The 102,048-nt window shown below is 45.9% G+C and overlaps 2 protein-coding genes across 6 annotated transcripts; both read left to right on the top strand.

Annotated features, from left to right (window-relative positions):
* The first annotated feature begins 33,799 nt into the window (after nucleotides 1-33,799).
* Nucleotides 33,800-43,946, top strand: LOC129036451 (acetoacetyl-CoA synthetase-like). Its single transcript, XM_054487605.2, has 6 exons — nucleotides 33,800-33,911; nucleotides 34,964-35,089; nucleotides 39,848-39,981; nucleotides 40,784-40,853; nucleotides 41,581-41,639; nucleotides 43,504-43,946. Exons 1-6 carry the CDS (start codon nucleotides 33,824-33,826, stop codon nucleotides 43,702-43,704), a joined length of 678 nt encoding a protein of 225 aa, XP_054343580.1. The 5' UTR covers nucleotides 33,800-33,823; the 3' UTR covers nucleotides 43,705-43,946.
* A 3,651-nt stretch (nucleotides 43,947-47,597) lies between these two features.
* On the top strand, nucleotides 47,598-101,355 carry ZNF354A (zinc finger protein 354A). 5 transcript variants are annotated; one of them, XM_054487579.2, is made up of 6 exons: nucleotides 47,598-47,661; nucleotides 48,850-49,015; nucleotides 84,555-84,638; nucleotides 86,494-86,620; nucleotides 88,165-88,260; nucleotides 99,317-101,355. In XM_054487579.2, the coding sequence occupies exons 2-6, from the start codon at nucleotides 48,860-48,862 to the stop codon at nucleotides 100,876-100,878; spliced, it is 2,025 nt and encodes a 674-aa protein (XP_054343554.1). In that variant the 5' UTR covers nucleotides 47,598-47,661; nucleotides 48,850-48,859; the 3' UTR covers nucleotides 100,879-101,355. The 5 variants fall into 5 exon arrangements, with proteins under 5 accessions (XP_054343554.1, XP_054343555.1, XP_063521709.1 ...); XM_054487580.2 differs by lacking the exons at nucleotides 47,598-47,661; nucleotides 48,850-49,015 and adding an exon at nucleotides 82,891-83,045; XM_054487581.2 differs by lacking the exons at nucleotides 47,598-47,661; nucleotides 48,850-49,015 and adding an exon at nucleotides 83,057-83,515.
* The last annotated feature ends 693 nt before the right edge of the window (nucleotides 101,356-102,048 follow it).

Raw genomic sequence — 102,048 nt, 5'->3', positions numbered from 1 at the left:
GCACAAGCTGTGGCCTCAGACTGGAACTCTCTTCTCCCTTCCTTTCCCACATAATTCCAATTCTCCTTCACATCCCTCCTCACGTGTCGCTTCCTCAAGGAAGCTTATCCCAGATCTCTTTCTTCACTAGATCAAATTCCCATTTCTCAATTGCATCTGACTGACTGTGCTTCCTGACACTTGTCACTGTGACAGTTTTATAGATGTGTGTGGTTATATAGCTAACCCCTGACTGTAAGATGACAGAAGTTGTGTCTGTGTTGCCTCACCATTGTGAGACACAATGCCTGGCATATGATTGAAGCTTAGTGAATCTTTCTAAGTATGTAACTCTCTTCAGATACCTCTACTTAAAATCGCAATTCACCATGAAGCCACGGGAAAGAAGGACTGATTGCATGGAAGGTGAATCTGCTTTACACATTTACACAGATATCTCTCTACAAATTCATGGTTCTCTTTCCTATAATACTGTGACCCCAACTAGTAGGGAGACAATGAAGCCAGGGAGCTGGAGTACAGTGGTACGATCATAGCTCACCAAAGCCTCAAACTTCTGGGCTCAAGTGATCATCCTATCTCAGCATCCTGAGTAGCTGGGACTACAGGTCCCTGCCACAACACCCAGCCTTATTTTTTTGTAGATATGAGGTCTCACTCTGTTGCCCAGGCTGGTCTTGAATTCTTGGCCTCAAGCTATCCTACCACCTTAGCCTCCCAAAGTGCTGGGATTACAGGAGTGAGCTACCATGCTGGCCAGGAGTTCTGTGTATATTCTACATATAAGTCTCTTTTCAAATATTTGACTTGCAAAAATATTCTCTCCTCCTATGGTTTGTCATTTGCCTTTCTTGATGGTGTCCTCTGAAGCGGGAAAGTTTTGAGTTTTATTGTAGTACAATTTATATATTTTTCTTTGTAGCTTATGCTTTTCTTGTCACATCTAAGAAAATATTGCCTAATCTAAGGTCACAAAGATTTGCACCCATTTTCTTCTTAGAGTTTTATTTATTTATTTATTTATTTATTGAGACGGAGTCTTGCTCTGTCGCCCAGGCTGGAGTGCAGTGGCCCGATCTCAGCTCACTGCAGCCTCTGCATCACGGCTTCCGGTGATTCTCCTGCCTCAGCCTCCTGGTTAGCTGGGATTATAGGCACATGCCACCACGCCCAGCTAATTTTTGTATTTTTAGTAGAGACAGGATTTTGCCATGTTGGCTAGGCTGGCCTCGAACTCCTGACCTCAGGTGATCCACCTGCTTCGGCCTCCCAAAGTTCTGGGATTTCAGGTGTGAGCCACTGCGCCCGGCCTCTTCTTAGAGTTTTGGCTCATAATTTAGTCTGTAATCCATTTTAAGTCAACTTTTGCATATGATGAGTTAGAGATCCAGCCTCATCCTCTTGTACGCGAATATCTAGTTTTCCAAGCATGATATATGGAAAAGACTATTGTTTTCCCATTTGATTGTCTCAATTGACCACATAAGTGAGGCTTTATTACGGGACTCTGAATTCTACTCCATTGATCCATGTCTGTCCTCATGCCAACACCACATTGTCTTAGTTACTGTAGCTTTGTAGAAAGTTTTGCAATCCCGAAGTGTGAGTCCTCCACCACTGTTATTCCTTTCAAGATTGTTTTGGCTATTTTGGGTCCTTGCATCTGTATGAATTTCTTTTTTTTTTTTTTGAGACAGTCTAGATGTGTCATCCAGGCTGGAGTGCAGTGGTACAATCTCAGCTCACTGCAACCTCTGCCTCCAGGGTTCAAGCAATTCTCCTGCCTCAGCCTTCTAAGTAGCTGGGATTACACCTGACCCCCCGCTATGCCCAGCCAATTTTTTGTATTTTTAGTGAAGACGGGGTTTCACCATGTTGGCTGGTCTCAAACTTCTGACCCCAGGTAATCCATCTGCCTTGACCTCCTGAAGTGCTGGGATTACAGGTGTGAGCCACCATGCCTGGCCTCAGGTTTGTTGAGTATTTTTATCATGAAGGGGCGTTGAATTTTGTCAAATGCTTTTTCTGCATCTGTTGAAATTACCTTGTGGCTTTTGTTCTTTATTCTGTTGATATGGTATATTGCATAAATTGTTTTTCAGATGTTAAAGCAACCTTGCATTTCTGCAATAAATCCCATTTGGTCGTGGTATATAATCCTTTTTTATACATTGCTGCATTCAGTTTGCCAGTGTTATGTTGAGGATTTTTGCATATGTATTTATAAGAGATAGTGGTCTGTGGTTTTGTTGTAGTGTCTTGGGTTTTGGTGTCAGGGAATAATACTGGCTTCGCAGAATGAGTCAGGAAGTGTTCTTCGTTTTTCTGGAAGAGTATGTGAAGAATTGCTATTTTTGAGCTTGGGCTTTTTTTGTGTTTAAAATTTTAAAATTACAAATTCAATATTTTTACTTGTTATATTTTTAGTCAAGTTTTCTATTTATTCTTGAATCAGTTTTGGTAGTTTGTGTCTTTCCAGGAATTTGCCCATTTCATGTAAATTATCTAATTTGTTGGCGTATGGTTCATAGTATTTCCTTACAATTATTATTTCTGTAAGGTGAGTATTAATGTCCTCTCTTTTATTCCTGATTTTATTCGTTTAAATCTTTCTCCTTCCCACTTTTCTGATCATCTAGCTCAAGACTTGATTATTTTGTTGGTCTTGTGAAAGAACAAAGCTTTGGTTTTATTAATTTTCTCCATTTATCTTCTTTAGATCACTCGCTTTTGTTGTAATCCTTATTATTTTCTTCCTTCTCCTTGCTTTGGGTTTCATTTGCTCTTCTTTTTTTCCGAAATCTTCACATGTGAAGTTAGGTTATTGACTTTATCTTTCTTTGTAAGGTTGGCGTTTACAGCTGTAGTTTTCCTCTAAGCACTGCTTTGACTCTATCCTATAAATTTTGATATGTTGTGTTTTCTCTATTGCTCATAGCAAAGTATTTTCTAATTTCTTTTGTGTTTTCGTCTCTGACCAGTTGGTTTTTGTTTGTTTTTTCTTGAGATGGAGTCTCGCTTTGTTGCCTGGGCTGGAGTGCTCTGGTGTGATCTCAGCTCACTGCAAGCTCCGCCTCCCGGGTTCACGCCATTCACCTGCCTCAGCTTCCTGAGTAGCTGGGACAACAGGCGCCCACCACCACGCCCGGCTAATTTTTTGTATTTTTAGTAGAGACGGGGTTTCACTATGTTAGCCAGGATGGTCTCAACTTCCTGACTTCGTGAACTGCCTGCCTTGGCCTCCCAAAGTGCTGGGATTACAGGCATGAGCCACTGTGCCCGGCCATGAAGTCCTTGTTTAATCTTCAAATATCCAACATTCTCATGAGGCCCTAAGCTCCTGAGACCAAGGCAGGTATCTCTACTACCTGGGACTGTGCCAGCCACAGAGTGGGAATTTGGAAGATGTTTTCTGAATAAACAAATTCATCAGAAGAATACTTCCAAAAGAGGAAGAATACAGTGGCAAACTAATTTTAAGAAAAATGGGGCAGGCGTGGTGGCTCACGCCTATAATCTTAGCACTTTTGGAGGCCCAGGTGGGAGGACCACTTTTGTCCAGGAGTTGGAGACCAGCTTGGGCAACATAGCAAGACCCTGTCTCTGAGATAAAATGTTAAGGAAAAATAGCCAGGCATGGCGGTGCACACCTGTAGTCTCAGCTGCTCTGGAGGCTGCGTTGGGAGGATCCCTTGAGCCCAGGAAATTGAGGCTGCAGTGAGCTGAGATCATACTATGGCATTCCAGCCTGGGCAACAGAATGACATGCTGTCTTAAAAAAAAAAAGTGGGGGTCAAGTGGGGTGGCTCATGCGTGTAATCCCAGCACTTTGGAAGGCTGAACCAGGAGGATCATTTGAACCACCTGCTACAGGATATAAGCCTGGTCATGTTTCTCAATTCCTATGAGCTTTAGTTTCCTGTTTTATAGTAGATAATATCCATCCTACAAGTTAGTTGGGTGGGTTATAAACAAACTGTCTGGCACCCAGTAGGCATTCAATAAATATTACCATAATTCTCACCATTATTGTTTTAGAAGCCTGTTTCCACTCACATTGTAAGATTTTCCTGGTAAAAGCAAACAGTATTGCTTTCCTTTGTGTATAAATACCATAACCAAGAGTGAAATACATTGAACAAAAGACAAATGCTTTGCCCCATATCAATTAATCCATTGAGGGCTGTCCAGCAATTTAAATATAGTGCTCACGTACATAGCAAGCTCTGATGTGACTTAAGTGAGCACAGGTACAGAGGCATTTATTTGGTCTGAGGGATAGGGCAAGATAATCTAGGTAGTGGTGCTTTGGTTTACTTATTCAACAAATATTTTCTTTTTTGTACTAGAGAAAACTTTTTTTTTTCCACCGCCCAGGCTGGAGTGCAGTGGCGCAATCTCTGTTCACTGCAACCTCCACCTCCCAGGCTCAGTGATTCTCGTGTCTCAGCCTCCCAAGTAGCTGAGATTACAGGTGTGTGCCACCACGCCCAGCTAATTTTTTTGTACTTGTAGCAGAGACAGAGTTTCAACACGTTGGCCAGGCTGGTCCGGAAGTCCTGACCTCAGGTGATCCACCAGCCTCAGCCTCCCAAAGTGCTGAGATTACAAGCATGAGCCACTGCACCTGGCCAAGAAACATGTTGCTGCTATTCTTACATAAAATTGGAAGGCTGCAAGACAGCTTTTCAACGAATCTTTTCTGACTCTTACTCTGTGCCAGGCATTTTCTTAGGACATTAGATATAGTGGTAAATAAGACAGTTCCTATTTCCTTTTTTTTTTTTGAGACAGAGTTTCGTTCTTTTTGTCTAGGCTGGAGTACAATGGCGCCAACTCAGTTCACTGCAACTTCTGCCTCCTGGGTTCGAGCAATTCTGTTTCAGCCTCCCAAGTAGCTGAAATTACAGACGCCGGCCACCACGCCTGGCTAATTTTTGTATTTTTGTGCAGACGGGGTTTCATCATGTTGGTCAGGGTGGTCTCAAACTCCTGATCTCAAGTGATCCACCTGCCTCAGCCTCCCAAAGTACTGGGATTACAGGCGTCAGCCACAGTGCCTGGTTGACAGTTCCTACTTTCAAGGAGCTCAGTCTAATGGGGAGGCAGAGAGCATTTTAACCCACTTACTGGTGGATTGTTAAGAGTCAATTCCAGGAGGTTAGTTGGCAACTGTTGCTCAGTTCATGGTTTCATTTGCATCCCTGACCTCACGTTCTTCTTGAACACCTTCCCCTCTCCCCTTTAGCCTGGCTGGCTCCTATTTCAAGACTCAGTGCATGCTCATGGGTAGGAAGAATCAATATCGTGAAAATGGCCATACTGCCCAAGGTAATTTATAGATTCAATGCCATCCCCATCAAGCTACCAATGACTTTCTTCACAGAATTGGAAAAAACTACTTTAAAGTTCATATGGAACCAAAAAAGAGCCCACATTGCCAAGTCAACCCTAAGGCAAAAGAACAAAGCTGGAGGCATCATGCTACCTGACTTCAAACTATACTACAAGGCTATAGTAACCAAAACAGCATGGTACTGGTACCAAAACAGAGATACAGACCAATGGAACAGAACAGAGCCCTCAGAAATAATACCACACATCTACAACTATCTGATCTTTGACAAACCTGACAAAAACAAGCAATGGGGAAAGGATTCCCTATTTAATAAATGGTGCTGGGAAAACTGGCTGGCCATATGTAGAAAGCTGAAACTGGATCCCTTCCTTACACCTTGTACAAAAATTAATTCAAGATGGATTAAAGACTTACATGTTAGACCTAAAACCTAAAAACCCTAGAAGAAAACCTAGGCAATACCATTCAGGACATAGGCATGGGCCAAGGACTTCATGTCTAAAACACCAAAAGCAATGGCCACAAAAGCCAAAATTGACAAATGGGATCTAATTAAACTAAAGAGCTTCTGCACAGCGAAAGAAACCACCATCAGAGTGAACAGGCAACCTACAGAATGGGAGAAAATTTTTGCAACCTACTCATCTGACAAAGGGCTAATATCCAGAATCTACAAAGAACTCAAACAAATTTACAAGAAAAAAACAAACAACCCCATCAAAAAGTGGGCGAAGGATATGAACAGACACTTCTCAAAAGAAGCCATTTATGCAGCCAAAAAACACATGAAAAAATGCTCATCATCATTGGCCATCAGAGAAATGCAAATCAAAACCACAATGAGATACCATCTCACACCACTTAGAGTGGTGATCATTAAAAAAGTCAGGAAACAAGTGCTAGAGAGGTTGTGGAGAAATAGGAACACTTTTACACTGTTGGTGGGACTGTAAACTAGTTCAACCATTGTGGAAGTTGGTGTGGCAATTCCTCAGGGATCTAGAACTAGAAATACCATTTGACCCAACCATCCCATTACTGGGTATATACCCACAGGATTATATATAAATCATGCTGCTATAAAGACACATGCACACGTATGTTTACTGCGGCACTATTCACAATAGCAAAGACTTGGAACCAACCCAAATGTCCAACAATGATAGACTGTATTAAGAAAATGTGGCACATACACACCATGGAATACTATGCAGCCATAAAAAATGATGAGTTCATGTCTTTTGTAGGGACGTGGATGAAGCTGGAAACCATCATTCTCAGCAAACTATCGCAAGGACAAAAAACCTAACACCGCATGTTCTCACTCATAGGTGGGAATTGAAGAATGAGAACACATGGACACAGGAAGGGGAACATCACACACCGGGGACTGTTGTGGGGGGATGGGGGAGGGATAGCATTAGGAAATATACCTAATGTTAAATGACAAGTTGATGGGTACAACATGGCACATGTATACATATGTAACAAACCTGCACGTTGTGCACATGAAGTATAATAATAAAAAAAAAAAAACTCAATGCAGATGTCACCTCCTCTTGAAGCATTCCCCATCTCCCAGCCCACCACGGGAGGCTTGCATTTCCCCTTATGCTTCTAGTATTCTGATGCTTTCCATGGACTTCATGATTGTCTGTTTAGATGTCCATCTGCTTTCTACACTAGTAATTGCTCCAGTGCAAGGAAGATCAGCTTTTTCTTTAAAACCCCAATAGCCACCCCAGCCCCATGAAATTGCTAGTCCCCACCCACTCCCTGAGGCCATTTTGCAATGCTGCCCCTACTCTTTTCATCCCATTTTGCCTGAATATGGGCAAATATAGATCGGAAGAAGACATGATATGAAATTGAACTTTATTGAAGACTTCAAATAATGGAAGCGACTTTCAGTGAGGCAAACAAGAACAAAAATAAGAACATAGGTATCCATTATTTCATTCACATATTTTCAAAACTTCGGTGTCACGCATGATTCCATACCTTGGTAATACTGCTGCAGTAAACAAGACGAAGTCCCTACCTTTAGGTGCTTGCGTTCTTGTGAAGGGACCACAGCAAATGGGTACATCTGACAGTGATTGAAATCAAATGTGATTTCAGTGACTTAAGAGCTGTGGTTACGATAAATCAGGTTGATGAAAATGGAGAGGCTCGGGAATGGGGTCTTCAGTGGAGTGGGAGGGAAGATATTTGGCCAGATTTCCCCTTAAACCAGGGTTTGAAGCCTGCTTTGCCAGACAGTAGTAGCTCCCGCCTCCCCCACCCCCACAGGAATTTAACTATATGCCTTACAAATTTTGTAGGCAAACTCCTGTGAGGGTGGGGGGAAGCAGGAGCAAGTGCTGGAAAAGAGGGGGTGGGCAGTGGAATTCTCACCTCAGCTGCTACCCACATGGGTGTGAAGGAAGGTGTGGGTGCAACTTGCTAATGAGCGTGGAGCATGGGGCCGCTAGACAGCTTGAGCTGGTGGGTCTGAATCACCCATCTTGCCTCACCTTTCCTGCTAAAGTGCACAAAACACCTCACACACAAGCTGCCCGGTCAGCTCCTCCCCACCTCCCTGGAGGGGTCAGTGAGGGTTTTTTTTTTTTTTTTTTTTTTTCCTGAGATGGACTCTTGCTCTATCTCCAGGCTGGAGTGCAGTGACGTGATCTTGGCTCACTGCAACCTCTGCCTCCCAGGTTCAAGCAATTCCCCTGCCTCAGCCTCCCCCGTAGCTGGGACTAGAGGCACGCGCCACCACACCTGGCTAATTTTTTCTATTTTAGTAGAGAAGGGGTTTCACCATGTTGGCCAGGATGGTCTCAATCTCCTGACCTCATGATTTGCCTGCCTCGGCCTCCCAGTGTTCTGGGATTACAAGCGTGAGCCACCGCGCCTGGCCCACTGAGGGTTTCTTTGGGCAGTAACAGGAAATCTTGTTCTAATTAAGTGTTATCTCTATGTTAATTACAATCCTCCTTCCCCAAGAATTCGAGACAGAGGGACAGAGGAAATGAGCTGGTTTTGTTCCGTTCTCTGCTTATGCACAGTTCCACTTACGGCAAATTGCAATGTTTTCGCTTATAAAAAATATTTTTCTGATGCCTCCGAAAATGGTCCAGCCAACGTTTTGCAAGGTAATATGCTTCTCACACTGAAGTCAATGACGCACCTGTTTTTTTCCTAATCAGAGAGAACTTTGCATTTTCTATTATTGAGGAAGGAAGGTGGACTGAGTGGACTGAGTTTGTAATCCCAGCTACTGGGGAGGCTGAGGCAGAAGGACTGTTTGAGCCCAGAGTTTGAGATCAGTCTGGGCAAGAGGGAAATCATGAACGAAAGAGAGAAAGGAAGAAATGAAAGAAAGAAAGAACTAGAGGCCGGGCGCGGTGGCTCACACCTGTAATCCCAGCACTTTGGGAAGTCGAGGCGGGCGGATCACGAGGTCAGGAGACCGAGACCGTCCTGGCTAACATGGTGAAACCCCGTCTCTACTAAAAATACAAAAAAAATTAGCTGAACGTGGTGGCCGGTAACTGTAGTCCCAGCTACTCAGGAGGCTGACGCAGGAGAATGGTGTGAACCCAGGAGGCGGAGCTTGCAGTGAGCGGAGATCACGCTGCTGCACTCCAGCCTGGGGAACAGAGCGAGACTCTGTCTCAAAAAAAAATGAGAAGGAGTGAAAGAAAAAGAAGAAAGAGGAAGGGAAGGAGGGAGGAAAGGAGAAGAGAGGGGAAGAGGAAGGGGAATGGAAAGGGAAGGAAAGGGAAAAAAAAAGAAAGTAATACCAGCCTGGACTGCAAATGAGGATGGGTCTCTGAGATTCAGGAATTGAGGTGTTTAACTGCTGGGTCTCAAGTCCTCCTTTCTGCGTTAGAGAAAACAGCAGCTCTCAGAGTTTTGAGGATTAGATGAGATACCTACCATATGGAAATTGTACCTAATGATGGCAGTGAGCTCAAAGGGTCCTGTTTATTCTACAGAAAGGATTGAGCCCCTATATACAATATAAAGTGAAATGGAGTTAGATTTTCCAGTGACTTCCATTTATTTTATTTTATTTTTTTTTTGAGACGGAGTCTTGCTCTGTTGCCCAGGCTAGAGTGCAGTGGCTCGATCCTGGCTCACTGCAAACTCTGCCTGCCGGGTTCACGCCATTCTCCTGCCTCAGCCTCCCGAGTAGCTGGGATACAGGCACCCGCCATCACGCCCGGCTAATTTTTTGTATTTTTAGTAGAGACGGGGTGGGTTTCACTGTGTTAGCTAGGATGGTCTCGATCTCCTGACCACATGATCTGCCCGTCTCGGCCTCCCAAAGTGCTGGGATTACAGGCGTGAGCCACCATGCCTGGCCCTTTCCAGTGACTTCAAAAGAAAAAAGGAAGTGGTTTCTTAAAAAACTAAACATATAACCGGGTGCAGTGGCTCACACCTGTAATCCCAGCACTTTGGGAGGCCAAGGCAGGTGGATGATGAGGTCAGGAGTTGGGAGACCAGCCTGGCCAACATGGTGAAACCCCATCTCTACAAAAAATAGAAAAATTAGCTTGATATGGTGATGCACACCTGTAATCCCAGCTACTTGGGAGGCTGAAGATGGAGAATCGCTTGAACCCAGGAAGTAGAGGTTGCAGTGAGCCGAGATCGTACCACTGCACTCCAGCCTGACCAACAGAGTGAGACCCTGTCTCAAAAAAAAAAAAGAAAGGATAATATACAATTCAATATTTTAAAATATATTTAGAGTTTTATAACCATCACCAAATCTAATTGTGGAAACCTTTTATCACCCCCGAAAGAAACCTTTTATCCATCAGCAGTCACTCTGATTTTCTCACCCTCATCTTTCTTAATAATCTGTCTTATGTCCATTCATAGAAATGGGATCACACAGTATGCGGTCTTTGCAACTGGCTTCTTTCACTTAGCAGGTTTTGAGGGCTCATTCATGCTGTAGCGCACCTCACTACTCCGTTCCTTCCTACTATCTGAATAACGCAGTCCTCCCTTATTCGTGGTTTTGCTTTCTGCAGTTTCAGTTATGCACAGTCAACAGTGGTCTCAAAATATTACAGAAGTTTCAGAAATAAAAACAATTCCAGAAATAAACAATTCGTAAGTTTATCTTATTTATTTTGAGATGGAGTCTTGCTCTGTTGCCCAGGCTGGAGTGCAGTGGCATGATCTTGGCTCACTGCCACCTCTGCCTCCTGGGTTCAAGCAATTCTCCTGCCTCAGCCTCCAGAGTAGCTGGGATTACAGGCACATGCTACCAGGCCCGGCTAATTTTTGTATTTCCGTAGAGATGGGGTTTCACCATGTTGGCAAGGCTGGTCTTGAACTCTTGGCCTCAAGTGATCCGCCCACTTCGGCCTCCCAAAGTGCTGGGGTTACAGGCATGAGCCACCGCACACGGCCGCAATTCATGTGTTAAATTGTTCAGTGTTCTGAGGAGGCTGATGAAACCTCACACCATCCTGCTTTCTCCTGTCCACGTGAGTCTTCCCTCTGTCCAGCATATCCATGCTATAAGCACTCCCTGCCATTAGTCACTGAGCAGCCATCTGGGGCATCAGATCAACTGCCACGTACTATAGGGCTTGTGTTCACGACATTATTTTACTTAACAGTGGCCCTAAAGCGCAAGAATAGTGATGATATCATATTGTTATAACTGTTATATTTTAGTATTAGCTATTATTGTTAATCTCTTACTGTGCCTGATTTATAAGTTAAACTTTTTCAGAGGTACATTTCTCCTACATGTGTAGGAGAAAACAGTACAGTCACTCACTGCTTAGTGACGGGGACGCATTCTGAGATATGTGGTCCACTGTTGACCAGAATGCCCTTATGTGGCACCTGACTATATATATATAGGGTTGGTACTGTCTGTGGTTTCAGGCATCCACTAGGGGTCTGGGAATGTATCCTCAGATGATAAGGGGGAGCTACTGTATTCTGTTGTATGGATTCAATTCACACCACATTTTATTTATTCCTTCATCCATTGATGAATATTTGGGTTCACAAAGCTTTGTGAATAGTGCTGCTATGAACATGCGTGTACATGTTTGAACACTTGTCATCAACACTCTTGGGTATATACCTAGGAGTGGAATTGGTGAGTCATAATGGGAGTTTTATTTATTTTTTAAATTTTATTTATTTATTTATTTATTTATTTATTTATTTATTTTTGAGGCAGAGTTTCATTTCACTTTTTGGCCCAATCTGGAGGCAGTGGCGCAATTTTGTCTCATTGCAACCTCTGTCCCCACGGGTTCAAGCGATTCTTCTGCCTCAGTCTCCCGAGTGGCTGAGATTACAGGCATGTACCACCATGCCCAGCTAATTTTTGTATTTTTAGTAGAGTTGGGGTTTCGCCATGTTGGCCAGGCTGGTCTGGAACTCCTGACCTCAGACGATCTACCCACCTCGGCCTCCCAAAATGCTAGGATTACAGGCGTGAGTCCAGCCAAGAGTTTTATCTTTTAATTTCTAAGGAACCGCCAAATTGTTTTCCGAGAGGCTGCACCATTTTACATTCTCACCAGCAACATATGAGGATTCCAGTCTCTCCACATCCTTGCCACGGTTCGTTCTTACGTCTTTTTGATTATAGCCATCCTACTGCATGTGAAGTGGTATCTTATTGTGGCTTTGATTTGCATTTCCTTAATGACTTGATGTTGAGCAACTTTTCAGTGCTTATTAGCAGTTTGTGTATCTTCTTTAGAGAAATATCTTTTAAGTCTTTCGCCTATTTTTAAATTAGATTATTTATGTTTTTATTATTAAGTTGTAAGTGTTCTTTATGTATTCTGAATACTAGACCCGTGTCAGATATATAAATTGTAAATATTTTCTTTCATTCGGTGGATAATTTTTTTTTTTTTTTTTGAGACGGAGTCTTGCTTTGTTGCCCAGGCTGGAGTACAGTGGTGTGATCATAGCTCACTGCAGCCTTGAACTCCTGGGCTCAAGTGATCCTCCTGCCTCAGCCTCCTGAGCTCAAGTAGTTTGGATTACAGGTGCACACCACCATGCCTGGCTAAATTTTTAATTTTTTTTGTAGAGATGGGGTCTTGCTGTATTGTCTGGCCTTCTCCTTTTTTAATGTAGGCATTTATAGCTATACTTTTTCCTCTAGGCACTGTTTTTGCTGCATTCCATAAGTTGTGGTATGTTGCATCTTCTATTTTATTTATCTGAAAGTGCTTTCTAGTTTCCTTTTTCTTCTTTGATCTATTGTTTTAGTCCATTTTGTGCCGCTATAACCGAATACATGAGACTGGTTAATTTATAAAGAATGGGAATTTATTCTCTCATAGTTCTAGAGGCTGGGAAATCCAAGATCAAGGTGCTGGCAGGTTAGGGCCTGGTTTCTCTGCTTCCAAGGTGGTGCCTTGAACACTGCGTCTTCCAGAGAGGAGAAACACCGTGTTCTCACATGGCAGGAGGTGGGGGTGGGGAGAGGGAGAGAGAAACCACTTCCATGGGCCATTTTTATAGTGGCATTTCCATTCATGAGGGCAGAGCCCTCATGACCTAAACACCTCCCATTGGTCCCCACCTCCCCATACTGTTCCATTGGGGATTAAGTTTTCAAGACATGAGTTTTGGGAGATACATTCAAACCATAGCATCCATTTGTTATTTAAGAGTGTGACATTTAATTTTTCTATGTTTGTGAATTTCTCAAATGTTCTTGTGTTACTGAATTCTAATTTCTACTGTGGTCACGGAATGTATTTTATATGATTTCAATCCTTCTAAATTTATTGAGGTTTGTTTTACATCCTAGCACGTTGTATCTTGGAGAATGTACTACGTGTGCTTGAGAAGAACATGTGTTCTGCCTCTGTTGGTTGGAGTGTTCTGTAGATATCTGTTAGTCTGGCTGGATTAACAGTGTTCACATCTTCCGTATCCCTGTTGATCTTTTATCTAGCTGTTGTATCTGTTCTGAAAGCTGGGTATGGAAGTCTCCAACTATCCCTGTTCAATTGTCCATTTCTCCTTTCAATTCTGTGGTTCATTTTTGCATCACATTTTGGGTCTTTTTTGTTAGTTTCATATGTTTATAACCGTTGTGTCTTCCTGATGAATTGACACTTTATTCATTATAAAATGTCCCTCTTTATCTCTTGTAACATTTTAATTTATTTTTTATTTTATTTTTTGAGACAGGGTCTCACTCTGTCACCAAGGGTAGCGTGAAGTGGTGCCATCTCTGCTCACTGCAAGCTCCGCCTCCCAGGTTCAAGTGATTCTCCTGCCTCAGCCTCCCTAGCAGCTGAGATTACAGGCGCCCACCTACCGCACCCAGATAATTTTTGTATTTTTGGTAGAGATGGGGTTTCACCATGTAGGCAAGGCTGGTCTTGAACTCCTGACCTTAAGTGATCCACCCACCTCCTCCTCCCAAAGTGTTGGGATTACAGGCATGAGCCACCACGTCCGGCCTCTTGTAACGTTTTTAAGGTCTATTTTGTCTCATATCCATATAGCCATTCCAGCTTGCTATGGTTGCTGTTTTCATGGTATGTCTTTTTCCCATCTTTTTACTTTCAGCCTGTTTGTATCTTTGAATCTAAAGTGTGTTTCCTGTAGACAGCATATAGTTTGTTTTTTAACCAAGCCTTACATCTCTTGCCTTCTAATTGGATTGTTTAATCTGTTCTCATTTAAGGATTGTTTGTATTATATGGTTGGATCTGTGTCTGTCATTCTTGTTTTCTGTGTCTCATGTCTTTCTTTGTTCCCCCGTCTCTTCATTTGCTGTATGCCTTTAGAACAATTTCCAGACACTTTATTTATTTATTTAGAGACAGAGTCTCTGTCACCCAGGCTGGAGTGCACTGGCACAATCTGGGCTCCCTGCAGCCTCAAACTCCTGTGCTCAAGGGATCCTCCCACCTCAGCCACCTGAGTAGCTAGGACTACAGGTGCATGCCGCCACGCCTGGCTGATTTTTAAAAATTTTCTAGGTGAACATTGGTCTCACTTTGTTGCCTAGGTTGGTCTCAAATTCCTGGGTTCAAGGGATCCTCCCATTTTGGCGTCCCAGCATCCTGGAATTACAGGTGTGATCCACTGCACCTGGTCCCAGAGACGTTAAATGGTGTGTTTTTAATAATTTTCATTGGTTAAGTGTTGTTTTGCTGGGAAGAGGGTCTACTGAGTTCCCCACACAACTATTTCTTATGCACATGTAGATTGAGAAGCACTGCTATACTTTGTAATACTTAACAATCTGTAGCTGCTAAAACATAAACAATTATAGCTGTTAAATAGATATTAGATAAACGAGTAAGCGAATAAAAGTTCTGGCTTGGAATTTGATTTGTGATAGGTTGAAAGTCATTTATAATTGCAATTGTGTGTGTGTGTGTGTGTGTGAGAGAGAGCCAGAGATGGCGGGGTTAGAGGGCAGGTCTCTGCATTAGAAGCTAGGAAGGAATTGAGTACCTAATATATATTTCGGAAAAAAAAATTGTAACCAAAAACTGATCAAGTCTTTAGTTGTAACTACCAATTTCCAGGAAATATAAGAAATAGGGGAACATATTAAATGATACCACAGGGATACCATCAGCCAAAACCAGGGCAAAGTACCCAGTTCCTTTTTTCAACAGATATATTGAGAAGGAAAAAAAGCTAGAGGGGAAACCTACAGATGACAAATGCCTTGAGACATTTCACCTGATTGTAATATGTAGATCTTACTTGGATTCTGATTCAAGCAATCTTTTAAAAATGTGATATTTATAAGAACTGGAAAATGTTAAACTTGCTGGATATTTGATATTAAATAATTAATTTTTTTTAAGTGGCCAGGTGCAGTGGCTCATGCCTGTAATCCCAGCATTTTGGGAGGCCGAGGCATCCAGATCGATCACCTGGTCGGGAGTTCGAGACCAGTCTGGCCAACATGGAGAAACCCCGTCTTTACTAAAAATACAAAATTAGCTCGGCATGGTGACACATGCTTGTAATCCCAGCTACTCGCGAGGCTGAGGCAGGAGAATTGCTTGAACCTGGGAGGTGGAGGTTGCAGTGAGCTGAGATCGCACCATTGCACTCCAGCCTAGGTGAAAAGAGCAAAACTCCATCTCAAAAAACTTAGGCATGACAATAGTATAGTGGGTTTTAAAAATTCCTTTTAGAGTTACTGAAATATTTATTTCAGAATGGTATAATGGCTGGGGGTTTTTTGTATGTTTTTGTTTTTGAGACAGTTTTTCACTCTGTTGCCCAGACTGGAGTGCAGTGGTGTGATCTCAGCTTACCACAGCCTCTGCCTCCCAGGCTCAAGCTATTCTCCTGCCTCAGCCTCCCGAGTAGCTGGGATTACAGGCGTGCACCACCACGCCTGGCTAATTTTTGTATTTTTAGTAGAGACAGAGTTTCACCATATGGATCAGGCTGATCTTGAACTCCTGACCTCAAATGATCCACCTGCCTCGGCCTCCCAAAGTGCTGGGATTACAGGGGTGAGCCACTGCACCTCGCCGTGTTTTTTGACGTCAAAATAATACAACAGAGATAGATGCGTGTGGCTACTGTTGAAACAATATTGGCCATAAGTTAATCACTTTTGAAGCTGGGTAATGGGCAATGGGAGTTCATTATACTATTTAGTCTATTTTTGCATACATTTAAATTTTTTCCATGAAAAATAAAGTAGATCTTCATCCATAGTTCCTCCAGGTGCCTTTCAGAGGCTAATGGAAGTCTAGTTCAGACAAATAAATGGTCATCCCAGGCCTCACAGACTCCCAGAGAGAACATTTCAACAAATAAACATTAGAAAATGTATAAGCAAAGAAGCCGCCATGAACAGTACAACAGAGCTAGACCGGTAAAGACCTCAGTCACTGTATGATCCGCTATAGTGTGCTTAATATATTTAAACACATCAGGCCGGGTGTGGTGGCTCACGCCTGTAATCCCGGCACTTTGAGAGGCGAGGTGGGCGGATCCAATGAGGTCAGGAGTTTGAGACAGCCTGGCAGACATGGTGGAACCATGTTCTCTACTGAAAATACAGGAATTAGCCAGGCGTGGTGATGGGCACCTGTAATCCCAGCTACTCAGGAGACTGAGGCAGGAGAATCTCTTTTGTTTTTTTTTTTTTTTGAAATGGAGTCTCGCCCTGTTGCCAGGGCTGGAGTACAGTGGAACGATCTCGGCTCATTGCAGCCTCCGCCTCCCGGGTTCAAGCGATTCTTCTGCCCACCACCATGCCCGGCTAATTTTTGTATTTTTAGTAGAGACGGGGTTTCACCATGTTGGCCAGGCTGGTCTTGAACTCCCGACCTCAGGTGATCCACTCGCCTCAGCCTCCCAGCATGCTGGGATTACAGGCATAGTCACCGCGCCAGGCCTTATTTTTCACCTTTTAAGACATGCGTGTGGTTCCCATTGCTGATGGCATCTTCCTTGGCTTTTCTGACATTTATGAAAGATTAAACCACATGTTTTGTGTACCAAAGAGAATTGTAAGAATCTTTTTTTTTTGAGACGGAGTCTTGCTCTGTCGCCTAGGCTGGAGTGCAATGGTGTGATCTCGGCTCACTGCAACCTCCATCTCCCGGTTTCAAGCGATTCTTCTGCCTCAGCCTCCCGAGTAGCTGGGCTTACAGGCATACACCACCATGCCTGGCTAATTTTTGTATTCTTATTAGAGACGGGGTTTCACCATGTTGACCAGGCTGGTCTTGAACTCTTGACCTCATGATCTGCCCGCCTCGGCCTCCCTATGTGTTAGGATTACAGGCATGAGCCACCGCACCTGGCCCAAAAACATTAATTTTGAATAGAGATTACAGAAATGGATTATGGTTTAGTGAAAGCTGAATTTGTCCCAAAGTTCTTGGAGTTACCTTCCTTTAGTTTTTCTTGAAACAGCTGTGGGGAGAGGGTTCTGAGCTCAGGCGTTTACCCTCGCAGGGTAAGCTTTCCCTTGAGCCTTGGGTCTGGGCTGCTGGGAGGCGCCTCGTGCGTAGTTCCTTGAGGCCTGGTGAGGAGGGCCTGCACAGACATGGCAGGGTGTCCTCATGCCAGCCATGGGGAGCAGACATGGAAGAGAGGAGGAGATGGTGGAGGCCTTTTTGTTCCAGTAAGCGGTAGTTGGTGCATGGCTTATTACCATCTGTCAGGGTGTTCTCAGGGGCACCAAGAGGTACAAAGCATGTGTCTTGTCCTACAGGAGTCGCAGTCTAGTTGGAGAGGAAACCAGACAGGGTTTACCAGACCCGTGGTGGCCTGGCTTTGATTTTTCTGAATGATACTCTTCAGCAGTTGATATTTTAATGAGGGCATCCAGCAAAATCGTGTTAGCCACTTCATTTAGCCTGACACAATGCAAAAGCTCCCTGTCTCAACACCCAAGGGTCTGGATTCCCACTGCAGTTCATCCTTCGATTGTGGATGCCACAGATAAACCAGAAACACCAACGTGCCCATCTGCAGAGAACTGACGGGCTTAAACCAGAAACACCAACGTGCCCATCTGCAGAGAACTGATGGGCGGAGCCACCCTGTGGACTTTTCATTCTTAAAAGAGCGACAAAGATAATCGTTATGTACTGTGATTTATGGGCCATTTGAAAGAAAAGGCTTTTCTCTGTGTGAAGTATCTGATTAGATTGGGCACTTTGTAATGGGGTTCTTACAGGAGGTGGAGGTGGGATGGGGTTTTCATCGGCTGTGAAGTTCCACAGTGAATAGTTTTCCTGACACACTGGAGCAGACGGCTTTGTTCCTTGCTTAGAGTTGAATTATTTCGGATGCCCTTTTAAACCACCGTTGTCTTACCCAGGAGAAACCTGTGGGCGGCAAGCCATCCAGGTGCCGAAGCAAGAGGCCGAGGGCACGGGTTGTTCCAGTGTAATAAAATATATAAAACAACAAGACTTATACAAGATCTAGATCATAGATGTGATTATATATGAATATCATTCATCAGTAGTTTGTAGCAATTGCTCTTCTTTCCAATATTATACTCGTCGCTCTATAATCATAACCTAGGAAAAACCAGGCCGTACAGAGATAGGAGCTGAGGGGACATAGTGAGAAATGACCAGAAAACAAGAGTGCGAGCCTTCTGTTATGCCCAGAGAAGGCCACCAGAGGGCTCCTTGGTCTAGCGGTAACTCCAGCGTCTGGGAAGATGCCCGTTGCCAAGCGGACCGTGGTCTAGTGGTAGCATCAGTGCCAAGGAAAAACACCTGCTACTTAGCAGACTGGGAAAGGGAGTCTCCCTTTCCCCAGGGGAGTTTAGAGAAGACTCTACTCTCCACCTCTTGTGGAGGGCCTGACATCAGTCAGGCCTGCCCGCGGTTATCCGGAGGCCTAACCGTCTCCCTGTGATGCTGTGCTTCAGTGGTCATGCTCCTAGTCCGCCTTCATGTTCCATCCTGTACAGCTGGCTCTGCCTTTTAGCTAACAGTAGCAAAATTAGTGAAAGTACTAAAAGTCTGTGATACGCAGAAATAATGGCATAAGCTGTCCTCTCTCCCTCTCTCTCTGCCTCAACAGCCAGGCAGGGAAGGGCCCCCTGTCCAGTGGACACGTGACTCACGTGACCTTGTCAATCATTGGAGATGACTCATTTTTTACCCTGCCCCTTCTGCTTTGTATCCAATAAATAACAGCGCAGCCTGGCATTCGGGGCCACTACCGGTCTCCGCATCTTGGTGGTAGTGGTCCCCCGTGCCCAGCTGTCTTTTCTTTTATCTCTTTGTCTTGTGTCTTTATTTCTACAATCTCTTGTCTCTGCACACAGGGAGAAAACCCACTGACCCTGTGGGGCTGGACCCTACAGAAACCCTTATCTTTAAGGACGCCTTCTCATGCAAGACAGCAAAATTCTTCATTTTAGCATGTATGGCATTTGTATTTCAGAGTAATTATCCTTAGCAAATGGCTGCAGCCTGTGTTTAACCAATTCCCACCGCCTTCCCTGAAAGAAAGTTCTGCTTGTCAATTGCACATAGGGCTAGAGTTTTGAGATGGATGTTGCTGCTGATCTCAAAATAGAAAACCACCTTTTCCCAAGATGGCTTGTGGCTTCTGCAGCTGTTTCTAGCACAGAAAACAAACCTGTCGCCCCTTCGGTGGTTCCTGGCCACCTGTAGCGATGCTGCCTGCCAGCTTTGGGGGTAAGCCTGGGCACACTTCCTGGGTGACAGTCAATAGCTGGGATTAATTTTATTTGTTCTTGGACAGATACTTGTATTTTGCTATTGTAAACCTCAGGATCTAGTAAGTTAGTGGTAACGCATGATATTTGCCTAACAGTTCTCTGTCATTGAGCTGTGGTTTAGGAAATTGGCCCCATGTCTGTAGGATGGGCTCATTAACCTGGCACCTCCTCCTCTGCCTTCTCCCCATGGGGGAAGCATCTGAATTCAGAAGACCCACTTGGCAAGTGCGTTTTTTTTTTGGGTAATCATTGGAAACAAAGCATTTGCTAATTAGGTGATCAATAGTAAACAAATAAAACGGGCTCAGAAGACTTCAAGGCCATTTCCAAAGCCCCCTTCAGCAGTGTTTGTACACACACGGCTTATTAATCGTAAGTAATCCTTCTCCACGGTGGTTATGAAAACACTTAAAAGATTCTCTAAAAGACAGCCCTTGGCCCTGTCAGCAGTGCTGATTAAGGAACTTGAAACCTTCTTTCATTCAATGAGTTTTCCTTCAATTAGCTTGAACCTCTGAGATCTGACTTCCTCCCCTGGTCCCGGAAACTTTTCCACATCAGGCCACTGTCCCCCTGAAATCCTGGTTTTTCTGGGGTAGAATCAGAGGGAAGTGTACGGGTGGAATCGGTGGGTCCGGTCCAACATTCTGGGATGTCCATGGTGTGTTTCCCTGCGTTGCGGCCCACAGTGTTTCTAGATGACTTTCTTGCCACCTGCACCAGCGAGCAAGTCCCACAATTGGAGTTCGAGCAGCTGCCCTTCAGCCACCCACTGTTCATGTTCTTATCGGGCACCACGGGCACACCCAAGTGCATGGTGCATTCTGCTGGGGTAGGTCTCAGGGAAGGCTCTGCAGGGGCCTCACATTGTCTGTTTGCTCCAGTAGGGCCTCCCAGCTGATGATGGCAGTTCTGGAGTTGTCAAACTGCACCCCATCCTTGGAAAGTCCAGCGTGCAGCTTCTCTCCAAGTGGGGTGCTGCGCAGAGATCCGACACTGGGCCCAGGACAGTGGAGAGCTGCCACTCCGCGGGCTGGGATGGCACCTGCCACCATGGTGACAGGCTTGGATATCACTATACAGTGCACCGTGTCTTGGGGGTGGGGGATGGGCTGGCTGAACCAGCTACATTCACCCTGCAGGTCCGGACCACCTGGGGGATTGTGAACTCAATAGGTGGGCCCTCCCAGTATTTTAAAAAGAATGAATCAGAATGGACAAGAATAGATAATATTAGCACAGAGCCAGGTGCAATGGCTCACGCCTATTACCCCAGTACTTTGGGAGCCTGAGGTGGGCAGATTGCTTTGAGCCCAGGAGTTTGAGACCAGCCTGGCCAACATGGCCAAACCCCATTTCTACTAAAAAATACAAAAAATAGCTGGACGTGGTGCCACACACCTATAGTCCCAGGTACTTGGGAGGTTGAGGTGGGACAATTGCTTGAACCCAGGAGGCAGAGGGTGCAGTGAGCCAAGATCATGCCACTGCACTCCAGCTGGCAACAAATGCCAGACCCTGTCTCAAAAAATTAAAATGTTAGCACAGAATAGGCTGATAAGAGATATGGGTGTTGTTTTATGAAGCTGTCATTACACGGAGTATACATGGATGTGTGCACATGCTGAGGGCATTGTAAAACTTAAGTCTGACCGTGGGTTGTGGTAAAAAATGTGAAAGCCACTGGTTAGGTTATAGAGTCCAATTAACGGAGAAAGAGCCTACCTGTGCTGTGTGTGTGTTAGGGCTGCCATAACAATACCACAGGCTGTGTGGCTTCAACACCAACGTGCCGCACAGTTGTTCTCATCCGAGGCCTCTCTCTTCGGCTTGTGGACAGCCGCCTTCTTGCTGTGTTCTCATCCAACACCCCTGGTGTCTCTGTGTGTGTCCAAGCTTCTTCTCCTAAGGACCCTAGTCATACCGGAACTGGGCCTGCTCTGACAGCCTCATTTAAACTCAGTCACCTTTTAAAGGCCCATTTAGTCACATTCTGAGATACTTGGGATTAGGGCTTCAACATACGAATTTTGGGGTTACACAGTTCAGCCCATGACACATGCTTTTAATTTTTCTTATTTCACCAAAAGTCTAACTCTGTTAAAGCACCTGAAATAATACATCACTACTATGCAATAGAATTTATATATATAGGTTAGTGACTTTTAACCTTTTATTTATTTATTTATTTTGAGATGGAGTCTTGCTGTGTCACCCAGGCTGGAGTGCAGTGGTACAATCTTGGCTCACTGCAACCTTCACCTCCTGGGCTTAAGCAATCCTCCCACCTCATTCTCCCACGTAGCTGGGACTATAGGCATGTGCCACTATGCCCTACTAGTTTTTTTGTTTGTTTTGGCTTTTTTTTTTTGTAGAGATAGGGTTTTGCCATGTTACCCAGGCTGGTCTCAAACCCCTGGGCTCATGTGATCTGCCTGCCTTGGCCTCCCAAAGCGCTGGGATTACAGCGTGAGCCACCATGGCCAACCAAACCTTTTGTTTTTGAAAAAAATAAAACACCTAGGGAACCTATAGAAAAGTTGCCTGAATAGTAAGCTCCATGGATTCTTCAGCTGGATTCTTCCATTGTTAACATTATCTTTTTTTTTTTTTTTTGAGTTTCTTTTTTTTTTTTTTAATTTTATTATTATTATACTTTAAGTTTTAGGGTACATGTGCACAATGTACAGGTTAGTTACATATATGTACATGTGCCATGCTGGTGTGCTGCATCCATTAACTCGTCATTTAGCATTAGGTATATCTCCTAAAGCTATCCCTCCCCCCTCCCCCCACCCCACAACAGTCCCCAGAGTGTGATGTTCCCCTTCCTGTGTCCATGTGTTCTCATTGTTCAATTCCCACCTATGAGTGAGAATACGCGGTGTTTGGTTTTTTGTCCTTGCTGTAGTGTACTGAGAATGATGATTTCCAGTTTTATCCATGTCCCTACAAAGGACATGAACTCATCATTTTTTATGGCTGCATAGTATTCCATGGTGTATATGTGCCACATTTTCTTAATCCAGTCTTATCATTGTTGGACATTTGGGTTGGTTCCAAGTCTTTGCTATTGTGAATAGTGCCGCAATAAACATACATGTGCATGTGTCTTTATAGCAGCATGATTTATATTCCTTTGGGTATATACGCAGTAATAATTCAATGCCATCCCCATCAAGCTACCAATGGCTTTCTTCACAGAATTGGAAAAAACTACTTTAAAGTTCATATGGAACGAAAAAAGAGCCTGTATCGCCAAGTCAATCCTAAGCCAAAGGAACAAAGCTGGAGGCATCACGTTACCTGACTTCAAACTATACTACAAGGCTACAGTAACCAAAACAGCATGGTACTGGTACCAAAACAGAGATATAGATCAATGGAACACAACAGAGCCCTCAGAAATAATGCCACATATCTACAACTATCTGATCTTTGACAAACCTGACAAAAGCAATGGGGAAAGGATTCCCTATTTAATAAATGGTGCTGGGAAAACTGGCTAGCCATATGTAGAAAGCTGAAACTGGATCCCTTCCTTACACCTTACACAAAAATGAATTCAAGATGGATTAAAGACTTAAACGTTAGACCTAAAACCATAAAAACCCTAGAAGAAAACCTAGGCATTACCATTCAGGACATAGGCATGGGCAAGGACTTCATGTCTAAAACACCAAAAGCAATGGCAACAAAAGCCAAAATTGACAAATGGGATCTAATTAAACTAAAGAGCTTCTGCACAGTAAAAGAAACTACCATCAGAGTGAACAGGAAACCTACAAAATGGGAGAAAATTTTCGCAACCTACTCATCTGACAAAGGGCTAATATCCAGAATCTACAATGAACTCAAACAAATTTACAAGAAAAAAACAACCCCATCAAAAAGTGGGCGAAGGATATGAACAGACACTTCTCAAAAGAAGACATTTATGCAGCTAAAAAACACATGAAAAAATGCTCACCATCACTGGCCATCAGAGAAATGCAAATCAAAACCACAATGAGATACCATCTCACACCAGTTAGAATGGCAGTCATTAAAAAGTCAGGAAACCACAGGTGCTGGAGAGGATGTGGAGAAATAGGAACACTTTTACACTGTTGGTGGGACTGTAAACAACTAGTTCAACCATTGTGGATGTCAGTGTGGCGATTCCTCAGGGATCTAGAACTAGAAATACCATTTGACCCAGTTAACATTATCTTTTTAACAGTTTCAATGTCCTTTTTTTTTTTTTTTTTTTTTGAGATAGGTTCTCACTTTGTTGCCCAGGCTGGAGTACAGTGGCGTGATCATGGCTTACTGCAACCTCTACCTCCTGGGCACAAGCGATCCTCCCACCTCAGTCTTGCAAGTAACTTGGACCACAGGCACATGCTACTTTTTTGTTTTTGTAGTGTAGAGACAGGGTCTTGCTGTGTTGCCCAGTCTGGTCATGAACTCTTGGGCTCAAGTGATTCTCTCACCTCGGCCTCCTGAGTGCTGGAATTACAGGCATGAGCCACTGTGCCTGATGTCAACATCCATTTTTAAAATGTTCTAAAAGCCTCTTTTGCCTTTTTTTTTCCTTTCTCTCTGCGTATATACACTTTTTTTTTTTTTTTTTTTTGCTTTACAAAGTTTATTTTTCAGAATACAGTTATCCCTCTTTATCCTGGGGGGATTGGTTCCAGGACCCCCTGTGGATATCAAAATCCAGGAACACTGAAGTCCCTTTATAAAATGGCATAGTATACACATGTTATTTTGCTTTTTGCTGAACCAATTAAGAGTATGTTGGAGCCATCATGATCTTTCACCCTTTAATATTTCAGCACGTGTCTCCCAAGAACAAGAACATTCTCTTACAGAAGAGCATGTGGCACGCTCATCAAATTCAGGAAGGTTGGCCAAGTGCGGTGGCTCACGCCTGTAATCCTAGCACTTTGGGAGGCCGAGGCGGGTGGATCACGAGGTCAGGAGATCGAGACCATCCTGGCTAACACGGTGAAACCTCGTCTCTAGTAAAAATACAAAAAATGAACCAGGCGTGGTGGCGGGCGCCTGTAGTCCCAGCTACTTGGGAGGCTGAGGCAGGAGAATGCCGTGAACCCAGGAGGCGGAGCTTGCAGTGAGCCGAGATCGCACCACTGCTCTCCAGCCTGGGCGACAGAGCGAGACTCCGTCTCAAAATGAAAAATAAAAAATTCAGGAAGGTTGACGTTGGTGCAATGCTGTCACCTAATCTACAGTCCATACTCACAGGTCACCAGTTTCCCAGTAGTGTCCTAGCAGCTCAGGCCTCTTCAGTTGTCAGGTCTCCTTCATGTCCTTGGATCTGTAGCAGTTCTTCGGGCTTTCTTTGTCTTTCATGACACTGATGTTTTTGAAGAGCTCAGGCTCCTGGTTTAGCAGAATGGCTCTCTTTGGGTCTGTCTGATACCTCCTCGTGGTTAGGTCCAGATGATGCAACTTTGGTAGGAACACCTTGGAAATGATGCGTACTTCTCCCTGCATCTGTCGGGGGGACACGATGTCAGTGTCTTTCATTTTCATGATTTCACTGGGCCACCTTCAGAAATAAAATGCCTGGGTCAGTATAGTGCTTTGCTTTGCTTTTTTTTGAGACGGAGTCTTGTTCCGTCACCCAGGCTGGAGTACAGTGGTGCGATATTGGCTCACTGCAATCTCTGCTTCCCAGGTTCAAGCGATCTCCTGCCTCAGCCTCCCAAGTAGCTGGGATTACAGGGGCCCGCCAGCACCCCTGGCTAATTTTTTTTTTTTTTTTTTAATGGAGACGGGGTTTCACTGTGTTGGCCAGGCTGGTCTCGAACTTCTGACCTCGTGATCCACCCGCCTCAGCCTCCTAAAGTGCTGGGATTACAGTCGTGAGCCACTGCACCCGGCCAAAAGTGGTGCTTTTCTAATAACCGGTATCACATCTTACTTTCTCTGATCCTCCTCTACCCGTGGGCTTGATAAGAGCTTCTTTCTGACTCGGGTTGAATTCTTACGTCGCACTAGGACTCCTTCTGGGCTGGTCTCCGGGAGTCAGGACGCTTGGTCCACACCGTGGCTCTTGCCCCCATGCTGCTCCAGGCTCTCCTCTGGGCCAGCTCTTCAGTGAAGGGGTGGCCTGCCCCTCCACACCCGTGGGTGTTTCTCATCATGTGGAACGAGAGACTTGAGAAAAGAAAGACACAGAGACAAAGTGTAGAGAAAGAAAAGTGGGCCCAGGGGGATCAGTGCTCAGCATATGGAGGACCCGTGCCTGCACCAGTCTCTGAGTTCCCTCAGTATTTATTGATCATTATCTCTACCGTCTGGGAGAGGGGGATGTGGCAGGACAATAGGGTAATAGTGGGGAGAGGGTCAGCAGGAAAACATGTGAACAAATGTCTCTGTGTCATAAACAAGGCTAGAAAACGTGCTGTGCTTTGATGTGCACATACTTAAACATATCTGGTGCATTAAAGAGCAGTATTGCCGTCACTATGTCTCACCTCCAGCCTTAAGGCGGTTTTCTCCTATCTCAGTAGCTGGAACATACAATCAGGTTTTACACCGAGACATTCCATTACCCAGGGACGAGCAGGAGACAGATGCCTTCCTCTATCTCAACTGCGTAGAGGTCTTTCTCTTTTACTAATCCTCCTCAGCACAGACCCTTTACGGGTGTTGGGCTGGGGGACGGTCAGGTCTTTCCCTTCCCATGAGGCCATATTTCAGACTATCACATGGGGAGAAACCTTGGACAATACCTGGCTTTCCTAGGCAGAGGTCCCTGCGGCCTTCCGCAGTGTTTTGTGTCCCTGGGTACTTGAGATTAGGGAGTGGTGATGACTTTTAACAAGCATGCTGCCTTCAAGCATTTGTTTAACAAAGCACATCCTGCATAGCCCTAAATCCATTAAACCTTCAGTGGACACAACACATGTTTCTGTGAGCACAGGGTTGGGGGTAGGGTTACAGATTAACAGCATCTCAAGGCATAAGAATTTTTCTTAGTACAGAACAAAATGGAGTCTCTTATGTCTACTTTCTACATAGACACAGTAACAGTTTGATCTCTCTTTCCTTTCCCCACACTTCTGCTCTCCCTATAGCTCATTTCCCCATTTCTCTCAGTTGGCTCAACCCCCTGATCCCTGTCCCTACGAGGGTGGGCTAGCACCCGTCCTGGAACAGTCAGGCCCTGGTCTTTTGTTCTTTGACTCTTCTCAATAAGGGTCACTTCTCTTCTGCCCGAAGCTGGTGGGCCTCCATGGTGCCCTTGATGGCCCGAGTACCGAGAACTCAAAGGCAGGCATGAGTGTCAGGTCTTCTCCAGGCTACAAGCCACGCTCAGCTTTCGGGTGGCAGAGGGACGTGGGGGCATGGCTCATCACAAGGGAGAAGGGGGAGCCTCCAAAGTCTGTTTCTACCAGGAAAGAAATTGGGGATCTGCTGGGGCTGCTTCTGGCAGCATCTGAGTGGCACGTGGGCCAGGTACCCTAGTACTGTACGCCTAATAGATAGCACCCACTGTCCCCTGTCTCCCCCGCAGGGCACCGTCATCCAGCATCGGACGGAGCACCTGCTGCACAGCAACATGACCAGCAGTGACATCCTCCTGTGCTACATCACGGTAAAGGCTTCCCCAGGCGACAGTCTGTGCTAAATCCAGTGAAGGCTTCCCTGGGTTGCTGCCCTGTGCTATAAACGGTGAGGGCTTCCCCGGGCGCCGGCCCATGACACCCGGTAAGGGCTTCCCTGGGTTGCTTGCCTGGGCTACACATGGTAAGGGCTTCCCCGGGGTGCTGGCCTGTGCTATACACGGTGAGGGCTTCCCTGGGATGCTGCCTGTGCTGCACAGTGAGGGCTTCCCCAGGGCACAGTGTCAAGATGGCCCCGCTCCTCTGCCCCCCTGCCTCAGCAGCATGGAGTCCACACCGTGAAACCAGAACTCCAACTTCAGGTGTTGGAGGGCTTCCTGCCCTTGTGCACTGAAAGACAAAAGGTTAGGACAAGTTAAAGGAAGTGTGTTTTACCCCAGAGAAGAAGAACTCAAAACATCAAGAGCTTCCAGAATGATCTAGGTGAGGGTCCTGGGCGGTGCTTCTCTGCTGAGTTTTTATGCCGAGTGGAATGCCACAGGCACGTGCCTGACCTGTAAGGTCAATGCCCGGGGCCCTTCTGTGCCCTTGTGAGAGACTCCCCGGGACCTCACACGGATGCAGGAGGGGGACAGACCCCTGAGACCTCACACGGATGCAGGAGAGGGACAGACCCCTGGGACCTCACACGGATGCAGGAGGGGGACAGACCCCTGGGACCTCACATGGATGCAGGAGAGGGACAGACCCCTGGGACCTCACACGGATGCAGGAGGGGGACAGACCCCTGGGATTTCACACAGACACCGGTGAAGGGGACAGACCCCTGGGATCACACGCAGACTCAGGAAGGGGGGAGTGTTTTTGATGTGTGACTGTGGAGAGGCCACTCCCGGCTCTGTGACCAGCTGTGAATTACCATGGTTCTTGGGACAAATGATTCAGCTTTCTTTCAGCTGCAGGGATTTGCTCTACAACCCACCCCTGTCCCCAATCCCTAACGTAGAATTCTGGTGCCAGCCACACCCCCACCAATGAACCCTCGTGTGCCGGGTCCTTTCTCAGACGTTTCAGAGCAGGAAGCCTGGGCAGCAGCATCAGTGCAGCGTCCTTATGGAGCTGCAGAAAGCTCCCAGCAGCTACGAGGACGCAGGATTCGGCTGCCTCCCTGGGACATGGCAATTTAAAATGTCAGGGTCTTGTATTGAGAGGAAAGATACAATGGAAAGAACTCAAAAATTTGGAGCAATTTTCTCAGAGGCATTTCATTTTTACTGGAAGGATCCTGCCCACTAAGAATCAGACAGTTAGATTTTTCCTTGGAGCAGCTTGACCCCACCTGGGTTCTAACAGCAGCCTTGCTGGCAGTTTCGCATCCTGCAGCACTGGGCCCAGCCTGTGCTGTGACCCACCTGTCCTCCCTCCCCGCTTCCCTCCCTCCCTCCCTCCTTTCCTCTCCCTTCCTTTCCTGTTTTCCCTTTGCTTTTCCCCCCTTTTTTCCCTTTGCCTTTCATCTTTTCTTTTGAAAGAGTCTCACTCTTGCTCAGGTTGGAGTGCAGTGGTGATCATGGCTTACTGCAGCCTCGACCTCCTGGGCTCAAATAATCCTCCTGCCTCAGCCTCCAGGAGTAGCTGAAACTACAGGTGCACTCCACCACGCCTGGCTAATTTTAAAAAAATTTTTTTCTAGAGGCCAGGCATGGTGGCTCACACCTGTAATCCCAACACTTTGGGAGGACAAGGCAGGTGGATCACTTGAGGTTGGGAGTTTGAGACCAGCCTGGCCAACACGGTGAAACCCTTTCTCTACTAAAAATACAAAAAAGCCAGGCATGGTGGTGGGTGCCTGTAATCCCAGTTACTTGGGAGGCTGGGGTGGGTGGATCGCTTGAACCCAGGAGGCAGAGGTTGCAGTGAGCCGAGATTGTGCCACTGCACGCCAGCCTCGGTGACAGAGCAAGACTGCGTTCTAAAAAAATAAAATAAAATTGCTTTTCTGTAGACACAAGGTCTCACTGTGTTACCCAGGCTGGTCTCAACCTCCTGAGCTCAAGTGATCTTCCCACCTTGGCTTCCCAAAATGGTGGGATTACAGGTGTGAGCCACTATGCCTTGACTCAACTCTCAGCAGCTCTGCTGGACAGTGAGGTGGCCACGAATGCTGTGCTGCTCGGGGCTTCCAGGCACTGGTTTCCTGTTTGGTGAATAGTTCCCTAATAAAAGAAACTGAATGGGTACATTGAGACCTGTTCAGAAAGCAGTTCAATGGCCAGGTGTGGTGGCTCATGCCTGTAATCCCAGCAGTTTGTGAGGCTGAGGCAGGAGGATCCCTTGAGGCCGGGACTTCGAGACTAGCCTGGACAACAAAGAGCGACCTCATCTACAAAAAATCAGAACATTAGCTGGGCGTGGTGGCTCACACCTGTGGTCCCAGGTATGTGGGAGTCTGAGGCAGGAGAATCACTTGAGGTTAGGAGGTCGAGGCTGCAGTGAGCTGTGATTGTGCCACTGCACTCCAGCCTGGGTGACAGAGTGAGACCCTGTCTCAGGAAAAAAAAAAAAAAAAAGCAGAGCAGTTTGACTAGAGACCTTTGCCTGTGTCCTCGTGTCCTCGTGTCCTCGTGTCCTCGTGCCCTCGTGCCCTCTGCCTCTGTGAGTGGGAAGTAGGTGTGGGTGGGGCTTCCCGGGGATGTTGGTTTTGGGTCACTGTCGCCTATGTGAATTGGGGACAGCCCTAGGCTGCGGTGGGCGGGAGGCAGGTTCCTGACATAGGCTAAACCATGTCGCTCATGCCGTAGGTGACCTGCTGGCTCGGTGCTCTGTTTCATCCTGAGTCCTGTGAGCTCTTGTCCAGGGGTTCTGACCCAGGGCTGAATCAGAACCACTTGGGGTTGTCACATGGCCACCGCATCCCCGCCCTCTGAGATTCTGACCTCGGGGATGTGGGGCGAGGCCCAGGACACCCAGCCACGTCCGCTCCAGTCCTCCCAGGCTGGGCGCATACCCCGTGACCTCCTTGCCTCCATGGTGGGGTTGGGGTGCTCCCTGTTGCCCTCCAGGGCCGAGATTCCTGCTGGAACTTACCCCTCACTCTGTTGTGGCATTTGTTTCGCTCCAGGACCACCCATGGAGTCTCCCTGTCTAGATGAGGGTGCTGTGAGTGTATCTGCACCTTCTTGCCTTAACGTTTTTGAAATTAATAACAGTTTTCAATTAAAATAAAAAAATTTAAATCTTCCTGGATATGGAAAAAATTTCAAGCAGCCCCAATAGGATGTGTGGGGAAAGGTTGGGTGTCTCCCAGGGCCCAGAGGCAGCCATGCCAGTCATTTTCATTGCCTCATTGTGGATCGTTGCCCCTGTAGGCGTGTGCGTGTGTGTGCACACGTGTGTGTGTGCATATCTATGGACATATGTGTGTGAGCGTGTGTGTTTACATATCTGTCCTTTCCTCTGGACTGACAGGGTTATGCTGAATGCTTGCTTTGTATGAACAATGTCTTGGAGACGGTTCCGTGTTAGCCCAGACCTCACTCTTTGGAGGCGGTTCCGCGTCAGCCCAGACCTCACTCTTTGGAGGCGGTTCCGCGTCAGCCCAGACCTCACTCTTTGGAGGTGGTTCTGCGTCAGCCCAGACCTCACTCTTTGGAGTGGTCCGTGTCAGCCCAAATCTCCTCCTTTGGAGGCGGTTCTGCGTCAGCCCAGACCTCACTCTTTGGCGACGGTTCCATGTCAGTCCAGACCTCACTCTGTTTCATGGCTGCTTAATTTTTTCCTTCATCGGGCTGGGGCCAGGCGCTGTTCTGAACGCCTCTTGTGGGTTCGTTAACTGTGTAGTGGTGTGAGTAGCATGTGTGCACCTCCTGTGGACTTTCTTGTGTCGATAACATCTACATTGCTTTGTCTCTGTCACCAGTGAGCAACAGACATTCTGTGACACGTCTTTATGCACATGAATGAATATGTCTGTGCGATCCATTCTTAGATGTGGAGTTGCTGGGCCAAAATGTCATGAGTTTGAAATGGGCAGTTAGCACCAACCTGTGGCTCCATCTTAGGTGGTTTTCCAGGGACACAGGAAGCTGAGGGGCAGCTGTGGGGGGAGCTGCCTAGTGCCTGCTGAAGCCACACCCCTCCTGTCTTTGCAAGTCAGCTGGATGATGTGGAACTGGAGGGTGTCCATTCTGGCCACAGGAGTGGCCATGGTCTTACCTGGGACACCAGCAGGGTGAGCAGCAGGAAGGAGGTCAGGAAGCAGGGTGAGCAGCAGGAAGGAGGTCAGGAAGCAGGGTGAGCAGCAGGAAGGAGGTCAGGAAGCAGGGTGTGCAGCAGGAAGGAGGTCAGGAAGCAGGGTGTGCAGCAGGAAGGAGGTCAGGAAGCAGGGTGAGCAGCAGGAAGGAGGTCAGGAGCCCTGCTGAGACCTTGATGGTGGCAGAAACGAATGTGACTCACTCATTTTCATGGGACATGTCAGTCAGTGACATGAAATGGCAGAGAAGACATCACCTTTTATTCGTCGCCTGAAGGAAGAAATCAAATCAATCATTTTAGAGTTGAAGCCAAAATCAACCGTTCTGGTTTTTGGAGCCATCGAGTCATTTCATGTGGATCTTGAACACCCCCACACTCCCAGTTCATACACGCGGAGCCTGATGAGGGAAAACATTTGCTTTATGAAAATTTTTTTTTCACGTATATGAGTTGAGTATAAAAGTAGCCTGGGCCGGGCACGGTGGCTCACCACTGCAATCCCAGCACTTTGGGATGCCGAGGCGGGAGGGTTGCTTGAGCCCAGGAGTTCAAGACTAGGCTGAGCAACACAGTGAGACCCTGTTTCTACAAAAAATTAAAAAAAAAAAAAAATCAGCCGTGGCTAGGCAGTGTGGCTCACGCCTTAATCCCAGCACTTTGGGAGGCTGCAGCCAGCTAGGTCAACATGGTGAAACCTCCTTTCTACCAAAAAAACCCCCCAAAATTAGCCAGGCGTGGTGGCATATGCCTGTAATCCCAGCTACTCGGGAGGCCGAGGCAGGAATCACTTGAACGAGGGAGATGGAGGTTGCAGTGAGCCGAGATGATGCCACTGCACTCCAGCCTGGGCGACAGAGTGAGACTCTGTCTCAAAAAAATATATATATTAGCTGGGCATGGTGTGTGCCTGTAGTCTTAACTACTTGGGAGGCTGAGGTGGGAGGATCACTTGAGCCCAGGAGGTCAAGGCTGCAGTGAGCTGAGATCACACCACTGAGCTCCTGCTTGAGCAACAGAGTGAGACCCTGTTTCAAAAAAAAAAAAAAATTTCAGACACCATGCACAGGGGCTAGGGAGGGGGCTCCTTGCCACCCCCTCTCACACTCTTGGCTTTCTTCCCTGTGGAGTGGAGTCACACACTCCTGTGGGAGTGGAGTGACCCTGTCCTCAGTGTGTTCTGCCCTTGCTCTGCTCCTGTGTGTGTGTGTGTGAATGCATGTATGTGTGGTGTGTGCATGCGTGTGTGGTGTCTGTTCCTCAGCATGTCCTGCCCTTGCTGTGCTCGTGTGTGTGGATGTGTGTGTGGTGTATGCATGCGTGTGTACACGTGTGTACGTGTGCATGTGTGTGTGTTGTGTGTGTATGTGTGGTGTATGTGTGGTGTGTGCATGCGTGTGTATGTGTGTGCATATGTGTGTGTAGTGTGAGGGTCTTTGTCCTCCTGCAGATTCACCGTGCTGCTGTTTCCCTTCCCACACAGGCTTTTGAGTCAGGGAATGGCTGTTGGCTGTTGTCAGCGGTGGGCCTAAGTTGGAGGGTTCACACTGCTCCACTGCATGGTGGCCCGTGGAGTCTGACTCCATTTCCAGCTCATTCCAGAAACAGGAGTGTTTTCCATGTAGCATAGTCTCTTGTGTGAGACATCACACTCCACGGTCCTTGCAGCTGGGAACGTTTATGTTTTTTGCTTTTGAGACAAAATCTCTCCCTGTCACCCAGGCTAGAGTGCAGTAGCACGATCTCAGCTCACTGCTACCTCTGCCTCCTGGGTTCAGTTGATTCTCGTGCCTCAGCCTCCTGCGTAGCTGGGATTACAGGCACGCACCACCATGCCTGGCTAATTTTTTGTATATTTAGTAGAGATGGGGTTTTACCATGTTGCCCAGGCTGGTCTCGAACTCCTGAGTTCAGGCAATCCACCCACCTCGGCCTCCCAAAGTGCTAGGATTACAGGCATGAGCCACCGTGCCCCGCCACGTTTCTGTTTTTCCAACCGTTAAGTCCATGTAAACCATGGCGCGCAAGCCTTCCCACGTGATGGGTCCGCGTGGGCAGTGTCTGGTGGGTGGACATCACAGGCAAAGCTTCCATTTTCTGCGATCCTGAATCTTGAATTTCAGTGTGACCACAAGAGGTCATTTACTTAGTGCATCCTCTAACAGGAAGGCTCGGCCAAAACGTCAATCACCAGATGTGGGGGGTTCATTCTAATTTCCATATCACCTCTCCCACTGCTCCCTGAAAAGCCCCACCTGTCTGGGATGTTGCAGTATTTGGGAGAGTAGATGTTTGTCGTCTTGGTACTTTCTCCTTTGTTGCTTACTGATTTAAAAGCAGTTTGTCTTGGGCTTCTGAATTTTGAATCTCCGTTTGCCATTGCTTTCAGGAGGCACCGACATCATCTCCTGCTTCATGGGCCAGAATATTTCTCTTCCTGTGTATAAAGGGGAGATTCAGGCCCGGAACCTGGCCATGGCCGTGGATGCGTGGAACGAGGAAGGTGATGGCTCCGCTAACTCTTTCTTTCTGTGATTAGGCGTGAGGTGGGAGCTTGGGAGCGCTCGGATGTGTAACTTTGCTTGGTGATAGTTCTCCAAAACAGCCCTCGGAGGGGAGGTCCCTGTCACTTGCAGCGTGACGTCCTTTCCCCCTAGCTTGGTTTAACACCCACCGGCTCCTGGTCCCCAGCTCCTGAGAGGGCAGGGTCGAGCTGGAGGACAGACAGACAGCTGTGTGCTCAGGAATGGCGGGCAAGTGGGTGATCGTTGCCCTGACTCTGAACCCGGGTGCTGGATACACAGGCAGCAGCCAGCTCTGAGCATTTGAGAGCCTGGTCATGGAAGGGGCAGTCTCCTGCTGTGCTGGGCCTGGCAGCTAGAAATCCAGCTGTGCTAGGAGGGGTGAGCAGGGCTCAGTGCACCTGTTCTGCAGAGCAATGCGGGAGTAGTCGGTGAAGTTGAAGATGCATACGTGCCCTGTGATCTAGGAATTCCACTCCCGGAAGACTTACTTGTGATCCATGCAAGAATGTTTGTAGCCCCATGATTTGTAACGGAAAAATTGGGAACAATAGAAATGTCCATCCTTGGGCGAAAGAAGTTCTGTGATCACACGTGGCGAATGACCAAGCGGTAAATAGGAATGAACCAGAGCAACATGTAGTGGCCCAAACGAGCCACCCAGATGTCATGCTGAGCAAGCAAAGGAAGACGCCGGACACATAGAAGGACAGCATGTGTGTAGTTCAAAGGTATGCAGAGTGATGACACATGCTATTCAGGGATGCGTATGGATGGAGCAAAAATGTTAACACACATGGGAATAACAAATCACTACGTCCAAGACAGCGATTTTGGGGAGCACACAGGGAGGGGACTTCATGGGAGGAACACATCATTAGGCTGCCATGAGAGGTGTGTGGGCGTGGACCATCTCTATACCTTTGTATATGTCTGGAATATTGCATAATAAGTAATAGCTTAAGAGAGAAGAGAGAGCCACGCTGTGTGGCTGTGGTGTGTCTTGGGCTTATTTTTAATTCTCCCATACCAGGAAAGGCGGTCTGGGGAGACAGCAGCAAGCTGGTGTGTACTAAGCCGATCCCTTGCCAGCCCACACACTTCTGGAACAATGAGAACAGCAACAAGTACAGGAAGGCGTATTTCTCCAAATTCCCAGGTCGGTTGGAGAGATGCAGACAGAGCTGCCCAGCCTCTGCGTTGGCTGGGCCTTCCGTGTCTAGTTGTGTGTCCTCATCCTTCCCCTCCCATCCTGCCTCCCCCCCTTCCTTCCCCCACCAGGGCTTGGAGAAGCTGCATATAGCTCATTCCACCAGTGGGGCGATAATGAATTTTTGATGAATATCTTGTTTTCGGCTTGAAGCTATCGTGTGTAACTGTAATCTGGGTTTAGCTGAATCTCAGCCACCTCTGCCCAGGGCCTCGGCCCCGGCGCCTGCTGCTGGGCGCTGGCACGCGCCTCTGGTTTGCATGTGGGAGGTGGAGGGCACAGGGCCCACTCGCTGAAACAGGGTGATGCCTGCCTGTTCACGAGGAGCGGCCTGTGGAAGTGGTGTCTGGCTCGGGTCTCTTCCTTCGTGTCTCACCATCATCCAGTCCTCATGGAGACGCCAAGGAAGAGCGTGTTTGCGGTGGAAGGATTTACAACCCAACATGTCCCTCTCACATAGACTGACACCCCTGAGTGTCGTTTGAGTGGTGCCTTGCCCCAAAGCAGGGAAGTCTTTTATTTAAAGCTCTGATTCCTGCCTCCCTGTAATCTTACTTCATAAGCAGTCTCGAGTTATTGCTGCCATATAATTCATCGTTTAGGAAGCCTTCTGTTTCAGAGTTATTTATACTCTGTACTTGCTGCAGTCTCTCAAAAGGTAATCTGAGTGAGCAAAGGAAGACGCGGGGCACATAGCATAGACGTATGGAGAATCAGAAAGCGGCAAGTGGTAGGACTTGCCAGGGATCTTTCCTGCCCTGCGTATTTGCATGTCACCATAAAAGCCATTGTGCCTGGAATAGCGCCTTCCTGCAGCAACGTCGGGCATCCCCCCAGGGGTGGCTCAGCCTCCACTGCATCCCTGCTGCACCTATGCCCCACGTCGGCTCCTGCCATGAGCAGCTGTGCAGATGAATGCAGAAAAGCAAGAGTGGATGTGGAGAAACACTCTTCAGATGACCCTGAAGGGGAGGGCAGAGGCTCCTGCCTTGGGAGGAGAGGCCAAAAGGGTTAGAGTCTCAGCTTGAGGATCCATCCAAGAAATGACAGCTCTTTGTAACATTGCTCTTTGAAAACTCTCTTTTCTGTCACTTTTTTTGTCACATGTGCAAGAGCTCATGTGATGTCTCTCAGGATTAATTTCAGAATAACCTCTTTTTGAAACTGATATTCCTTCTTGGAGAAAACAAATGCTTTGTGACATATTTCCATTTTTGCCTTGGCTGTCAGGAAACTCAGAGCTGAAATCATTGCTTTGTTTTTGTAGTCCTCTTACCTTTAGGGTAGGGTTTTTCTTCTCTTTGAGTAATCCTATCACGAAGTCAGTTTTAAAGGCAGCTTCCTTCCATACTTCCTGGGTGTAGATGAGAGATATGAATAAATATGGAAAGACAAAGGCAGATCAGATAATGAGATCTGAAGCTATTTATCATGGACAGGCCGAACACAGGCTGCACTTAGATCATTTCTCAAGCACCAGCGCTGAGAGATTCTTGGGCTGTGTAGGAAATGGCATGATGGCAAAACCAAGCAATAAGAGCGAGTCTTCCTTTCCACAACTGGGAGTGGGTTTATGGACATCGTTACCTTAAAAAATGATGCCAGGTGAAAGTGTAAACAGGCCATGTGCTGATGAGGTATTGCTCCTCACAAGAGGGCATTAGCTGCAGGGGTCTGCCCGCAGACCCTGACACACAGATACTCTGCTTTGCCAGTCCAGCTGAGGGTCTGAGGCCACTCACAGACTCCAAGGAGAGTCATGTAAAGAATGGCAGCCACGGCCCTGAGCAGCTCGCACTCCAGGCATTTATTTAGTATATAATTAACAACAGAAGCTCTGAGTCAACACACTTGTAGATAATGATTAAAAGCGAGGTCGGAGGCTCAAAGCAAACACCATTAGTGGATAATATCCCTGATCGACCTCCCCTGGAGAGAGCCATCCTGCCCTCAAATGTCCGAAGGTCAGTCTTAAGACCACGTGAGTAAACAAGCTAACTAGATAACTTCCCCACATCCCATTGTTTACTAGTCTAATCTGTTTAACTAAAGGAATGGGACCAGGCCGCCTTTAGCCCCGTCTATTACCGAAGTCATGTGAAAACCCTCAGGCCTTCCAGAAGGGTTTTGTGCCTGTGGTGACTAATATTTTTCCCACCAGCCTGATCGAATCCCAACATGCTGGTATGGAAAGATTCAGGAAGTTAGTAAGTGAAAATGAGAGTTCAAGAACAGAGGACCTAGCATTGCTTTTGTGTAAATTTTATTTTTTAATTAATTTTTTTTTAGAGAGAGGGTCTCCGTCTGTCCCCCAGGCTGGAGTGCAGTGATGTGATCTCAGCTCACTGCAGCCTTGATCTCCAGGGCTCAAAGGATCCTCCCGCCTCAGCCTCCCAAGTAGCTGGGACTACAGGTGTGTGCTACCATGCCTGGTTAATTTTCATATTTTTTGTAGAGATGAGGTCTCTATGTTGCCCAGGCTGGTCTCAAACTCGAGCTCAAACAGTCCTCCCGCCTCAGTCTCCTCAAATGCTGGGATTACTAGTGTGAGCCACCGCACTGGGCCTTCTGTACATTTTTAAAAGGAAGTACATGTGTGATTGTGTGAATAAATGAATAACGAGTGTGAATAAGGGCTTATATGGTGAGATGATGAGCCCATTTTGGTTTTCCTTATGGCTTTTTGTTTTTATTTTTTGAGGCGGAGTCTCGCTGTGTCGCCCAGGCTGGGGTGCACTGGCACCCATCTCGGCTTCTCGTGCCTCAGCCTCATGAGTAGCTGGGATTACAGGCACGCACCACCACACCAGTCTAGTTTTTGTATTTTTAGTAGAGACAAGGTTTCACTATGTTAGCGAGGCTGGTCTCGAACTCCTAACCTCGTGATCTTCCCACCTCGGCCTCCCAAAGTGCTGGGATTACAGGCGTGAGCCACCGCGCCTGGCCGCTTTTTATTATTTTTAAAAACCTAATATTTTAAAAGAAAGTAAAGCAAGCTTAAGATTTAAGTCATTGCAGATGACACATTCCAAACAGGCCTGGTCTGTTATCAGCAGTCACCTGTTCCCACCTGTTCCCACTGTGGTTCCACTTTCGCCTCAGCTCTCAGGAGACTCGGGGCTGAAGTCAGTGCCTTGAAGAATGAGAATGACCTAAATCTGTTCAGTCTGCTGTAGAAAGGAAGACATTGCTTCTGCGGCTTTGTTTCGCCATCACGCCGCTTCCTCTGTGGTACCCTGGAGCCAGCTGCTACTTGTGGATTGCTCCTCTCAGCTTGGCTTTGCAAAGGATCAAAGTGTGTCAGGGGGAAGTTTCCACAAAAGAAAATTTCTTCAGAATGGATTTACATCTTCCTTTTTCTCTGCATTTCCGAGGTCTCAGTAATTAGGGCACAGTACTACATATGGCCCAGAAAACCCAGAAATTTCCTATCCAATTCAAGGGAGATCTGACTCCAGGCAAACAAGACTATGTTGTTGCTGGCACGAAAGATCCAGAATGAGGCAGGAATCCCAGGAGAGCGGCATAGGTTTGCAGCTCTCATCTCCTGGGGCTGCCGTTCATAAACTCAGTTTGCTGAGTAGCCATACGCATGTGCTCCTGCGGAAACCGGGCACATCAATTGTAAGCCTAGGAGTGAATTTTTTTTTCCTTATTTGTGTATGTGAATCTTTAAAAGTCCAATGAGAGGTCGGGTACAGTGGCTCACGCCTGTAATCCCAGCACTTTGGGAGGCCGAGACGGGTGGATCACGAGGTCAGGAGATCGAGACCATCCTGGCCAACATGGTGAAACACTGTCTCTACTGAAAAATACAAAAAATTAGCCGAGCGTGGTGTTGGGCACCTGTAGTCTCAGCTACTCAGGAGACTGAGGCAGGAGAATGGCGTGAACCCGGGAGGTGGAGCTTGCAGTGAGCCGAGATTGTGCCCCTGCCCTCCAGCCTGAGCGACAGAGCGAGACTCCGTCTCAAAAAAAAAAAAAAAAAAAAAGTCCAATGAGAGGCCAGGCATGGTCACTCATGCCTGTAATCCCAGCACTTTGGGAGGCCAAGGCAGGTGGATCACCTGAGGTCAGGAGTTCGAGACCAGCCTGACCAACATGGTGAAACCCCATCTCTACTGAAAATACAAAAATAAGCTGGATTTGGTGGAGCGTGCCTGTAATCCCAGATACTCGGGAGGCTGAGGCAGGAGAATTGCTTGAACCCTGGAGGTGGAGGTTGCAGTGAGCCAAGATCGTGCCATTGCACTCCAGCCTGGGCAACAAGAGCAAAACTCCATCTGGAAAAAAAAAAAAAAAAAGTCCAATGAGAAAGAATTGGTTTCACTCACCAGCCTCGGGAGGCAGGAGGAAGACCTGAAGGCCTGCAATTCTCTTTTTTGCATCAGATTAAGTAGCTTAGGGCTCATTTCATTCTCCTCAGCTGCCTCTCAGGGACCATGCGCTCCCTGCACACAGTCCCCTTGGCTTCCATCCCTGTAGAAGGCTTGGTTGTGGCTTGTGGCAGTGTCTCCTTCACGATGTCACATGAATGCGTGGATAGACTACGTAGCTGTTGAGTCGTGAACTGTTCGGGTTAGCGCTTGTCTCAGAGTGGAGAAGTGTCTGGAGATTTGGGAGAAAAGAGATGCTTTCTGAGGCTTTCCCCTATCAGTGAAGACACGGAAGCTGGATTATTTACTGTTTTCTCTTCCTGGATCACAGGAAATCTTTGGGGCCTTATTTCAGGAGGACAGCGTGCTGCTGAGGCAGATGACTTCTCACGTTGCAAAGCGGCAGAGATGCACTTTGATTATGGCCAGCCAGTTCCCCTCAGTGTGGCTGATCAAGGGCTGAGGGTGAGTTAACTGCTCCTTTGGTGACTCTCAGATGCGTGGCTTCTCTTCACTGTCTGGCACCTGGGTGGAGGATGTGGCCGAGGAACCTGTCTCTTTAGATGCTGTGTCCAACGCTGGGGTTTGATCCCCTTGGTCGATCAGCTTCACAGCAGCACCCCAGCGCACAGGCCTTCTCTGAACAGCTGCACACGTGGCCAGTCATGTAGCCTGCTGATACCATGTTGCCGTCACCCCTGGCTCTTCTCCCCCACCCTCCTCGTTTCCTGGGTTTTACCTGCTAATCGGTTCTCCGTCCATGTGGCTAATGCTTTGGTTCAAGCCTGCATGGCTGGGACTGGGGCAGTAGCCTCCTTTCTGGCTATGAGCTTGTGTATTCCCTTCTAATATCTGACCCCAACCTCTGCACACCTTGTGCCCTCAGCTGCCCCTGGCCACTCTTGCTTCCCAAGACGTGGCTCGTTCTTTGATGAACTCCACTCAGAGGTGTCTCCAGATGCTCCTGTTGACCCCCAGTGCCCTGGCCGTGCTTGGTCCCACCCTCTGTGAATTCCCGGGTCTTGCTGGTGCCGCAGGAGCTGCGTTTCTCCTCGCTGGCTATGTCAGAGCTGCCCTGGCAGCAGCCCCCACTCGAGGGCTTGTTCCTCGGGGCAGGAACAGTCTGGCTCCCTCCTGTCCCCAGCCCCATGCCAGACCTGCCTCTGGGCCCCAGTGATGTCTGCGGACCCGCACCTAGTGTCTGTCCAGGCAGCCTGTCACGGCCCCTTCTCCTCGGGGTGACCGGGCGCCTCTGCTGCCCTTGCAGGTATCAGGGCTCATGGCGACTGCTGCAGCATCAACCCGAAGACCGGGGGCATCATCATGCTTGGCTGGAGGTAAGGGCTGCGGAGTCAGCTTCTCTTCCCTGGAGCCCCACCTTCCAGAGGCCTGGGGGTGGGGGAGGAGGCACTTTCTGTGAGAGTCAGTGACCCCCTTCCTGGGCACCCCACTCCACTCTAGCACCAGGGTGTCCACACCACCCACGCCTCTGCTGATGTCTGGGACCCCCCCACCTCCCACCGGCTGGTGCGCCATGCGTCCCTGTCCCTGTGCCCGTGCACATGCCACCCCGAGCCTGAAGATCCCCTCCGAGGAAGCATTGTCTGCTCAGTGTGTGACATGGCTAACTGTCCCCCATCTTGGACCCTTCTTGTGTCGTTGCTGGGGTGGGGCATCCTTGTGCCAGCTTCCTTCCCAAGGGCTGGGTCTGGGCATGATCCAAGTTTCCCTGCCCTGTGATGGGGTTCTCGGGTAGGGGGTGTCAGGGCGGGGGTCCCACAGCAAAGGCACAGCAGTGTCCACACCCGAGACAGGGGACGCGTGTGCAGGTGGGAAGGGAGTGAGGTGACAGATGCTCCTGCACAGAGGGGCCTCCCTCGATGTCGCGCTTTAACCTGAGAGGAAGAAAGCCATGTGGCGGGGCAAGGAGCTGGGGAGGGGAGCCTCTGTGACTGGTCCTGGGGGATGCCATGTGGAAGGGGGGTGACCACCCTCCCCTGGGACCCCTGGCAGTTGCCTCACTTCAGAGCTGCGGTGTAGCCCTGACCTCTTCTCGCTTTCCAGTGACGGCACGCTCAACCCCAATGGGGTGCAGTTCAGCAGCCCAGAAACCTATAACATTGGTATGTTCTTCTCCCTGAGCGTTCTTGAGTATCCAGGAAGGAGGAGGGTCCTGGTGGGAGCCCCAGGGGCCATTTCCACAGGCCCTACCTTTGGCATGACTCTGGCCCCTTGGTCTCTGGTGTAAAGTCTTCCAAGACTCTGGTCTGTGGAAGTTTGAGAGCCTGACCGCCTTTTCAGATCGTACCTCACCCACACTGCCATCCTCATAAAACCTCAGATGGGATCTTTAAGGTCCCTTGGCCTATCCCCATTATATTTCATCCCCCTGGTGAGCTCTTTTGGGTTGGTTACTTCTACTCTTTTTTTGTTTTGTCTTTTTTGAGACAGTCTCCCTCTGTCACCCAGGCTAGACTGCAGTGGCACAATCTTGGCTCACTGCAACCTCTGCCTCCCAGATTCAAGCAATTCTCATGCCTCAGTCTCCTCAGTAACCGGAATTACAGACATACACCACCATGCCCAACTAATTTTTGTATTTTTAGTAGAGATGGGGTTTCACCATATTGACCAGGCTGGTCTTGAACTCCTGACCTCAAGTGATCCACCTGCCTTGGCCTCCCAAATTCCTGGGATTATAGGCATGAGCCACTGTGCCAACTTGTATCTGCTGTTATGGGTTAAGAAACCAGAAGCACAGAGAGGGTACAGGATTGCTGAAGGTCACACAGCGCTATGCAGGACACCAAGCACAGACAGTGTAGGCCTGTGGGTCTCACAGCTGCACGGTGGAGTCCCCTGTGGGCCTTCAAACTTTGTGGCCCAGGGACCCAGGCCCAGGCCCAGGCCGCAAAATCGGTCAGATGGCCTCACACGCTAGTGCTTAGGTCAGAGTCCTAAACTTATGTCAAGGTTATTTGTGTAGCCAGGGTGGAGAAATTCTGATGGTCTGATTCCAGCCTTTGTTCCTCCCCCCATTGGAGTTTTCACCACAGGCACCTGCTGTTTTTGTTATTTTTACTTTTGTTTTTTGAGAAAGGGTCTTACTCTCTTGCCCAGGCTGGAGTGCAGTGGTGCGATCTCGGCTCACTGCAACCTCCGCCTCCTGGGCTCAAGCGATCCTCTCACCTCAGCCTCCCGAGTAGCTGGGTCTACAGGTGTGCACCACTATGCCCAGCTAATTTTTGTATTTTTTTTGGAGATGAGGTTTTGCCATGTTGAGGCTTGTCTCGAACTCCTGAGCTCAAGTCATCAACCCACTTTGGCCTCTTAAAGTGCTGGGTTTATAGGTGTGAGCCACTGTGCCCGGCCACCTGCTTCCTTTTTTTTTTTTCGAGACAGGGTCTCACTCTGTTGCCCAGGCGGGGGGGCAGTGGCACAGTTAGCTCACTGCAGCCTCGACCTCCTCTGCTCAAGCAATCCTCCTGCCTCAGCTTCCTGAGTAGCTGTGTCTACAGGCATGTGCCACCATGCCTGGCTTAGTTTTTACTTTTTTGTAGAGACAAAATCTCCCTATGTTGTTCAGGCTGGTCTCAATCTCCTGAACTTAAGTGATCCTCCCACCTCAGCCTCTTAAGAGTGCTGAGATTATGGTGTGAGCCACCATGCCCGGCCCTCTTTTTTATCATGAATTAATCTCTTATTAAGTAAGACCCACACCTGGCCCCCTGATAAAACATTACCTGTTCTGCCAAAGCTGAAGCTCTCTCTGCCTCCCCAGTGATGGGCTTTCTTCCACTTGTGAAACAGCTCCCTCAGCAAATGTCCCTCCAAGGCCCTCCTCCTGGGTGGGCTGGGAGAACACAGGCACCCCCAGCAGGCCTGGGGAATGCAGCCTGCCCCTCCTACTCTGCCAGGTTGCTGTGAGGCCTGACCCTGCACTGAGAGGCCCCCTGTGTGAATGTGCGCCCTCTCCTGTCTCCACAGGTGGAGGAGAGCCTGGGTGTCCTCCAGTATAACAAGTACGGGGAGGAGACGGTGATCCTCTTCCTGAAGACGGCGCCTGGGCATGCCTTCCAGTCTGACTTGGTGAAGAGGATCTGTGAGATCTGTGACGCCATCTGCGTGGGCCTGTCTGTGCGGCATGTGCCCAGCCTCATCGTGGAAACCAAGGGCATCCTGGTATGACCGCCTTCTGCCAGCGAGGAGACCAGTGCCGTCACCCCATGAGCCCACACATCGAGGGGCGCTAACATCTGAGCAGCTTGCTGGTGCTTCATATATCGTTTGTCCACGTTGCCTGGCAATGCTGTCCTCTCCCTGCCCTTTCTAAGACTGCATTTAAAGCAATTTCTGCTAAATACCCATGTTCAGAGGGTTAGCGAGCCCAGCCCTGCAGGTCCAACTGGTTTATCCCTGCTAACCCCTGGTTTTAGTGTGTTCTCAAAATTTTTAATGATAACATTAATTTTAACATTGTATTTTTTATTTTATTTATTTTTTTGAGACTGAGTCTTGGTCTGTCACCCAGGCTGGAGTGCAATGGCTCAATCTCAGCTCACTGCAACCTCCGCCTCCCAGGTTTAAGCAATTCTCCTGACTCAGCCTCCTGAGTAGCTGGGACCACAGGCACAAGCCACCATGCTCGGCTACTTTTTGTATTCTTAGTAGAGACGGGGTTTTGCCATGTTGGCCAGGTTGGTTTCAAACTCCTGACCTCAAGTGATCTGCCCACCTTGGCCTCCCAAAGTGCTGGGATTACAGGCATGAGCCACTGCACCCAGCCAATTTTTTTTTTTTTTTTTTTTTTTTTGAGATGGAGTTTTGCCTTGTCACCCAGGCTGGAGTGGAGTGGCGTGATCTTGGCTCACTGCAACCTCTGCTTCCCAGGTTCAAGCGATTCTCCTGCCTCAGCCTCCTGAGTAGCTGGGATTACTGGTACCTGTCACTGTGCCCAGCTAATTGTTGTATTTTTAGTAGAGACAGGTTTCACCATCTTGGCCAGGCTGGTCTCAAACTCCTGACCTCGTGATCTGCCTGCCTCGACTTCCCAAAGTGCTGTGATTACAGGCGTGAGCCACCTCACCCAGCCTGCATCCAGCCAACTTTAACTTTTTAAAGAGCTGCTGGGAGCCGTTGCTCTTGCCTTTTAATTTTAAGCTCTGCCGATACAGACAAGACTTGACTCTTTTTAGAGGCAGGTCTTCAAAGGTTGTGTCGTCGGCCCCCAGCTCCTGGCCCCAGTACACTCTGCTTCGATTCTAAGTCGGGGAGGAGGAGGTTCACCTAGATTGGATCACAGCTTTAATTTGCATTGCTTAGAAAATGGATGTCCCTGCAAGCTGACAGAAGCTGTTGTGTGTATGTGTGCACGTGTGTGTGTGAATGTACACACACAACAATTTAGACAGTGGCAGGCTGTATTTAAAGTCTACAGACTGGCTGTTCATTAAGGAAAAGATGGGAGCAGACCCTCACTGGATTCCCAGGGGAAGCTGACTTTGATGTTGCCTGGGAGCAGGGCTGAGTCTGTGAAGAATAACCAGAGACAGAATTTACCAGGAGAGGCTGTTTTCTGGAGAATGTTGAAATATGTGATGCCATTGACTTTGAAACCTGTAGATCATTCTCTTTGTCTTAAGAAAAGTTCTTCCAACATCTTGAAAACAATCTGTCCAGTGGTGGGGGCTGGGGAGAGCGCTCGCAGCACGGCCACTGCGTGCAATCCCCGACCATCCCTGGAGGACCGATTCGCACTGGGGACCCCTGTTCCTCCTCTTCCCGGCCCCTGTCCACATCTGCGGTGTTGGTTCCTTTTCTGTGGTGTCCACACGTTTCCTTTGCGTTCTGGTTCTGCGTGGGAAGAGCCCTGCAGCTTGGGAGCTTTCCATCCATCTCTCTTTTTTTTGGTTGGTGACTCTTGTCGGCTCTCCGTGGGGACATTGGTGCTCTCCAAGAAGGTACTTCTTAAATCAGTGATGCTTTTTGTCTTTTCCTGATGAGGGTCTGTTTTTCTTGGGTGAATAAGTGCTGTCTCATCTGGAACATTTTAGGGAACTGGAATTTGAATTTGTCCCCTTGGCTTTATTTTATTGAAAAAGAACTTGGGTCTTTTGCTTCCAAAATGGTTATTACCAAACCGTATCTGATCACAAGAGTAGTGGAGCAATTTATTAGGAAGGGAGAAAACTAAGCACATTCCTTTCCATGGTCATCCTGGCTTTCATGGGCTTGCTGCCAGGGCACCCAGCTGGGCTCTGGGCTCTGGGCTCTTTTTCTCCCCAGGTAGGGTCTTCTCCTGGGTCCATTCGGGAAGTCATTGGGAGGGTTTCTCCATGTTTTTGAATGCCCTTGAATTTTTGGACCCTCGTGGCAGGCTTAGGAGAAAATTTACCTCTTTTGTTGCTGAGCTGAGGAGGGGCCCAGCCTCCACAGGGAGGTGACACGGCATGGCCCCAGCCTGCCCATTCGGGAACTGGACCCACTTCAGGGTCAGAAGAGGACAATTGAGGTCCCATCTGCAAAGTCTTGGGGCCTTGCTGAGGCAGGAGAGCCCGTTGCAGGTCTGACCTTTCACATGGTGCTTGCGGAGAGTAGGCTACCCTCCCCCCACCACCCCAAGAGTAGCCTGAGACCGAGGCCCTCTGAGCGGTGGGAATGGGAGGCGGCCTGTCTCTCTCTGCGTGCAGAGACACTGCCGCTTCTGCTCCCTGGGAAGCCAGCACCATTTTCAGCATTTGTGGGAGGCCTTGGCAAGTGCTCAGGAGAGATTTGGGCCCAGAGCCAGCCCCACTCCTTGTGTTGAGTAAGACTGATCCATCTCTGGCCTGTGACTCGAGGAGAGGAGCCCCTCACCCTCCCGCCACAGCTCAGGGTAATGATGCGACACCCTGATGATGATGATGTGGCGGGGACTAGGGAGGCTCTTGCCGGCATGGTCCTTGCCGCCAGCCTTCACAGCGGCTCCTCTGAGGGTCTTCATGCACAGGGGCTCTGTCACTTAGCCCTGGCTCCCCCTCTGTCCCTGAGGCATGACTTTGGGCAACTCACTTAGCATTCAAGCCTCAGTTTCCTCATCTCTAAGATGGGTTGACAACAGAGCCTGCCTGGTGGTGCCGTGGGCCACAGGGTGCCCAAACGCAACCCTTCTGCCTCTGTTTCTGTGCTGCCTCCACTCACCATCAGCCTTCATTCAGAGTAGGTGTGCACGCTGTGCAAAGCCCTTCCACACACCTGATCTCAGTTGTTCTCTGCTCAAATGTCAGAGAGGCTTTCCCTGCATTTCCTGTTTGAACAGTGTCCTGGCCTCCATCTTTATTTTTGACAGTGTTTGCCATGGACTGAGGGTGAGTTTTTGTGTATGTTCATGTCTTTCTATCTGGAGTGGAGGCTCCTTGAGGACAGAAACCTTGTGGGTTCACCACCTCCTCAGAGCTCAGCCGACTGCTTGGAAAACAGCAGGTGCTTTTGGTGTCTGGTGAGTGAGTGGTGGGTCGGGAGCTGGTCCTCTGACCCTTATGAGGCGGGACAAGCTTGTGTTCCTCAAGCCCATCTTACAGATGAGGAAACCCAGAGAGATGAGGGGTCCTGCCGAAGGAAGTGGTGTCCATAGCCAGCCCCACCTTCTGCTCACCTGGAATAAAGACCTGGGGACCCCGGGCAGGTCATGGCCAAGTGGAATGGACTTCTGACATTTGAGGGCTTCCTGCCTGCAGCCCCCAGGCAGCCGTGGCTGTCCAAGTCCAGCAGGCCTTTGCTCAGGACGTGGCTGGGATGTCTGGCCCTACCTGCCAGGAGGCTGCTGGGCTCCTATCTATCCGGGGAGGCCCCATGCAGGGGCGGGGGGTGGAGGCTTCTTTTCTCTTTCCCTTTCCTCTCCCTTTCCCCTCTCCCCGGAGGAAACGGTAGCAGGATTTCTTTTAAGGGGATGCCGCTATATTTTGCCAGCAGGTGGAAGGTGGCGATATTAGCGCCCACGAGCTGCACGTGGACCCCTGCGTGAAGCGTAGTGGGGCACGGAGCAGACGAGACGTTTCCATCTCACAGCAGGAGGGCCGGCGACACCACATGAAGTGACAGGCAGGCCCTCCTCAGAAGCCGGCGCTTAGATCCCTAATTAGTTCACACGTCAACTGAATTTTTCAGGTGAATGAATTTTAATTACATCTCAGGTTAAAAAAAAAAAAAAGCGCCAGTGATCCAGAGCTCAGGCAGAGGAGCCCTACCAGTTTCTGTTGCTCTTGAGGTTTTCTAGCCCACAACACACCCACGCCACCAAAGGCTCGTTTGGATTCAAGGTGAAACACATGTGCCACGAATCTTAGAGGAGCTCTGAATGTTTGGAAAGGGTGCAACTACGAGTAAAAGTAACGCACCGTCTGCTGCAGATGGCTGGCTCCGAGGAGGAGTTCATGGGAGCTTGGGGACGCTCTTGCCCGTGGCTCTAGGAAGCTGGGCCACTAATGGCAATAGCTAGTCTTTATCATAGAATAATGTGTTAAAATGTATAGAGAAGTAAAATTAAAAGTATAAATAAAAGTAAAATCATCATAAAACATAGTAGCTAGGCGCTTCGGAAGCTGTGTGTGCACTGACCTATTTACCCCCTGACTCACAACCCTACAGCCTAGGTGCTGGCACCACCACTTTCATTCAAGGAAATGAACTCAGGTTCAGGAATTCACCCAGCATCCCCCAGATGTGGTGGTGGCAGAAGCCACATCTTCCCTGAAAACTTTCTTGCTCAGGGTGCCTGCTCAGATTTAGGAATGATCTTACGTCTGCATTTTCATCCTGGTCAGGCAGAGCCTGAACCCTGAGAGACACTCTTTTCTTATGTTCCCATCTGGAATATGCACTGCCAGGGTCAGTGGGGGGTGTCTTGAGGGCCCTCTTGAGGTCAGCTTGGATGTGACACGTGCAGCGGGTTTCAATGGGGCCCAGTGGGGTGTGCAGCGTTAGAAAAATGAAGGTGCTCGTGGTGACCTCTGGGCATCTTTGAAATAGCCTCACTTTCTTAATAGCTGTGCCAGGGGCAGTGTGGGAGGGTTTTGGGGAGTGCTAGAATTGGGTTTCAGCTCCAGGTCTTGAAATTGCCTTTCAGAAAACAGGTTTTATCCCCCACACACAGAGAGGACAGTTGTCAGTTCAGCATACTTCGGTGCACGTTTGCAGACCTGGCAGGGAGAGGGGCATCTTGGAGCTGAGACTCATTCACTCTTGGCTCTCTGGGTGGAGGCTGGGCCTTTTGGGCCTGGATATACCCAGGGCCGTGTGTTTTCCCCACTTCAGGTTTAAATGCGGTTTCTTGTTTTTTCTACCCTTCCCTCGCAGTATCCGCTCAATGGCAAGAAAGTGGAAGTTGCCGTCAAACAGATCATCGCTCGAAAAGCCGTGGAGCAACGAGTGCTTTCTGGAACCCCGAGGCCCTGCATCTGTACCAGATGGCATGCAGCCATCCCTGAGCTGCATGGCTTCTGAGTCGGACTGGCTGGCACAGGTAGGATGGAAACCTTGAATGGCCTGGCACAGGAGTCCCTGGCTTGCAGGCAAGCAGTGCTTAAGGGCTGCTGGTGGGAACTGGCACCTGAAAGAAGGCATTTGAAGAGGGAGGTGGTGGGTGCTCCTGCCTCACCCAGGCTGGGATGGAGGGAACTGCAGTTTTGGTAATGGCTCCTGGGTCCTCTCTGTGCCTGTTGCTAAGGTTTTCGTCAGCCTGGGCTGTCTAGTGGCTAAAGGGTATGGCTTCTCCTGTGTGGTCTGCCAAGCTGTCCTTTTGCAACAGGGCCTGAGACCACTGGCTTCAGGGGCTGGAGTCACAGTTGTATGGGCTTTGGGCTGGGTTCTGCTGAGCCGTTGGGGCTTAGCCACTTCCTGCCAATAATAGCTAACATTGCTCATATGCTGAGTGCTGTTCCAGGGCCACGATCCTGACTATAACCCTAGAAGGTAGGTGTCATCATTATCCCTATTTGGAAGATGGGGAATAAGGCCCGAGTTCGGGGAACTTGCCCAAGGTCACATGGGCTAGGGCCAGCCCTTTTGGAAAGAGCTCCCAAGAAGGATAGTGAGACTCCCTCTTTTGATATCGTGGGTACTTCCCGAATATCTAGATTGATCAAAAAAATCATACCCCAGTGAGGAAGATCAGTTACATGTACATTTTCCGAGTCGCTTTGACGTCGTCACAAACTCTCACATGCTTGAGCCTCTAATTTGATTTTCAGTGAGAATCATTTCATGTGTCATGAAGTTTCAAAAGACAACGCTCAAGGAATGGTACTTCCCATTATTCCAGCTTGATTGAAATTGTGGGTTTCTACAAAGATACTATTTATACTCTTAAGACAATGGAGCTTTCAAAAGGTTTCTGACTCTTAAGTCTTCTTATGTGATTTCTAGGGAAGTGGGAATTTTCACATTTTCATTATGAATGTGTCTTTATGGCTTTCCTTCTTTTCCTTCATTCTTTCTTTACATATCCTGACTCGACGGTGTTTCTCTCGCCCTTGATGGGAGCTTCAGGTTCTTGCCAAAGTATGTATCACATAATTGCTTTCATGTTCAGACATGACAAGAGTGAGTTGTAAATGACTGCGACACCGATGTCACAATTCTGTTAGGCCTGGTTGACCTTGCAAATTGAATTCAGGGAGGGCAGTGCTTCTATCTGGCTGCTAGATTTATTGTTCCCAGTCTGGGGAGAGGCCTGGGGAGGCGTGGGCTGGGATTTCTGTGCCTAGGCAGCCACTCTAGCTTGTCCTCTGCTGCCTCCCTCCTTTCCATCTTTGTGTCTTCCTCAGCTCTTGAAACAGAAGGCAGCAGCCCATGATTGATGGGCTCCAGCCCGCTGGGGTGTTATTAGCCACTCTGTCAAGGTGACAGTGTCATTTTTAATGTTCCATCTTCAGACTTGAGGCTTATTTTTAGGTTGAGAGTTAGCCAGCCTTGACAGAGATAGAACCCCTGAAAGTTGAAGACATGGTTCTTGACCCTGGCTGCTGGGGAGCTTGCAACAATACCAGTTTCCATGAGGGTACCTTCTGGGGTGCAGGAAATGTTAGATGTCTTTATTCACGTGGTGGTTACTTGAGTTCATATCTGTGTACCAAAAACTTGGGCTTTGGTGAGGATGTGGAGAAACTGGAACCCTGGTGCCTTACTGGTGGGAATGTAAATTGGGGCAGCTGCTGTGGAAACACACTGGTGGGTCCTCAAAAAGTTAAACATATAATTACCCTGTGAGCCAGGAATTGCACTCCTAGGTATATACCCAAAAGAACTGAAAGCAAGGACAGAAGCAGTGCTTGTATGCTAATGTTTGTAGCAGTGTTATTCACAACCACCAAAAGGTGGAAACAACACAAGCATTCGCTGATGAATGAATAAAGAAACTGTGTTCTGTCCCTACAATAGAATATTATTCAGCCACGAAAAGGAATGAAGTTCTGACACACACTGCAATGTGTATGAACCTTGAACACATTATCATGACAGACACTGGTCACAAAATGACAAATACTGTATGATTCCACTTACATGAAGTACCCAGAATAGTCAAATTCACAGGGACAGAAAGTAGACCAGAGCTTATTCAGGGAAGGGGGGAGAGAAGAAATGGGGAGTGAATATTTAATGGGTACATAGTTTTAGTTTGGGATGATGAAAAGTTTCTAGAAATGGATGGTGGTGACTTGCATAACACTGTGATGTACTTAATGCCACTGAACTGTACACTTAAAAATGGGTAGAGTGGCAAGTTTTACGTTATGTATGTTTTACCATAATAAAGATATTTGAGATGTACACTTAAAATTTTTGCTGTAGACTATAAATGTATGTTTTACCTGAATTGTAAAATCTGATTTCTAGGCCCTACTCCTAAGGATTCTGATTTTTTTTTTTTTTTTTTTAAAGACAGAGTCTCACTCTGTCACTCAGGCTGTAGTGCAGTGGCGTGATACGGGCTCACTGCAACCTCTGCCTCCCAGGTTCAAGAGATTCTCGTGCCTCAGCCTCCTGAGTAGCTGGGATTACAGGTGTGCACCACTTGCCCAGCTAATTTTTGTATTTTTAGTAGAGATGGGGTTTCACCATGTTTCCCAGGCTTGTCTCGAACTCTTGACTTCAGGTGATGATTTAATAGTTGGGAGAAAAGTCTGGGCATCAGTATCTTTAAAAACTTTAAAAACTTACCATGAGGAATTTATAGTTGAGGAAAAGGGGCAAAACTTAGGCATGAAAACCCCTCAAGAATAAGAATTGTGGAATCAAGGCTGGGCCATGTGCTCTATGAAGGCCAATGAGTTGTGAGTGGAAGGGACGTACCATTTTTATGTCACAGGTCTTAATTGCTGATGTAAGAGTCTCCAAAGCTCTCTTTTCCCTTTGGTAATGTTTGACATGGGGGCTGCTCTGTCCCCCTGGTCCTGAGTGATACAGGTTCTGACACTGGGCCTGGAATGATGAGTGGGATTGAAGGAGTACAGGAATTGAATGATCCTATGTAACATAAGTGGGGCAACAGTGTCAGGGAAACTCATACATGGGGAAAGCTTTGTGAGTTTCCTGGACCTTTCCTCATGGTCACAAGATGGCTGCTGCAGCTCCGGCACCACATCCTCAAATACTTAAAGCAATGAGGCGGTCAGTGCAGTGAGAAGTCTCTTTGAAGCCCGTTCTTATTTTACCAGGGGGAAATTTCTCCCCAGAAAGATCATCAGCAGCCTTCTCCTCCGACTCATTGGCTAGAACTGTATCTCATGGCCACCCCTAGCTCTAGAGGAAACTGGGAAGCAGGTATCTGTATTCCTTTCCTTTCCTTTCTGTGTTTTGATATAATTTCAAATTAAAGTTTCAAGAATAGCACAAACAATTCTAGATAATCTTCACTCAAACTGCCCAAATGTTGACATTATGTGACATTTGCTTAATCCTTTTCTCTCTCCTTACGTACACACACATACATACATACACACACACTTATGTGTATTTTTTTCTAAATGGTTTGAGTCAACTGCGCACACAATGTGCCTTTGTCCCCAAATACTCTATTGTGAATTCCTGAAAACAAGGATATTCTCGCCAGGCACAGTGGCTCACGCCTGTAATCCCAGCACTTTGGGAGACTGAGGCAGGCAGATCATGAGGTCAGGAGTTCGAGACCAGCTTGACCAACATGGTGAAACGCCGTCTCTACTAAAAATACAAAATTAGCCAGGCATGGTGGCACATGCCTGTAATCCCAGCTTCTCAGGAGGCTGAGGCAGAAGAATTGCTTGAACCCGGGAGGCAGAGGTAGCAGTTAGCTGAGATCGCGCCACTGCACTCCAGCCTAGGCGGCAGAGCAGCAAGACTTCGTCTCAAAAAAAAAAAAAAAAAAAAAAAAAATTCTTTTTTAGCTATACTTTCTAAGAATCTCTTGGCGTCAGGCTCCCAGACAAGGCCCCACGGAGTATAGACAGTAATGGATGGCATGTGTACCCTCAGTGAACTTCCTGCCCAACAGGAGGGAAGGAACAAGTATTTCTTGTTCATCTACTACATGTCAAGCCTCGAGTTAGCCACTCACATTCACTGTCTCCTTCAAATTAGCATATGAGCTCTGGGAGGCCAGTGCTGTTACCTGGATAATGATTTGGGGGACTTTGTCCCTTTCAAACCAGAGGAACCATTCATAGCTTTCTCCAATTCCTGGGTCGGCCTCACCTCACCTCACTTGAGTATGGTTGTTTTAAAAAAGAATCTGAAATATTTTTTATCAAGTGTTTCAAGGACCTAATTATGAACTTCATTATAATTGTTCATTAGTTATATTTTGTTCAATTACTTTAGCAAGTTGCCAGATGGAACACAAAGCTGGCCTTGCTGCTTTCCCTGGGGCTGCTGCTTTCTTGCCTTTGCTGCCGTCTGTGTCTCTGCTTTTTTTTCTTCTCCTTGAGGTTAATTCTATGGGCCTGAACCCATTGCTCCACTCCCTTTGTTGTGAGATGAGTTCCCAGGCAGTGTTCTAGCAGGCTTCTCATCTGTTTCAGTCGCAGGGACCTTGGGACAAACCTCCCACAGGCCAGGGCTTGCTGACCACAGGCGTGTGCTGCGGTCCATGATGGCGGGCATGCTCGCACTGCATCTGGAGGTTGGGCACTGTCTCCTGGCTTCTGCCATTGGGAGCTCATATCAATGGTGGCCACACCCCTGACCCATCATACCTGGCCTACAGAGGAGAAAGCCACGGACCTTCTAAGGATGCAGGTGTTCCCCCTGTGAATGTATTTCTCAACACCTTAGTAAAGAAGGCATTTTCTGGGGTCTCCTGGGGGATGTAGTTGGTGGGTAGGCGTGCAGGTTGCCGTGGTAAAAATCCTTTCAATGTTTCGTCTCTCTTGGCCTTCAGATTCCTTCCTCCAATCATGCCAGGGCAGCTCTGGCATCTCTGCTCACTCACCTTAGGCCACCATGGAGTCCTAGTTCCAGCCACCAACCAAATAAATTTTGAGAGCCACTTCCAGTTAAGCAAACTAACACATGATATCCAAAATCTTAGTGTACCTAGATCAGGGAGTTCAGTCTACTGTAGAGTCATGTTCTTCTGCCTGCCTTGGTCTGACACCCTCACATACTCCCTAGGTTTCTGCCAGTATAGATTGGCAACATCTTGCACTTCTTTTGGTGTAAAAGCAATCTCATTCTAGGCCATAGTGGGTACTAAAAATCTAAGATCCTAGTTGTGAGTCTGGTGCCAACTGTTGGTAGTTGTGGTGGGTCTGAAGGAGAATGGGCATCTCCTCATGTGAGATTGTCATACAGTTTTCAAGAAAAGGGCAGCTAGTCTCCTTAGACACAACAGAGCAAGCTCCTTCCTTTGGCAAAAGAGGCTCAGAGTGACTTGTGGATTCAAGATTCTCAGTTTCATCTGATTCTCAGTCCCACCAGATGTCCCCATTCTAAGCTTCAGCATCCTCTTTTTCAATTTTATTTATTTTATTTTTTTTTGAGATAGAGTCGCCCAGGTTGGAGTGCAGTGGTAACAATCTTGTCTCACTGCAACCTCCGCCTCCCAGGTTCAAGCAGTTCTCAGAGACAGGGTTTCACCATGTTGTCCAGGCTGGTTTTGAACTCCTGACCTCAGGTGATCCACCCAGCTCAGACTCCCAATGTGCTGGGATTACAGGCGTGAGCCACGGTGTCCGGTGAGTCTGGATTCTTTTTAAGTCTGATGAGAAACATTTACAATCTATTTTCTCTGAAGCCTACTACCTGGAGGCTTCACCTGCATGATAAAAACCTTGGTCTCCACAACCCCTGAACCCAGACCTTCTGTTCTATTGATTTCAGGTCTTTAGATAATGATTTAACTCTTTCAACCAACTGCCGATCAGGAAATCTTTGAATTCATCTATGACCCGGAAACCCCCCAGCAACCCGCTTCAAGATGTCCCAACTTTCCGGACTGAACCAATGTATATTTTACATATATTGATTGGTGTCTTATGTCTCCCTAAAACGTGTAAAACCAAACTGTAGCCTCAACACCTTGGGCACAGGTTCTCAGGACTTTCTGGGGCTGTGTCACGGGTCATGGTCCTCACATTTGGCTAAGGGTAAATCTCCAAATATTTTACAGAATTGACTCTTTTCATTGACAATTTCCAGCACCAAACAGGAAACTGGTCTCCCCTGAGCAGCTTTCCTGTGTTGCTCTCACTCTACTCTAAGTGAGCTCACACCTACCTGGTTCACCATAGTTCTTTTTTGTTTTGTTTTGTTTCGAGATGGAGTCCTGCTCTGTCGCCCAGGCTGGAGTGCAGTGGTGCAATCTTGGCTCACTACAACCTCTGACTCCTGGGTTCAAGCAATTTTTGTGCCTAAGCCTCCCAAGTAGGTGTGATTATGGGCACACCTCACCACACCTGGATAATTTTTGTATTTTTAGTAGAGATGAGGTTTCGCTATGTTGGCCAGGCTGGTCTCAAACTCCTGACTTCAGGTGATCCGCCCACCTCAGCCTCCCAGAGTGCTGGGATTACAGGCGTGAGCCGCCGTGCCCAGCCCAATTGTTGATGTTTTTGAGATAGGGTCTCACTCTGTTGCCCAGGCTGGAGTGTGGTGGTGCAGTCTCTCCTCACAGCCTTCATCTCTGGGCTCAGGTGATCCTCCCACCTCAGCCTCCCGAGTAGCTGGAATTACAGGCATGCACCACCACACCTGGCTAATTTTTGTATTTTTAGTAGAGACGGGGTTTTGCCATGTTGCCCAGGCTGGTCTCAAACTTCTGAGCTCAAATGACCCACCTGTCTCAGCGAGTCAATCCTTAGAATCCAAAGTTCTGGGATTACAGGTGTGAATCACCACGCCCAGCCTGTCCACTGTAGTTTTAGTCCATACCAGAAATGCGGATGGGACGTCAGTGGATCACACCTTGAGAAACTGCTGTAAACAGTGTGAAATCATCAATAGAATTTACTTTTAAGGGCAAGGATTACCTATTAACCTTTTCGTATATCCTATTTGAGGGCCTGGAACATGATAGTCACCCAATATATGTGTGACTATCTGAGCTCAAGCAAGATTATTGTTTTCAAGCCTACGATTTTTAAGTAGAGAAGTATCAGAGGCGGCCGGGCACGGTGGCTCATGCCTGTAATCCCAGCACTTTGGGAGGCCAAGGCGGGGGACTCACTTGAGGTCAGGCATTCGAGACCAGCCTAGCCAACAGAGTGAAACCCCATCTCTACTAAAATTACAAAAATTAGCCAGGCATGGTGGCGGACACCTGGAATCCCAGCTACTCGGGAGGCTGAGGCAGAAGAATCCCTTGAACCCGGGAGGCGGAGGTTGCAGTGAGCTGAGATTGCACCACTACACTCCAGCCTGGGCGGCAGAGTGAGACTCCGTCTCAAAAAAAAAAAAAGTATCAGAGACATTCAAACCAGAGCAACTCCATCTTGAACAGGGGTTGGGTGAAATAAGGCTGAGACCTACCGGGCCTCATTCCCAGGAGGTTTGGCATTCTTAGTCACAGGGTGAGATGGAGGTGAGAACAAGATACAGGTCACAAAGACCTTGCTGATGAGATGGGATGTAGTGGAAAAAACAAACAGCCAAAACCCACCAAAACCAAGAAGGCAATGCAAGTGACCTCTGGTTGTTGTCTTCATTGTTCATTATATACTAATTATAATACATTAGCATGCTAAAAGACACTCCCACCAGCACCATGACCATTTATAAATGCCATGGCAACATTCGGAAATCACCATATGCAGTCTAAAAAGGTGCATTTTTAGAAATTTCAGTTCCAGAAACTGCCTATCCCTTTCCCAGATAACTCATGGATAATCCACCCCTTGTTTAGCATATAATCAAGAAGTAACTATAAGTGTATTCAGTTGAACAACCCATGCCACTGCTCTGCCTGTGTAATAGCCAGAGTAGCCATTCTTTTATGCCTTGCCTTGCCTTTTTTTTCTGAGATGGAGTTTTGCTCTGTTGCGCAGGCTGGAGTGCAGTGGCGCAGTCTTGGCTCATTGCAGCCTCTGCCTCCGGGGGTCAAGCGATTCTCATGCCTCAGCCTCCTGAGTACCTGGAATTACAGGCGCGTGCCACCACGCCCTGCCAGTTTTTTTTATTTTTAGTAGAGATGGGGTTTCACCATGTTGTCCAGACTGGTCTCAAACCCCTGACCTCAAGTGATCCGCCCGCCTTGGCCACCCAAAGTGCTGGGATTACAGACATGAGCCACCACACCCAGCCGATTACTTTCTTAACAAACTTGCTTTCACTTTACTCTATGGACTCACCCCAAATTATTTCTTGCACAAGGTCCAAGAACCCTCTCTTGGGGTCTGGGTCAGGACCCCTTTCTGGTAATGGAAGTAACATGATTGTTTTGGGTTTAGAAAGCAAATACTAGCCAGGATGTTTAAAAATAGAAAATACTTCATTACTTCTCTAAAACAGATGAAAATACGATGTTAATTTGTTATGTCTTTCTACAGCTTTAGTTAGAAAATGGAGAAAAAAAGTAGAGACCAGAGTCAAGGGGACCAATTTTGCCTCCTTTAATTAAAGTGAAAGAACACATTAGAATAATAATTCCAGGTAGAGGAATGGGCTTCTGATTGCAATAACTCTAATGATGTACCAAACCCTATAGTAAGAGTATTTTTTTCTTTTTCTTTTTTGTGATGGAGTTTTGCTCTTGTCCCCCGAGCTAGACTGCAATGGCACAATCTTGGCTCACTGCAGCCTCTGCCTCCCAGGCTCAAGGGATTCTCCTGCTTCAACCTCCCAAGTAGCTGGGATTACAGGCATGCGCCACCACGGCCAGCTAATTTTTGCATTTTTAGTAGAGACGGGGTTTCACCATATTGGCCAGGCTGGTCTCGAACTCCTGACCTCAGGTGATCCACCTGCCTTGGCCTCCCAAAAGTACTGGGATTACAGGCGTGAGCCACTGCACCCATCCTCTTTTTTCCCTGCCTTTTTGAGAGCCACCATGTTTTTTTCATAACCTAATTTTGGAGGTGACACATGATCACTTCTGCTATGTTCTGTAGTCACAGAGATCAACCCTGGTTTAGCATGGGAGGGGAATGCACAATGGTGTGACTAGCAGGAGGCGCAGGGGTCAGTGGAGGCCACCTTAAAGGCTGCCTACTACAACCTTCAGACTTCTGTTTCTATCTCCTGGGGCAGATATTACCTGAGTTAGGGTCATCCAGAGAAACAGGCCAATAGGATGTATGAATATCTCTGGAAAGAGGTGGATTATAAGGTATTGGCTCATATGATTATGGAGGCTGAGAAGTCCCACAAGCTGCCATTTGTAAGCCGGAGACCTAGAAAAGTTTGTGGTATAGTTCAGTGGCCTGAGAGCCAGAGACCCTATGGTGCAGGTTCCAGTCTCAGTCTGAAGGTCTCAGAGCCAGGAGTGCTGATGGCAGGTCGATGTCCCAGCTCAGGCAATCCGGCAGAGAGATAATTCACCTTCTTCTACTCAGGCCCTCAACAGAATGGATGATGCCCACCCACACTGGTGAGGGCCATCTGCTTTACTCCATCCACCAGTTCAAATGCTAACCTCTCCCCGAAACACCATAGCAGGCACACTCAGCAATAGTGTTTACAGCCGTCCAACTGGGCATCCTGCGGCGGAGTGAAACTGACACACAAAATTAACCATCACACTCCCCCACTTCTGCTTGCTGGATTCTCGCTCTTCCCCTTCTCTCCATGTGGTTTGATGAGTCTGATCCTGCCCCTGCTCTCGCTGGGCTCCAGAGGAGGGCAGCTGATCCAGGCCTGGACCGTCAGCTTGCTCCATCCATTGGCTACCATGATAGCTTCACAGAAAAGCATGTGGCCAAGCTGATCGGGTAAGAGCCAGTTACAGCATCCTCAAGAGGGTGACGTCAGCCGGGAGTCGTGGCAGCTGTCTTTGCTACTTTGTGAGAAGATCCTCACCCCGTGTGGTGACACTGGAAAGCAGGCTGAAAGAGCGTAACCATCAAAGAGAAAGGTTAGCTCTCTCTGAGGGAGAGAAACAGAAACCAGCTCTACAGTAATCAGGATTTGGAAAAACAGAAGGTTACAGAGGCAATCCCCGCAGCCCAGATCTGTAGTATTTCCCAGGTCTTTCAAACACATTTAATTCTGCACAGGGGAAAAAAATGGCATCATTATTTAATCCAAAATACAATAACCACAATAGATTGCCCATGTGGGCACATAAGTCCCCTGCAGAGAATTTAGTGTGCGTGCTGCCTTTACCCACATGTACAACCAAGGCAGTGTGAATGGGGCCAGTCATTTCTCGTGGCCTGGGAAGAGAGAACGTGGATGCCTATGGTTGTTATAACAGCAAACGGGGGAAACAAAGAAAGCCCAAGGGTATAGCTGCGACTCCACTTAAGACTAATGCATATCTTCATTTTAGTCCTCAGCAATAATCCAAAGAAATATCTGGTGCTACTGAAAGACTCCTGTCATCCCTGGTAGATACTCATCAATTATCATTAAGTATTGCACAGCTCAGCTCAAGATATAATATGTCTGAGAAAAACCGTGGCACCTCCTTTTAATCTTGCATAGAAAACAAAGTATGTAAAGCACATTATTAAAATATGTAAAATTTATAATTTAATTATAAGATTGCATGGCTTTATAATCTAATAGTTCTGCTGTATTTTGCATATTAGTGAACAATTGTTTTCTTAGAGCACACAGTAGAATCATTTACTTGATGCTGGAGAATAAGTTAATTTTGGATTCCCTGTATATGACTAATGGATTTAATCATCACTTTACTGTAGAATTAACTTATACTTCCCTGTGCTTATAGCACTAATGATGATATTCATAAAAGTTATTTTTTTAAAAAATGTAAGATTGTCACAAAAAGAGAAACCAGTGTACAACTTGGTTTTCGAGCCAGCAGTTCTAAATAGTTAGTTCAGAGCCATCAAGGCCGTCCTCTTGCTCTGTAATAAATCACACATGACTCCCACCCCTGCCACCAACCCTGCCTCCATTGGCTTTATTAAGGGAATTTATTTTATTTAAGGGAAGATGAAATGCTTGCCAGATACATTTAGTGAAGCTCCTGATTTTTTTAACTTTGGTTGTAGGTTACAATGAGGATTCTTCAGTTACGTCCACTTCATGAAGCTCTGGGAATCCCCATATGTGCTAAGATCACACTGGGATGCCCTAGTCCCTCTGTTTGTCCTACTTTCAGTCTGTTGAAGCTACCCACTTTTCTCCTTCAGCCAGAACAAACACTAGTGGAAGGGCTAGCAATACTGTTCTTTATTTAAGGAGAAGAGTCCCTAGCACTGCCTTTCCCATCTTTTAGCCTTCCTTACCACCACCACCATCATCACCACCACCACCGTCACCATTACCATCACCATTATCACCACCACCACCATCACCATCACCATCGTCACCACCACCATCACCATTACCATCACCATCACCACCACCATCGTCACCATCACCACCACCATCATCACCATTATCACCACCACCACCACCATTGTCACCGTTACCATCACCATTATCATCACCACCATCACCATTATCACCACCACCACCATTGCCACCATTACCATCGCCGTTATCACCACCACCACCACCACCATCACCACCATTATCACCACCACCACCGCCATCATCATCACCACCGCCACCACTGTCACCATCACCATTTTCACCACCACCACCATCGTCACCTTTACCATCACCACCATCACCATCACCTTCATCATGATCATCATCTGGGTTATTCTTTCCTCATGGAATTAAATGATGGAAGACCTAGATTTTATTTCCAGCTCTGTCAATTTATAGCAAGGAGTGACCTTGGGTTATTAAACCTCTCCCAGCCTGCTCCATGGCTCTAAAATGGGAAAACCGATTACTTCCCTCTGACTCTGAACGTGCTTTGTCCACTATTCAGTCCTAAATACAGGCAGTGAATTATTACAGTACTCTCTCCTATCCCAGCAGACGTCACCCACCTCTTCATAAAACACTGCCAGTTTGGGCACAGAGATGTAAAAATCCTGGAAGAAAAGAATCTTACAAGAAATTAAACTCCTTGCCTTTTTTATTTTTCTTATTCTCTTGAATGAGCTACCTTCAAAGGAATCTTATTTTTCTATATAGCAATTTTCAAAACATCCCGTTTTCAGACCCAGTCCACAACCCTGCCTCCAGGGGCTCATATTGCTTTCAAGTCTTGACATTCTGAAGTTCTGCAGTGCAACGTGGCTGGCCCCTTGTCATCTTCCCCCACGATGGATCTCTAGGTCTGCCCTGTCTCTGCTGTACTAAATCAGTTACCACCTATTCATTTGTTTTCCAGCTTCCAAACATTGTGTTGAGTTTCCCCATTTGCCGTGGAGCCCTCTCCTGTTCTCTCTGCCTTTATTAGTTTGTGTTTTTCAAATTCCTTCAGTGTCATTTTAGTGGAGTTTGAGGAGAAAACCATAATACATGTGAGAACTCTCTGACCATGTGTTTAACAAGAAGTCCTATCCTTTATTATTGCTTAATAGTTATTTTATATTAACAAAAATTTTAAAAGTTTTATATACTTTTTTTCTTTTTGAGACAGTCTCGCTCTGTCGCCCAGGCTGGAGTGCAGTGGCACGATCACGGCTCACTGCAACCTCTGCTTCCCGGGTTCAAGCAACTCCCCTGCCTCTGCCTCCCAAGTAGCTGGGATTACAGGCGCCTGTCACCACGTCCGACTAGTTTTTTTTGTATTTTTAGTACAGACAGGGCAGGCTGGTCTCAAACTCTTGACCTCAGGTGATCCACCGCCTTGGCCTCCCAAAGTGCTGGGATTATAGGTGTGAGCCACGGCGCCCAGCCGCTTAGTAGTTATTTTAGAGTCATGGTGTGTTAAAATGATGCCCAGAACCTCACTTGAGCCCCAGATAAACAGAAGCCAATTAGGTTGGGCCGTAGATAACTTTCTAATATTTCATAAAATAGTAGCCTAAATGTATTGGACATGTTAGTCTTATGATTAAGAAGAAAAAAAGGAAGGAAGGAAGCAGGCAGAAAGAGGGAAGGAGGTAAAAAAAAAAAAAGGAAAATAACTCCCTAACACTTTTTAAATCATACATGATAATAAACTTTATGCTTTACATAATTTTTCCTTATTAATATTTCTTGGACTTCACTATAAAACAGTTTTATTCTCATATAATAACTCTCTCAGGGTTTGGCTTCCAGAACCAATCAAGAGGCAAAAACTACAATTCCACTGTCAAGATTATAGTTTTGTTTTAAACCCTAAAGTTGTCTTTTAAAAAATTGCATCCCAGAAGAGCATTTGTGGATTTTTAAATATCCTATTTATCCTCTCTAAACTTGGAATCTGATGTCAACATTGCCTTGAAATCATCTGTGGCAGATTTATAATTTTTCTGGAGGGGAAAGAGGGAAAAACACGATGAAAAAATGGGGACTTTTTTCCTTTTGGCTTAAAACCAAAGATTCAAAGCTGGTATGAACGAATGGCTTGGAATGAAGCCTCTGGTGAGCATAGTGGTGTTTGCAGTCCTTCTACAACCTTTACATGGCCTGCAGAGTCTCCCCACTTTGCATCATGACTGCTGGCTGAGGTTATTCTGGGGAGATGATAGCTGTGGAAAATGTGATGTAGAACTCTGCTCCCAGCCTGCATGCTCCCTGTCCAGGACTGTGTTGGATCGATGCAGCTCTACTTGGAACGGTGGAATATGGGCAGAAATACAGAAATAGTTTTGTTTCTTTGTTTGTTTGTTTGTTTTGAGACGGAGTCTTGCACTGTCACCCAGGCTGGAGTGCAGTGGTGTGATCTTGGCTCACTGCAACCTCCACCTTCAGTTCAAGTGATTCTCCTGCCTCAGCCTCCCAAAGTGCTGGGATTACAGGTGTGAACGACTGCACCCAGCCGAAACAGCCATTTCTGTGATCAGTGTGTGAACAACCTGACTTATTCCTGGATGCAGAGATGCTCACAGATGGAGAATCGCTGAGCCACAATGCATCTGTGTAAAACAGGAAAAAAACTATGAGGATGTCTGCCAGTTGAAGGAGCTAAACTCTCAGACGAACTCTAGTAGTGGCATGAAACGTAAAGGTCCTTGTGATTCAGGTAATACAGAATCTGCACACCATTCAATTCTTACTAAAGAATAAAAGATACAGATGTCTGCATCTGTTTTTCTATTTCTGACCTTAATTGTGTGTATTGAAATGGTGTAAGAGCCTACTATCTGTTCCATGGTCACCATCTGATTTAATGTCTAGATTATTTGACCTCCAGCAGATCTGAAAAACTGGAGTGTGCAGAGCTAGTTGTCCAGGGGTCCAGGGCTTGATTTGGTGCTCCATATTCAAACAACTCAAGGATCAAAAAAATTAGCAAGCATAGAGTTTAACTGTGACTTCAGGAGTAATAGCAGATGTTTGTGTTTATTTCATAACAACAACAGAATTTTTATTTAGTGATATCTAGATGGAATTAAAAGTAATAAGCAGTGAAGGGTAAATGCCTTAATAAATATGAATTATATCTGCTGAACTCAGCATATTTAAAAATATGATTTGATGAATTAATTGGATGAAATTTTGTTGTGGTATGTCAGAACTTATATCCTTTGAATCACATGAAAATAGATTGTAGATCTACATTACTTAGTAAGTAGAAAAGACTTCCTATGTCAGTGGAAAATTTATTTGCATTCATTTGCATTTATTTTGGTACACTAAAGAACCATAAGAAGACAAAACATAGTTCTCACAAGGCTACGATGTTCTTGATAGGAGAAAGAAGGCAATGTAGACATAAAACTACTGTACTCATTGGGAAAGATGAAGAAAAATAAAGCAATCACAACAGCAGCTTTCACAAAGATAGTTTTACGGCTTCATATTAACATAAAGCATTCTTCAAAAACAAGTTGCTCCAATTTCTTACAGATTTTCCAGTGTCCTAATGCATGCTCTCTGGAGTTCTAAATTGCTTATTAAACGCTTCAAAACATACGTCTGGAAATAGCTATTAGTGAAACAGTGTAAGTGCAACAGTTTCCTCAGTGCCCAGAATCCACTTTATCACATGGGCACACTCTAGACACATGTATTTCATGTATGATTATTGCATTTAGTTTTCAGAAGTCCATTGGTATAATTTTCCCTATTACGTTAGTTTCTGACAAGTAAAAATGTAAGATCTCAAGAGGCAGATTCTCAGAATGAAATAAGGCTTAGCCAGCGATGTCCCCCACTGTGACAGTGTGAACCCATTCTAACGCAGTGCTAGAATTACAAATACAAATGCACAAGGTGTGCAGAGCATTGCAGTACTGGGTGTGCTGAGATCCAAGACTCCTGAGGATTACACACGTTTAGCAAAGAGAATGATTCGCCTAAGATCCAGGTGTTCAAAAGAATTTCTCCAATCCGCTTTAGCCTATTATTATGTATGTATTCTGTTTTAAATGAGAAACGAGAGTCATTTTTTTCCAGAATAATAGAACCATAGTGACACCTGAAGTAAGTCCAGTGATCCTGATATAATAAGAATAATTATTATTATTTGAAGACGAGGTCTCCATCTGTTGTCCAGGCTGGAGTGCAGTGGCACAATCAGTGCTCACTGCAGCCTTGACCTCCTGAGCTCAAGCAATCCTCCTGCCTCAGCCCCGCAAGTAGCTGGGACTACAGGCGTGCACCACCATGCCCAGCTAATTTTTTTGTATTTTTGGTAGAAACGGGGTTTCATCATGTTATCTTGAACTCCTGGGCTCAAGTAGTCCTCCCACTCTGGCTTCCCAAGTGCTGGGAGTACAGGCGTGAGCCGCTGTGCCTGGCCCATCATTATAATTAACGATTATAAGACTGAAGTTTTCCTTCCAGTGTCCACTTTTTTTTAGTTTTTAAAGAAAACTAATTTAATAGGGTACCTTTTCTATTATCATATTTGAAGTCGTCAAGCTAGTTTTCAAATCTACATCACTTCTAATTATTTATTCACAACTCCTCAGTGTAATTTGTGAGTTTCTTGGGCTGAGAATACGGGTGTAAAGGACTGATGGTATCAATTATTCGCGAGTGTGGAATCTTACCATTCTCGATTTGGTTACCCGCTCCACACTCTAATTTCTACATGGATATTAGTAGCACTATTTGAAGTTAACGTAGAGGAAAATGAATTCAGTGAGTAGGATTCCTTCAGAATTTTGTGACAAGCCTTTAAAAAAATCACACTTACAAAAACGTAGTTAACCGTTACTCTGCTAATTTATAATATGTTAATACCTTCCTGTAACAGTCTGAATTCACATACTTTGCAAAATGACCAATTTACCAACACAATTATGATTTTCCTGCATTCATATGAAATAATTTACACTTATTTTAACACACTGTTTTATATGTGTACGTGTGTGTGTATATGTCATCAGCAACAACAAGCCAAAATCCATTAAAATACTTTCAAGGCTGTACTTTACTTAAATCTGATTCAATGTTCTTGAGCTAAATAATACAAACCTAACATGGTTTAACAATCCATTGGTTGTGATTTTCTTTGGGGTTTTGGCCTGTAATATGATGGATTGAATTTGAACTTCGGTCATGCTGGGGATATGGAAAGTCTGTGAGACCTTTTGTAGACAAAACAGGTAGATTTATCACGAGTGATTTCGGCACAGGCTATTGTAAGTATATTACGTTTGTAAGATACAGGGAAATTAAAGGGCCAGCCTTCCTGATTAATATGTGACATCAGCTGGAACAATGGAGTCAGTATCAGAGTTCCCCTTAGTCAAGAATAGGTAATTGATTTGTGGGCAATTCAGGATAAAAACAAATAGATTTGATTCATTTAAGCCCAACAAAAAGCTACTATTGTTAGCAATCAAAAATACCCCCAAAAGAGAAGGGGGAAAAACTATTTCCAAATATTGGGAGCTTTTAGCACCAGCTAGAACAAAAATTTTGGTGGTTAGGAGAGCTAAGCTATCATCTATTCTTTATGAGTTTCTTGATATAAAATGTACTCCCTAATGTTGACAAGCAACAATTTCACACTAGTCCACTTTTTATTTCTTATCCCATTTGTTTTTGATTTGATGTGGGCAAGTAAATATGTCCAAGGGCCATATGCAGTAGTTTTGCCCTTGAAAGGGGGAATTCATGTGATTTCTGTGTTTTTATTGTGTGCCTTTGGCACTGACATTTCTGCTTTCTCAGGACAAAAATAAAAATCAATTTAATGTTAAATTGACTGAACACATTCTTATGTCCTGAGATTACTACTAACGAAAAAAATAATATTAAGAAATAGAAGCCATGGAATATAAAATTTATAAAATTTATTAACCTTTATAGGACCCCATCAGCCATGAAATAATTATACAGTGTTAGTATCAATTGCTATGTTGACTACAACAAGTAAATAATTTAAAAAGTGGGACAAAAAACCAAACACCGCATGTTCTCATTCATAGGTGGGAATTGAACAATGAGAACACTTGGACACAGGAAGGGGAACATCACACACCGGGGCCTGTTGTGGGTGGGGGGAGGGACAGCATTAGGAGATACAGCTCATGTAAATGATGAGTTAATGGGTGCAGCACAACATGGCACACGTATACATATGTAACAAACCTGCATGTTGTGCACATGTACCCTAGAACTTAAAAGTATAGTAAAAAATATATATTTTTTTAAAAAGTGGGCAAGATAATTCACATAGCTACATTAAAGATGTCTTGATTATTTTACCCTGGGTCATAACAAAGTCAATTTTCCAAGGTGCTGTATCACTTGAGATAAAACTGAGCTATGTAACAATGACATTACATTATTTTTCAGAAAGAAATTTTAGTATATATGTGCATATTCATTACTTTTTTATTATTTTTTTTTTTCTGAGATAGAATCTCCCTCTTGTCCCCCAGGCTGGAGTGCAGTGGTGCGATCTCGGCTTACTGCAACCTCTGCCTTCTGGGTTCAAGCGATTCTCCTGCCTCGGCCTCCCAAGTACCTGGGATTACAGGCGTGAGTCACACCACCCGGCTAATTTTTGTATTTTCAGTAGAGATGGGTGTTCACCATGTTGGCCCAGCTGGTCTCAAACTCCTGATCTGAAGTGATCCACCTGCCTTGGCCTCCCAAAGTGGTGGGATTACAGGTGTGAGCCACTGCACCTGGCCAGGAGAGACTATAGTTTTATACCCGATAGTCGGAGAGGCTCAGCTGTGGTCCATGAATTTGCTTTATTCTATTTGGATCTGATATTTTACTTCTTGATATGAAGATGAAGAGTTTAACTTTTGCTATGGGAACAAGGCAGGTGTCTAGGGGAGTGTTGGGGTGATGAGAAGAACACAAGCAACTGACCTTGCTTTGTTGAAGTTGCTACCAAATGATTTCTCTATAATTTCCTTAGAGACTGATCCCCAGCCTCATCTCAAAGGATAATAATCCAGATGAGTCCAGAGGCCCAAGTTCTCCAGAAGGTGGAGAGGAACAGATGCCATTTGATCCTTAAAGCCAGGTTCAGCTTGTTTTGTGAAGGCCAAATGGGGACTGACTCTTGTTCAAGTTCAATAACAACCCTGTGACTGGTGGACATAGTGACAGGAATAGTTCACCTAATTTAAAAGGTTACATTATCCAGACTTAAAAATGCCGAGTAATTTAGAACAAATCAGTGGAATGACCAGCCCTTTGTCATTATGGATAATGAAACCATGGAATTTGTTATCCCAAGAGAAAAGAAACTGAAACTATACAGGCTTTTTAGAAAGTTATAGATAAATTCATGACTGAGCTAAATGTGTTAGTAAGGGGAACTAAGATATTTGGGGTTATGCCTTTTGCTTCTCTAACATAGGATATGACAATCTTTTCTCTCTATGGGGTTGTTATTGGGGGTGACAATCATTTGGGTCATGTTATTCCCTGAGCAGGAGACTAGGGATAGCCACTTGATCCACCAGCTCTGATATCAGGCTGACAGTGTTGCTGCCTGCAAAGTAATGAGTTAGACCTGAGGATCAGAGAAGGCTCTCATCCCACAGTCCCCAGTGATCCCACTGCAACCTTTCTTCATAGATGGTAGCTGGGCTCTAGTTTCTCTGAGACATCTTTGTTTGGAGGAGATGCCCTGCAGAACACAGCCCTTGAGCTTGGTCACTGCCCCCTCTCCCCAGAAGACTTTGACCCGAGGTTATGATAAGAAGCATCTCTAGCAAGGGCTGATGGAGCTGAGGGTCCTGAGTGAGGGCTGAGTTTGTCATCCAACTCTCTTCTCAGGTGGCATCTTCTCATTCACTTTGAACTCCCCAAGAGGCATGGAGCCTACCTCCCCTACTCTTCTGTTCAGATGTATAGAACTGAGCTGCAACACAATAATCTGTTCTCCCATCTATTTCTTCAAACACAAATTTTTAAATTTTTAAATTATTTATTTAGATAATTTCAACTTGTTTTTAGATTCAGGGGCTACATGTGCACATTTTTTATATGGGTATATTGTATGATGCTGAAGTTTGGGGTACAATTGATCCTGTCACCCAGGTAGTGAGTGAGTATAGTACTCAATAGTTTTCCAGTCCTTTTCCCCCTCCGTCCCTCCATCCTCTAGTAGTCCCCAGTGTCTGTTGTTACTATCTTTTTGTCCCTGAGTATTCAGTGTTAAGCTTCCACTTGTAAGTAAGAACATGTGGTATTTGGTTTTCTGTTCCTGCATTAATTTGCTTAGGATAATGGACTCCAGCTGCATTCATGTTGCTGCAAAGGATATGACTTCATTCTTTTTATGGCTGCATAGTATTCCATTTTATAGATGTACCACATTTTCTTTATGCAGTCCACCATTGATGAGCATCTAGGTTGATTCCATGTATTTGCTATTGTGAATAGTACTGCAGTGAACATATGAGTGCATGTGTCTTTTGGTAGGATGATTTATTTTCTTCTGAATATGTACCCAGTAATGGGATTGCTGGGTCTAATGGTAGTTCTGTCTTAAGTTCTTTGACAAACCCCCAAACTGCTTCTCACAGTGGCTGAAGTAATTTACATTCTCACCAACAGTGTATAAACATTGCTTTTCCTTTTCTACTCAGCCTAGCCAACATCTGCTGTTTTTAGACCTTTTAGTAATATTCTGACTGGTGTGAGATGTCATTTCATTGTAGTTTTGATTTGCACTTCTCTGATGATTAGTGGTGATGAGCTTTTTTTTTTTTTTTTTTTTTTTTTTTTTTTTTTGAGATGGAGTCTCTGTCACCCAGGATGGAGTGCAGTGGTGCGATTTCGGCTCACTGCAACCTCTGCCTCCCAGGTTCAAGCGATTCTCCTGCCTCAGCCTCCTGAGTAGCTGGGATTACAGGTGCCCACCACCAGCCCAGCTAATTTTTTCATATTGTTATAAAGAAGGGGTTTCAACATGTTGGCCAGGCTGGTCTTGAACTCCTGACCTCAGGTGATCTGCCTGCTTGGCCTCCCAAAGTGCTGGGATTACAGGTGTGAGCCACTACACCTGGTCGGTGAGCGTTTTTTCATATATTTGTTGGCTGCTTGTATGTCTTCTTTTGAGAAGTGTCTGTTCATGTCCTTTGCCCATTTTATGATGGGATTGTTTGTATTTTGCTTGTTAATTTAAGTTCCTTATAGATTCTGGATATTAGACCTTTGTTTGATGCATAGTTTGCAGATATTTTCTCACATTCTGTAGGTTGTTTGCTCTGTAACAGTTTCTTTTGCTGTGCAGGAGGTCTTGTTTAATTAGGTCTCACTTGTCAATTTTTGTGTTTTGTTGCAATTGCTTTTGGGGAACTAGCCATAAATTATTTTTCAAGGCCAGTGTCCCGAATGAGGTTTCCTAGGCTTTCTTCTAGGATTCTTATAGTTTGAGGTATTATATTTAAATCCTTAATATATCTTGAGTTAATTTTTGTATATGGGGAAAGGTAAGGGTGAAGTTTCATTCTTCTTCATATGGCTAGCCAGTTATCCCAGCACCATTTGTTGAATAGGGACTCCTTTCCTCACTGCTTATTTTTGTAGACTTTGTTGAAGATCAAATGGCTTTAGGTGTGTGGCTTTATCTCTGGATTCTCTATTCTGTTCCATTCACCTATGTGTCTGTTTTTGTAACAGTGCTATGCTGTTTTGGTTAATGTAGCCCTATAGTATAGTTTGAAGGCAGGTAGCGTGATGCTTCCAGCTTTGTTCTTTTTGTTTAGGATTGCCTTGGCTATTTGGGCTCTTTTTTGGTTCCTTGTGAATTTTAGAATAGCCAAACAAGAATTTTAAATGGGCCAGGCATGGTGGCTCCTGCCTGTAATCCCAGGACTCTGGGAGGTCAAGGTGGGCAGATTACCTGAGGTCAGGAGTTCAAGACCAGCCTGGCCGACATGGTGGAACCCCATCTCTACTAAAAATACAAAAATTAGCCGGGCGTGGCAGTGGGTGCCTGTAGTCCCTGCTACTCGAGGGAGGCTAAGCCAGGGGAATCACTTGAACCCGGGAGGCAGAGGTTGCAGTGAGCTGAGATCGCACCACTGCACTCCAGCCTTGGTGACACAGCAAGACTCCATCTCAAAAAAAAAAAAATTTAAAATGATCAAACATTAACTTCACTGGTAACTTGGGTGTTATGTTATTTGTTTAGGACTGTTGGTAGAAGAGCTGAGGCAGGACTGGCTTGTCTGTCATAATGTAAAAGAGTCTTGGAAGATGTCTGGGATCCAGGGTCTTTACCCTTGTGGCCTTTAGAACACCAAGCTCTGTGCCAAAGGGTGGAAGGCTGCCCTGCCGCACCACAAATCTAAGCCCAGGGCATAAAACCCCTTGTGGCTTGGATGGAACCCAGGGCTCAGGGCATAAAACCCCTCGTAGCCTCTGGAGTGTGCACAGACTTGTTGGTTCCTTGCTTCTTACTCATAAACATGTCCTCTATTAGCTCAAGCAGCAGAGCATATTCTATATGCATCAAAGGAGATGCTAAACCATCACAGCTACGCTTAATGCACCACTGTCTTTCTACCCCCACATCCTCATGCTATCACCTGTTTACTGTCATGTCCTCACCACCTGTTTCTTCGTTTGATCACCAATAAATAGTGTGGGCTCCCAGAGCTCGGGGCCCTCACAGCCTCCCTACCAGCGCTGGCCTCCTGAACCCACCTTACGTACTCTTGACCTCTCTTTTCTCATTCCTTGGACTCCGCCAGACTTCATAGCCCCCACAGCCTGATGTTGGGTCTGATCAACCCAACAAGGACTCTGTTTTGGGGGCAGTTGGGAGAAATGAGGGACCATAAGAGTCTTAGACCAGGTTATGGCATCAGTACTGATAGGAGACCGATGGCAGCAAGCAAAGTCTCCCTTGGGCTATGGGTTGCTTCTATTTACTTAAGGGTCTTAATACTATGGTTTGAATATGGTTTGTTCGTCCCCACCAAATCTCACGGTGAAATTTGATCTAGTGTTGGGAGGTGTGCGTGGTAGGAGGTGTTTGGGTCATGACTGTGGATCTCTCATGAATGGCTTGGTGTCCTTCTAGGGTTATTAAGTTCTCCCTTTTTCAAGACTGGCTCAGTCCTCGGGAATGGATTCATTCCCTCGGGAGTGGGTTGTTATAAAGCCGGGATGCCCCGTAGGTTTGAACATACCCACTTTTCCTTGGACCTTCCCTGCCATCTTTTGACACAGCCCAGAAGCCCTCACTAGAAGCCAAACAGATGCTGGCACCATGCTTCTTGTACAGCCTGCAGAACTATGAGCTAAATACTCCTCTTTGTTTATAAATTACCCAACCTCAGGTATTCATTTATGGTGACACAAAGCAGACTAAGACCTTTGGGATATTAAAAAAATATTAAAAATTTCAAAACAGGATTTCAAATGTGGCAGGCAAATCAATGCTTTTAACACCAGAAATCCCACAAAGACTCTGTGTAAAATCTCATTTGGAGAGGAGCTTAAAAGCTTACATGTAGGGCCCATTGTGTAAGAGTGAGGCCTGAGCTAACTGGCCTGGCTCTCCCTGTGATAAGCATGGGCAGCCAGACAGTAGAGCTGAGCCTGGGTCTTTTATGAACACTTAGAAGGGGGAGCAGTGATGATTTGGAGCTTTGGCTGCAAGAACAATGCCCTGAAAAATGATATCTTAGACAAGATAGTTTCTATCTTGTTCACAGAAAAGAAACCTGGAGATAAAGCAATCCAGGGCTGGTGTGACAGCAACAGGGCCAGAAACGGGCACTGGTTTTGCTGTGTCCTGTGTGTGGCTTCTATTCTCAAGGCCACCTCACAGTCCAAGAATTCTACCTGGCTCTAGCCATTACATCACCATTCCAAGGCATGGTGGAGGAAGGTGAGAGAAGGAATGTACCCTCTCCCTTACAAGATTTCCTGAACTTAGCATGCAACACTTCTTCACACAGCTCATTGGCCAAAACTAGTTATATCCTAAGCTGACTGAGAGGGAAGATGGAAAATACCATCTTTTAGCTAAATAACAATTTATCCTGCTTTAAAATATTCAGGATTATTTTTACAAGAAAGTAGTGGGGAGAGGATTTAGGAGGCAAAGAGCAGTTACTGCCACAACCAGTAATCCTTATGTCCGCCTGTTTCACAAGTTCTTTGTCCAATCTCACATTTACTTTCCCTCGCTGCCTGGCCATCTGACATAACTCTGCTCTAGCTGTTTTCTCTGTGTTCCTCTCAACTGTTGTTTGCTGCTGATACGATTGCCAGTGTATAGATTGAATCTTAGTCCACAAAGCATGGTAGATTAAAAATGGGATGTTACAATATCACAGTTCTTTGTATCCACTCTCTTAGGGAATTCAACTTCTAGTTTTCTTTGAGGACCCTGCCCAAGAGACCTTACCTAGCACTAGTAATTAAAGTGGTTTCACTGTCAAAGAATAGACATATTTTTTCTGTCTCACTTGCTTTGATGCCTCCTGCAACCAGTGCGCAGTAGATGATGTATGTCTCACTGATCCCTGCTTCATTCATGGATCTAGTGTATGCATTAATCATCATCTCATGCAATTCTAGGACCTCAGAGTCTGCCAGCTAGGGCAGTGGGGTGATGCATTGCAAAGCCAATTGGTGTTTCATAATACAGTTGTTTTGGTGGGATATCTAGTTCTCCAGGTGAAAGGTCCTTGAAGTTCTTAGTCTCTACTGATTTTAATTGAATCAGTTTAACCACATGGATCTGTTTTCATCCCAGTATGTTTGCAGACCACCAGGATATGGAATCAGGAAGAATAAAGGGCCATCTAAGAAGAATGTAGAGTCAGGGCCAGAGGGAAGGTTGCGGAAATGTTGCATTCTCCTTGGAGGGGAGAGAGAGGCTGACTGCCCAAGCATGAATTGCAGAAATGCTGTGTAGGTGGGAGTGACCACTCGGTGGCCAGCTGTCAGGCACACATCTGAGCCTCAGCTCTAGAACAGCCAGGACTCCTGCTGGCTGTCATTACACCCCCAGTCATCCACTTGCTCTACAGTATGATTTCTTTAGTGGGAGAGAGAGGGAGAGGTCGAATTTTAGTTGTGCTTCTGGGAATTTCACAACAACTTGAGTATGCTTAGGGGATACTATTTGAATATCATCTGTCAGTGTGTGATAGGCCAAGAAAATTGAGAATTATGAGTTTGGAGAATTATAGTAATCTTTATTAGGGTTTCATCAAGGCTCTTGACAAGTTTACACATGATATTCTTGAGGATGAGGAAATGTAGCATGTTTGAACCTGATTGAATTAGCATACTCAGTAGGTGCTGATTATTAGAGATGGGTATCTAATGGGGGGGTCACTAGGCTCTGTCCTTGCTTAATGAAGATACAGAAGATATGCTAATCAAGTTTTCAGATAACATGAAATTGGCAGTGATAACTAATATGCTAGAGAATAGGTAAGAGAATCAGGATCCAAAAACATCTCAGCAATCTGAAAAAATGTACTGAACCCAACAACAGGAAGGTTAGTGGGAAATAAATGTGATATCCTCTCTGGAATCCAAAACGTCAAGTTCACACATACATGTAGAAGAAGACATGCTTAGGTGCACCTGTTTGACCAGGATTTCAACTGCCATTCATTCATTTTTATACCCCCAATTTACAGATGAAGAAACTGAAGCTCGAAAACATAAGGCACTACTCTTACTTGGTCCATATGACGCACAGTCAGGATTGACTAAGGCTGAAGTTCTCAGCCCCTGCTCCATCACCTGGAGCCGGAACTATCACGTCCCTGCTTTTACGAATATTCATTAATTCCTTCATTCATTGGGCAACAAATATTTTTCAAGCCCTTTCTTTGTTTAGTGCTTTAACAAAATTCCGGGATTTAATGACGAGTAAGACAGACACAATTCATTTCCTTATGGAAACAATTAAATATTTCTTATTTAATTAAATATTTCTTATTTGTTTCTTAACAATAAAGGGTGACACATACAATGGCAGAATAAAAATGGTATCATATGTAATGCATGAGAATTCAGGGACGTTCACCTTGAGAGAGTGACATTAAGGCTGACATCTGAGGGATAAAGAGGAGTTAATCTACCAGACAATGGGGAGAGGAAAGAATATTTCAATAAGAAAGAACAGCATGTGTAAAGACCTGGAGGCAAAATTACATAAAACATTGAAGGAATGGGAGAAGGTTCATGACAACTCTGGCATAAAGGTTATGGGGTGTATAATGAGTGATGAAACTGGAGAGGGAGGACAGGGAGGATTGGAGAGGGAGGCCTGGAAGAGTTTTGCAATGTACTTAAAGACATTGGATACTATTTTCATGGGCTGGGAAACCATAAAAAAGTTCTAAGCAAAGAAGTGACTTAATCGGATTTTCATTTTGGAAGGTTCCCATTGGCTTTACTCTGGACGAGGGAAGGGCAGGACGGGGGCAAAACTAGATGCCTGGTGACCTGTGAGGAGGTATTGCGGGCATTCAGATGAGAGACACTGGTGGCCTTCACTAGTGAGAGTGCAGATGGAAAGAAGTGGACACACCTGAAAAATACACAGTAGAGAAATCAAGGATATGGTGATGGTTTGAATGTGGAGGCAACAGAAGGATTCAAGGGTGACTCAGCATTTGCTCTTGAGACAACTGAGTGGATTGTGAAGCCATTTTCTGATTTTGGGGAACAGCAGGAGAGGAGCATATTTGGGAGAGCAGGTGATGTATTCAGCTTTGAACATGTTGAGTTTGAGGCAACCAGGAGTTGTCCAAGTGGTTGGTGTACAGCAGGCAGTTGGATATAAGAATCTAGAACCCAAGAGAGAGGTGTGGGCTGAAGATACAGATTTGGGAAAGAAGGAAAAAACCCTGAGAGCCAACCACAAGAGTAAATTGAGTCCTCCACCGTATTCGTAAAAGTAGGGAAGTGATAGTTCTGGCTCCAGGTGATGGAGCAGGGGCTAAGAACGTCAGCCCTAGTCAATCCTGACCGTGCCTCATATGGACCATGTAAGGGTAGCACCTTATGTTTTTGAGTGTTAGTTTCTTCATCTGTAAATTGGGGGTATAGAAACAGCTACTGCATAGTGTTTTTGTAAGAATGAAATAAGATGATAAAAAATAAAGTGCCTAGCAGAGTACCTGGCACATAGTAAGTGCTGAAAAATTAATAAGGATTATTATTGTTGTTGTTGCTATTGTATTTTACTTGTTGTTTGGGTGAATTTACTTTAAGAGGGCCAGGTAGTCAGTGCTTTCTTGAGAGGAGGGACTGAGATTTTGTCACATGACGAATGCTGAAAGAGCCTAGGGTTGGTCAGCTTGCTGTGCAGGAGGTTTGAGGCAGCATTTTTCAACTACGCAAAGGAATTCAAGAAGAAAAAGAAGATAGATGCAGAAATTAACCCTCCTAAGACTGAGCCAGAAAGAAATTGATTCCCTGAACAGACCAGTAACAAGCTCCAAAATTTAATCAGTAATAAATAGCTTACCACCACGACCAACAACAGCCCAGGACCTGATGGATTCACAGCTGAATTCTACCAGATGTACAAAGAAGAGCTGATACCATTCCTATAGAAACTACTCCAAAAAATTGAGGAGGAGAGACTTCTACCCAACTCATTCTATGAAGTCAGCATCATCTTGATACCAAAACCTGGCATAGACACAACAAAAAAAGAAAACTTCAGACCAATATCCCTGATGAACATTGATGCAAAAATCCTCAACAAAATACTGGCAAACATGCTCACTTTGGCAGGACATATACTAAAATACTGGCAAACAAAATCCAGCAGCACATCAAAAAGCTAATCCACCATGATCAAATAGGCTTCATCCCTGGGATGGCTCAACATATGAAAATCAATTAATGTGATTCACCACATAAACAGAACTAAAGACAAATACCATATGATTATCTCAATATATGTAAAAAAGACTTTTTCAAGGCTAGCCTGACCAACATGGAGAAACCCCGTCTCTACTAAAAATACAAAAAAATCAGCCAGATGTGGTGGTGCATGTCTGTAATCCCAGCTACTCGGGAGGCTGAGGCATGAGAATCACTTGAACCCAGGAGGCGTAGGTTGTGGTGAGCCGAGATCGTGCCATTGCACTCCAGCCTGGGCAACAAGAGTGAAACTCCGTCTCCAAAAAAAAAAAAAAAAAAAAAGACTTTTGATAAAATTCATCTCTTCATGTTAAAAACTCTCAATAAACTAGGTATTGAAGGAACATACCTTAAAATAATAAGAGCCATCTAATGACAAACCTACAGCCAACATTGTAATGAATGGGCAAAAGCTGGAAGCATTCCCCTTGAAAACTGGCACAAGACAAGGATGCCCTCTCTCCCTACTCCTATTCAACATAGTATTGAAAATCCTAGCCAGAACAATCAGGCAAGAGAAAGAAATAAAGTGTATTCAAATAGGAAGAGAGGAAGTCACTCTGTTTGCAGATGGCATGATTCTGTATCTAGAAAACCCCGTAGTCTTGACCTAAAGGCTCCTTCAGCTGATAAGCAACTTCAGCAAAGTTACAGGATACAAAATCAATGTACAAAAATCACAAGCATTCCTATATACCAACGACAACCAAACTGAGAGACAAATCAGAAATCAAAATCCCATTCACAATTGCCACACATAAAATACCTAGGAATACACCCAACCAGGGAGATCAAAGATCTCTACAATGAGAATTACAAAACACTCCTCAAAAAACTCAGAGAAGGCACAAGCAAACGAAAAAAACATCCCATGCTCACGGATAGGAAGAATCAGTGTCAATAAAATGGCCATACTGCCCAAAGCAATTTACAGATTAAATGCTGTTCCTATCAAACTACCAAAATATTCATCACAGAACTAGAAAAAAATTATTTTAAAATTTATATGGAACCAAAAAAGAGCCCAAATAGCCAAGACAATCCTAAGCCAAAAGAACAAAGATGGAGGCACCACATTACCTAACTTCAAACTGTACTACAAGGCTACAGTAACCAAAACAGCACGGTACTGGTACAAAAACAGGCACACAGACCAATGGAACAGCATAGAGAGCCCAGAAATAAGGCCACACATCTACAACCATCTGATCTTTGACAAAGCTGACAAAAACAAGCAATGGGAAACGATTCCCTATTTTATAAATGGTGCAGGGATAACTGGCTTTCCATATGCAAAAGATTGAAACTGGACCCCTTCCTTACAGCACATGCAAAAATCAACTCAAGAAGGATTAAAGACTTAAATGTAGAACCCAAAACTATAAAAACCTGGAAGACAACCTAGGCAATACCATCCTGGACCTAGAAACAGGCAAAGATTTCATGAGAAAAACACTAAAGGCAATCATGACAAGAGCAAAAATTGCCAAATGGGAGCTACTTAAACTAAAGAGCTTCTGCACAGCAAAAGTAACTATTATCAGAGTGCACAGACAACCTACAGAATGGGAGAAGATATTTGCAAACTATGCATCTGACAAAGGTCTAATATCATATATAAGGAACTTAAATGTACAAGAGGAAAACAACCTCATTAAAAACTGGGCAAAGGACATGAAGAGACACTTCTCAAAAGATGACGTGCATGTGGCCAACAAGCATATAAAAAAAAGCTCAATATCACTGATCATTAGAGAAATGCAAATCAAACCACCTCACACTAGTCAGAATGGCTAATAATAAGTCAAAAAACAAAACAAAAACAACAGATGCTGGCACTGGCAAGGTTGTGGAGAAAAGGGAACCCTTATACACTGTTAGTGGGAGTGTAAATTAGTTCAACCATTGTGGAAAGCAGTATGGCGATTCCTCAAAGAGCTAAAAGCAGAACTACCATTTGACCCAGCAAATCCTCCGGGCATATACCCAGAGGAATATAACACATTTTAGCATAAAACACATGCATGCAAATGTTCATTGCAACACTTTCACCATAGCAAAGACATGGAATCAACCTAAATGCCCATCAATGACAGACTGAACAAAGAAAATGTGATACATATATACCATGGAATATTATGCAACCATAAAAAAGAATGAGATCATGTCTTTTGTGGGAACATGGATGGAGCTGGAGGCTACCATCCTTAGCAAACTAATGCAGGAAAAGAAAATAAAATACTGCATGTTCTCACTTATAAGCGGGAGCTACATTATAAGAACTTATGCACACAAAGGAAACAGCAGACACTGAGGCCTATCGGAGGGAGAAGGGTGGGAGGAGGGAGAGGAGCAGAAAAGATAACTATTGGGTACTGAGCTTAATAACTAGGTGATGTAATGATATGTACAACAGACCCCTGTGGCACATGTTTATCTATGTAACAAACCTTCACATGTACCCTCAAACCCAAAATTTAAAAAAATTACCCAGGTGTGGTGGCACCCACTTGTAGTCTCAGTTCCGTAGGAGCCTGAGGCGGGAGGATTGATTGAACCTAGGAGGTTGAGGCTGCAGTGAGCCCTAACTGCACCACTGCACTCCATCCTGGGAGACAGAGTGAGATCCTGTCTCAAAAAACAGAAAAAAAGGTAGAATTTCCCCCATGGGTCCCTAGAAGGGCAAGTAGGATGAATCAAAAGGAGTTTCAGATAAACTGAATAGTTTCAGCTAAATATAGTGGGAACCTTCTAATAGCCAAAGTGCCAAAGTTCTTAGGATAGAATAGTTTTTCGCTTTTGTTTTTTTCAGAAGTACAGACTTCCTCATCTCTAAATTAAATTAAATTGCAGTTAGATGGCCGGGCGCGGTGGCTCATGCCTGTAATCCCAGCACTTTGGGAGGCCGAGGTGGGTGAATCACGAGGTCAGGAGTTCAAGAGCAGCCTGGCCAACACGGTGAAACCCCGTCTCTACTAAAAATACAAAAAATTAGCTGGGCGTAATGGCGGGTGCCTGTAGTCTCAGCTACTTGGGAGGTTGAGGCAGGAGAATCGCTTGAACCCAGGAGGCAGAGGTTGCAGTGAGCCGAGATCACGCCACTGCACTCCAGCCCTGGTGACAGAGTCTCAAAAAAAAAAAAAAAAGAGTGATACGTGTTGTTGGAGGTAAGGTTGGATGTGGCCTTGCTAACTGCCAGAGCTAGGGCCTAGTTTGAATGGGGTGTTTATTTAGGGCCTGGCATCCTCAGCAAGTTCATTAAAATTTATGAACATTACATTACAACATTGATTCTCACACTTGGAACCATAAAAGAGATGATGTTCTTCACTGAGTAGGGCAGGGGGTTATCATTTTTTATAAGCAGCCCCTCCGGTAGCCTGTATCGGCCTCTAAGTCCCAAATGCATGCAACACGGTGACATAGGTAAAGGGCACAGAACTGTCTGGGAGTGCTGTTGTGATGTTTTGTTTTCCACTTACCCCTCACCCCATCATTATCCCTCCCCAGCTGAGATGTCTCCTCCCCCTCAGCCCTTCCTCCAGGGTCCAGCTTCAGGAAAGGCCCCGTGCTAAGTAATAAGGGGTGGGCAGGATTTTAAATCTCACCATCTGGGTTTATTTTCTGATAGTAAAATGGAAGAAAAATAGAGTGAAACCTTCATGATTTATGGGCCCCCTTGCCTTCGGAGGTTTTCCGGTTGCATCTTTGTGCTATGCTTGACATTTATGATATAAGATATTAGTATCTGCACAGAAGAGCTGCTGGTGCTAATTATTCAGACCTGCTCTGACAGTAAACTAGTGAGCAGCACTCATACATCAGATCCCATCTATGTATTAAGCCTTTCACTTAAAATAGGTGGGAATTACGAGGCACTATGGGCCTTAGCTGTATAAACTGTGCAGAAAATCTATAGGATATATTAGTAAATCAACTATGATAGGGCTGCTGAAAAGCAAGCCAATACCTGTCTGATAAATAGAATCCCCAGGAAAGTCTGATTTAGGAAATGTGCCAGAGGCATAAGATGATATGAGGGAGGGAAAATGCAAATAATGAAACTAGCTTTTCCTACTTCAGAAAGGAAAATGTTTGCCTCTCCTTCCAGTCCTTCAGGTTGTCACATGTGCCTTGTTTCTAGCAGCTATTTGTAATATTAATCATTTTAACAGTATCAAACAGACTGGGTTTTTACACTTGATAAATTTTTGATGTTGAACCTTTGAAAAATGCAGTGATGTGATTTTTTCTTCCTCAAGAGTTTCTCCCCAGAAGCTAGTGTTAATTTGCAGATGCCAACACATGACTAATGGTCTTATCTCAAAAGATTAATCCACACTAAATTAACATAGGACCAAGGCCTCAGGATTGTATAGCCTTTCATCGTGAGAGATTCCAGGCTTTGTGATTCTGACAGACAGGCTGGCAGTTGTCTCCTCATAAGGGATGGTAGCTGGTTAGTTAATCAGTCAGTCAGTCTGTCTGGTGTACCCTGTTATTGCCTGCCTAACAATCAGTGCCCTCTTCTTCTTTGTCAAGAACACCAATTTTGTTCAAGGAGCAAGGTGCTCAGCTCCAGATGATGAGATATGATGGAGCTGCTTCAGTTCAGGTGAACTAAATTCCCTGTGATTGGTTCAGAGGTGAGGAAGTGACCTAATTCTGGCCAATGAAATGCAAGAGAAGGATGGAAAGGATCTGAATGGGTTGGAGGGGGAAAAGGGATGGTGGCTTCTGGAAAAGAAAAGAAGAGGTGATCATCATGTGGAAGTTAGTCCTTTTTGTTTCTGTAATTTCCTTCCTGATACTGGATGTGGCTGTGAGAAAACTGGTTCCTGGAGCAGCAGCTATGCTGGGCTCTTGAGTGGAGACCATAGCCAGAACTCTGGGTGGCAGAGCAGACAGACAGAAAGACACTGAGCCCTCGCTGATGTCATCAAGCCACCAAACCAACTGCAGTCAGTTCCTTCTGCCTACCTCTAGATTGCTTTTTAAACAAATAATAAATGTCATGATGCAAGCCACTGTTAGTAAAGGTTTCTGTATGTTGCTGCTGGAAGTATTGCTAATGATACAGCCAATTTTGCAAGCCTGGAAATTGTTCGTTCTCTCTTAAAAACATTCATGTCATACATGCATATGGTAAAGCAAAATGTTGAAAACTATATCAAGGTGTTAAATAGCAAGTGCAAGTATTATTCCAGCTCCCAGTACCCTCCTCAGAGGCAACTACTTTTTTTTTTTTTTTTTTTTTTGAAATGGAGTCTTGCTCTGTCGCCCAGGCTGGAGTGCAGTGGCGTAATCTTGGCTTACTGTAACCTCTGCCTCCCGATTCAAGCAATTCTCTGCCTCAGCCTCCTGAGTTGCTGGGACTACAGGCGCCCGCTACCACGCCCAGCTAATTTTTGTATTTTTTGTAGAGACGGGGGTTTCACCATCTCGGCCAGGCTGGTCTTGAACTGACCTCGTGATCAACCCGCCTCGGCCTCCCAGAGTGCTGGGATTACAGACATGAGCCACCGCCCCCAGCCAATTAAACGTTTTAAAAAATAATAATTAAATGCAATGGAATGCAATGAAGCTATCAAAAATGCCACTGAGGGAGAATATTTACTGACAAATTCAAATGTTCAAGGCATATTCTTAAGTAGGGAAGCGCCAAACTTTCTAAATGGAGCCGGTGTTCTTTTTGTAACTGAGAAGATTTAGTTTAAAAAAAAAATATATATACACACACACACACACACACACACACACACACACACACACACACACACACACACACACACACACACACACACACACACACACACACACACACACACACACACACACACACACACACACACACACACACATACATACATCCGTTGGCTTCACAGTAGCTGGAACCTCCCTCCCCTTTGCTTCAGGCACTTCCTGGGAGTCCTTGTCCGTTCTCACCTCAGCGACGAAACCCTCCACATACCCTTTTTCTCCTCACATCCCCCAAAATATTATATAATTATGTATATGGCTTATTGTCTGCTCCCTACCCCCCCAAAAAATGTTCTCCAGGGCAATGACGTTTGTTTCATTGATGACATTTGAAACCGCTTGCAACCGTGCTTGGCACACAGCAGGTGCTCAGTGCCCCTCTGGTGAATAACTGAGGGGAACTAGGTCTGTTCTGGGCCGTTGTTTTCCTGCCGTCCACGCCCTCCCTCCCGAAATTCACACAGACACAGTTGCAAGTTACTGCCTTCAGCTAACCTCCGCTTATCTTCCCTATAACCAGGAACCTGGGGCCCTCCAGCTCACAGGGGCCATCTTGTGGCATGTGGGCGCGTAACAGCTCAGCCAGGACCCCGCCTCAAACGCATGGAACTACACTTCCCCGAATGCCGGTGTCCTCCCGTGGACTCCATTTCCCAGCGGCCTCAGCGGCTGCCCCGCCCCTGCTGGTCCCCGGCGCGCCGCGGGGTGAGCGGCGCCGGGCCTGAGGTCGCCCAGACGCCGTCGGGGCGGAGCCGGGTCGCGAGGCTGCAGCCCAGCCGGCGGTTCCGGAGCCTCCAGCCTGCGGAGTGCGGCTGGGGAGGCGCGGCCCGGGAACGCCTGAGCTTAGGGAGGTGAGCGTCGGAGGCAGGCCAAGCCGGGAGGAGGCGGTGCCCGGCACGGGGACGGCCTGCGGCTGCCGAGGCTCCGAAAGCCTTTGTGGGCGGTGGCGGCCACCCCCGCGTCTGTCACCGGCCCCCGCGCCGGGATCTGGACTCTTTCGCCCCACCGCGGGGCGCTCCCTCGCCGTTGCCTGTGCACCCGCGTCCGCCTCGCCGCCGGCCGCTGTGGACGCCGGGCCTGGCGTTTCCTCCCGGGCCCGCCCTGCCCACTCCGTGTGGGCTTCGCGGACTCGGGGCACCGGGACCCCGAGGGCAGGGCGGACGCAGCCGGGCCCCGGTTTCTGAGTCCGTCCCCAGGACGGCCACCCGTCCCGCCTCGGGACAACCAGCGCTTTCCTCTTCAAAGCTGTTGTTTGGCCGGGCGCGGTGGCTCACGCCTGTAATTCCAGCACTTTGGGAGGCCGAGGCGGGTGGATCACGAGGTCAGGAGATCAAGACCATCCTAACGCGGTGAAACGCCGTCTCTACTAAAAATACAAAAAATTAGCCGGGTGTGGTGGCGGGCGCCTGTAGTCGCAGCTACTTAGGAGGCTGAGGCAGGAGAATGGTGTGAACCCAGGAGGCGGAGCTTGTAGTGAGCCGAGATCAAGCCCTGCACTCCAGCCCGAGCGACAGAGCGAGACTACGTCTCAAAAAAAAAAAAAAAAAATGAAGCATTGTGTTAGAAATGGGATACGTGGGGTCGGGTGTGGTGGCTCACGCCTGTAATCCTAGATTTTTGGGATGCCAAGGCGGGCAGATCACCTGAGATCAGGAGTTCGAGACCAGCCTGGGCAACACGGTGAAACCTCGTCTCTACTAAAAATACAAAAATTAGCCAGGCGCCTGTAGTCCCAGCTACTCGGGAGGCTGAGGCAGGAGAATTGCTTGAATTGCTTGAACTCGGGAGGCAGAGCTTGCAGTGAGCCGAGATCACGCCACTGCGCCACTGCACTCCAGCCTGGCCAACAGAGCGAGACTCCGCCTCAAAAATAAAAAAGTCGTTTTCTGTGGAGTCAGGAGATGATTCGTTCGCGGGAGGGAGCGGAACCGGCTGGGAAAGGCTTGAGGCGGAGGGAAGTCGTCCCGGGGCCGTCGTGGTGGGAGTCCCGGCCCGCCTCGCAGGGGCGTGAACGGGGCAGGTGCCCCGGCGCTGCCTCAGTTTCCTGAGCGGTGCAGTGGGTGCTGGCAGTGCCAGCCGGCGCCGAGGAACTCGGCGGCGTGGGGCGAGCCTGGCCCTGGTGGGCTCGGCGGGTCGCTGCTGCCACTGCGGGTCCAGTGTCCTCTCTGTAAGCCCCAAGCCTGTGAGGCCTGGGCCTGGCCGGGCGACCCAGCGCTGCTCTGGTCCGCGGGCTCCTGGCTCCTCCCGAATCCCTCTGAGGGCGCGCGGGGTCCTTCTCAGCGGGAGTCGGGGTTTCAGAGCTGCGGATTCCAGGGCTGGAAAGCAGAAGGGGTTCTTCCTGGCTCCCTTTCTCTTCTCAGATCTGCCTTCTGGAGACTGCACCGTCCTCACGGGAGAGCCAGAAAGAGGACATGGCTGCTGGGCAGCGGGAAGCGAGGCCCCAGGTGAGCTCATTGCCCTCCCAGATCCTAGTGGATGGATTTTCCCCACTAACTGGAGTTCTTCACCCGGGACCATCTTCAGCCAGGATGGAGCCAAGTCCTTTTCCCTTGGAGAAGCTGGTCCGCCCTCATGAGTGGTGGATTCTGTAGGGAGGATCACCACCCTCCCCATCCGTGTCTAGTGGTTCTTTTTTTTTTTTTTTTTGAGTCTCGCTTTGTCGCCCAGGCAGTGGCGGGATCTCGGCTCACTGCAACCTCTGCCTCCCGGGTTAAAGCAATTCTGCCTCAGCCTCCCGAGTAGCTGGGATTACAGGCGCCCGCCATGACGCCCGGCTAAGTTTTTTTTGTGCTTTTATTAGAGATGGGGTTTCACCACTTTGGCCAGGGTGGTCTCAAACTCCTGACCTCAGGTGATCCACCCGCCTCAGCCTCCCAAAGTGCTGGGATTACAGACGTGCACCACTGCACCCAGCCCGAATAAATCATTTTCTATACACATTTATTTGTGTGTGTGTGTGTGTGTATGCATGTTACCATGTGTTACCATTTTAACCTTTTTTTATTGTGGCAAAATATATATAACATAAAATTTACCATTTTAACTTTTTAAGTGTATTTTTCAGTGGCATTTTAGGTACTTTCACATTGCTGTGCAATCATCATCGCTATCCATCTTCATTGTGTAGATTATCACATTTATTTCTTAACCCTAAAGGGCAGGCATTAAAAGGCAGTTTTACAGAGTAGTTAAGAATGGAGGCTCAGTCAAAGACATCTGCTGGATTTGAATTACACAAGAAAAAACAAAGTCACAGAGAGGATACAAAATTTGTACAAGTCAGTCGGCCACAGTGGCTCACACCTGTAATCCCAGCACTTTGGGAGGTCGAGGCCAGCAGATCATCTGAGGTCAGAAGTTTGAGACCAGCCTGGCCAACATGGTGGAACCCCGTCTCTACTAAAAATACAAAAATTAGCCGGGTGTGGTGTCGAGCGCCTATAATCCCATCTACTCAGGAGGCCGAAGCGAGAGAATCATTTGAACCCAGAAGGTGGAGGTTACAGTGAGCCGAGATCATGCCATTGCACTCCAGCATAGGCAAAAAGAGCCAAACTCCGTCTCAAAGAAAAAAAAAAAAAAATGTGTACAAGTCACACAGCTGGTCAGTGACTGTGTGACCTGGACAAATTTCTTGTCTGTGTCTTTGTTTTCTCTTGTGTAAAGTGGTGACAATAATAGTATCGTTTTCATAGGATTGTTGTGAATGTTAAATAAAGATCATACACTGCAAATTAACATAAAGCTCTAAGAGCAATACTTGGCCCATAGAAAGCCTTCAATAAATTATAGCTATTTTACTTTTCATCATTACTATCCTTAAGCTTGAGTAAGCGCACAGAGAGTACCTTCAGTTGCTTAACCTAACCTCCATCATTAAGTATTTAGATTGTTCCTGGTTTTTTGCTCTTAAAAACACCATGAATATGTTTGTGTGTACTTTTGTGCACTGTTCATTATCGTACAAATAGAGTAATTGATACTTTAAAGAGTATACTTTAAGGGTTCTAATATGTATTATCAAATCACCATCAGAAAGAGTTTTCTAATTAACACTCCCACTAATGTCTGTAATCCCTCTACCCATCTCTTACAGTGGCTGCACAAGGCCTGAATTTCACTGTGTGCTGCTCAGTATACATTTGTTACTGGCCAATTATTCGTTAAACGAATGATCTGGAACCTTCAGAAGCTTAAATAGTATGAGAAGTGTTTCACGGGTAGCGTGTCTTCCCCACTGCCGCCCCCTCCACTCTGTGAGGGTGGTCCTGGGTGAGCTGGAACGACTTGTCCTTACAGGTGTCACTGACGTTCGACGATGTGGCTGTGCTCTTTACCCGGGATGAGTGGAGAAAGCTGGCTCCTTCTCAGAGAAACTTGTACCGGGATGTGATGCTGGAGAACTATAGGAACCTGGTCTCACTAGGTAAGGAAATTTCCCCTCCAGAAACAGAATTCAAAAATTGGGATATCTCAGCACCTCCTTCCCTGAATAAAAGTGGTTGGTCACTGAAAAATTTGAGCTGAGTTCGAGGATTGTACAAATCAGATCTTTATAAATAAACTCTAAAAACATATTCCCCCTTATAGGCATGGAATTGCCCTGTGTCTAGGAATGGAAGAGGTGGTATTGATAATCATTCTTCTCCCTCCATGTAATTGCACACTGGAAGTTTGTCCATGATTCAGGCATCATTTCCCAATGATTCTGTAGTTTGCTGGTCTCCCAACAGGGGGCTTCATTCAGCCTCTAGGCCTACCACCTGCCTTTCCCACTTGTCTTTTCCAGGGATCAGCAAACTTTTACTATAAAAAGCCATGTAGGCTGGGCGTGATGGCTCACGCCTGTAATCCCAGCACTTTGGGAGGCCAAGGTGGGCAGATCATGTGGTCAGGAGATAGAGACCATCCTGGCTAACATGGTAAAACCCTGTCTCTACTAAAAAATACAAAAAAAATTAGCTGGGTGTGATGCCGGGCACCTGTAGTCCCTGCTACTCTGGAGGCTGAGGCAGGAGAATGGCGAGGAGCTTGCAGTGAGCCAAGTTCCCGCCACTGCACTCCAGCCTGGGCGACAGAGCAAGACTCTGTCTCAAAAAAAAAAAAAAAAAAAAAAAAAAGCCACATAGTAAAGATTTTAGGCTTTGTGGGCTGCATAATGGTCTCCGTAACATATTTCTCTTTTTTTTTTCCCACCATTCTTTGCACAGGGCCATACATAAACAGGCAGTGGTCTGGATTTGGCCCATGACCCGTAGTTTGCTGATCACTGCCATCCTTAAAAGGGAGTCAGATAGGCTGGGCGCGGTGGCTCACACCTGTAATCCCAGCACTTTGGGAGGCCGAGGCGGGCAGATCACAAGGTCAGGAGATCAAGACCATCCTGGCCAACATGGTGTAACCCTGTCTCTACTGAAAATACAAAACTTAGGCGTGGTGGCATGCTCCTGTAGTCCCAGCTACTTGGGAGACTGAGGCAGGAGAATCACTTGAACCTGGGAGGCAGAGGTTGCAGTGAGCCGAGATTGCACCACTGCACTCCAGCCTGGCAATAGAGCAAGACTCCTCCTCAGAAAAAAAAAAGGGAGTCAGATAGTGTTTTCTCGTTTTAGACAAGCTACCTGGTACATAATCCTTTTCATAGATAACCTACTTACAAATTTTAATCAATCTCTAAATCTTAACATTTCCTCTTCTATAGAAAGCCAGTGGTATCCTATTACCAATACTGCATGTTGATCATATTTTCCTAACCTATAATTAATTATCCCAAAGTCATATCCTACAAGTCACTTGTCTTTTCCTCACCCTACCGCCTCACCCCCCTTACCTCCTAGGGGCACAACTGAAGCACTACACAGAAGCTCTTTGTACCATCCTATGAGTTCTGTGTTTAAATTTGGGATAACTGTATCAACACAAAACCAAGTCTGATTTGTTTTGTTGTGGTTTTTTGTTGTTTATGTGCAGGACTCTCATTTACCAAACCAAAAGTGATCTCCCTGTTGCAGCAAGGAGAAGATCCCTGGAAAGTAGAGAAAGACAGTTCTGGCAACTCCTCTTTAGGTAAGTGGGTGGCCCGAGGTGCTTGGGAATCACTGCAGACAATGGTCTGGTTAATGAGAGGAGGTAGGAACGTTGGTTGGGAAACTCCCTTGAGGATTCTCAGGCCTCAAGAAGTGGTGGGGAAGGGGAAGCCCAGGCTCTTAGGCAGGATTACGCTCTTGTAATCACTTCCCCATGAATCTCCCAGAATCTCTTTTTTACTCTTTTCTATTGTTTTAGAATAGGGGTGTATTTTCATATATTCATTCAGCAAACGTAGTATATTTAGGGAATTTCAAATAATCACTCTAGCTGAAGCTCAGGGTGTATTTGGGAAGGGAGGAGGTGAGGAAGGAAATAGCCTAGAAAGCTAGGGAAGGGCCGCGTGGTAAGTGCTTGGGCACAGTTCTAAGAGGTGGAAACTGTCCCATGGAGCACTGGAAATAATTGAAGGATTTGGGCAGGGAATCATATGCTCCTTGGTATCTTAGAAAAGTTGGTCTGAATCAGAAACAGTTGAGTCTCCATCCGTGTAAGAACAGCTAAGGGACCTGTGGCATGTCCTTACTCTGGTGAGCATCACCACCCTGAAAACGAGTCCAGGGACGTGGACAGAGCTCCCAAAAAGTTACAGAGCATTGTTAGGACGCCACCATTTATGTCTAATGAAAATTATATGTATGTGTAATGTGCATGCACGTAAGCAGAGAGAAAGGTTAGGAGGACACAGCTTAGCTGGTGACATTAGTTACACTTGGAATGGGATTAAGAATGGGTCCATGGAAGGGGATGTTATTTACATGTAACGTTTTAGTTTTTCACAAAGAGAATATATTCATGACGTTGCTATGTGATTCAAATTTAATACAGATGGTCACTTTGGGAGTATTGTGATTGAAAGTGAGGCAGAACTAGAGGCGGGAAGCCTTGCAGAGCGATTGCAGTCATGGAGGGAGGCAGGAGGTGGAAGGGCCTGGATGAAGGCACTTGCCGTGAGTTCGTGAGGGAGGAGGCGGCGCCCGCGTGATCAGGGCACAGGAGCAGTTGGGTGTGGGGTGGATTTCACTTGAGATGTGAGTGAAGTAGTCAGGTGGAGAACCCTGGTGGACAGGTGCGTAAGTGACAGGGCCGAGATTCAAGGGAGGTCAGGGAGCCCGTCAGCATGACGGGCATTAGAAGCTTGGAGCTGGCCGGGTGAGGGGGCCGAGTGGAGGCCCGAATTTCAGGAACAGCATTTGCGAGGTGCTTAAGCAGGAGGAATCTGACAGAGCCCGAGAAGTAATCAGAGGAGAGAAACGGGGAGGGGCCGTCGTGGCAGTGGAGGACTGAGAGCGGTTGAACTGGGGGGGCTCTGGCTCCGGGGGATCCAGGTTGAACCCTCGTCCACAGCTTTTTATAGCATTGGGCAGAAAGGGACGCAGGTCTCGTGCTTCTGGAGTGCACAGTCTAGTGGGGGACAAGGTGAACACACTCATTGCACACAGGGCACAGAAGGACACGTTCCAGTGAGGACCACGTGGGAAAGACACTCGGTGCTGTGAGAGTACAGAGCAGGCAGGTGGCGTCAGCAAAGGCTTCCCTGTGGAAGGGCCTGGGATCAAAGGACTGAAGAATTGCTCAGGCCTAAAGAATGGTGTTCATGAAGGTCCGGAGAAGCAAAGCCAGCAAGGATAAGGTGGAACAAGCACCCGAGAGAGAGCCACGGGCCCTGTCACAGGGTTTAGTTGGTGCTTGAGAGCCAGGCGCAGGCTCTGAGGAGGCATAAGTAGACCAGGGCAGGCCCAGGCTGCTTTCTGCAGCCGCCAGCCCATGTGGAGAACCTGACGGCCACAGTGCAGGGCTTGTCAGGTCCAGAGGGCTCAGTGACGGCCCCTTGTGCCATGGGCCCAGCAAGGAGCTGCAGGGCAGGCAGCCTCGGTCCCCACAGCCCCTGTGCTGGGGAGAGCTTTCTCTTCCCTGAAGAAAGTTGAGATTTTTTGATATGGGAACTACACTTGTTTATCCTTTTAACTCTCCTTTGGGAGAAATACACTACATGGTCTGGCCCTGGCTACCTCTTCACCCTCATCTCCTTCCACTCTGCCCTTCATTCAAGGCCTCTGATCACCCTTGGCTGCCCTGAGGTTTGTCAGGGGGGCCGAGCAGACCCCACTCAGGGCCTCTGCCCTGCTTTTTTCTGTCTGGAACTGTTCTTCGTGGCGGTCATGTGTCCATGTGCTGCACAGGCTTCGGCTCACGCAGGCACAGAGCATCTGACACGCAGCCCTGCAGCCCCCACGCTATCTCCTCAGCGTGCTTTATTTTCCCTCCCCGTGCTTAGCGCTGTGTAATAGACCTGTTTCTTCATCATCTGTCTCTGCCTCTGCATTGTAAGCTGCTGTGGGAGGGGTTGCCTGTTTCATTCACTCCTGTTTTCCAAGAACCTAAAACAGTCCCTGGCCAGGGTAGGCGTCCAGTTGTATAATGAATGCACGAGTGACTTGGACTAGGTTAGTGGTGTTGGAGACAGAAGTGAACCAGTCCCAGAGGTGTCCAGGAGATACAGCCAGCAGGACTGTTAGACATGGAAGATAGAGGAGATGGGGTAACAAAGAAAATAAAAGCAAACAAAAGGGAGATGGGGTTGTCAGGGATGCTTGCTTGATTTCTGGTTTGTTCTGTGACGGTCGGTGATGTCATTCAGTGAGATAGGAAGACTAGAAGGAGATCAGATTTGGAGATAATATGAATTTGGTTGTAGATGAATTGAGTTGTTTTTGGTTGACCTAGTTATCCCAATGGCGATGACAAGTAGTGTTGATTTCGGAGTACAGTACCTCAAAATATAGACTGAGCATGAAATGTAAATTTGGGAGAACCTGATCAATATAGGGTGATTGAAATAATCGGGGAGGGTGAGTTGGCCTAGGCAGAGCGTTCACATTACAGTAAGAGTAAGAAAGAACCTAAGACTGAATCTTGAGGAACTCCAGCATTTCAGGAAGCCAGGCAGAGAGAAATGAACCCATAGGGAAGACAGGTAAAAGCGTACTGTAAGAAAAATCAGGAGAGGCAGGTGACATTGGAGGCAAGGGTCATGATGGAACGGTAGCAGTAGGTGGGGAAAGTAGACAAATGTGAGGCAGGTTTAGATGGCAGAATAAACAGGTCTCGGTAATTGATTAGATGAGGGGGCTGAGAGAGGGAGAAGTATTAAGGATAACTCTTAAGATTTTGATTTGGAAGTGGTGCCATTTACAGAGACAAGGGGTTGACCCGGTTGGAGGGAAGAATCGTGGGTGTGGTTTAGGTGTGTTGACTTTGAGGCATCTAAGCTGCTATTTTGAGTAGGTCATCTGTAAGAGGGAGTTGAGTATAGGAGATATCTTGCTTAGAGGATGAGTCTACAATTGAAGTTGCCTGTGGAAAGATGCAGACTGAGAAGAATTGGGGGCCTAGAACTAAAGCTAAGGTACTCCAAGGATGATAAACTGTGGTACAATCCACACAGCTGTAAAGTGGAATGAGGAAGACCTCTGTAAATTCCACTATGGAGTGATCTCCAGAATGTGAGAATAAGTACAGAACAGAACAGTTAGTACTGTTATCTAAGAAAGGTGGGTGGGAATACCAAGAAAAGTGTGTGTGTATTTACTTAAACTGTCATGGACCACACAATGTTTCAGTCAGTGATGGCCTACATATATGATGATGCTCCCTTAGTTGATAATAGTGCATTTTTCCTGTCCCTTTTCTATGTTTTAATATGTTTAGATGCACAAATACTTACAATTGTGTTACAGTAGCCTACAGTATTCAGCTAAGTAACGTGCTGTATAGGGGTGTAGCCTAGGTGTGTAGTAGCCTATACCATCTAGATTTGTGTAACGCACTCTGATGACTGCACAAGATCGCCGACAACGCGTATCTCAGAACATATCCCAGTCATTAAGCAGTGCAATTATTTTTTTTTTAGAAAGATAAAAGCAAAAGAAAAAAGGAGATCAATAAAAATGGTTATCTGTAAGGTGAAGGAAGAAAAGGATGGAACAGGGGTAGAATCTAGAACTTCTTGAGGTCTCAAAATTTTGACCTCAGAACTACAAAAATGGTTTATAAAATTATAAGACAAAATTAAACAAAAATGAGAAAGTACCCCCTACATATTGAAAGCAGAATGAAACAACCCTAATTGTGTTCCAGGTTGGTGGCTTAGCCGCAAAAAGAATTATTTGAATTGCCTTTACATTGCAGCAGTTTGACTTATTAGTGGTATGTATTCTAAGGGCAAAAGTAACTGCAAGCAATAGTGTTAATTTTGATGAATGTGATAAGAGCAATTTTGATGTTTTTACAGATGAAATGATTGCTGTCTGGGATTTGCTTTAGCATAATCTAGTGGACGAGATGTAAGGGTTCATATTAGTTTGCTAGGGCTCCATACTGAAGTGTACCGCAAGCTTCGTGGCTTAAAACAGTAGAGATCTACTGTCTCACAGTTCTGAAGGTCAAAATCAAGGTATTCGCGGGGCCCCGCTCCCACTGAGACTCTGCGTAGAATTCTTCCTTGCCTCTTGCTAGCTTGTAGTGATGGCCAACTTGGAGATCTCCATGGCCTGCAGCTGCATCAGTCCTATCTGTGCCTCCGTCTTCACACTGTGTTTGCCCCATGTCTTCACATCATCTTTCCTTCTGGATGCCTGTGTCCAAATTTCCCCAGTTTACGGGGACAGCAGTCACGTTGGATTAGGGCTCACCCCCAATGACTTCATCTTAATTTGATTGAACCTGCAAAGACCATATTTTAAAATAAGGTCACGTTCTGAGGTCCTGGAAGTTAGGACTTACACATCTCTTTTTTGAATGATGCAGTTCAGCCCATAACAAGGTTATAAACAGAATAGTGTTGCTGGTTATTGAAACTGGCTGGAGATTCATTGTACAATTCACACTACTTTTACATATGCTGAAAATTTCTATGTTAAAAGCTTTAAAAATAAGAGTTACCACAACAACATTTCTAGAACAGCTTTTCTCTTTTCCACCAGCACAAAGATGATGGAGGATGTTTACAAATAGGCAGTACTACCCCATCCCGGTTTATGTGCAGTTCCCAGCAGATTGCTCCCTGAGTTCTCTGACTCTAGAGAAGCTTGTGACACTGCAAAGGCAATGACATTTTGATAGGTGGAGCTTTTACTCTGACTAGCTGTAGGATAAGGTAGGCATGGATACTTCAGCAGATAAGTCTGGAAAACTGACTTGCGTTCAAAGACTTGGGTGCTGCCTTCAGCCCTCGTGCTACCCCTTCATCTAGCCTATGGCGATTCCTTTCACATCCTGTCTTATGTCAGTTCTTACAAAACACTCCAGCAACGTCCTGCTGCACCCCTTTTCTACCTGCACCCTCACTATCTAAGGACAGTTGGATATGATTCTAAGCTCATGTTCACGTCCATTTCTAGCTTATGTTTCTATTGTAGAAATTGTCACATTGTATTGTGATTACCTGTTGATGACTTCATTTCTAATGTTTAACTATAAACTCCCTGAAGAAATCAACTGTTCCTTTTAATTAGTGGATCTGTAGGGAACTGTGGATCACCCATGCCTAGGATAGAGCCTAATACATAGTAGGTACTTTCTAAATATTTGATAAATTAATAAAGTAAGGAGTGACCAATGCTTTTTGAAATAACATGAGCAATTCTGTGTATTAAGAGGGGTAAATCCAGTGGGAAATAATACTGGAAAGGCGAGAAACAGGTCAAAGGAATAACTTAAGGATCAGAAGCAAGTCACTGTACAGTGAGGAGATCCTGAACTTAGACATATTCACGATGGCTTGTTAGAGACATTTTAGTGATGAGATTTAAGAGAATGTGCAGCCTGGGCAACACAATGAAACTCTGTCTCTACAAAAGATAAAAATATTAGCCAAGCTTGGCAGCATGCACCTGTAGTTCCTGCTGCTCAGGAGGCTGAGGTGGGAGAATCGCTTGAGCCCCCGAGTTTGAGGCTGCAGTGAGCTATGATGGCACCACTGCATTTCAGCCTGGACAACAGAGCAAGACCCTGTCTCAAAAAACAAAAAAATAAAGATTTTGATGACTGCCTAGGGAAGAAAAAATTCTAAGATAAAACTAAGAATTTATGGTAAAGTAACTGAAGAGATGATAGTGTCATTTTGAACTGGAAAACATATAAAAAAGGTTTGAAAAGGAATGCTCTGGGTTCAGATTTGGACAGGCTGATAAAAAGATACACAAGTGGAAATTTCTAGCCGGCAGTTGGAAAGACCTCTGTAAATTATTTTTCAGGATAGTCGTACACATAGGAGGTGTGGGAGTGAATGAAATCATCCAGGGAGAGAGGGTTGAAGAAACACTCTCCGGGTGTACTAAGAGTCCAGGTGGAAGAGTCTAGACCGGATAACAGGAAGTGGTCAGGGCAGTGGCCATCAGCAAGATCATTCTGGTTTCTCAACTTCTGACCTAGGTTTTCACCTTGTTTATCACGTAGCTGAGGCCTGGGCTTGATTCTAGGAGGAAGCAAAGGTTGAACTGCACCTCAGGAGACCTATTTGTAGGCCTCTAGAAAGTTCTAAACAGATCATAAGGAAGAGTCAGGATATCCACAATCCAAAACTCATGTCTGCTTCAGTGAAAAACGTGATTTCAGGGCTAAAATATTGGCACTTCAGAGTTGGGATGAGTTTTCCAGAATTGATAATGGACTTTCGAGTCATAATCATATCCATTAAAAAACAAAAGCTCCCCATGTCCCATTTGCTTACTCTCCTTTAGAAACTGTTGAAAAGGGTTTCTGCTCTTGATGTTTCCATTTTCTCACCTCCCGTTGTTTCCTCCGTGCACTCCAGTTGGGCTTTCTTCCTTGTAATTCCACTGATAGCTCCGTTATTAAACCCAACAACCTCCGTCTTGCCACAGTCAGGATTAAGTTTCGAGTCCTCACATTATTTGCCACAGTTACCATTCACTCCGCCCTGAAGTACTTCTTCCCTTGGCTTCCGGAACACTGTACTTTCCTGATATTCTTCTTCTTAACCTCTTAATATTTCAGTGTCCAGTGATTCCTTTCAGTTCTTCAGCTTTAAATCAAACCCACATGCTGCTGACCCCCAAATGCCTGTCTGTAGCTCTGACCTCCCCCAGATCTCCAGAATAATAAATATAATCTAGTATTTCCATATCTTCCTGCAACTCTATTAAGGCATCTCAGCCATCACAAACATACCAGAAACAGAATGCCCCCTCAGCCTTACCCCTTTCCTGGTCTTCCCCTTCTTGGTGGTTGGTGGCAGCTCTCAGAATTCTGGCTAGAAACCTAGGCATGATCCCTAACTTTCCTGTTTCCCTCTCAGCTTCCTGGGAGTCCTGAGTCTTGTTTTCTCGGTCCCGCTAGCTCTTCCTTCACTGTACAGCCTGGCGTAGTCATCTGTACCTCCAGCCCTTTCTCACCTGAAGAGCTGCAGTAGCTTCTTCAGTAGCCTCTCCCCTCCCTGCTTCCACTGGTGCCCCAGCATAGTCGGTCCACGCAGCAGCCAACTCAGATGAACACATAATTCCCCAGTGGCTTCCCATAGGCTTAAATTCCAGTCCTTATGATGACCTGAGCCTTAGAGGATTTGTCCCCCACCTCCTGATCCACTCTTTTGTTTTTTATTTTTTGTTTACTTTTTTTTTTTTTTTTTTGAGGTGGAGACTCACTCTGTCGCCCAGGCTGGTGTGCAGTGGTGTGATCTCGGCTCACAGCAACCTCTGTCTCCCGGGTTCAAGCAATTCTCTGCCTCAGCCTCTCGAGTACCTGGGATTATGGGCGTGTGCCACCACACCCGGCTGATTTTTGTATTTTTAGTAGAGAACAGGTTTCACCATGTTGGCCAGGCTGGCCTTATTCCTGACCTCAGCCTCCCAGAGTGCTGGGATTACAGCTGTGAGCCACCGCACCCGGCCCTGTTCCACTCTTATTTTATCATTTCACCATTTTCCCTCTTGTTTTACTCTGGCCAGTCTCTCTGCTGTTCCTAAGTCAGCCACACTTTTGTGTTTGCTGGTTCCTTTGCCCAGGGAGCTCTTGAGCACTTTCTTCAGATATCCGCATGACTTTTATTTATGTACTTGTTATTTGTCCCTTCATCCCCCCTCCTTCCCCAGCACATGCGCACACTCCAAAGTATAAGCTCCTTGAAGGCTGGAACCCTGTCTTATTGAATACATTATCCGCATTCCCCAGAACATTACCTGGCCCATAGTAGGCACTTAATGAGTATTTGTGAATGGAAAGGATGCTGCCAGCATATGTAAAGATAAACAAGTAAAGTCATGGAGTGCTCCTGAAGCTGCATGTAGTTCAGCATACCTGGCAAGAAGCCAGGGGAGGGGGTGAGGACAGGTGGATAAAGGTCAGATCAGGTAGTACTCTATTCACCATGTTAAGGACTCCTAAGAGTCTTCAAGACTCTTAAGAGACTTCAGATGTGAATCATTGAAAATCTATTGGAGGACCTTAAGGAAGTTTGCCACATAGTAAAATATTGATCTTAGAAAGATTGGCCGGGCACGATGGCTCACACCTGTAATCCCAGCACTTTGGGGAGGCTGAGGTGGGCGGATCATGAGGTCAGGAGTTCGAGACCAGCCTGACCAACATGGCGAAACCCCGTCTCTACTAAAAATACAAAAATTAGCTGGGCGTGGTGGCACGCACCTGTAATCCCAGCTACTTAGGAGGCTGAGGCAGGAAAATCACTTGAACCTGGGAGGGGGAGGTTGCAGTGAGCCGAGATCGTGCCACTGCACTCCAGCCTGGGTGACACAGTGAGACTCCGTCTCAAAAAAAAAAAAAAAAAAAAAAGTACACAGAGATTATTCTGGCTGCAGTGTGGAGACTGAATTGGCAGAGGGCAAGACTAGTTAGGAGATTATGGTAGAGACGGTAATGCATGGCAAACAAAATACCACTTAGGTACCTGATCCCCGTGCTCAGGGCTGTAGCAAAGGTGAGGAGCCTTTCTTTACACTAGGCCTAAGGTTCTGTATCGTTGCCTTACAAGCTAGAATCCAAGTTGCAGAATTTTGCTGCTGCCTTCTTCCCAGCACATATATTAAGCCTAGAAACAATGACCAATATTCACAGGGAAAAGCACTTCATTTTTGCCACTGCCCCCTCCATGTATTTGGCCTAAATAATGTATTAAAATGTGATCACTTAATTTAGCAAGACTGAAACGGAGAAGGAACTAGGAAAGTGTTAAGCATAAAGTTAAGAAACTCTGCTTTCCCTTACCGTAAATAGTATAAAGATAAAGGGCATGTGAAGTTAGTCAGGGAGGGTGTATGGAGTGAAAAAAAAAAAAAAAAAAACCCTAGGGAATACCATTATTTAAAGAAGGAATAGAAGAAGAGTTATATGAAGGGAACTAGTAAGTGAACACTAATAAGGAAAAACAAAATGTATTGTGTTTATTAAGCAGAAGTAATTTATAGACGTGTGAAAGTGACTGTCGTATAGGAATCGCAAATACAGTGAGATACAAATGGTCCCTTTAAACAGTTACCTCTACCCCAGGAGAAAATGCTAAGACTATGTGCATAACCATTCCCCTGAGAGAATTTAGTATTTATTGAATTGTGTTCTTATCCAATTTTAATATTTCTTCAATTCTGTTCTTTTCCATGTTAACCATGCTTTATCTTACATATCCATGCCTGTCTTATTGTTGATCTTTGACTCTCTTCAGCCCTCCCATGTAGCCTCTCTTGCTTGATGCATGAGTAGGCCGCCTTCCTATCTTGCGCCTCTTGGTGCTAGGCCTGTCTTGTGGCACCTCTTGTCGATTAATTCAATAACAGGGCCCTCCTGTTTGAACTGGCCCTGAAACCTCTCTAATCACCCTTGTACTGGCCTAGGAGGCAACTTCTACAAGGGTCTGAAATGTGTATGTGTGTGTGTGTATAACACATGTGCATATTTGTATATATATGAAATACGTAAGAATATTTGACATTGTTCAAGTTAGGAATATATAAGTAATTAAGGCATATTAACAAAACATACACCTTTTGTATATAATTGGAGTGCTGTCAAGAGGATCTGTAGGAAAATAGGGCATTCTGATCTGCTTGTGAAGAACAGTTATGTTAGAAAAGGAAAGTGAGATACATACAGACATAGATATAGAACTATAATGTACTATATATGTGTGAATATATTATAAAGGTCAATAATACATATGTTTAATACTCTGGTAAGTGCTATAGTAAGGAGAACGGACTGTGGCTGCTCAGAGTCAAAGGATTGAGAGAGTCCATTTCTGAACTGAATCTGAAGGATATAAGGGAATTTGACATGGGGTGGAGGAGCTTTCCAGATTAAAAATAATTACATAAAGCCTGAGCACGGTGGCTCATGCCTGTAATCCAAGCACTTTGGGAGGCTGAGGTGGGTAGATCACTTGAGGTCAGGAGTTCAAGACCAGCCTGGCCAACATGGTGAAACCCTGTCTCTACTAAAAATACAAAAATTAACCAGGCATGATGGTGGGTGCCTGTAATCCCAGCTACTCAGGAGGCTGAGGCACAAGAATTGCTTGAAGCCAGGAGACAGGTTGCAGTGAGCCGAGATCGCGCCACGGCACTCCATCCTGGGCGACAGAGTGAGACTGTCTCAAAAAAAAAAAAATTACACAAAGAAGATAAATGTCAAAAAAAAAAAAAAAAAATTAGGATTCCATCATGGGTTTTGGGTCCTGACCCCAAACTTCCTCTTTCAACTCATGATCGCCTTATAACCCTTTTCTCTGTTCTTCATTAGCCAATTCTTCTGGTCACTCTTTCTCACCCTCTTTAAATGGGTTTGCTTTATTTTATTCTTCACCCTGGTACTTAAATTGCTGTCAATTATATTTTATTGTACTGTCTTAACTGTCCTATTTTTTCTTCTTGCAATTTTTTTCATACAGATATCAGGGCCGTATTTAAATGTCACCAATATTTATTCCTTCTACACTTTTAGTCTCAGTAGTCAGATGCTATGATATCACATGAAACATTTTTTTTTTTTGTTTCCCCTCCAGGATCGAAGAGCAGTCATAAAACCACAAAGTCAACGCAAACACAAGACTCTTCATTTCAGGGACTGATACTGAAAAGATCCAACAGGAATGTACCTTGGGATTTGAAATTAGAACAGCCTTACGTATATGAAGGCAGATTAGAGAAAAAGCAGGATAAAAAGGGAAGTTTTCAGATGGTTTCAGCCACCCACAAAAAAATCCCCACTATAGAAAGAAGCCATAAAAATACTGAATTGAGCCAAAACTTCAGCCCAAAGTCAGTGCTTATTAGGCAACAGATACTTCCCAGAGAAAAAACACCACCAAAATGTGAAATACAAGGAAACAGCCTCAAACAGAATTCACATTTACTTAATCAACCAAAAATTACAGCAGATAAACGCTATAAATGTAGTCTATGTGAAAAAACCTTCATTAACACTTCATCCCTTCGTAAACATGAGAAAAACCATAGTGGAGAAAAACTGTTTAAGTGTAAAGAATGTTCAAAAGCCTTTAGCCAAAGTTCAGCTCTTATTCAACATCAAATAACGCATACTGGAGAGAAACCCTACATATGTAAAGAATGTGGGAAAGCCTTTACTCTCAGTACATCCCTTTATAAACATCTAAGAACCCATACTGTGGAGAAATCCTATAGATGTAAAGAATGTGGTAAATCCTTCAGCCGAAGGTCAGGCCTTTTTATACATCAAAAAATTCATGCTGAAGAAAACCCTTGTAAGTATAATCCAGGTAGGAAGGCATCTAGTTGCAGCACATCCCTTTCTGGATGTCAAAGAATTCATTCTAGAAAGAAGTCCTACTTATGTAATGAATGTGGCAACACCTTTAAGTCTAGCTCATCCCTTCGTTATCATCAGAGAATTCACACTGGAGAGAAACCTTTTAAATGTAGTGAATGTGGGAGAGCCTTCAGCCAGAGTGCATCTCTTATTCAACATGAAAGAATTCACACTGGAGAAAAGCCCTATAGATGCAATGAATGTGGGAAAGGCTTTACTTCTATTTCACGACTTAATAGACACCGAATGATTCATACTGGAGAGAAGTTTTATAATTGTAATGAATGTGGTAAAGCCTTAAGCTCCCACTCAACACTTATTATTCATGAGCGAATTCATACTGGAGAAAAACCATGTAAATGCAAAGTATGTGGAAAAGCCTTCAGACAGAGTTCAGCTCTCATTCAACATCAGAGAATGCATACTGGAGAAAGACCCTATAAGTGTAACGAGTGTGGGAAAACATTCAGGTGTAACTCATCGCTTAGTAATCACCAGAGAATTCATACTGGAGAGAAACCATATAGATGTGAGGAATGCGGGATATCTTTTGGCCAAAGTTCAGCTCTTATTCAGCATCGAAGGATTCACACAGGAGAAAAACCCTTTAAATGTAATACGTGTGGAAAAACTTTTAGACAAAGCTCATCACGTATTGCACATCAGAGAATTCATACTGGAGAGAAACCCTATGAATGTAATACATGTGGGAAACTTTTCAACCATAGGTCATCTCTTACTAATCATTATAAAATTCATATCGAAGAGGACCCCTAGAAAGTAGATTTGTATGTGTGAAAGCCTTAAACCAAAGTTCATCAAAGAATACATCCTTGAGAGAGAGGTAATAAATGTAATGGATGTGAAAAAAACTGTAATAATTTAGCCCTCATTAGGTATTTAATTCCATGGATAAACCTCAGCTATATAATAGATACAAGGAAAGTGTTTGTGCCTGTCAGACACTTAAAAAAATAACCTGAGATGAAGAATTTACAATTGGAGACATTGACTTAAGCCATTTGTGAAATGGGTTTGCTTTTTCCCTTTTCCTACAGACGTGTATGCTAGATGTCACGTGATCATCAGAAACAGATACCTGAGTGGGTGGGGAGGTGTGCTTTAGATTTCTCATTAGGAGACCACCAAACTGGTAATATTTTTATAGCATTTTAATAGCATACAAATGAATTGATCAAACTGTACCTTTTTAGAGAAAAGGACCAAAATAAAAGAAAAATGAATTATGAACTACCTCTCAGTCTCTGGGGTTTGTCCTTTTCCTACCGTGATGTCAAACTTGTGCATGGATTTCATTAAAAAAGAAAAAGAAAAATCTGGTGTTTTGTTCTAGTAGTTGTGAATTTTCTACTCAACTGTCTTAACTTGGTTTTGGATTTTATTTCTCTGAAGTCATTTATTAGGAAGATGTACCAGTTATATGCCCTGAACTGTATTAGATAGAAAAACAGGCAATAATTTCAGGTTTAAAGCTACTAAATATGTATGTATGTATTATTTTTATTTTGAGATGGAGTCTCAGTCTGTCGCCCAGGCTGAAGTGCAATGGTGCGATCTTGGCTCACTGCAACCTCCGCCTCCCAGGTTCAAGCGATTCTCCTGCCTCAGCCTCTCGAGTAGCTGGGATTACAGGCACCTGCCACCACACCCGGCTATTTTGTATTTTTAGTAGAGACTGGGTTTCTCCATGTTGTCCAGGCTGGTCTCGAACTCCTGACCTCAGGTGATCCGCCTGCCTCGGCCTCCCAAAGTGCTGGGATTACAGGCGTGAGCCACCGTGCCCGGCCACCCTAAATATGTGTTTTTTTAATTTATAACGAACACATCAGAAGAACTTTCACAAATCTAACACCTGTGGCAAACTCTTGAAAAGGATATTGCTATGGTCTCAATGTTTATGTCTCCGCCAAATCCCTATGTCCAAAT

The sequence above is a fragment of the Pongo pygmaeus genome, chromosome 4 (assembly GCF_028885625.2).
Source record: "Pongo pygmaeus isolate AG05252 chromosome 4, NHGRI_mPonPyg2-v2.0_pri, whole genome shotgun sequence".
Taxonomy (NCBI): domain Eukaryota; kingdom Metazoa; phylum Chordata; class Mammalia; order Primates; family Hominidae; genus Pongo; species Pongo pygmaeus.
Note: the sequence above shows the minus strand (reverse complement) of the source record. Positions and strands in the feature narration are given on the sequence as shown.

Bases quoted from the DNA above. Each gene is read 5' to 3' on its own strand.
- LOC129036451 (XM_054487605.2), top strand. From the start codon at position 33,824: ATGGGCCAGAATATTTCTCTTCCTGTGTATAAAGGGGAGATTCAGGCC. The intron at 39,982-40,783 runs GTGAGTTAACTG...CTGCCCTTGCAG, and splicing joins TGGCTGATCAAGGGCTGAGG to GTATCAGGGCTCATGGCGAC. The intron at 40,854-41,580 runs GTAAGGGCTGCG...CTCGCTTTCCAG, and splicing joins ATCATCATGCTTGGCTGGAG to TGACGGCACGCTCAACCCCA.
- ZNF354A (XM_054487579.2), top strand. From the start codon at position 48,860: ATGGCAAGAAAGTGGAAGTTGCCGTCAAACAGATCATCGCTCGAAAAG. The intron at 49,016-84,554 runs GTAGGATGGAAA...TTCTCTTCTCAG, and splicing joins AGTCGGACTGGCTGGCACAG to ATCTGCCTTCTGGAGACTGC. The intron at 88,261-99,316 runs GTAAGTGGGTGG...TTTCCCCTCCAG, and splicing joins TTCTGGCAACTCCTCTTTAG to GATCGAAGAGCAGTCATAAA.